Source organism: Ochotona curzoniae, unplaced genomic scaffold (assembly GCF_017591425.1).
Source record: "Ochotona curzoniae isolate NIBS_2020 unplaced genomic scaffold, NIBS_Ocur_1.0 contig_523, whole genome shotgun sequence".
In the NCBI taxonomy this organism is placed as follows: Eukaryota; Metazoa; Chordata; class Mammalia; order Lagomorpha; family Ochotonidae; genus Ochotona; species Ochotona curzoniae.
The window spans coordinates 3,874,226-4,018,404 of NW_024466459.1; the positions used below are offsets into that span (position 1 = coordinate 3,874,226).

Genomic DNA, 144,179 nt, shown 5'->3' on the forward strand with positions numbered 1-144,179 from the left:
GAACATGCATTGTATATGTCATACTCTTAAATATTCTGCATTTCCTAAGACCAAAGACATCCTGAGAGACAACCACAGGAAATAGTTCAACTTTGGAAATCTCCGTTAAGACAACGCTTTATCTACTCTCTTCTCCAGATTCTAATTCCATTGCTTGTCCCCCAGAAATGCCCTTGGCAGCCATACCTCCGTAAGGGCCAGTGATCCAATCCAGAATAATAATGCAAGGCCAAGGCTTCCTGGGCCTTCCTGGGATTCTGTCAACTCCTGTGCAGTTTTGTCTATAGGCTTTTCAATGGGTTTCAGGAAAGATTTCAAACAACATGTGAGCAAAGACACACATATATAATAAGGTAAAATGCAAATTTAAAACCAGATGGAAGAAATCAGAGGGTTGAGATAAACAAATAAAGATGAGCAAGAGGGGAAAACAAACTGGAATTGGGGGTGAGGTTATTCCACAGGGACACACGGTGAAGCCCTTTGCGTTTGTTAATATAAGTGAATCATGCTGTTTTCCGTAAGCTTTCTGGCAGCCAAAGCAAGGAAGGAAACAAGATAGGCAGGTCCCATGTCGGGGGTTCTATGTTGTGAAATAGCGTCTTCTTTTTAATGCCGGTGTTTATAACTCATGATTGTGATGCGCCCTCTCTTTTGTCAGCTTTTTCTCCAGCTTTGTCCCCCTGAGCTCTGAGCTGAAGGAGACAGAAGCTGGAAGCCTCCAAGGTCCTGGTAGCTATAGGCTCCATGCATTTGTGCTTTTAACTACTGCTACCCCTTCATGATGAAGTATAAGTTCCCAGAGAGCCAGTGCTTATCTGCTGTTCTCCCCGGTGTTTCTCCAGGGACCCCCCCACAACTCCAGGTTCAACTGAGGGCCTGGGAGCTTGGGGAAATGAACCATATCCCTGGATACAAGGTTTACACCTAAATATATGACATCCAGTTTGCATGAGCGCATCATGCCCACCCCGTGAAGCCTGCAAACCCCAAAGGAGCCGCAAGAGTTTCCCTGCTCCAGGGTAGCCTCCAACCCTCAGGGGCCAGCTGGGCAGCTGGTGGACACTCGATAGCACTTGCTGACAGATGGACATTTGCGCTGGCTCGGCTGGGCTGGGTCGGAGGCCGTCAGGGCCAGAGAGGTGAGGGCTCTCGCCTGCTTCCTCTGTGAGTCGCAGCTGCAAAAAAAAAAAAAAGAGAGAGAGAGAGAGAGCGTGCCATCTGTGCCACACCCGGCTGCAAGGGGGGCTGGTGGCGCCGGCATGCCTTGCAAGCCACAGGCAGCCCTTAGCCTGGCCCCACTGGCCTCCTCCGCAGCAGAGCTCGGAGCACTAAGAGGCACCGTGTGGCTTTAGGGTTGCAGCCCCCGACCAGATGCCCAGCCCCGGAGGTCCATCCCCACCTGCACCACCTCTGGGCACAGTGGAGCCCTCCGCAGAGCACCAGGCTTGGTCCTGAATGCCCTGTCTGCAATGCCACTTCCCCAGGTCCTGGTCCTCTCTCCTCTCCATACTCCACACCAGGCTAGTCCTGCCTGGTTCCTTGGGACTCAGTCAGAGCCTCCAACACATCTTTTATTAATATTTAATACTAAAATTTTTTTCAGTGCTATTTAGCATCTGGATTTTTTTTTCCCCTCGACTGAAAATAATTGGAGACAAAACGCCTGTTGCTTCGTCCCCCACCCCACACTGTCTCAGAAGGAACAATGGGGACAGACAATGACTGAATTTTTTTTTCCCCAAGCAAAACAAGCATGAACAAACTCTCTTTGCTGGACTGCAGAAGTGGCACCAAATCAAATGGGCCTCACCTCCCCACCTTTCCTGCCTCCTGTGTGTTCAGCACCCAGTGGGTCTTGCATCCAGAAAAACTTTTCTGGAAGCAAGGTCTGGGGTGGGGGAGGGTCTTGGATTTCTATTAGCCAAGTTTGTTAATTTTCTTCTGTCCTGGCAACATCTGGTATATTTGATGTTCCACTAAAGTTTACACCATCTGTAAGTATAAATAGCTGGGTCTTGATTCCATTAGAGGCCCATGAATGGAACAGAAATATTCTAAGCTGCCGCGAGGCAGGGAACCCACGGCAGGCCTGGGGCCCCTCTCTGGAAAACGGGAGGAATGGCTGAGCTGTGACCTACCTTGAATGGAGCCAGGCCTTTCAGCTTCCTGGCCTGTGGGCTTGAAGCCTCCCCATGGATCCTTTCAGCATCACAGAAATGCCCATGGATGCTGGGAGGGACCTCATGGGAACGCTGGGCAGATGGACACTGAGGCCAGTGTATCCGAAGATCAGGAGTGCAGTGACAGGGCCGGGACCTGCAAGTGCATTGGAGGGGGACATCTTAGGGCTGTCCCCCACCCCACCTGAGCTCAGGACACTGACAGATGCCCCACAGATTGATGCTAAGGCCTCCTCCTACTCCCTGGGCCCAGTTTTAAGATGTAAATCGCATGGCAGAGGAACCTGTCTTGGCTACATGGTCCCAGCACAGCTCCAAGGCTGGATTTAGTTATCAAAGTTCTCACTAGGTCTTCCTCCTGCTCCGATCTTTTGAGGTCACACATTTTGCCAGGTCATTTTGTGCCTACCCTTAGATATCCAAGCAGAGCTTAATTAATCACTCTCTCTTTCTCTCTCCAATGGTTTTCTGAGTCACTTTCTCTCTCTCTCTCTTTCTCTTTCTCTCTCTCCTTTGTTAATTTCCAAGAAAAATATAGAGGCCTCCCAACTAGATTTTGGGGAGAAGGAAGACCACGACAGACTGAACTGGCTAAGACTCCGTCTCCATGCCCACCTTTCAGGGACAAGTGGCCCTTGCCCGAGACACCTGATGTTTGACCCAAGGATGGCCCTGCCCTACCAGCTGAGGCTGATCTCATTGACACAATTCCTGCCCATCCAGCGTATCCCAGGAGCATCCAATCATGGCTGGATCTCCTGTCAAAGCCAACCATAGCTCATTCGCCAGCCTACCTGCTGCATCTCTGCTTAGAGATTTTCCCAAACCGGGTCCTGTAGGCATTCCCCTCCACCACACAGACACCCGTGGGTGTCCTGTCAGGCAGCACTCACCCTGAGCAGCCTTCCTGGAAGGGTCTCTCACAGCACTCACTGTGGTGTGACCACAAGGGCATTTGGTGCATGAGCAAGCTTGAGATACTGGGTGCTAGAGTAAACCTCTGTGTCCTCTAAGTTCATACGCTGAAGTCCTAACCCCCAGGTCCCTTTGTGGCTTTGTTTGGGGATGGGGATCTCCAAGGAAGCTGTAGTAAATGCGCTCATGAAAGTGGGATGCTGATCCAATGGGCCATCTCAGAAGAAGAGGTGCCAAATGATTAAGCTGTCACCTAGGGCACTAACATCTGGTATGGGCACCAGTCCGAGTTCCGGCTGTTCCACTTCCTATCCAGCTTCCTGCTACTATGCCTGAGAGAGCAGCAGAAGGTGGCTTAAGTCCCAGAGTCCCAGTCACCACATGGGAGACCTGGATGAAGTTCAAGCATTTTGTTTAGGCAGCTTGAGCATACTTGTACACCACATGGGAACCTAATAGTGATTCAACAGTCCACCCATTCAATCCCGAATCACCTGCTGAGCTCCTCCTGAAGTTGAGCACTGGGGATAGTAAAGAAGAAGAAGTGGGCGGAGGAGGAGAAGGAAGAAGAGGAGAAAACACACACACACACACACACACACACACACACACACACACACACACACACACACAGGTGTCTGGGATTACAGCCACCACCTGCGATGCAAACATCCCCTATGGATTCCAATTCATGTCCCAGCTGCTCCACTTCCAATCCAACTCCCTGTTAATGCACTTGGGAAAGCAATGAGAACTGGCCGAATGTGTGGGCCCCTGCACCCAGGTGGGAGACCAGGAAGAAGCTCCTGGCTCTTAGCTTCAGTCCAGCACTGTGGTTGCAGCTGTCTCAAGAGTTAAGCAGAAGATAGAAGATCTCTCCCCTTCTCTGTCACTCTGCCTTTCAAATAAATCAGTGTAGGAGGCTGGCACAGTGGCATAACAAGTTAATCCTCTGCCTGTAGTGCCAGCATCCCGTATGGGCACCAGTTCTAGTTACAGCCTGCCAATGGCCTGAGAAAGCAGCAAAGGATGGGCCAAGCTCTTGGGTCCCTGTACCCATGTGAGAAACCCAGAAGAAACCTTAGTTTACTGGCTTCAGATAGGCTCAGTTCCAATCACTGTGGTCATTTAAAGAGTGAACCATCAGATGGAAAATCCCAGTCTTTCTGTCTGTAAAATCTGCCTTTCAAACAAAAATAAATTTTTCTTTAAAAGAGGGGGCCTAGCGCAGTAACCTAGAGGAAAAAGTACTCACCTTGCACATGCCGCGATTTCATATGGGCCACATTTCCCAGCTAACTCCCTGCTTGTAGCCTGAGAAAGCAGTCAAGGACGGCCCAAAGCCTTGGGACCCTGCACCCACGTGGGAGACCCAGAAGAGGCTCCTGGCTCCTGGTTTCGATTGGCTCAGCACCTGCTGTTGTGAACGGAAGATCTTTCTGTCTCTCCTCCTCTCCGTATATGTGACTTTCCAACAAAAATGAAATAAATGTTTTTAAAAAAAGAAAAAGAAAGAAAGAAAGAAAGAAAGAAAGAAAGAAAGAAAGAAAGAGAAAGAAAGAAAGAAAGAAAGAAAGAAAGAAAGAAAGAAAGAAAGAAAGAAAGAAAGAAAGAAAGAAAGAAAGAAAGAAAGAAAGAAAGAAAGAAAAAAAATCATGCGTGCCTCCACCTTGGTGGCTGAAGCCCAGTGCTCGCAGAGCTGTGTGATGGAGGCATAGCCTGTGTCCTTACAGGTTGCTGTGGCTGATACTCCTGCTGTGTTCCTGGTGGGTGTTTGAGGCCAAGGACTGAGTCACAAGAACAGGATTTGAGGCTGCTTCTGCCCCTTGCCCCTTGTGTGAGGATGGGCTAGTTGCTGGAACCCTCCAGCTCTCCCAACTCCTTTCAATGATGGGGATCAGAACAGGTTATTTTAATGATTGCCCAGTATCCTAGGCTGCAGAGGGCTGTCATAGGAAGCTCCCACCAGGTGGTTCAAACCACAGGAATACATTCTCTCTTGATTCTGGGGCTCCTGTCCACAGTCAAGGTGTCTGCCAAGGAAACCTCTTCTCTAGCCTCCGTCTTTGCCCTAGACTTCAGCCTTCTCCCTCTGCCTTCACCTTCTGCCCTTACAAAGACATCAGCCCTATTGGGACTGGACCACCCTTGTGACCCCTCAAGACTGTCTGCCCATACAGTCCAATCCAAGGAACTAGAGGTCAGAAATGCACATGTCAGCAGTGCAGGCGTGGGGTTACCTTTCCAGCCACAACCCCTGGTGCTAGATTACAACAGATCAACGGTAATGGAAATCAAAGATAAGCTTAGAGGTAGGTGTTGAGCCTAGTGGACTTGGATCTCCCAAAAGGGTCTAAATTGAATTCCCATCCTAGCTGCTGAGTGCAGTGCCCTATTGATCAGACCCCAGGAGGCGGTGGCGATGGCCAAGGTTGCTAGGTCCCTGCCACCCACATGGGAGGGCCACCTCCTGGCTTCAGCCCCCTGTGTGTACTATGGTGGGCATTTGGATATGAACCAGAAGATAGGAGCGCAGTCTCTCTGTTCTGTCTCTTTTTCTCTCTAACTCATGTGTGTGTACGTGTGTGTGTGTGTCTGCTTCTCAAAGAAATACATATTTACAAAAAAGATTATTTTATTTGCGTGCCAAAAGATTTTGAAATCAACACATAGCCTTTCATAATATACATTCTCTTGAGCTCTTTGAAGACTTCTCTGAGGCAAGAATTTCAAAACCTTCTGGCATCATAGCTGATCTTTGCATTCCATTTTCCACAAACTTTTTGAAGGCTCCTCGCATAAGGTGCATGGCTGAAATGGAATCTGGTGACTGCTGAAGCGCCTTCAGTCATGTACCGGGCATTCTTGGCTTGCCATTATGGAAAGTTATACACCATGCCACGTGAGACCAGGGCCCCGTTGAGAACATTTGCTTTGGGGGACCACAGTCTGAAGTGGTAGCAGATTGCCTGGCTCCAATTTCACATGCACCACCCTCACCCCTCCCTGCCTTCCTGGGACCACAAACTGCCCCACAAGTTACCTACTGCTCCTATTGGGCCAGGACCATCCCAACACTACAGTGATGGCGAAATGAGACAACCTCTGAGCAAGCGATTTAATGGGAAACGTTGCAGGCACCCCGTCAACGGGAGCCGTTGCTGATTAGCTTCTCACTGGCTCTTGGGATGAAATCTGCAGATGAGATGAGAAAGTCAAGGCCAATGTGAGGTTTGTGTGACTCCTCTCTGAGTTTGGGCTGTTTGGCCTCGCCCTGGCTTTTTCCAGGAGAAATAGTTCCAATTCCTTTAACCTTCCAGCACGGGGCCCTAGTTTCCATCCTTTGATCATGGCTGTGGCTCTGGATGCCCTCCAACCTCGCCAAGCCCTTTCAGGAGGGGGTGACACAGACTTGAGCCAGCCATCTAATGAGGAGCTGACTGAGGCGGGGCCCCAGAGGGGGGATGACTGGGGGGGAGGAGGCATGGCATGGTGTGGAATGTACTTGGCTCAGAGGCCGGAGAGGCGTCCGGTGACTGGGACCAGATGCCCTGGGTTTTCCAAGACGAGCTTTTCAAGAGATGGCTCAGATTTCAAATATTCCATTCCTGGGCTCTATCCACTGGAGAAATGTCCCCAAAGTTCTAACTTTCCTGAGCCCCTACTCTGCAGGCCACAGGGGACTCTCACGCGTGGATATGACACCGAAATATCCTTCCCTCCTGCTAAAGAACACACGTTAGCCTAATGTGGTGACGTCACTTCATGGCAACCATAAGGAAGCCACAAGTTCCCCCTCACGCAGGCCACTCCAAAAGCAGGGTGCCCGGGAGCATCCAACTCCTTTGTCCTCAGCCTGGGGACTCCAGTGCTGTCCCCACTGGGGACAATGAGCCTCCCCAAGGCTTTGCTAGCTACCACGCTGCCCTGTGCACCTCTGGGGCACACCAGGGAGTTGCATCATGACTCCTGAGAAGCTGGTTCAGGGTTCATGCTAAACATTTGGCGGGTGCCTTGAGCTCTAAGTACATCACCTTCTAATTGTGCTATTGCGTTTCGCCTTGGCTTTGGTGGGGCCATGTTTTCAATTTGTCACGCTTGTTTTGAATTCTACTCTTGGCTCTCGGAGGGTGAGCCACCCCACCAAATTTAGCATCCTGTGAAGCTGTGATGGGCACAGCCCCCAGTCTTTTTGTTTCAGAGTCATTAGCAAAGATGGGTCTGGCACATAATCCCCGGGAGAACAGTGTCCTTTCAAGTAGATGCCTCATCACTCATTACGCAACAAAGAATGCCTTTCTTTCTTGGTGGCTGTGGACATATATATGCTGCCTGTAGATCATGGACACAGGACACACGAGCAGAAGAAGGACATAAAAGGACGTGTAATCCCACCCCACAGATGTCAGGGCTGTCATCTGGCAGGGATCCCTCTTGTGAACCAGATCAGCATACATGTCCATCAACATGGATTAAGTGGCATGCACTCTCCTTGTGGACCCCAAAGCGATGTACACACACTCGCTTGCCATGTTCACAAAGTTTCTGTATAGACTGTGTACTTCATCCGCTGAATCCTAGCTCCCGGGAATGGTGCAAGAAAACACACGCAGCCTTGTGACTTCCTTTAAGAAAAGCCTTTCTCCGTATTGGCCTCCGGGAGCATCACAAGGTGGACAGGCCTGGTCAAGGCTCTGAGAAGTCCTGCAGTATAAAAAGAAAATCCATTTTTAAATGATGTTTTAGCTTAGGGAATGTTCATTTCATGCACCTAAGAGTGAAGTCCTTTTGTAATTAGATTTTAATTAAATACTTATTATTTATAGATGAATTCCAATGAAATTGATCTGGGGCAGCACAGTGTTCTCTCCACCACTTGGTTCCTTCCTTCGATCCCACAGTACTGGTATCTCCATATCCACTAGTTCCACACCCTCAGCACCAATCAACCACTGATATGGAATAATTTTTAAAGTGTGGGTCTCTGGGCTGGCTCTGTCACAGTAGGCTAAGCCTCTGCCTGAAACACCAGCACCTAGCATGGATGTCGATCCAACTCCCAACTGATCCAGCTCCCTGCTTATGAACTGGGAAAGCAGCAAAGGATGGCTCAAGTCCTTGGGCCCCTGCATCCCCATGGGAGACCCAGAAGAAGCTTCTGGCTCCTAGGTTCAGATTGTCTCAGCTCTGGCCACCGTGGCCATTTGAGGACTAAAGCAGCAAATAGATCTCTCTCCCCATATCTCCTTGCTATAACTATGCCTTTCAAATAAAAACAAAACAAATATATATATATATTTTTTTTTTTTAATGTCTGGGTCTGTTGTAAACACATACAACACTTTCCTTGTCAATGATACCAGCCTAAGTTTCCCCTGCTAAGTACTTCCAGTATCTCCCCAAGAAAGATTAAAGCCATTCCCTTTTCCTTCCTCATCCGTGGTTTCCTAACCAAGGGGCTGCCCTGCCCCTCGAATGCCCACAGGGCAATAGTCCCACCCCAACGTGTGCCAGTCCCTCACAGAGACCACGAGTGCAGCTCCACAGAGAGAACTGGCTCCCAAGTTCTCCAGCTTGATGAATGGTGCAGGGCCTGGCAGGTGGGCGCCAGCCCTCCAGACCACCTGGTCTACCTGATAAGGCCAGCAAAGATGGGGCGATTGTTTGAGGGGTGTGATAGGTGCTGTTGCTATGCACTGGCATCTAAATGGCCCCATAACGCGATGACAAACGTCTTCCAGCCACAGGTGAGCAAACAGACAGAGAGAGCTTGAGTCATCTGTCTGAAGCCCCACAGCTAGTAAGAGTTAAAGTGGGAGTGCAAGCCCAGCCCCAGCCCCATGGCCTTCACTCTGCACACCCTGCCTGTCCTTCTGTACTGAGCAGTCTTCTCCAGGGGCAAGTCCTTCCTCCTCCTCCTAGTTCCGCTTCACCGTGCACACCTTTGTCCCCTCCATTCCTCCCGCTCTAGCTGTCCTCCCTCTTCTTCACCTGTGTCCCCAACCCCTAAAGTACCTCTACTAGAAGGCAGTACCCAAGGAAGCCTGCAGGCATCCCTGGGCCACCTGAGCGCTAGGGATCACAGCCCTTTATTGCACCTGCTTCCCTGTGTGCATCCTCGAAGTGTGTGTAACAGAGACACCTGCTGGCTGCTCCGAGTACAGGGCCCCAGGAAACCACAGCTCCCGCCTCCCGGTTCTCAGCTGTGCCAGGGCCTGGTGGACAGTTTATTGTGAGTTTTTCCCTGCTCTCAGGCCAGGCTGGACTGGTCTCCAAGATGGCCTGCAAGAACTTCAACTTGTCCCATCCTACCCTGAGGGACAAAAGCCAAAGAGGACAACTCTGACTGCAGAGCACCTGCTGGGACAGGGAGACAGAGCCATTGAACGGGCAAGACAACGCGGGCGGATTTTCAGTAATGCAAATGAGAGGAAGGACCAGCTGGGGGCGTGTCACTCAGGGAGCACAGCCTCCTTGGTCAGGGGGAGATTTACAGCCCCCTCATCCAAGGCCCTGGCTCCACCACAGGGAGAATTTCAGGTTCATTGGCATTCAAATACTGAGCTGTAGGGAGGATGAGGAAGGTGGATGAGGAAGGAAGGTTGGCCTTTTCCCAACAAATCCCCTAACCTAAACAATAGCCCAGGGGAGGGTTTCCCAGATGTGCTGCTGAAGACAGGGGACACAGCAGGGCTCGCATCGCTTCCTCTTCTCCCAGAACCGGAGCTCAGAGGGGGCTGCTCAGAGCGCAGAAAATGGGGGACAGCTTCTCCCAGACATACTCAAACTGCACCTCATCCGGCCTGAATTCCCGGTAGTTACAAACACCTGATGTACCATGTGCAGTGTTGAGATTGAAGGAGCTAGCCAGAAACTCCGATGGGGTTGGCTTCTCTCTCCCATGTGAGAGGGAGACCCTGGCTGTCCCAGTTCCTCTCGAGTTATCCCAACAAATATGCTCGTGTAAGGCAGGGCCCAACACACCTGGTGGCAGTATTCAGGGGAGCTAAGACTGGAGTGCAGGCATTCTGATCTGGGATGTGGCATCCCACCGAGGGCCTCGACCATTGGACCAGGGGGAGGGAGTGAACAAGAGGGTCATTGGTGGGGCCCAGCGGGTGGTCTAGTGGCTAAGGTCCTCACCTTAAACATGCCGGGATCCCATATGGGCACCAGTTCTTATCCCGGCAGCTCCACTTCCCATCCAGCTCCCTGCTTGTGGCCTGGGAAAGCAGTCAAGGACGGCCCAAAGCCTTGGGACTCTGCACCCATGTGGGAGACCCGGAAAGAAGTTCCTGGCTCCTGGTTCCAGATCACCACAGCACCTGCCCGTTGCGCTCACTTGGGGAGTGAATCATCCTCTTCCTCTCTGTCTCTCCTCCTCTCTGTATATCTGACTTTGTAATAAAAATAAAATAAATTAAAAAAAAAAAAGAGGGTCGTTGGTGTCACGGTGACACACAGAAATAAGGGTGGAGAGGGAGGGCCAAGGGAAAACAGCGGGAAAGCAAGAGGGGGTCTTCCAAGTTCATGGAACATGTGAATTATAAAAGGACAATGAGTGCATTTGCTGAAATTGTTCACACTAAAATTATGTAAAATGGGATTTGGGGGAGATCCCAGGACCTCAAAATGCAGAAGTCCCCAGGACCAGGGCCTACGTGGTCAGCTGCTCCCTGGAACCTTGTTGGGATAGAGAAGGAGTTCCAACATGGGCCATTTTTAAAAGAGTGGCTTTGGGATAATGAAATGTAGCAGCAGGCACCCCAGGAATGTAGGAGTCAGGGCTGGGATAAGAGAGAACCCCATTGAGTTGGTGCAATAGCTCAATTGGCTAATCCTCCCCTTGCAAGCGCTGGGATCTCATATGGGCACTGGTTTGTGTCCCGGTTGCTCCACTTCCCAACCAGCTCCCTGCTTGTGGCCTGGGAAAGCAGTAGAGGATGACCTTGGGACCCTGCATCCACGTGGGAGATCTGGAAGAATGCCTGACTCCTGGTTTCAGATCAGTTCAACTCTGGCCATTACAACCACTTAGGGAACCAGCAAATGGAAGATCTTTGTCTCTCCTTCTCTTTGTAAATCTGTCTTTCCACTAAAAATAAATAAATCTTTAAGAGAGAAAGAACCCCATCCAAATGTTGCCTGCAGGGACAAAGCAGCTGAGTGCTGTCTAGAAGGCAGAAATATTCAAGGCACACATGTCATTTTAAGCCTCCAAGGGGCCACAGTCAAAAAAAAAAAAAAAACTAAAGAAAGGCAGGTAAAGGTCATTTTACATTTTAATTAGCCTGATGGAGCCAGAATATCCTCATGATAGCCAATGCCTTACAACTTCTCCTAAGACATTTTATGTCCTGTAGCACTAATGCTGGCATCTAAAGCATGACTCAGAGCACATCTCAAGTTCAACCAGACCTACTTAGTTCAAGTGGCCTCTCGCCCCCAGGTGGTGGCAGCATGTGCCATGGGGGACCTTGGCACTGACTACCAAGAGTCTCCATCGTCACACCTTGGAGCAAGGGGTGTCGTTGGTATCAGCAGACAGGCACAGGGATGTCGCTGAGTATATGCACCTCCACCCCTGAGACTGAACCAGCCTACACTTGCACTGGCAGAGCGCTGGGGCAGCGGAGCACTCATCACCCCCATTGTCAGGTGACACCACAGCAGACACTCCCGCTAGAACCCAGGCCTCGCCTCAGACAGGGCAGGTGTCCAGGCGCCAGTGTCAGAACTTCCTGGCACTTTGTGATCCAGCAGCGACTACGCCCTGAGCCGCTCAGATAAGCCAGAGTGTGCTGTTCGTGATTATCGCCCTGCAATTCCCCTCGCTCCACCCCACCCAAACCTCAGCCGCGCAATGGCGGGGCAGGGTGACTGCTCTGTGCAAGGAGCTGGGACAGCGTCCCCTGCAGCTGGGCAGTGAATCACCCACGCAGCCAGAAGCCAGGGATACCGTGTTTCTCTAGTTTGCTTCTTGGCTACACACCCAAGCTTAGAAGCCAAAGAAGAGCCGTTGGCGAGTATGCCTGGAGCGGCTCGAGGAGAAGGCTGTGTCTCTCAGCTTGGAAAACTAAGGCGCCATCTCTCCAGGATTCCTTCTCTTCAGGCAGGGCACTTGAGCTTTTTAAAAACACAACCTTTTCCCTCCTTTTCTCCTACCGCTCTGCCTCCACTGCTTGGTTGTTGGAGGATTCTAAGAGGGTTGGGGTTGGGCTCTGAGCAGATAAGGGCAGAAGGAGCCCGGCTGCTGCAGCCACATCTTGGCAGGAAATCAAGAAAACGCAGCAAGCTGCTTGGTTGATACGAACAGGTGGTAAGACGTCAAACACTCCACCATCAATAAAACAAAGAGTACATGACCGTGGTGAGCACTCACTCTGGAGCCAGGCTGCCAGTGACAGCATCCAGGCCTCAGCACTGGCTAACTGCGTGATCATAGACAACTCTCTTGACCCTTTTACATCTGTAAAATGGGATAATAGTAGTTCCTGCTACAGATGGGTACACTGCAAATGTTAACAAATTAACGTACATTAAGTTCCTCGGATCATGTGGATCCTATAGTGAGAGCCCAAGGAATGTCAGCTGGGAAAGTAAGCACGTGCTTGATTTTTTTCCGCCCCACTGCACACTTTCTCAGAGCACTGGACACAGCAAAGCATGTATTATTGCTGGAAAGCGAAGCAAAGGATGTATCTCTTTTCTTATCTTATTTGACTACTGTTTTGGACTAGAAAGCAAAGCCTGAAGCCGGGATGAAAAGGCTGCCACCTGATTTGCAGAATGCAAGGCCGGGGCAGTGCAGGTGAAAGCCAAGAGAAAGAAGGTGGGCAGAAACAGGAAAGGATGACACAGCAACACCTGAACCACGAGGTGACTCAGCAGGCACGCTTACTGAGCGTGCAGTATTTCTCCAGAACCCAGAAGATACCTCCTAAGGAGTAGTCCCAGGAAGAGGTGCCCAGCCTCCTCTTGCATCCTGTTGGCCAAACTTCCCTCTCGGGTTCTCAAGAATCTGACTCCACACAAGTGGAATCCTCTGGTCCCCCAGCAGCAACTCTCGCTTCCAGCCCTTCAGATGTCAGTGCCCACTAAGTCAGAAAGAGGAGGAGTAGCCCTGCCAAGTGGGCCACCAAGAGGGAGGAAGATGGACCAGGCCAAGGGAGCCCCCAGGGCTGTGGAGCCAGTGGGTGGAGCCTGTTCTTAGGCGATGCCATCTGGATATGCCAGGGTCAGCCTGGAGCAGCTCTCTCTCTTTCAAAGATTTATTTGTTTTTATTGGAAAGGCAGATTTACAGAAAGAAAGACAGAAAGATCTTTAATTTGCTGGTTCACTCCCCAAGAGGTTGCAATGACGAAAGTTAAGCTGATCTGAAACCAGGAGCTTCTGCGTGTTGAACTCCAGTCCTGGGGCTCTTGGCTCCAGACAGTTCTCAAAGGAGCCCAGCAGCTCATGGAAATTTCTGGAATCTCTCCTAGAGAGGGGTTCTCTGAGATGCAGAGTAACCTCAGCTCAAATCCCCAACCCCTCCAGCCACTGCCCCACCTTCTCCAGTGCCCCACTCACCCCAGAGGCGGGAATGTTTCACTGGAGAATGTTGGGGTCAGGAGCTCCTGGAAGGAATGCCAAATATGAGAGGGCTCTGCTGACACGCTTCAAGACGTGGGAGGCTGCAAGCTGCAGGGGATTTTAGATTAAAAGAGTTTCCAAAGACACTTCTCCAAGGTCAGTGACAGGCGGGTCCAGCCACATCTTGTGCCTCCTGCCGAGAATTCCAGAGGCCAGGACCCTCTTCTGGGGAGTCAAGCTTGAAGGGTTTCCCATGGAGCCCCAAGATGGGGGGCAGGTGGCATATTTACTTCGATTTTCCTCTGCTAGTCTTCCAGGCTAGAGGAGACCCCCCGCTTGGGCAGCAGTCTGAAGCAGGCAAAGCCAAGCATAAATTTCATCTTCCTGCACTTGAAGAGCTGTGTGGCTGTGTCCAACCGACCTTGTCTCTCTGACCCCATTTCTTCCTTGATTCAAGACGATGGAAGATGTATGGAGATAGGGCGGGGATGGGGAGGGGGACAACGTGTGACATGTATGGTGGAAACACCCTGTCGTGGGCCCAGTGATGTCACCTTGAGTTTGTGCTGTACCTACGACCTGTTGAACCACTTCTGAAGACGACCACTGAGGCAGGGTCTTCTTCAATGTGGGTCTCATTACCAACACATCAGCCAGATGCCATTGGTTCATTCTGTAACAAGTTGTTACAAAACTACCACCTGCCAGTCATGGTCAAAGACACCAGGGACTCGGCAGTAAGAATAGGTAGAATCACAGAGCTGGACTTCCACTGAGCACAGTAAGAGTGTTAAGTTGTGCCTGAGCATTTTTGCACACATTCAGCTCCTACCAGGACCTCCCAATGTGCACACCATTATTCCCATATTGTACAGATGAGGGCACACAAGGGTTAAAATGGCAGATTTGGGTGGGGGCGGGGGGTAATGCTATGGTGGAGCACATTAAACTACTGATTGCAGTGTTGGCATCCCACGTGGGCACCGGTTCCAGTCCCAGAAGCTCAGCTTCAATTCTCTGCTGAAGTGATTAGGAAAGCAATGGAAGGTGACCCAAGTACTTGGGTACCTGCACCCACATGGGATACTTGGATAAAGTTTCTGCCTTCTGCCTGGCCTAGGTCTGACCAATGTGGCTATTTAGGGAGTGAACAGGCAGATGGAAGATATCTCTCTTTCTTTCCCCCTCTCCCTTTCTCTGTAATTCTGCCCTTTAGCTTACTAAATAAGTATTTAAAAAAAAAAAGTCATAGTCAGTGATCCAGGACTCATTCCAGAAGCCCCTGACTCTAAACAATTTTGCGTTACCTTTCCCATCTGTAATGCTGCCAACTGTCCTTAACATCAGAGCAAGAAGGCTATGTGAAGATCCCTGGGAAGAGAAAAGCAGAGACGGGGATGACACCTCCATTAGCCAACACGTCCCCCAGGCTCCCTAGACAGGTTTCCCTCAAGAAACACATTCTTTCCCCCGCCCCCAATGCCTCCTGGAGCAAACTCCACTTGCCAGCTTGCCGACAGCCTGATGTTCCAGAAGAATGGGGGAACAGACTCTTCTTGTTTGAAGCCGCCAACTTTGGGGTAATTTCTTATGGCAGCCCTGGGAAATGAACACAACTTTGGCGCAATGGAAGAAGCGCTGGTTTTATAGTCAGATGGCCTGAACTCCAGCCCTAGCTCTCCACCTCCTCGTCAGGGCACCCTTGCACAAGAATTTGGCCTTCACCCAGGCCTTGTCACAGTGTCTTCCTCGGAAGAACAAGCACATTATCCCTTGACTCCCAGGGCTGCAGCGCAAATGAGGCAATGCTGAGAGGATGGAGACAGAGCAACCAGGAAAGTCCACTGCGCTCCTTCCAGGTGGAGGGCTGGGCTAAGCGGGGGACAAGATTACGAGCTGGAAGCCCTAGTGCCCAGGACAGGGCTGGAAGTAGAAACCCCTGAGCATTTGCTTCCAAAGGTTCCAGTGAGTTGGCAAGGAGGCTCCTCCGTGACATCATCTCCTAAACCGGGAGAGCCCAGCTCCTGGACCAGGCAGAGGCAACCGTTTGCAGAATGAATCAAGGAGCCCTGGCACTTGGCTATTGAGTCATGACTTCCTGCCAGGAGCCTGGGTGTGTGTGTGTGGGAGGGAGCCCTGTGCCAAGGGAGTCTTCGGGCTTCAAAGCCCAAGAAAAGGCAATTAAGTTTATGGTGGACTTAGTCAGGAAACTGTAAACGTAGGCCATTGCCCCCGTACAGTAGACTCTTTTAGCACCATCCCAGAACACACTGAACAGTCTGGGCCCTGGTTCCAAGATCGTCTCTTAAAACACCATTTACAGTCTAGACAAGGTTATTGTGACATCATTGCTACCTCTGGGTCTTCAAATGTCACCAGGCTGGAGTATATGCTAGGTGATGGACCAAGAGCCTAGACCCCCAGCCCCAGTCTCACACCACATCAAATGCCTCCTGGAGAAAAAACATGAAGGAAATCAGAAATGGTGAACTTGTGGGCAGGCGTGAGTGTGACTTGGTTTTCCAAAAATAGATCACACTCCCCTGGCTCCTTTTCAAAAAAACTCCTTTTAAAAAAAGATTTATATATTTTTATTGGAAAGGCAGATATACAGAGAGGAGGACAGAGAAGAAGATCTTCCATCCACTGATTCACTCCCCAAGTAGCCATAATGGCCGGAGCTGATCTGATCTGAAACCAGGAGCCTGGAGTTTCGTCTGGACCTCCCACTTGGGTGGTACAGGGTCCCAAGGCTTTGATCATCCTTGACTGCTTTCCCAGGCCACAGGCAGGAAGTTGGACAGGAAATGGGGCAGCCAGGGTTTGAACCAAAGCCTATTTGGGATCCCAGCATGTGCAAGGCAAGAACTTTAGCCACTAAGCTACCTTGCCCGGCCCTCCAAAAACTCTTAACAGGTGGAACTAACCCTTAGCACCCAAACTGTGGCCTGATGGGCTATGACCAGGGCTAAGCAGGGTCACTTCACAAGGCTGAAGGAATCAGCTCATCTAGAGGATACAGCAATCCTCAACATTTATGCTCCTAATAACAGAGCTTTAAAAACATGAGAGAAGTGCAAGGTGAAATAGACAAATTACAGAGATTTTTACACCCATGCTTCAACACTGAGATGCGAGCCACACTATCAAGTTACCTGATTAATTAATTACAAGTAACCCAACTTCATATCAGGAACTGAAGGAATGAACACCTTGTGATTCTTGCAAACAGCAGAATTCTACTCAGCAATAAGAAAGGAATGAGTAGCACAGCACATTAAACTGACATTTAGGTTGCCAGCATCCTATATCTAGGTTCTGGGTTCAAGTCCCAGCTACTCTTCTTCAGATCCAGCTTCCTGCTAATACATCTGAGAAGCATCTGCTGGTCTGGGTTGTGGGCGTTTGGGGAATTCACCAGTGGATGGAAGATGTGTGTGTGTGTGTGTGTGTGTGTGTGTGTGTGTGTGTGTGCAAAAGTGTGTGTGTCTCTCTGTCATTCTGCCTTTCAAATAAATAAATACATCTTTAAAAAAATAAGTTGCTCACTCAGTGTGGTGGCTGAATCTCAGATTGCTTAAGATGGATAATTGTGTATTTATCATGTATGAATCCACTTATATGAGACTCCAGAAATTATTCAAATCAATCTATGACAGAAAGCACAGACACAGATGTGGTTACCCGGGGACAAAGGTGTGGGGGCGAGGGCTGGGCAGGGATTACCAAGAGCATGAGGGAACTTTAGGGGGCGAGAACGTGTTCCCCTTCTTGGTTGTGATAGCAACACAGGTTTAAAAAAAAAAGAGTTTTAAATTACACATTTTATACGCAACTTATTATATGTGAATTTCATTCCATGAAAGCTTTTTTATTACTATTATTGTTGTTGTAAAAGCTCTCCAGGAGGCAAAGAAGAAAGTCTCCCTTGGGAAGTTGAAATGGTACGTTACCCCAGTGCCCAGGGTTCATGAACCAAAGCCCTGAGGGATTGGGGAAGGGCCTCAGAAAACAGGACAGCGTTTGGGAGTCCAGCTGCATGTCTCCCAGGCAGATAAACACAAATATTCAGCAAGCACCACCAAGATGTTCCTGGGCGGGAGGACTTGTCTGGCTGGCAGGCAGCTCCGGGCACTCTTAGCACCTGTCATCACAGCGCTCGGTCTCCAACTGCCTGCCAGCTTGGATAGCAGGTGTGTGTGTACACGGAGACTTCATGAGGAGAAGCTCCTCCCACACCATCATCATTCAATCCTTCACAGGCCCATGTGGCAGAATCAGGCTGGTGCTGCTGGGAAGGACTGCGTGTGGTTACTGCGTTGAGAGAAGGGTTTAGAGTCAGCCGCGGGACCTGACTTTTCCCGCACGATGTGTCAGAGAGATTGTCTGGTACACATAGAAACCATCCCACTCCCGCCACAGGTGCACTGTGTTCGTGACACTACCTCAGCTAGACCTCCTAGGTGATGGATTCACAAAGCAAAACTCAAGGCCACAGAGGGCCCACTGTGGGTTTTCGCGAATTAAATTTTATAGGAATATAGCCCCACCCATCATATACACAGGATGGCCTTAGTGCTACAACAGCAGAGGTGCCTAGCTGTATTTTAACAGACTATTTGGCTTGAAAAAGTCTAGAATATTTGTTTTCTTGCTCATAGGAGAAAGTTAGCTGGGGCCAGCGTTATAGCTCACAACAGCCTATATGAACCCTATGAGCGAGCGCTTCAATCCCAGCCACTCCACTTCCATTCCAACTTCCTGCTAATGTTCCTGAGAAAGCAGCAGAAGATGGCCCACGTGTGTGGGCCCAGCACCCCCGTGAGACACCTGCCTCCTGGCTGCAGCCTGGCCTAGACCTGGTCGTTGTGGCCATTTGGGGAATGAACCAGAAGTTGGAAGACCTCTCTTTTTTCTCTCCCTTCCTCCCTCTCTCTGCCTTTCAAGAAAATAAGTAAGTCTTTTTAAAAAAAAAAAAGTTAAGTTGGCCCCTAGTCCTACATACTGGGCCTTAATTAGAATTTGAAAAATCCATTTAGCTAATAAGAAATTTAATATATTTTACTTAAGAGAAACATATGAAGATGAACAAAATTTAGCATATGCTACACACACATAAATACTGTTTGATTCCACACCAGCCAAGTGCATAAACACAAGATCCCTCACTCAAAACTCTCTGGACCAGAAACATTTGGGGTTTGGGACTATTTAGTTCCACATGCGATTTCTTGGGGATGGGACCCACCAAGTGTAAACAGAAAATTTACTTATGCTTCGCATGTACATTAGGTAGAGCCAGCCTGAGGGTAATTTTGTATAAAATTTTTACTAAATTCTGTGCAGGAAACAAAGGTGCACAGTGTGTGTTTCCTACTGGCAGCAAGCACTGGCACTCGAAATTTCAGATTTGGGAACACTGACTTTGGGCTTTTGAGCTTCATCTGTAGACCGCTGTTGCCGGGGCCTGGGGAGAGGAGAATTAGAGCTACAGAGTTTCAGGCTTGCAAAGTAAAGGCATGGGTGGGGATGACGTCACACAACAGTGAATATACTGAACCCCAGTGAATTATACACTTAGAAATGGTTAAGGGATAAGCATTTGCCCCAGGGACAAACTCAGGTTAAGACACCTCCCCTATCTGAGTACACACGTTTAGTTCCTGGCGCCAGCTCCTAATTCCAGCTGCCTGCCAGTACTGACCCTGGTAGACCCTGCCAGTGCTGACCCATGATGACTCAAATAGCTGCCGTTCAAATGCAAGACCTAGATTGAGTTTCCAGCGCCCAGCTGCAACCCTAGGTCATCGTGGGCATTTAGGGGGTGAGCCAGCAGACAGGAGCTCTGTATCCATCCTGCTCTCAAATAAAATCTCTTAAATGATGAAAGATAACTGTCATTACATGCATCTTTGATATCAACTTGCAAACGAGACAGGTGGGTGATGAGGAGAAATATTGATTTTCATGATTTTTTTTTCCATAAAATGTCACCATGCAGGGGGCAGGTGCAACAGTCTAGTGGCTAAATCCTTGCCTTGCAGCCTCCAGGATCCCATATGGGTGCCAGTTCATGTCCCGGTTGCTCCACTTCCCATCCAGCTCCCTGCTTATGGCCTGGGAAAGAAGTCGAGGATGGCCCAAAGCCTTGGGACCCTGCATCCATGAGGGAGACCCACAAGAGGCTCCTGGCTCCTGTCTCAAATGGGCTTAACTCCAGCCCTTGCAGCCACTTGGGGAGTGAATCAGCAGATGGAAGATCTTTCTCTCCATCTCTCCTTCTCTCCAAAAATCTGATCTGCCTTTCTAATGAAAATAAATAATCTTTACAAAAATAATAAATTACCCTACAGAGAATGGTCAGGTTGCTCCTGGAATCTCAAGCTGCTGAGGACCTGGGCCAAAGGTCATGACCAGTACTGGGAGCAGAGGGCCAAGCAGGGGCCCTTCCAGGAGTTCTCAGGGAGTCAGGTCCCTCCACATCTCTTTGGGACAGGCCAGTCTCAGGGGCAGGTTCTCAGGCATGGGACGTATAACTGCTTCCCACACCCCGAGGCCTGCCGCAGTTGGTGGGGGATCCCCCAGGGAAAGACGCCAGATCTGGCACGTCACCCCTCCACCACGCCCAACCACACCAGCAGGGTCTACCATGGGAAGCAAAATAAGAAAAGAGAAGTGGATGTGGAAAGGCTTTTAGAAGTTTTTCACTCCCAATGTGCCCCCTCCCCGCCCCCCAGCCCCTAAGCAGTCCGGTTTTATGAGAGGGATGCTGGTGCCAGCCTGGGGTCAGGGCCCCAGGGGGTTTCTGACCATCAGGGCCGGCGTCCCCAGTCCGCAAGACACTGTCCCGAGCTTGGGTCCCGCGTGTGCAAAACTTCTTATAGTGGCCTTGACCACGGACAGGGCGCTGTGCAAAACGTCTGATTGCTCCTCCAGAGATGGGTCCTCATCCTCGGGCACCAGGCAATGGGGCAGTAAGCAGGTGCAGCATCAGGCCCCAGCGGGGGGCTCTTACTTTGAGGGTGGTCCTGGGAGGCTAGCAGACACCTACTCTGGTGCCCGTGAGGCCAGCATCTGTGTGTAAACCTGTCCCCAGCCTGCTGCCTGCGGAGTGGCGCTGACACAAGGCTTCCACCGCTCAGGGTGCAGGGGAGGAGGAGTTACAGAACCTGGGGACCACGGCCAGCAGCAACACTGTGGAAGTGCGAGACACCCCCCTCCTGGCCTCTCCAGGGACTGCACCTGGCCCTGCAGCCTGGGGCTCCCGGTGGGCGGCAGCCTCCGCACCTGCCAGTGGGCTCTTGGTTTGGGGGTCAGAAGCAGAAAGCCAGATTCTTGTCGATCTAATGGGACGTGAGCTTCAGACAAAAACCTAGACGTGGGGGGCTTGGCTGTGATCCGATTCCCGGCCTGTTGCAGCTGCCAGGGGGATATGCAGGTGCCAGGGCGACTAGGGAAGTGTCCCAACTACGCGTTCTTGTGTCGGAAAGTGAAGGCTCCTGCTGACCTTCTCAAGCCTGATGTTGAACCCAAACAAACCAAAACCTAGAAACAGAAAGTGTTTCTGGGGGCGTTTTAAAGTAATTAAAGGGCAAAGCAACAGATTTAATAAAAGAGATGGCCCTGGGCAAAACCCATCTCATCTCTCAAACGCAGCTGGTGTGTTTTCAGGGAAGACATTCGCTTTTCTCCTCTTTCCAAACGCAGGCGGCTGAATTGTCAAATGACACTGTTGAAAATCTGAAAACCTAGAGGTCATGCCAAACCCGGCTTGAAAGCAAGAAGCCGTTCTTTGGTCTCAGCGCAAGTGTGTATTCGGCAATGCGAATGCAAATTCTCTGTAGCCGGCTGGCCTTCCAGGCCCGGCAACTACAGACAGAACATATGAAAGCCAGTCTCGCTTTAATTTCTGACAAGTGTTCTGTTGGAGAAAGAGCTACTCATTGCAGCTGGAGACAGTAGAGTAATGAAAGGTGGCTCGCGGGTCCAAGCGTGGAAGCAGGGCAGTGAAGGGCTGGCTTCGGGGTCCTCTGCTGGGGGCTCTCTCTGGTAGCGGATGCCTTGGGGGAAGTCAGGAAACTCCTTGCAATGCTGCGAGTTCTGAGGAATGCTTCTGGGAGAGGACAAGAAGCAACACGGGTGTGGATACTTGGCACCTCCTGGATGCGGTCAGCCTGCATCCAGCTGTAGATCTTTGCGACTCCGCTGCGTTCTTTTGGGGCTGGTGGGAAGTTGCCTAGAGACAAACCACACTTGCAGGATTGGTCTGCAAGTCCCTCTGGGTCCCTTGCATATGGAGAGCTTGAAGGAGGAAATGAAGGACCAGTCCATGGCCTCTTGCGCCAATTTCTTCCTTCGCTTGCTTGGCGCATGGACACCAAGCCCTTGGCAGACTGGGAGGATAAGGAGAAGCAAGAGGCGACACTAGCATGCGGCAGCAGGTGCTGGGACCTGCCCTTGAGTCCTCCCAGCAAACTGATACTCAGTAACTTCCAAGGCTGGTAATTCAACATCCTGTCTGTCTCTGAAATTACATGTACGGAAGGCTATAACGAGTTGCCCATAGACCGTATTGAAGTTGCCCAAACAAATGAGATCAAAACACTAGGTTGGGCCAATGATGCTATGGACAGGTGATCTCTTGTGTCTCCACTTACTAGCTAAAGACTCCCCAGCTCTCATTTGTTCCTGCTTAACCCATTCCTCTAAATTTATCCCCATGACTTTGAAAAACTGAGCTATACCTCGTATACCACCAAGCTCATTCATTCAAAGGGTACAATTCAGTGGTTCCTAATACATGGATAGAGTTGCACAACCACTGTGTAATTCTACAAGATTTATAATTGTTCTTAAATGTCATGAACATTTAAGGAAGTAATACTTCCTTCCAATACCACCCCAATTCCCACCCCTTGAACAGCGGCGATTTATCTGTTCTGGGTGCTTCCTGTAAATGAAGTTGTGAAGTATGTGACCTATTGTGTGTTCTTTTGTTGAGCATGTTTTCAAAGTGTATCCTTGTCATAGCATCTATCAGCCAGTCCTTTTGTAGGTGTAAAAAGCAGTCAGGATGGGACATATCACATTTTGTGCATTCATCGGTTGATGGACATTTGGCTTTTTGCATCTTTTGGGCCTTTATAAATAAAACTTCCAGGAATATTTGTGTATAATATTTAAATTTTTTATTTTAAAAGAATAGAGAGACTCCCACATCTGCTGATTCACTTGTCCACGCCCATGAACAGCTAAGACTAGAACCAAGTAGAAGCTGGGAGCCTGGAGTGCCATCTGAGTCTCCCATGTAGGTGACGGGGATGCAAGTTCTTTTTTGTAACTTAATTTTTTGTTTTATGATATAATCCCACAGGTTCTGTGATTTCCCTTGCCCCATCCCCAAATTTCCTCACCCCCACTGATTTTCCCCCATATTTTAACAATAGCATAGTCTTTCATAAGCAGTCATAAGTCCATCATTCTGCTAAGTGTATCCTGGCATTGTAGGTACAGACAATGGCAGACAGCCTATTGTCAAGACACATGTAACAGTTTCATTGGGAACCCATCTTCAGTTTGGAAGTAGAGATGTATGCTGCATTGTGTCTTCACATCTGGATATGATAGTGTCTATTACACAGTTACTATACATTCCCTTAAGTGAATAGCCATGCAGCAAAATCAACAACAGGAATAAAGTTTAAAATTTTACAACACTATAAAGTTAAATAACATACTACTGAATGACCAATATATCAATACAGAAATGAAAAAGACAACAAAAAAAACTTTCCTGGAGAAAACAAAGCTACTGTATGACCTGAGAGTCATTAAATAATTTAATAATAGAAAGAAACTATTTAGGAGAAATGAAAATATAAATAAAATGTCAAATATCAAAATGAAAATAAAAACAAAAATAGCAAAACCTATGAGTTGCAGCAAAAACAGTATTAACAGGGCTATTGATTCTGTATTTTGCACGAAGGTTGCCTCATATTTGTCCTTTGGGGATTGAGTTACTTCACTGAGCATAATGGTCTCTAGTCGGGACCATTTGGTTGCAAATGGTGGAATTTCATTCTTTTTAATGGCTGACTAGTATTCCACAGAGTAGATTCTTCATGGTTTCTTTATCCACTCCTCTTTTGACAGGTATCTGGGTTGTTCCCGTGTCTTTCCTATAGCAGATTGTGCTGCTGTGAATACAGGATTACAGATCCCTTTCTCATATGCAGATCACATTTCCTTTGGATTATTCCCAGCAATGGGATAGCTGGGTCATACAGAAGGTTTATTTTCACTTCTCTTATCACTCTTCATACTAACTTCCATAGTGGTTGTACTAGCCTACACTGCCACCAACAAAGAAGGACCCCTTTCTCTCCACATCCATGTCAGCAGGTGTAGTTAGTAAAATTCTGAATGTAGGCCAATCTGAAGTTAGGTGGAACCCCAATGTGGTTTTCATTTGTATCTCTTTGATGGTCAGCAGGCCTGAACATTTTTTTCATATATCTATTAACCATTTGAATTTGTTCTTTCGGAGAATGTTCTACTCATTTCCTTCACCTATGTCTTCACAGGGTTGTTCGGTTTGGTGTCACTGAGTTTCTGAAGCTTTTTGTAAATCCTAGATACTAGACCCCATCTGTTGTGCAGTGTACAAAGTCTCTCCCATCCTGTTGGTTGCTGCTTCACCTTGTTGATCGTTTTCTTTGCTGTACAAAAGCTTTTAGTTTGATGTAGTCGCATACGTTTATTTTGGCTTTGCCTGTGCTTAAGGTGACTTTTCAAGAAGTCTTTCCCTGTTCCTCTATCTTGGAAAGTGTTTCCTATGTTTTCCTCTAATAGTTTGATGGTTTCTAGATACAGGCTTAGGTCCTTGATCCATTTAGAGCTGATTTTTGTATAGGGTAACAGGTGTGGTCTTGTTTCTCACCTCTGCAGGCTGCTATCCAATTGAGGGACACAAGTTCTTGAGACGTTGTGGCTACCTTCCAGGGTGGACATCAGTAGGAAACTGGATTAGCTGGGACTCCAACCCAGACACTCTAATGTGGAATGCAGTGTCGTAAACTGCTGCACCCATCACCCACCTGTTATCTGCACGTCTTTGTGTGAACATTTTTGTAACATTCTCTTGGGCAAACACCCGAGGGTAGAACTGTTGCGACTTATGATAATTCTGTTGGACTTTTTGAGGAACTGCAGCAGGTTGCAGACTCATCAGCAGCGATGGGAGCTCTGATGGCTCCACATCTTCAGCAACATTCACTATTGTCCAACTTCTCTTTCATAGTGAACGCAGTGACATGCAGCAGTATCTCTTCGTGTTTCCCATTGGCACATCTTCAACAACTGAAGATGCTGAGCTTTTCCCATGTGTTCATCGACCACTTGTGCGTCTTCTTTGGAGAGATGCTTATACAAATCCTCATCCCATTTTAAAAAATAGAATTTTGTCTTTTTATTTTTGAGTTGCCAAGAGTCCTGAATATGAGAATCTCATCAGATACGTTATGTAGCAATATTTTCTCTTGTTCTTGGGATGGTTGTCTTCGTGGGATTGTCTTTCTTGATAGGTTGCCTTTGAACAGCTTCAGTTTTATGAAGTCCGGTTTTCTAGTTGTTGTCCCTTTGGTGTCATATCTAAGAAACTAAGGTCAGCTATCTTCCATGTAAAGGTATTGGTCTTTACATGTAGGTCTTTGACGATTTTACGTTAATCTTTCAGGTATTATAAGTCCAACCTCATTCTTTCGCATGTGGATGTCCTGTTAACCCAGCACAATTTGTGTAAGACTGTTCTGTCCCCCACTGAATGGTCTTAGCAGCTTTGTATAAAATGAATTGGCCATTAGTGCATCGGTTTGTTTCTGTATTCTTAATCTTGCTCCTCTGGACCACAGCTCTATCCTACACCAGTCCTGGTTACTCATTTTGAAGTTGGCCAACTGTGAGTCCCCCAGTTTTGCTCTTTTTAAAGATTATTTTGGCTCTCCTGGAGCCTTTGCATTTCCATGTGAATTAAGGGATTATCCTCTCAGTTCCTGGAAAAGGGAAAGTTGAGATTTTGTCTTCGTGGTCATCAATATTTGAACAGGGAAGAAAGACAATCATTAAGTAAGGAAACTTCTTTAGCAAAATGACTTTGGGAACATAACACAGTGTGTCTCCAGGCCGTATATCCTGCACAAATAAAGAAAACCTGGTACAATTCTGACTTAGAATGACTCACATTTTCTAAGTAAGTCAATGCAATATTTATATATTTACCAGTCATTCTGTGGCAACATGCAAGAGAATGAGCTTATTTTTTTTTATCAAATTTAATCTGTAATTAAACATGTCAATGGGCACAGTAAATTTGATGTAGGGTTAGACACAATATTTTGAAAGTTAAAGGCCTGTGTCTTGTGATTTTTGAAGTAAATTCACTGAAAATCAACCCAAGCTATGGAAATATGGTTATACCAAATCAGATTGCTCACATATACAACCATTCATAATATGTGCACATTCGCTAATGTAGCCTCAGTTTCCTCATGTGCAAACGGATGATCCCTGGGGCTCTTAGCTAAGTGACAGGGAGTGGATGTGCCTTCGTATCTTGGGTATCTGCTTGGGGCACGAGGCATCTGACACCTTCCTTGGCATCCCTCATGGAAGGACACGAGGTTCTCTAAGGAAAGGTGTGATCACAACCTTAGCTGCACTTTGCATACACCTGAAGGTTCAGAATTTCAATCCGCAGAGGCTCATGTTGGATGATGACCAAAGCTGAGTTTCTCAGGGTTTCAGAAACCCTACATTAGTCACCAGCTTTCTTCAACCCAGACTCACGGAACTCCTTCCCAAGAAGTCTTCCACCGCATGCTGACTCATGCCTCCTGGGAACATGTACTAGATGAAGGGAATTCATTTATGTCACGTGCCAGCTCCCCCAGATTAGTAGTGGCACCTAAGATTACTGTGTTGAGAATGGTTCTGAGGCTGAGCTTCAAGTAAAGGAGGGAAAAAAAGGTCAAGATGGGGAAGACAAAAGGTAAGGCACAGACCACACATATTGCTCTTCCCTTCTCCATAGCTGACATAAAATCCCACACCCCATGAAGCGTGTAACTAAATTAAACATTATCATTTGTCTTTATCCTGAAGATTATTCATAGGATAGATAAGCAATGCCTTGCACGTATGTGTGTAACAACTTGGATGAGAGAGTCTGCGTAATGAAATCCCTCTAGCCCATATGCAAAAAGACATGGATGATGAAATGATGGCTCACTCCAATCTCTTCCAGTTCTCAGCTCACACAATGTCGGAACTACAGACCCTTTCAAAAGTCCACTTCAGCGGTTCTGTGCTGATGGCGACAGATCTCTTGTTTGTCCCCCAAATCTTACCAGAAACTACAAAATGCAAAAAGATAGCCTGTTAGAGCTCAGGGGAGAATGTGGCACCCACCTACCCTCTGCTGGGCCTCCCTGGCAGATTCCCAGGAATGGGGACCAAGGTCAGCTTCAAGCACCTGACCTGTGTGGAGACCCACTTCCTCAGTCATCGGACTGAATCCGCTCCGTCTACCCCCTCAAAAAAATCCTGAGTCAGCCAACAGGTGAACTAAAAACACCTGTGCATGGAATCGCCATGCCCTCCCCGCACCCTCCCCCAAGAACAGCAACAGGCAAAAAAAAAACAAAAAAAAAAACCCTAAAAACAAAAACCTCAGCTTTGAATTTGCCTATCTGAAAACACAGTTGCTAAAATGCAGACATTTCAGGCTTGATTTATACCAAGCCTCTCTTGATCAAAAAGGCTCAAAAAGAATCTCTTTCTTTCTTCATCCTTTTTCCCTCCTCTCTTCCCACTTCTTGGTTTTTCCTCTGAGCCAAGATTGAGTCAGCCTCGCCACGCTCCCCACCATCACCACTACCACGGCCTGACTCCAGATCTCGCGCCCTGTGGCCTGGGGACCCCCAACATCCCACTCAGCCCTGGGGGCCCCACTCCAGTCCATGCCACCCCCTGGGCAGTTCCTTGGCAAAGATTTGAAATGTTTCTATTTAAATGACATTTGAACAAACGCAGAAGGGTTCAGCTGCACATTAATCAAATTCCGTGGGATCCAGTTGGGATCCCGGAGCCTGCGGACAGCTTGCCTGGAGTTCCCTCTGTTTCCTGATTTGAATGGCTTTGTTCTAGGTCCAGGAAGGGAGGGGGCCAGGGCAGGGGTGCGGGGGACGGCATTTGGCCTAAAATGAAACATTTCCCTTTTTAAGTCAAAAACTTAAACATGGCTTGGAAGAGAGAGTTTAAGCTTCCTAATTCACCATCCTGAGCAAAGCAATGACAGGCCTGCAATTTCCTTCTTGGAAGAGCAGGTTCATAGAAGCCAGCACTTGGGCAGAGCAGCCTGGCACTTGCCCTGTGCCTGTGGGAGCAGGATTTTCCCATGCTCCCGGAGATGCTGCATCCTGCAGGGCAGCTGTGCCTGCTTCCTCTCAAATTCTGCCTTGAGATGCACTGTGAGGAAAGAAAGCAAGTACAAAGAGAGAGGAGGAGTCACAGGGCAGCTTTTCTGTTCCCCAGTCCTTTTCTTTTCCTATGTTCTGTGCCTGGGTGGAGACCACTGCTCTCCGTACCACTCAGAGTATGTGACTGTACCTGCCCCCTATCCTGGGAGGTCTCCCACCATCTCCATTCCATCCTCTCCCACCAGCGATCTCAGCAGCAGTAAGCACCCAAGACACCAGGGAAGAGACAAGAGCTTCACATCTTTGTGCAAATCCCTCAAACTGGAGTTTTCTCATCCCAGAAAGGAGAATATTGGGCCACATCCTGATTCCAGATAACATCCATTTTGGAAAGAGTTTAAATCACCAAATCGTAGTGCTCTGGAATCTTTATGTCAGACCTCCTTTTTCAAAGGAAGAGGAGGACATCAGCCTCCAGCAAGTAAGAGTCTTGAGAGCGTCACTTGACCTTGTACTTCATACGCTCTTCCTCAGAAGACTGTCTCGCACTGGTTTGACAAGCGTTTAATCCACAGGCAAGTCTGAAGATGAACAGGTGTTTGCATGACTAGATGGATGGGTGGTCGGATGGATGGGTGGTCGGATGGATGGGTGGTCGGATGGATGGGTGGTTGGATGGATGGGAACTCTGTCAGACAAACAGATCTTTCTATCTTGCCCAGGTTGCCACATCTACTAGGGTCTCAAGGTTTGCAGCTTCCCAAAAGTCATATTTTGCAAACCTAACCATCACTGGGCATTAGTAGGTAGGCTTAGGGGAGTTAGTTAGATGGTGAGGAAACAGCTGTCACGCGTGGAATTAGGAAAAAGAAGGCCACGAGAGCTTCTTTTACTCTTTGGACATTTTTAACATTCAATTATTTGAGTGGCAGACGTACAGAGAATCATCTATCGGCTGCTTTACTCCCCACATGGCCCCAACAGCTGGGCTCGAGCAAGGCCAAAGCCAGGGGTCTGGAGCTCCACGCAGGTCTCCCGTGTGCTTGGCAGGGGCCCACGGCCATCCTCTGCTGCTTTAGCAGGGAGCTGGATTGGAAACGGGGCTCCCCTTCTGCCACCTGAGGACACAGCTGGGAGGTGCCACCCATGAAGCAGGAAGCATGCACTCATCAGACACCAACTCCACTGGTATCTTGAACTTGGACTTCCCAGCTTCCAGGACCACAAGGTATGAACTTTTGGTCCCAAGCTTCTTGGCTTAGGATGTTCTGTGAAATTTCTTGAGCAGACGAGGATACTGTCATAATTAAAATAATCACAAGCTACTGTCAGAAAGCAGAGGTGTAACCTGATATGCCCCCATTTTTCCTTATGTGAGTCTTAGTTTGCTGCAGATTCATTTCTTCCAGATCCAGTTTTGCCACTAATTTGTCCATTCTAGAAGTGGGAAAGAGATTTTACATGATGATTCCAAGCCCTTGGAATCCTCAAAAGTTTTCCAAGAAAAATATTGCAAGCTTCTCATTTAAGTTTCTCCATGTTAACATTTACCTAGGAATTCCACTATGCTAACAAGAACAAGTGAAAATGCAAGAGACTAACTCAGTCTGGCTTAAACCCTATCATATCAGGATTTTATTGATGTAAATATAAACCCAAAGATTCTGAAACATATTTGTCTCTGTGTATAACTAAACTTTTGTATTTAATTAAATTTGAAAGAGATTAAAACAGACAGACCAAGATGTTCCTTTCGCTGGTTCATTCCCCACTGTCCACAATAATCAGGGCTCAGCCAGGCAGAATTCAAGAGTACCGATTTGAGATTGGTTTCATTCTCAAGCAGGATCTTGCCCATAGAGCTCCACATAGCCAATGATCATTACAGATCAGGGAGCAGTCTTTTCCAGTAGTTCTGGTCGAAGTCCCGCAACTCATTCTTACAGGCTTGCCTTGGGTCAGGTGCTTATTGCTGAATCAATCTTGGCGATCAGAAAATTAGAATAAATGCTATGATTGGTCAGAGAAGGGCAATGGTTCAGCTGATTGCTAATGACCAAGGAATAGCTCCACAGAGCAAGGGGGAGGCTCTGTATCCAGAAGGAAAGACACAGAGCATACAAGTGCCACCTGGCCACCAGCATGGCTTACCTGTTCCACTGCAGGCCACAATGATATTTTCTCCCATTTTCTTAGAGGACACATTTACCTTACAAGAACCATGCATTCTCAGAATTAAATTTAGCCAAGAAGATGACAGATCTGTATACTGAAAACTATCAAACACTGATGAAGGAATTTAAGGAAGACATAAATAGGTGGGAAACCAGTCCATGATGATGGATTAAAAGATTTAACATGCTTTTAAAAGTCCATACTAGCCAAAGGCAATGCAATCTCTATTAGAATTTCAGTGACATTGTTACAAAAAAAAAAAAAATAGAAAAAAAAAAAGAACTGAAATTCATATGGAACCATGAAAGACCCCAAATACTTAAATCAGTTTGAAGCAAAAATAATTTAAAAATGGAGACATCACATTATCTGACTTCAAAATCTACTACAAAACTATAGCAGTCAAAGCAGCATGGTATCAGCATAAAAATCAAAAATGAACTCAAAGTTGCCTGAAACTGAAAAACTGCTAAAAGAAAACAAGCTGGGAAACTTCTACAGCACTGGTTGGGCCAATGAGTTTTTTAACATGAATTCAAAATCACAGGCCACATAACCAAAAATAGGTAAGTGTCTCAAACCAAGAAGCTCTGCAGAGCAAAGAAAACAAACAGTGAAGAAGTAGCCCATGGACTAGCAGACAGTATTTGCAAATCACTTACCTAACAAGGAATTAATATCCAGGATATATAAAGAACTCAAACAACCCAAGAGCAAGAAAACAAGTGAAAAAAAAATGGACAGTGGGCCTGAATGGACATATCTCAAAAGAAAACATACAAATTGCCAGTAGGTTAACTGAAATCTCTGATAATCATTGGGAGATGCAAATCAAAACAATAAGATACACACAATCATTAAAATGGCACTTACAGGGGGAAAAAAAGATAAAAATATCGATGAGGAAGAGAAAAGGGAACCAATATACATTAGCATAGTCAGTATGGAAATTAGTATGAAAGACCTTTAAAAAATCAAAAACTGGGGGCTGGAAATAATTAATCTCCACATGCGATGCCGGCATCCCACATGGGCACAGACGCCATCCTGACAGCTCAATTTCCAATCCTGGGTTAGCTCTCTGTTAACGCACCTGGGAAAGTTAGGGAAGACAATCCAAATTCTTGGGCCTCTACCATTCATGTGGGTAATCTAAAGGGAGGTCCAGGCTTCTGGCTCCAGCCTGGCTTAGACTTGGCTATCACAGCTTCATGGGAAGTGAGCTAGCAGATTCATTCTCTCTCCCCCCGGTCCCCCTCCTGTAACTCTCCTTTTCAAATAAATAAACCTTCAGAAAATAAAATAAAAATTGAGCTAGCATATTATTCAGCAATCCTGCTGTTGGATACATTATCCAAAGGAAATGAAAGCCATGTGTTGAAGAGTTATCTGCCTGCCTAGCTCCATTGCATTCTTATTCACAATACCCAAAACATGAAATCAACCCAAAGCATCCACAATGATTTGTACGTATACACAGAGGAATATATTCAGCCTTGAAAGAAGAAAATCCTGTCCTTTACGACAACATGGATGAACCAATACCACTCGATCTCCACTCTATGTGGAACTGAATAGTCATAGAAAGTAGCATGGCAATTACCAGGGGCTGGCTGAGTAGCTGGTAGTTGATGTCTAAAGCTCAGGGGGCAATAGTACAATACACTCACCCTAGCGGCTGATTAGAGCTGCTGTTAAAATACAACACTCCTGCTACGGTATCACATGCTGTTCCTGGGGTGATACGTTCTGAGCCATTTCTTGTCCTTTCCGTATTGTATGTGCCCTTATCACAACCCCCATTAACCATGGTAATCCAAACGCACCTTTCTTCCACACAATTGAAAAGAATTTAACATTGACAAGAACCTCTACATTTTTCATGTAGGTAGCTAATTTCCAGATCAAAGCAAAGTGTGGTATAGACAAATATACATTCATAAAATGCCTAGTGGGTAGATGCACTTTTGAGTAAGAAAACACCAACCAAGCTAAAACAATCAAGATTCTACAATCTGCAAAGAACTATAGTAATTCTCCTATAAACTATTACTTTCTATAACTTGAACAAGATTTTACAAAAAAAAAAAAAACAGAAAGAATATGCACCTAGCCAATAAACATAGATTTTTTCATAAGTACCCAAGTAGTCAAGTGTGTTAGGACAATGATGATGCTTAAGATATGTCCAACTTGAGAATGTGTGGGTGACACCTAGTTCTGATTCCTGACTTTAGCTTCCCACTACTAATGACCCTGGAAGGCAGTGATGATGTTCAAACAGTTGGATCGTACCCTAGGGGAGTTTGGATCGAATTCCTGGCTCTCTTTTGGGAATTAACCCAATAAATGGGTGCTTTCTCCTCTCTCTTTTTTTCTCTCTCCCCCCTCCCATTCAAATAAATAATTTTTATGCTATGCATTTAAAAAAGACAATGGGATACCACTATATGCCCACCAAAATAGAAAACACCAAGTCTTGACATATGCCAGAGTTGCACACGGTGCCAGTCCTTCCACCTCGGTAGCCATTGGGAAGTGCAGTCACGCTCCGCGCTACCCCATGGCTGTCAGCCTCAACAAGGGCCCCAAGGTGACCAATAATATGAGCAAGCCAAGGCACAGCCGCCACTGTGGGCACCTGACCAAGCACACCAGTTCGTGTGGGACACGATCTGGGAGGTGTGAGGCTTGGCTCCCTATGAGCGCTGCGCCGTGGAGCTGCTCAGGGTCACCAAGGACAACCAGGCCCTCAAGTTGGTCAAGAACAAGGTGAGCCTGCACTTCTGGGCTAAGAGGAAACGCGAGGAGCCGAGCAGCGTGCTGGCTGCCATGAGCAAGGCGGCCGCTAAGAAGGACTGAGCGTCCCCGCCTGTCCATGTCTCCCCTTCCACCCCGCTGGTTGAGGGCAGGAGGAGCTCTGGGGTCTCTTGGAATGCCTGCTTCTTATTCAGGAAATCATTTTAAATAGATTGATCACGTTACAAAAATCCATCAGGCTGGACCCTTGGCTCTTCAGTGCTTGCATTCCACTTTAGTGTAAATGTTCCTTTAAAACAGTACTGCGCAGGCCGTAGTTCCAGGGCTTGACTGCCTCCAGTTCTACTGGCTTCCATTGGGAGGCTGAGTTCACTATAGACAGGAATTCACTCTCTCACTTCCCCTCTCTTGGAAGAAGAGAGAAGCTGGGGGCAAGAGGAGATGGACCATGGTGGATGCCAAGTTCCCCTTGGCCTTCCCCCGCCTTTCCTACCCTAGTGAGTTTTCCACTGTTCCACTAGTTCCACTGGTTCACTTCCCTTCCCTGAGGCAAAAGGCACCAAAGGGTTTGAAGCAGGGAGGGAGCCAGTAAAATGCAGCTCTGTGGCCTAACCTTTCCACTTAGCAGTGCGTTTCAGACTCATCCCAGTATGGTTAAAGATTTTCATTGACTGCATGCCATCCCATTGTGTGAACTTACAGCAATGTGCCTTACTGCATCTAATGTTGGACAAGTAGATAATTTGCAAATGACTGTGACTCCACAATGAGCAGCCCCAAAGTATGAAGTATGCCTCTCTCTTGGGTCCTGAGGCAAATGGAAGAATCGCTCTGGGTTCTAGTCCCCAGGCTTATAAAACACGCTCAATCTCCCAGGGCTGTTGAAAGCATACAATGAGATAATGTTCATCAACAGCATGTTGAAGCACAAGATGATTGTGACAATATCTTAAAAATCCATGCTGTTTTCTTCAGGATTTAAACAAGATAAAATACTGGGTTAAGTGATGGACACATTTTCTAAAGTCTTCTGGTAGGTATTTTAACTTACTTTCCATAACACCTGTCCAGAGCCTCCTGTGCACCCAGTGCACCTGTCTTCCAGCTTCTGGGAATGTATTGTGCCAAGGCTCAGAGCTCCAGTGGTACCTGCAGAACTGCCCTGACCTATGGGAGCCACCTAAGTCAGCTCGTCACCCACCTCCCACAAGGCAGGTGCAGACAATGACTGACGGACACAAAGTTCCTCACCTTCCCCCTTTACATCCATATGGACTTCTTTCTCTTGTCTCTCCAGCTTCCCTCAACAAATTCCTTGCATAAGAATCCCTCGTTCTCATGAATCTATGCTGAACACCCTTCCAATGTCAGGGTTGAGGGTGGCCAGCGGGAGGTCCCTCACACTTAGTGCAATCACTCTAAAACTACCAGGCGGTACAGGCTTCAAGAAGGGGGCACGCACTGGTAGAATGGGGTTCTCAGTCCCAGAAAATCCTGGACCGAAGGGTAGCATCTCACCAGGCTCCTGTACAGAGGACACCCTCACTCAGCCAGCCAGAAACCTAGGCGAGAGGGTGGGCAAGCTGAAAGTGAGCACCGAAACGGTGTCAACAGAGTTCATTATAGGGTCAAGGCGGAAAGGGAGCCATTTGACCCAGTTCATGTACAAGGACACTCATTGATAAGTGAGCCACCTGATGCTTATGTGGTGCAAACAGTAATAATAAAACACCTGGTATTTGCTTGGGTTGCTAAACCAGTATCTTTAATCTCTCTCTCTCTCTCTCTCTCTCTCTCTCTCTCTCTCTCTCTCTGTTTGATGACTGGAGCACCCACTCTGTGCGGCCTTCTGCTCAATCCACACTGGTAATAGTGACAAGACTTTGATGTCCTCCTCATTCAACAGAATGTTGTTTAGTTCAAAGTGAAGAACAGAGGCAATTCTTTGCTTTTAAATTATTAGCTCCCTAAGTCTTCTGTAATGATATAGTTTGACTGAAGTGTGCAGTTTATTAACTACATAAAGACGACATTATCAGAGCAGAGAAAGACCGCTGCCAGCTTTGCCTTTCAGCCTAGCAGCAGGGGTTCTTGATACTTTGATCTCAATCAATGCTAAATGTCTTTGTGAGATAGAGCGGGAGAGCTGAAATTATCTTTGGCATGGCAGCAGCGTCAATTACGCAAGCCCTTTTCCTTATGAATTAAAGTGTTCTTCAACTTCTACCCCACTTGTGGGTTAGGGATTTTTTTTCCTTTCTTTCATTGTTGTTTTTCCAGGGAGGAAAAGCACTTGGACTCATTCTCTGAGCACTCGCTGGTCACACTCCGACTGACCTTTGAAAATCCACATGCACTCCTCCTCCTCCTTCCTAATTGCTCCTCCACCCTCAGTTCCAAGCGCTAGTCTTCCCGGAGGTGACCCAAAGGACCATTCAGAGAAAAGGGCGCATTGTGTCCACTGGGCTAACTGCCAAAGCGATCAGCAGAGACCAGTGAAGCAGCCCCTTGACAAGCGTGTCATTCGGCGATTCTGTGAACTGGAGGCGTCCTCAACTGCCGGGGCACCCTCCCAGCTGCCCTCAGCTGCTCTCTGTGCCACCCCCCACCCGACAACTCTGACCACGCACCAAGGAGCAATTCAACTATCCAACCGCTCTCATGATCAAGACCCAGTCATCCTTGATACACCCACCCCCTGGGATAACAATTCCAAACTACAGTTGAGCCCCATGAGTGGGCATCCGATCAATTTCTAAGGCGGAGAAGGGAGAAAAGAGGGAAAGGAGGGGAGGGAAGGGAGGGAGGGGAGAGAAGTGGAGATAAGACATCTGCGTATTTGATGTTTTATAGTATTCTTTCTTGACATTTTTGTATCAAATATGAGCATACTGAAGCATCGTCTCATTGATCCTTAACCCCAAAGAAACCCTGAGAGAAGGATTTGAGGCCAAGCCATTTTATTGGAGTGGGAAGGGAGATTTCCAGAAAGCACTATGAGGGAATGAAGAAAGTGAGCCCAAAGGGGAGAAAAGCCAGGAAAGCATCTGTTGATGACAGAGCCACCATTATGAGCCCCTGGAAGGGAAGCATCAGTCAGTCCATACACACCCATCTTCTGTGAGTGATGATTTCATCTGAACTCTAGCTCCCTAGACCAAGTATGCTCCCATGGCCAGACAGTACCTACAGGCAGGGAAAGTGGGCAGCTGTTGGGATACAGAGGTAAACTTGGGTGACCTTGAGTGGCCTATGATGACCTTGGGATACACCAAGTGGATACAAATAAAACACCTAGTGTCATGTGTATCTTACCATGTACAGCACTCAAGAGTTTGAATGCCCTTATCCTAGAAGATTAAAGTAGGTGAGGCACCATCCATCTAGACTTCTGAAAACTCTATTTGAACTGCATGTGCAAACTTACTACATTAACCTTTAGTAATATTGGCATAACTTACAACCTCGTAGGTCAACAAACCCAACACAGTTTTGTCCTAGAAGGACCAATCAACCAACCATGAGTAGAATTGGAAACCAAGACGTGTAAGCCACAATGGATCACAGAGCCCCTGTTGAGTGCCTGGCACTGGGCTGGATGCTGTGGGACATCAAGGACTTGGGATATTGATAATCCAAGATTATGCCAAAGTTAAGCAAAACAGGTCAGTTGGAGTACTAGTATATACCAGACAATCACCAAGTCAGAAATGGAGATTTTACTCTCAACCTGACTTCTTTCCAACTTGGTCACTGACCCTTAGTCACATTTTCTTACTATGCCAAGAATTAATACCCTCTTTCCCATCTCATTCACAACAGTTACCCTGGATCATTTGTACTGAGTTTACCACCAGACACTTGTCTCCCCTTAATTATGCTTTAGGGACCTAAGGAGCCTTAACTTTAACTAAGCTGACCTCAAAAGCTGGACACATGAAAGGGAAAGCAGGTGGGCCAAGTGAAGACCGGGACTTGAGGGAGGAGGGTAGCAGGTCTTCCTGGGGTCCTGAAAAGATGGATGTGTGTTTGTCAGGCAGGGAGGATGACAGACAAATATGAAAATAGTTCTGCAAAGCGTAAGTAGCATGGTGGGTTTGAGGAACATGAGCAGGTGTGTGTTCTCTAAAAGAAGGGAACTGTAGATAAGAGGATTGTAGGAAGATGAATGTCACTAGCAGTGAGCAGAAACCACTTCTGAGCATCTCTCCGTTGATTTGCTAAGGGGGTTGGGCTCCATCCTGTAGCCAAGGTGACTCTACAGAAGGTTTAAGCACAGGCAAAACAGATAATGTTGATGGTTTTAACAACTCACGCTGGAGGCATTGTGGAGCATGGACTGGAAAGATTGCAAGTAGAGAGCCTGGAGAGGAAGCAGCAGGCAGTTGACCATGATTTCAACAAAGCTCACAGTTGACAGAGGAGGTGCTTTCTAACTGGAACGCCCTGACTAGCAGGGCGATGCCCTCACCATCTACTGGTAGCATTCGACTGGAAAGAAGAAGACTGGCAGTATCTAGGGCCTTTCATCAGGCAATTCTAACTCCAGGAGTCTCCTGTAGGAACACCTATGAAAGTGAAAAATTAGAAATATCTCAAATATCCAAAACTAAGAATCAGTTAAATTATACTAGAATGCTATCATTGAATAAATCCACTACTAACAATAATGCTTAGATGAAGAGCTTCTCAACTAGGAAAAGGGTTTATTAACAAGCTAAGTTAAGTTTTTGTCAGATATAATATGTTACAGATATTATCTCCCAATCTCTGGCTTGCCTATTCATTTTCTTGATGGTGACTTTTTGATGAGCTGAAATTTCAAATTCTCATGAAGCACAAGTTATCAATGTTTAACTTATGTTTTGTGTTTGCTGTGTAGTCTCTTAGAAACCTTCGTCCGCTCCCAAGTGACAAAGACATTCCCTTGTATTTGGTTTCAGTAGCTTCGTTGTTTTGTCTTTTATATTCAGATCCATGATCTATCTTGAGTTAGATGCTTGCATATGGTGTAATATAAGCTTTAAAAAAAAACGCCTTATTTTTACATGAATTTGATCATAAAGAAATTTTTCCCATCCTGAAATGTTTTAAAAGGAACCTATATTTTCTTCTATTTCAATACAATTTATGTTTGCACTTTTAAGCTTTGTTTATTTTTATTGAAAAGATAGATTCACCAAGACAAGCAGCAACAGAGAGACAGAAAAATTTTCCATCTGCTGGTTTTATACAAATGGCCGCAATGGCTAGAACTGAGCCAATCCAAAGCCAGGAGTTTCTTCTTGGTGCCCCACGTACATGCAGGGACCCAAGCACTTGGGCCAGCCTCTGCTGCTTTCTCAGGGCTGGATCAGAAGTTGGGTAGCTGGGACAGGAACCAGACAGGAACCTCTCACTCCTGGGTCTGTCCTTTCACTTTATAAGCATCTATCATTGCCAGCCACTGTCTCACTTTTCTCTATCATTTGCAAGAAACCTTCGTGAGGTCTTCTTTTCGCGTTGTCTTCTACTTCTTTACCTACTGCCTTGAACCCAAAGTCCCTGGGGTTCTTGTCACCCCTCCTTCTGCTGACCCTGGCTTCGTCTCACACGCTCTTCCAACTTCGTGTGTCATTCACAAGATTAGCATCTTCATGCATCCTTTGAAGCCATGTACAGACTTTTCCCCTTTGGGATCCAGGCTGTATGCGCAACATTTGATGCCAAATAGGTGTTTTGTTCTCTTTCATAAAACTTCAGGTTTTTACATATTCTAAATGAATGGTTCCCCGGGTGCCAAGATTCCTAGAGGTTGCACAGGTAACGTCACCTCATTCTCCTTGTCACTCAACTTTATGTGGCCTCTCTCTGAGCTCCACTTGCCCTCACAGAGTGTCGTGTGCAGACTAGAGAAAAGGTGTGCCCTCTAGATCATTCGGTCCTTCAGCATGGCCTTGACAAGCAAGCCACTCCTCTGTGCAAAGTCCTGAAGTACCCTTTATTCTGCAGCCCAACTGGAGACTGGAGAAGATATAGATGGCTTTGAGGTTTAAGTTCCACAGCAGAAGTGGCCAGGGAGACACGCAAGTGGAGGCAGAGAGCATACACTTTGAGTCAGGTGGAATGGCTGGGGAAAGCTTCTCGATGGCTTTGCCATTCTGGACAGTTCCTACCTCTGGTGTCTGGTTTCTCAGCATGATGCTTTCCAGGATTGATCTGTGCTGTTGCATCATCACTTACTACTCCATTAGCAGACTGGACTCCTGTTTGTCTTGAACACCTCCCCTCTCTCCTCTTGCCACACCGATAACTTTGCCACGCCTTCAAGTAGAAGGCTTCCCTGTCTTCTCTACATCATTCAAGATGCAACCCAACCTACCCGCGAATATCCCAACGGCACCTAGTGATTCTCCCCCTCTGATACGCTGCCTTTAGCACTGTAGCACATTCTCCTTGCATTATTTTTCGGGCATGTTTTAGTGCCCTGACAGCTCCAAAATTCCTCAGGGAGGAAGCGAGGTGGGCTCTTTGCACCCATGCTCACCCACCACATAGCAACGTCCTCAGAAAGCCACGAGTGAAGAAATGTGTGGGATGTTGATGGTGCCGAGGCTGCTGAGCTGGGCTGTGCCTGTTTATAAATCTCCCTCTTTGTGAGCTTTGCTACTAACACCAAACGCTCACACACGCGCACACACACACACACACACACACACACACACACACATCGTCTCCTGTGCTTTCTTCTCTCAAGTCAAGCATCGCATGCACCTGCCCTTGGTACAGTTCTGGCAGACTGCTCTCTTCCAAAGGAGATCTCTTGCCCTTAAGGTTTCCATCCAACTTCCTCTCACAGGCTCAAGGCTTAGTCCACTTCTGAAAGCCTCCTGCTCTGTCTTCCTGTCCCCTAGCTGTCTGCTTTGGGGACAATCTCCAGGCCCAGACACCAAGACAAAACCGGGTCCCAAGGCAGTGTCCCTTTAGAACCGGTTAAAGAGCAAACGAACCTTGCCTTCCCTAAGATCAAAGCTTTGTGATGCAAGATCACCCGTGGCCTAATGCCATGCTGCTATGGCAACATGAATGTTAAGCAGTTGTAGGCAGAACCTGCCTCTTCTGTTTAAACAACCCTGGAGCCAGCCTTTCCGGGGTAGGACTCCCCACTCTGTAGGACTGTCCAGACGTGCCTGAGGCACTGGAGTCATTTCTGGGACCAGGACATCCTAAGATCTGACTTGGTTGGGACTGGGGGGAGTCACACTTGTGTTCGCAGAGACAGAAGGTAGCACTGAGGAGACACGGCTCAGGGGGAATACCGGCAGCCTCCAGGAAGGAGCCCAACAACCAGGCTACGATGGGCTCCCTCCCTCCTCTTCAGAAACATGGGGTGAATCGCAGTTCCCCCTGTCCCGGTCACTCCACGATCCTTCAGGGAGACAAACACTAAAGTGACAAAGGATCATGTCACTGCTACTGTGACCCCACCCATTTCGGGTCATCCTTGCAAGATGAGGCACCCCAGAGGTCCAGCGAGAGAGGCACATGTCTGGCAGTCTCCCAGATCAACCCTACTGCCCCTGCCACCCTCCCTGGGATTAGGAGTTAGCAGGGGGACCAGATCCCCCACACTCAAGGTTTCTAGAGAAATGTATTCAAGATGCAGTGACTTCTGTGCTGCATGAAACCTCAGCGCAGATGTGGGAAAACATCAGTCGCAGTTCAGGTTAGGATGTGAGAAAGCCAATCTGTAAAAATTGGTGGGAGGTCAAGGGGCGATGCAGAGTTTACTGATGGTGTTTGTGCCAACGCAGCTGACATCCCACCAGGGGTACTGCAATGGTCACCGCTTGGGATGCTGGCACCTCATAAGGACGTCTCAGCCATTGCACTTCTGATCCAACTCTGCTGCAGTTGAAGGTGGCCTAAGTGATCCACACGTGGAAGACCTGAATGTAGTTACAGGGCCCTGGCTCAGCCTGTCCTGCCATGGCTGTTGTGGAGTGAGCCAGTATACAGAATCTCTCTCTCTCTCTTTCTCTTTCTCTCTCCTCTCTTTCTCTTTCTTTTTCTCTCTCACTGCATACTCCTCCTCCCATTGTTCTGCCTTTCATATAAATAAGTAAAATATGCTTAAAAGAATAGCAGAGAGTTATTCTCCTAGGTTTCTATAGAACAGAAGCTCCTTCTGGATGCTCTGTTGTCTGTTTCAGCTCCTGCTGGCTCACATTGTTGGCTTAGAGCTGCATCACCGCCATTCTTCTGGCCTGCTCCTTCTCTGTGTGTCTATGTGTCCTCTTCTCTTAGAAAGACCCCAATCCCCAGACTTATAAGCCATTCTAGCCTAGTAGGACTTGGGTGTTGGTAAAATTGCCTGAGAACAATAACAAAAAAAAAAACAGAAACTCAGACCAATGACTGTGATAAAACTTTGACCTCTCATCCATTTCAACAATAATACTAGAGATTAATGAGAATGTCGAAGTAAAGTGATAACAGGGTCCCTCACTCACAGCATCAGCCCCCAGTTAGAAAGTGACACCTCTGGGTGGGCACACCAAATCCACCTAATTTATCCTTATAACACGTGGTCTAGACGCTACAAACTTCAGATCTCAAACCCAGTGTGCTGCAACCCTGGGCTCTGTGCAAATCTGAAGCTGTGGACTTGACTTCTGCTCCATCCAGTCCCCACTGTTGGCATAGGTTGAGACATGGACAATAAGCTACACAAGCAAACTTCAGTAACAATGACAAAGTGACAGAGCTCTGCCCAGGGACTTTGGGTGAAAAGCTGCACGTGCTAAAGCCAAAGAACAAGAAGAGAACCCAGGGCAGGGGTTCTGCAAGGCAGGCAGAGAGCTCAAAAGTGTCTGTCTCTGTAAACTCAAATTACCACCTGACCCGGGAACAGCCAGTGACCTGGGGCAGGGTCCCAGCCCTGCTGGGCCTGGAGCTCCTGTGCTCCTGTGTAGGCCACCATATTGCCTGCTGGCTGCTGGGTACTTTCTTCCTTCCTTGTTCCCGGGAACCGAGTTCTGGACTTCCAAGTACCGGATCATCAGTCCATTAGCAAGGTGGTTGTGTCCTTCCCACGCCATTTCACATGTTAATATCTCAACATGTTCTTTTGCACTATATTGAAAGCAGTGTTGTGAGATCACTTTCTTATGTGTCTGGCCTTCTCTCTCACGTATGCTTCAAAGGAACTGAAACATTCTTCCCCCATCCTACCCCCCCACACACACACACATTCTGGGGCCAGTAAAAATTTCTGAAGTCTTTTCTTTGCTTTAATGCCACCGTAGTCATTAAAAAAAAAGATGAATATTCATCAAACATTCACCAGGTCTCTGGCACTCAATTTAACTTACATTCTTCACCCCGCAACACACCCCACCGCAAGAAGCAGCATTACCCTGAGCCCATATTTGCAGATAAAAGGGCAAAAGTTTGCAAAGCTCCATAGGGTGTTCCAAGTCATTCAGGAAAGGGTGGAGCACGGCTCTGCCCTGCAGCCGTGAACCCTCACAGTGAGTGAACCTGGCTGTCAGGTTCTTCACCCCCTTCTAATGGAGCATGTTGGAACTCGCAGTTTAAAGTATCAGACTGGCCATACTAGGCTATGAACTTCATTCATGACAACACAGCAAACACCTAGCAGATCCTCCGTGAATAGATGAATAGGGAGAGGGAGGGAGGGAGGGAGGGACGGACAGATGGACTGTAGATGGATGGATGGTTGGGTGGCCCTATAGATGGGTGGGTGGGTAATTAGATGGATGAATATACTGGAAGATTAAAAGAAATTCTCTTCTATTACACTTGGTAAAGCTCTTGAGAGTCTAAGAATGGACTGACAGAAAAACCAGATCAATGGGAGAAGAGATGAAAGTTTACTCGTGTACATGGAAATACACTAAAAACTGGCTCCCAAAACAGCTAAAGTTCAATCTTTATTCAGCATCTTAATAAAGAGGGAGTTTGGACTTCAAGGGAAGTAAGAAAAGAATAAGAAACAAGTGGAGGAAGCAGGCAGCTTGGGTAAGGTTATGTCATTTCTCATCTAGGTACGAGTGGCCCATCTGTTCCTGGCTGCAGATCCCCTGGAGAGGAGACTTATAGCAATTGGATTCCCAGGAGGCCTTGCTAAAGTCAACACAGAAAAAGGTTAGATGGAGTTTTTTTCTGACTGCTGTTTGTTCAGATGTTTTCAGCTTAAAATGATTTTATGCAGTGTTGGCAGATCCACATGAAAGCTAATGGCTGGCTGGCTGACTGGATGGACGGATCGATCGATCGATGGATGGATGGGTGGATTCATGTGTGTGTGTATGGACACATGTGCAGGTGGACAGGTAGGTGGGTAGATAAACGCATGGGAAGAATGGTGAGAGTGCATGGTTTAGATGTGTTTGTGTTCAGGATTAAAAGCAAATAAAAATTTGATGGCAGGGCCACAGGGACAGTCCCATCAGGCACCTACCATGGAATTTAAATATCTCTGTGCCAAATCGCATCCATAACTTGTGTGACACAGTTCAAGGTTCGGAGATGTATTTCCTGGAGCCTGTTAAGACAGAATTATAGCTAAGATTAAAACACCAAAATTTTAAAATCTAGTGCAGCACGTATATGGAATGTATATAGATTTATGTGAGATACATATGAAAGGTCTCAGAAAGTTCATGGAAATGCATATTATGAAAAAAAACACATGAATTTGAAACTTTTGCAACAAAAATGAGTTTTTTAATCTCATTTTCCACAAACTTTTGGAAGTGATTTCATAAACATACAATCTGAAATATATACATATACACCAACATGTAATAGATACACAGGGGAGTCTCGGATGGACTTGCAGCAACAACTTCCTCTTGTTATGAACTATGGAGACGATCCTGAGTGAGGACAACAGCCAAGCCCAGGAGAGAGAGAACAGGTGAAACCCCGAGGCCCAAGAATGAGAGAAGCTGCCCTGGGACGTCGTCAGACTGGCATATCTGAAGGGCCTCCCAGGACAAAAAAAGAGGCCTTCTCCTTGCGTTATCACCAACACATGCTAAGCATGAGCCAAAGGGGCAAAGCAGGAAATGGGGAGGAAGCAGAACTCAAAGAGAGCAAAGAGGAGGATTTTTGAGAAGAGAGGCAAGGCACAGGTCCCCATGTGGAAGGCACAGCCTCCTGAGTGGGATCCACCACAGGGAAACGGGAGAATACTTGAGACAAGGGCCACGTTACAGGCAGCCTAGAGGAACTCCACAAACACCACAACAATGGAACTTTTCAGTAGCGATGAGATGGGGCCACGGATGACATCATAGTCATATTTCAAGTGCTGAGGGAAAATTACTTTCGTTCTTTAGCATTCCCGATTCACCTAAGCAATCATCTCATAGCAATGAATATAACGGTCACAGGATGAAATGGTAATGAAAAGAAAATGAACAAGTTTTCAGACCACAAGCTGAATTTGCTTCTCAAGGACAACAGAGAGAATTACCAAAGGCTGCAGTTCAGTACGAAGAAACCAGAGCTAGAAGGAGGGAGGCAGTGAGATCCAAGGAATGTGGGTGACAGTTGGGCAAATTTGGAGCTGAAGTTAAAGAAGCATCAATGATAATACATACCAATAAGACTCATGATCAGTTATGCTGAAAAATGTAATAAAATGTTTTTAAAATATAATTTAAAATATATAATTAAACTAACAAGAACATGGGGGAAAGTTCAGCAGTTTGACCCTTGCCTTGAGATAAATGCTGTCTACAACTTGTTTTTTTTTTATATATATAGGAGTAGTTTGATACATTTATTGTGGTACCTAACATAATATTTATTATTTCAACCATTTAAAGTGGTACTAAATACATTCATATTGTTATACAACCATCACCACCATCAAGTACCAGGAATTTTTCATCTTTCCTAATTAAAACTTTTCTACTCATGAACACAAACTACCCATTCCCAATTCCACTCAGCCCCTGGCAACTACTTCCTATTTCTATTAATCTGACTGTTCAAAGCCGCCTCATATAAATGCAACCATCTAGTATCTATTGCTTTGTCTGGTTGACTTCACTTAGTTTTCAAAGTCTATCCACTTTGGGGCTGGTGCTATGGCACAGTACGTAAAGCTGCAGTCAGTGGCACCATCATCCCACAATGGCACCAGTCCCAGCTGCTCCACTTCCAATCCAGCTCCCTGCTAACACATCTGGGAAAGCAGCAGAAGACGGCCCATGTGTTTGGGCCCCTGCAGCCACATGGGAGACCAAGTGGACGCTCCAGGCTCCTGGCTGTGGCTTGGCCCAGCCCTAACCATTGCAGCCATTTAGAGAATGAACCAACGGATGGAAGGTCTCTTCCTTTCTCTTCTCTCTTTGTGTAACTCTACCTTCCAGATAAATTAATACATCTTTTAATAATAATAGTAATAATAATAAAAGAAAATGTTCATCCACAGTGTAGAACGTAAAAGAGTCTAACTCCTCTTTATAGCTGAATAGCAGTCCACTATGCATATACACCCCATTTTGTTGATCCATTCCTCTGACAGTGGCCACTGTGAGGAATAAATGGTCTGAGCACAGACATGTGAAAAGTTGTTCAGTTCCCCTTCCGATTCCTGGTGTTTACTCAGAACTGGAGCTTGTGGTTCACGTGTTGGTTTTTAATTTGAGGAGCCACCACACTGTCTTCCAACATAGGCATTCCGTTTCACATTCTCACCGGGATTCCAGTTTCTCCACCTGCTTTTCAGTGTTGCTATTTTCTGTTTGGCTTTTCTTCGTTTTATTGTGTTTTCGGGATGACCAATCGAATTGTGCAGTGGTATCTCACAGGGATCTTGGTTTGCAATTCCCGGACAATTTGTAAAGTTGAACATCATTTCATGTGTTTACTGATATTTGTTCACCATTTTGGGGGGAAAAAAATGTTCATTCAGATCCTTGGCTCATTTTTACGTTAGTTTGTGGATACTTCGTTGGGTTAACTCTACACTCGGGATACAATGTCTTATCAGCTATTTGGGGTTTGTTGTTGTTGTTGTTGTTTATAGTTCTCAATGGTGCTTAGCGGAGGAGAGACAGAGGAGACAGTAGGAAACACTTAGTGACCTTTGCTGAAAAAGTTTGTTAGCACAGAAGATGGGGGCAAAAGGGCAGATGAGGGGCAGAGAACAGAAACGTGGTTGGGCCTTTGTTTTCTCTAAATATAGAAATCATTAGGGCAAAATGGTAACATCAGCTCATTTCAAGTGACGTGTGCGTGGATGTTGGTTTCATTATTCATGATTGTAATTTTAAACTCTGTGAATTATACACAGAGAAAGACAAGAAGAGAATCAAGTGCATCACACTCAGTCTACCACTTGGCAGTGGGAAAATCACGTGTGCAAACGGAGGGCAGTAATACTGTCCCCGCCACATGTGGTACGGAGCGAGCAGGGGCAGGAACTGGCACAGGACCCTTGAGGTGTTGGTGTGTAGACTGTTGACTGAAGCGCCAACTCCCCAGCTGCTGAGGTCCACAGCTTGCTGGCCACCCTTGAGCTGTGGGGCAAAGGGCAGAAGACGCGTAATGAAATATCTTTTTTAAAGGCTCAGCATGGAGAGCGACTGTCATCGGTGGACCGCTAGCCGGATGGGTCCAGTCGTCCTGTCTGCTGAGGCCTTCTCCCCTGTCCCTGGACCTCAGGTGAAGGTGAGAGTGGCGTTGTCCAACAAGTCCAGACTCCTCAGACGCCACCCATCTCCACCCTGCCTACAGGGCCCTGGTTCTGTGGAGGTCCGTGTCTCTCTGCCCATCCCACCAGGCCCTCATGCCTAGCCTCCCATGCATGTACCACCCACACTCCTTGGGCACAGGTGAGGGTGTGCACACATGACCCTGGGTGCTTGCACCAATGCACACACCAACGCAAGCATGCAGGCATTCCCTCCTTAGACAAGGCTGATGCTGATGGAACCAGCACCCACACTTGTGGTCCCTGATACTCCTCTACCGGGGCCTCTGCCCTCTTTCCAAGGGAAAAGGAGCCTGCTCCCTCTAGGCTGCCACACTCGGGCCCCTCCCATCAGTTCACTGTCTGATCTTCTGTGTCCCTCCCACCCCGGTAGCTCCATGCTGCTCCCCTGGAATGCTCCAACCCCACAGCCTCCTCTTATTGACAAGGGAGCTGAGAAGCCCTTGGGCTATAGAAACCAGGAAAGGAGGCATTGTGGACCTCCAGTCCTGGGGAGAAGAGCTTGGCTCAGAGGCAACTCCCGTGGCCATGGCCCACAGTCCTCAGGAGAGTGGGCGTTACCCTTCTGTGGAGGCTCTGCCTACACCTGAGGCAGCCAGGGAAGCAGCCATCAGTGTACAACAGCCGGAAGAATGGCCTGGTCCTGCAGTCACCGAAAGGCCACTCAGGCAGCCCTGAGGCCCAGCAAGCAGTCTCCCTCTCACTGGGCCCCACTTTGGCCGCTCCACAGACCCAGGACCAAGGACAGACTCACCAAGGACCCAGCAGAGGCCAGACCCTTGTCTGCCACCCAGCAGCCCACCCTGTCCCCAGGAAGCTCAATCCCTCCCTCCAAGCCCTGCTGCTTCCTCTCCAGCACAGCTCTCTGAGTCCTTTGGCTTTTAACACCAGGAGCTTTTTGCCTGGTAAGTGCATGCATTGGCTGGGTCCAGTGTGACCCTGTGGTGCAGAGAGACCACGCCTAATAGTCCAGGTCTCTGGATTCTTAAGACAAAAAAAAAAAAAAATCCCAGGCATCTGTCTTTGGGCATCTGTGAGCCTGGGACTCCCTCTTCTGGTGAAAGGAGATGAGGAGCCAGGAACCCAGCCACAGGGCCGGGCCCTGAACTGACCAGGGCCCATGTTACCCTCAAGCTAACCCCAGCTCATCTTCTGGGTACCCGGGATGCCTCGTGGCCATGAGCAGTCCAGACCCTTTCAGCATGCCTTGGCTTCCCTCCTCGAATAAATAAGCAAAAGGCAAGGCTGCATCTTCTCTGGCTCGGCACATTTCCGACCTGATGTGGGCCACTCCAGGGATCTCCCTGCCGCAGGACACCCAGTGGAGCTTGCTGTGTGCACCTGTGAGAGGCATACAGCAGCATCCAATGAACTCTGAAAAGCAGGAGAGCAAGTCAAAGCCGAATGCCTCCTATGCACGTGTCGGCTGTGGCCCAACAGCAGAAAGAGCAGGTGCCAACCATTTGTCCTATGCAAAAGGAGGAGCTGGGTGGCGGGGCCTGGCCACACAAAGGGGGTCATGAACGTCGATGCCCTCCAGGAGAAAGTGCTTCACCCCGTCTCAGGCTCGGTGAGAGATTTCTGAGCACCACCCAGAAGGCCTGGAGCACAGCAGGAAAAGTCAGAGGGCAGCTAAGGACAGAGGAGGAGGACAGGGCTTGCCTGGCAGGGACTTTGTTGTTTCTTGGTGCAGGGCTCCCAGGTAACCAAGCCTGGGACAGAGCTTGCTGGAGGAAGCTCCTATCCCTAATGGCACATAGCTCGGCTGACACTATTATTGTTCGAGGCGCCTGCAGGGTTTTTAACATCTGAAGGTGATGAACAAAGCTATGAGACTCCCCAAAGCCTTCCCCCCAGGTTAGGAAAGAAGCAAGCCCCAGTGGGGGTTTGGGGAGGAGTTGGGATGTGGCTGTTTCCTCCTTGCCCTGCATGAAGTCCTGGGCAGCTCACAGCAACAGTATGTGTCACACACACGCCTCCCAACACGTGCCTCGGAGAGGCCGGAAGAAGCTGGCCCGAGCCGGAAGCCACAGCTTGCTTCTGAACAAGCATAGCAGCGCCGGAAGTCAGCACTGCTTCCAGCGCCCCACTTGACACCCAAGACATACTCCGTCTGCGTGGAAGCTCACCAACTGCGGAGCAACTGGGCACAGCGGCATTGTAAAGGCATTTGCCAAATATTTGGCTGAAGAGAAAGTGACCAGCCCCTCCTGTCTCCTCCTGTCCCGTCACCATCCTATTTCCGGTCCTCTCCTGTGACTATGTTGTGGTTCCAGTTGGGGAGAGATCAAACATCCACCGAGAGCCATTCTCTGCATCTTCTTCACCAGGATCCCAGCCTCCAGATGCTATTCACAAATTGGCCTACCTAGGGACTACATTCCCCAGTCTCCTTTGCAGTGGGCTGTGATCACATGACCAAAGGCAGCTTGATGGCATGTGAGCCTAAACAACACGTGACTTCCTGCTTGTGCACCTCAGCTACCTTCCCACCTCTTCCTGTTGGGCATGGACTAAGTGTGGACATGGTGAGTCTGCTCTAACTAGTACTCCAGGACAGTGGTTCTTAGCTTCATCTGAGCATTGCAATTACTGGGTAAAGCTCTTGAAAAAACCTAGTGCCAGCAATGTGCCCCCAGAGGTTCTGACACACTTGAATCAACATGACCTAGGTGGGCGTTAGACCTTTCACATCTCCTCAGAGGATTCTGATGTCCAGACATGGTGAAAAAATGACCCTTACTAGGACCAGCTTTGTCCAGTATGATCAGGTAGGCCCTAGTCCTGCTGTGCCCACCTGCCTGGGGGTGAGCATGTGACAAAGACAGAATCACTGCCCTCATCCTGGGGTCATTTTCTTGCTGAATTTTAACCTGGAGTATGCGTGGCTTAGTTTCTCTTTAGGACCTTGAGGGCTTAGGGACGGAATCCAAAAACAGCAGTACCCAAACCCAGGGTGGAGAGCCCCTTATCTGTTGACACAACGGCCATCAGTAGACTGTGGTTACGGAATGCCTCGCCTTTAATGTCGTTTTAGATCAGCTTCGCAAATAAACATATCAAAATAGTCCTGTTCAGTTCTAATAAACACTCAGACCATCTTACTTCCTTGGTAGCAAAATTTCCTTACCACTGGAGGACACTTGCGAGCCCAGTGGAGTCGATTTGGTGGAACCTAAAATGAGCAATGCTGTTTAACTATTGATGTGGCTGTGGTTTTCCTGCAGGGCTCAGCAAGTCGAGGCTTCAACCACACCCCTACTCAGCATTCATTTTTAGAAGTGCAGCGAGATGACTCAGAAACCCCGGTATTTATGGACTACAAAAGGTTAGGTTGTCAGGGACTGGAAGCAAGTCAGGAGAATTCAATTCTGGTTGGACAAACCACTCGAGTGTTTTTCTCCTGTGTGACTCTCCATGATTCTGCTAAAGGTTATGGGCCACATGGCCCTTAATCTCACCTAACCCACTATCAAGCCAGTCAGGGTTCCAACAGGAACCTTTGGCCCAATACATGGAGTCTTGGAAAGAAACAAAAAACAAAGGTGTCACTTCTAGTCCAAGTGAAAACCAATGATGTGTCCAGGTACTGCCCAGCAGGTCCTGGGGGTACAAACAGAACCAGCCAAGAACTACTATTCTAGTTGAGTGGAACCCTGTAAGTGCTACTTAGCATAGCATCCCCAGGCCTAACACAGAGCCTGGTGCCTCACAGAGGCCCAATAAACAAATGTTGAATGAGCAACTTGGGGAAGAGATAGAAGTGGCCAACCAAGTGCCTACGGGCCTGCTGCTGCAGACACTAATGTGTACGGGGTAGAGTGACTGATGACCCAGCTGCTATAGCTTTGGGTCCACCAGCAGGTACATGATGGGACCCGGGTTCCCAGGGGAAAATGCATAGAGTGAGTATACAGGCAAGATCCCTCCCAGGAGATGCAGAACTTCTTAGACAACTCTGGCTCAAGAATGTCCCAACAGTCACCGAATTGTCTGAGACTTCTTCCTGCAAACTCTCCTTCCCCCAGGATCAGACTCATGACGGTATGAAGGTCCTATGCCCCTCTTCCAACGTCCATCCATCTGCTGCACAAATGTTTTCTCCAACCCGTTCCACCTTGGCGTTGGCTTCTTGGAAAGTCTGAACTGACACACCTGGGGCCCTCAGGCTGCCTTTTCCTAGTCCATCACACTTCCTGTAAGATGCCACACTTCCCTCATTCCTTCCTGGAGCTTGGGTGATGAGAGTGTCAGACCCAACCAACCTAGACTGGGAGGGAGTTCTTGGAAGTGAGTTCACATCCCTTTGCCCAGAAAGGTGCAGAGGACATGAGCAATAGGACCAATAAAGACCAAACACACTGACATCCGAAGCTGAGGCGATCACAGGTGATCCTTTTATTGGTGTTAAGGCAACAAGGAAAGTCAGCTGATCCATGTGCCTTTCTGCCCAAGGAAGGGAAAGTCAGGAGAAGAGGGTAGGGTTGGCCATGGGGTCGGCCATAGCAGAGTACTTTTCCCACAATGCACCAGCTCAGGTCTCTCCAACCCTCCACTGTCATTATAATGCACTTTGGTTGGAAATCGGGTGTACCTGGTGACCCCACCTACTGGTAGCATCCTCCTGCCCCTGACCCCTGGCTCAACCTAATTTCCCCTCGGCCTGGCTCTCCCATGGGCAGATGACCTCCTTTTCTGTGGCATGGTCACTTGCTTCCCCTGTCCCGGTGTCATCCGAGTCCATCAGACAGGCCCCACTGTCCGTAGGCACATCCATCTTGATCTGGAAGAAGCTTCAGAAGCAAAAAGAAAGCATGTGACAGAGAAGACATGTGACAGTAGATCCCACCCTCAACCAGTGACATTGACCATCTCCCCCTCCCCACAGAAGGTCAGCAGTGAAGGGGAAGCTCCCCAAGGTCAATGACAGTGCCCTAGGTATGACGCTGGCTCCAAACTAGGCCATTCCCTCTACAGAGCCCCCCCTCTCCCTGCCCCGGGAAAATCCAGTAGACACTCTCACCAGAATCTGACTATCTCCTAAGACAGCCAAGGTCACCCTCGCTTCTGTTCCCAGCACCTTCTGTCCCAGGGGCCCCTGCATGCTGCGCGGGGGTCACGCTCCCCAGGTAGCCATGGCAACCTAAGACCCCCCCATTGGACACTTCATTCTCCAAGTGCAAGCTGAAGCTAAACACGGGCATGTGTTGATTGCTTCAGACATGGCCACGACTGTCTCTCCCCACAGCCTGGCAAGGCCAGAGGCTGTTTCACAGGGTCTGCAGCATTTCTCTCTGCCTCAGGCATTTCAAGTACTTGGCAGAGGCTCACTTCTGCACCCAAAGTGCTACCTGTGGGGCTCTCAAAGATCAGTCCCACAGGAATCCAGCCCAGGTGGAATATTCTAGACCATGACTGGGTCAGAGGCTATGTACTTGGGCACCTGTGTCTACACAGACCCCACTGCTAGAAGAGTGCTCCTAGCCAGGCCCCAACAGGAAAGCTTCTGGGGGCAGAAGGCAAGGCAATGGGGCATGGACAGAAGCTTCTGGAACCAGCTTCTTGGAGCTGTGGTTCCCACCGGGCCCACTGATCTTCCGGTCCTTTACAAATAGAAATGGAGCAAAGTGGGTATGGAGCACAGAAGGGGGAAAGTCAAGAAAGAAAACTGCCTACTCTAGAAGAGAAGGCAGAACAAGCGACAATTCTGGAGAGCTCCCAGAGACCCAGGGCCCCGAGTGGCTGTTTGTGGCATCTGCCCTCTAAGACCATTCTCACTACCCATGCCCAGACCACAGCCACAGACTCCACACAAGCACGGCCCAAACCCCTCCTGCTCCTTACTTTGCGACTTTCTTGGGTTTCAGCCGAGGCAGCTGCTGGCCTGCATCCCCCAGGGGCTGCACCTTGCCGTGAGACACCGGGGGGCACTTGGGTGAGAGCCTGGCGAAGACCGGTGAGGCCAAACAGCCCCGTCTCAGCAACCTGCCGAAGGACAGTGACGCCCGGGCCTTGGGGGCTGCCCGGGGCTGGCTGCGGACCGTGGGACCATCACTAGACGCTTCGCTGCTCTCAAGGGCCGAGGGCCCATGGTGGGCATTGGATCCGCTGGCCTCCGCCTTCGGCTCCGAGCCTGAGGAGCCCTCCAAAGCCGCTCGGATGGGTGAGGGGCAGATGGCACTGCTGGGCCTCCTGATGAAGCGGCTTGGTGAGGGGAAAGGCCTCCTGGGGGACCGGCAGGAGGAGGAGGAGGAGAAGGGGCTGGATGGGGATGGGGGCACGCAGGTGCCGGTGTACACGGCCAGGTGAGGGCTGGGGGCCAAATGCTGGCCCGGCTATAGGGAAGGAAAGCAGAGAGCAGAGCAGTGAGCTGTGGGGTCCCCAGGCTGTCCTCTGCTAACGTGACCCTCTCCTGATGGCCCAGAGCAAGGCTGGTATGTCACTCCTGGGAAAGGAAGGAGTGACAGGGCTCCTAAAACCAGCTATAACAAGCACACAAGCTCATGGAGGTCTGCCCAGCACCTGCCTGTCCCGCTGTCTTGGCCACCATCCCCAGGGTGAGGCGGCTGTATCCCAGGCCACAGACTAGCCTGCCTCCAGGACTGGGATGCTGGTGTGTGGCCAGCCTGAATGCTCACTCCCCTGCAGCCCCAGCTACCCAGTGAGCAGTGCCTGCTCCCCACCACAGCCTTATTCCTCTTCCCCATGCATCCTTGGTCCCAACCTGAGGCTGGAGATGGCCAACACTTCACAGAGCCTGGGTTCGTGCCTGGCTGCCTCTTCTGGGTCTGAGAGCCCAACCTGGGTCTACCCTGCAACACCCTGGCAGGGACGGGGATCCAACACATTCCCAGAGCAAACCTGAGCTGAGCAAGAGAAGCCAGGAAAGAGAGCTGATCTTGAACCTGAGCTTACAGGTGAGAAGAGTATAATGATGGCTGGGCCAGAGGATACTTTCTGGAGAAAGGGGAAGGGCTACCTGGGCCACCATGGTCCCAGCGCCCCAGAGTACTCAGGCACATGTTCAGCCCAAAGACATGGAAGAGCAGTGTCCACATGGATGAAAGGGGGCGAGAATCACCACCTGCTGCGTGCACTCTTCCTACATGCCATCAGCCTGGGCTCACATCCCCCTCCCACAGAAGGTTGGCCGGCCGGAGCCTCATACCATGTCAGAATCCAAAGGGGCATGGCTGTGGGGTTCACTGGTCCTGGTACAGGGAAGACAGGTTCTGGGACTGCCGGGGCCAATGCCTCACCCAGAGAGAAGTGGAGGTGACTTCAGGGAAAAACAAACCCATTTTGAAACTGTCATTGCCCACAGTGGGGGAAGCCACCATCTGTGATGACACTGACATCCCATAATGGATAAAGTCCTGGCTGCTCCACTTAGAATCCAGCTCTCTGCTAATGAGCCTGAGAAAGCAGTGGAAGATGGCCCATATGCTTGGGCCCCTGTACTCATGCAGGAGACCCAGAAGAAATTGGGCTCCTGGCTTCCACCTCGTCCAACTCTAGCCATTGCAGGTATATAGGGAGTGAACCAGAAGATAGAAGAGCTCTTTCTCTCTCTCCCCCCACCCCGCCCCACCCGCTCCTGTTCACTGCCTTTCAAATAAATAAGCAAATCATTGTAAAAGAGGGAAGGATAGAAAGAAGAGAGGGAGGGAAGAGGAGCAGGAGGGCCATAGCATCATGGATGCCTGCTCCAGGGTCGAGGCCCGTCAGGCCATCTGGGTGGGCTTGGCCCAACCTGAAGGGGAGAGGGCATGTGAGTGCAAGAACAGCTTATTGAGGAAGAAGGAGGCCAGGGGGCCACCGGGCTGAGTCTGGGCCGATGGGAGAGAGTCTCCTTGCTCTCCTCTGGCTCTTCTGAGGCTCCAACAAGATCTTGCTCTGAAACAGCAGTTCCAGGTGCTGCCCCGAGTCCCGGACTCCCACAGGCCTTCAACCCCAGAGCCAAAGCGCAGCATCTGCCACAGGGTCATGTCCCTGACTCTTACCGTTGATGACCTACCAGTGCTACAATTAAGTGTGGGCTCAGCAATGTGAAGCTCTGGCCCGGCCCACAGTGGTAGGTCATTGCACCCACACCACAGAGCTCCTCGGGCATAAGCTCTGCCTCACAGAGGAGGCAAGCTGCCCACTCACTTCCCTAAGGAACCAATGCAAGAGTGGGGCAGCCCTTATAACCAGCCTGGCTGACTCCGGCGTCTGCATGCATCCCCATGAGCAGGGTGTCCCAGGAGGCCTACCGGTGAGCCACCTCAGCACCAGCCAGGGGCCTATCATGAACAAAGACCCCCCCCCCCAGTCCCACCGCAGACCCACTGAAGAAGTCTCCCAGGGGACATGTGGCCCAAGGAAAGAGCATCCATCTACCTGCTGCCAGGGGGCCCTGCATGTACTAAGCTTGAAGAACCTAGCTTCTAGCACTTCTCCTTCTACAGGCAGGTGCAGTCTGCGAGGAAGAGCAGCGACAGCTGTAGGAGCAGCAGGCACTTGGCATAGTACAGAAGAGGCCACTGAGCATGGCCTGTTCCATGTGGTAGTGTCCAGGTTCAAGCTCTCACTCCACCTCTAAGCCAGATCCCAGCTTCCTGCTAATGTACATCCCGGTTGTTGTAGTTCAACGAACTGAGTCCCTGACACCCAGATGGGATGCCCTGATTGCATCCCAGACTCCCTACTTCATCTTGGCTTGGTCAACCAACCACCTCTCTACGTGTGCCTTTCAAAACAAATGAAAATAATTTTAAAAATATTTTTGGAGAACGGGATTGGTGCCTTTACAAAGGGAAACATAGCCAGCTCACCTCTTCCACCAGGGGAAGATACAGCAAGAAAGCATCGTGAACCAGAAAGAGGGTCCTCATCAGGGCCTTTACCATGAACTTCCCAACCTTCAGCCCTGTGAGAAACTCCTGTGGTTTCTAAGCCCATGCTTCCTGTATTTTGCCATGGCAACCTCAATAAACTGAAACACCAAGCACGTCCCACCTGACTACCATGAGTCAATGAATGCTTGTGGATTGTAGCCACTGCTACTTAGTAACAAAGAGGTGGCTAAAGAAGAGCCTGGGGCCAGGTCTGCTCTTGGACTCATATTGCTGCCCTACAGTCAATGGGGTCCAGAGAATGCACCACAAACCCCTAAACAAGGAAAGGAGCTTCATCAACAGAGAGAGGAGCTTGGATTTATTAACTGGAATTCTGCTTCCTCAAAAGGTGTGATAACTTCCTACTATAATCCCACTTTACAAAGCCAGTGCTATGGCATACAGGCTAAGCCTCCACCTGTGGCACCAGCATCCCATATGGGAACTACTTCAAATACCAGCTGCTCCCTGTTAATGGCCTGGGAAAGCAATGGGGAATGGCCCCTGCACCCAGGCGGGAGACCTGGGAGAAGCTCCTGATTTCAGATCAGCCTAGCTCTGGTCATTGTAGCCATCTGAAGGGTGAACTAGCAGATGGGAGATCCCTCTCTCTCTCTTTCTGAACTCAGATTAAAAATAATCACACTTTAAATATTTTAACACTTGAGGCTCATGGAAAAGATGTCACTTGATCAAGATCCCACAGCTGCAGACCAGCCTCTCTGTAAACCCTCCCCTAGACCCTGTTACCTCTATCTTCTTTTCACCCCTGACTCCCAGCATCTTCTCTCTCCCATTTTGAGTGACAGAACAGGTAAGGAAGGCAAAAGCCACCAGCGTGCTTCACTAACCTAGCATAAGAGGATCCTTTCTTCTGGTAGACGGCCATTAGTCCAACTGGTCATGGACACTCTCAGTGGGATGTCTTTCCCACCTGCTCCCACCAAGGGACCATAGCTCTCACCCTGGCCCCTCCTACAAACTATGACCTTGAACTTGGAGACTAGTCTCTCCAGTCCACACCCCACCTGCCACTGATGTGAGGCAGCAAAGCAGTGGCATGCAAGACACGTGGCAAAGAAACACATCACAACAGAGACACAGTGAAGGAGAGCTTGATTTTGTACCATGCAGCGTTTTTATTGCACAAGGGAATGGAGGGAGGGAGGGGGGAGCATGAAATGAAGCAAGTACATTCCCACGAGAACACAGTACATGGCGTCTTCATGAACAGCAAAGCAAGTGGTGCAGTGAGAGGTGACTCAATTTCTGTCCTCGAAAACTGAGAACTTGAAGGAGACTTTGTGGCCCTTGAACCCCACTTCCCGGGAGCAGGAGGATGAGCCCAAGGCCACATCAAGATTCAGCCTAAAGGGTTCCCAACCCCACTTTCCAGGCCCTTCCCACCCATACTCCCCTTCCCCACGTGGGAGAAGACCCACATGCATGAACACACCATTTCTCCTTTCAGTCATCCCAGTTGACACAGTCCTGCCAAGAACTTCCCAGTTAGATCTGACCCTTCATTCAGCCACCAACTGGGACCCATCACTGCCCTGTTGCCGCTCAGTCCTCTCCTCGAGGCTGTAGACAGAGGCCACACACACACACTCTCCTCTGTTCAATTGCATCCTACGGTTCTCTAAGAGCTGCAAGGGCTACACTGCAAGCTTATGAAAGAGCAGAGAAGTTTAAAAAGGTTCATGATCATTTCTCCTGAGGAAATTCCTTCAATAATTAGCAGTAACAAGCCCCTTTATGGGCAAGCCAGGTGGAGGAAAGAAAGCACGGGCTTACTCTGAGACCACCAAACCATTAGGGATGATGATGGTGGTGGTGATGGTGTTGATGGTGTTGATGGAGAGAATGACAAAGTCAGGATCATGATGATGATGATGATGGTGATGGTGAGAATGGTGGCAGTGGTCCAAATGGCGATAGTGATGATGACACATTTATTGATTGTTTTCAATAGGCCAGGAACAGCTCCAAGTACTTTCCTCTGACCGTGTTTTCCCTGTCCCTTTTAATTAATACTGAAAAATCAAAGCAGTCTTTTCTCTAAAAGTCAAGCTGAAAACGAAACTCAACAAAGGATATCCTGGTACCTTGAAGAATAATGCATATCATTATTAATAATGCATATCATATATCAGGGAGGTTTGTTACATCATGTAAAGTAGCACTGATTAATGAAGATACCATCCAAGAATATGGCATAATAGATTGTCATAATGATTTTAATGTGCTGATAATATTATCCAAGTAAGTCCTAGTCTTGATGCTGAGATCCCAATGGGCCTCTTGGGACTGTTGTAAAGTTTGAGACACAATAACCATGGCAGCAAGAGCACAACAGTCACAGATGCTCTCACAAGACCTCAAAACTGGGGGAGGACCTGTGACCCCCTCCTCTGAGAAATATGAAAGTGTCCTGGAAGATCCCAGGCTTGGAAAGCAGAACCCTGACCAACACTTAACTTACAGGAGGCAGAAGTAACATCAGAAAAGAGCTGATATCTAAAGTTGAAATGACAGAGAAGACACACAAACATGAGAAGTCTGAATCTCTAGGAACCGTACCAACCTTTCCAGGTCCCAGCTGACCACTGGTCCTGGCCCCAGATACCAACTGCTCCAAAGTCCCTCTCGTCTCTCCAAATTTAGGCTCCCCTATCATGCCCTCCCTAGACATCAAGTGGCTTCCCTGCAAGAGAGCCGGTCACACTCTCGAATCACCTTTCTTATGGGATTGTAAGCAGCCAGGGGTATGTCTCTCACCCACAGATGAACCTGGGGGTGCTGAATGTCTTTGCTAAATGTCAAGTAGCTGTGGTAGAAAGTGGAAAACCGGTGCTGAAGCCTGACCCCTCCATGCACAGAAGCCAGAATTTTGGATTACAGTGTTGGAAGATTTCAAGAGAGAGAGAGACAGAAAAAGAGAGAGATCTGAGCATTCAACTTCAGCCAGACAAAATGCTCTCTACTCTCAACAGCTGCCTAGGAGAAATAACACCACCAGAGAAGCTGAAGGTCAGTGTCACACAGCCAGTAAATACCAGAGCCGGATTTACTTGACTCTGAAGTCCACACTCCTTCTCCCACCATTCAAAGCCTGTATTTAGGAAATGGAAACTTAACCTGGAAGCAAAGACAACTGTGTGTCACATAGAGCACCCGTATTCAGATTGGGGGGTCCTGTTTGTACAACATTTTGCTGCTTTCCATCAGTATGTACCTGACACAAAGCAGGTAGTAACAGACTTAAAGACAAATGAAACCATAAAAAAAAAAGATAAATGAAACCAAATCTGTGAGGCGTGGAAGAGTGGATGGAAGGATGGACAGATGAGCCAAAGATGAGCAAGACATAGTCAATACCTCCCAAAGCTCATGACACATTCAGCATCCCACCAGCAGCACTCTCACTACCACTTTGCCATGTGTGTGACCTCAGCTCTTGGGACATAACCAGTTGGGGGAGCAACCATCAGCCGGCTTCATTCCTGCCTCTCACACTTTCCCACTAACATGGCCCAAGAGCAGGAGAGCCATGCAAACACCCTCTGCTGGGGGTCCCAGGGCCAAGTCTGAACCTGCCACAGCCAAGCACAACAGATGCTTGATGTCTCACATTTTATCTTGAAACAAATTCATGTCCATTTTGCATTCTGTTTCATAAGATATTCACAATGATTTTCACGTGAATTTTTTAAAAATCACCTTATTTTCTTCTAAATCCTCAAGTAAAATTGATGGCTCTGGCCCCAGTCTGGGTATGCCTTAGAGTACATAAAGTCTGTTTGGAGGAGCACAGATCTGGTACCAACCCCTCATGCCACAAATGAGGAGGCAAAGAAGTCCAACGACTTACTCAAGACTATGAGGCTGCCCCACCACCAACAGCAGGAGAGCCAGGTAAACGTGCTCCCCTGGGCTCTCAGGCCAAGCCCGAACCTGCCACAGCCAAGCACTGCAGACACTTGATGTGTCACATGTGGCTACCCTTAGGCCTTCCCCAAACCCAGGCCTCATTCCACTCATCGCTCATCCGCTCACTCCCACGGCCATCCACTCATGTGACACATGGTCAGAGGTGTGACACTTCAAGTACTGAATGACATAAGTAGAATCCCTCACGTCACTGCCTGAACTTCCTGCTGGGGGTATCTTACCGCACTGTGGGACTTCAGCATCATGCGAGACAGATAAACAAAGCACAACTCTTGGGGCTCTTGTGGAGCATAAACTGGCCGGTTTAAACTCGTACATCATGTGGTTGGTAACTAGCAGAATGGGAAGTGTCAGCTCCCCTCTTTGGGGTTGGAAGAATTTTTTTTACCAGCTTGAAAGCAAAAAAAGCAGAACCCCCTGACAATCACCTAGAAGGTCTTCAACAACCTGGACCCTGACCATATCTTTCCCTTCTTCCTGTGCCCAGCACTCCTCCTCCTGGCCTTCCCATTCACTGAGTCATTTCTACCTCCGGGCTTTTATGCACGTGGTTTCCTCTCCCTGGCTCGTTCTGCCTGCCTGGTTCATTCCTTGTGTGATCAGCTCTTTCCTACACTTACAGAGACATTGCTCACAGATCTGGTGCCAGCTGAAGAGGGCTCCAGTTCTTCACCTTTCCCTGTATCCATATTTCTTCCCAAGATACTTTGAAATGTCTCTTACTAAACAGTTTGAGTTCAAGTCCCCATCCTGTAAATCTAGGCTGGCTTTGCGGCTTGCTTTTGACTAAAGACATGAAGAGACCAGGTGAAGGCTTTGGTGTTTCCATTCTTCAGTGATTGCAACTCAGCCATCACCATGGAACATGCTAGGCCAGGCTATTGGAAGATGAGGTTGTTGGAAGCATGAAATGTGGGAAGCAGAAAAGGTCCACTCCCACTTGCCCCAGCTCAGATCACTATAGACCAACCCTTGCACATGTGGGTGAGCCTAGTCAAGATCAACACAGCCACACAGATGACCCTATACATTAATAATAAACGCTTACTGCATGCCTCTCTAGTTTTGTGGGTGCTCCTTATATAGCAACAGCCACCTGATTATTTATTTCCATTTTTCCAGTCCGAGACTACAAGCTCCATGAGAAGGGGGCTGTGTTTGGTTTACTCACCCATTCCTTACAGGCAGTAAGTAATCAATCAGTGTGCTGTATGAATGAGTGAGTACCCCCTGCCGGATACAATGTTACACAGGTGTGTGAGGTAAGCTTTACTTCAAGCATGATCTAGCTCTCACATGGTCAGGGTTTGAGCTGTCCTCTCCCTCCCCCTCCGGCCACAGGGCTGACCTAATCCATAGCTTCTGAACAAGGAAATATCATCTAGAAGATCTCCTAGAAGATATTATCTCTGATCCTGACCCATGTGGAAAACATCCCAGATACTTAGCATCTCTCTACCCCTAGAGGAAGATGCCAGTGCTTGCTTCCCTGGCCAGAGTCCCTCAATCCTACAGCTACTTAGCAAATCTAGCATCCACAAGGGGATAAGGAGGTGACAGAACAGCCCACCAAATCTTCAAGTACCTCTGGCTAAACACAAGCACAATAGGAGAGTGGTCTTAGTAGGGTCTCTGCAAGCATCGCCTACCGAGGAGCCCAGGGGAAGCATCTCTGCAGGGGACTTTAGCTACCAGCCCTCTAGCAGGATCCCAGACTGTCCTAGGAACAGAACTGAAACTGGAAAGATGGGATGAGTTCATAAAGCCCTTTCAAATAAATGCCCTTAAAAGATCTATGCTTTGGGGGTACAAAGAGACCTTATCAAATTTTTCTAAAGCAGAACAGTGAAATTCAAAGCAACTTGGTTTCCCTATAGCTCTCACTGCAAGAACTCACAAAGACAAGACAGGTAGACACGCAGCAGCCACTCATTCAGTGATGCCCCTCCTCGTTATTGCCAACCCTGTCCCTCGGTTGGAGTAATATTGGGAAGTCTACCACGAAGGAAGTTAAAGGAATATGGGATGGACCTATTGACTCCCCTGCCCCATTAACAGGGAAAAGAATCTCCTGACTCTGGCCCTGCCTTCCTTTGCTTGCCACTCCTCAGTGTACACCCTGGAAACCAGAGATCTATTTAGGAGGTAGCTCCTTCCTGAGCTGGCTCCTGCGGTCCAGCCTGCTCATGACCTGGGTGATGTCCACAGTGTTGGCGGCTTCACGAGCCTTCGCTTCTTCTTCCAGCTGCCTCAGGATGACGGGGCTTGGGCTGGAGCGCAGGTGCCGCCGCATAAAAGGGAGGGTTGCACTGGAAGGAAGAAGAGACCAGTCAAAAACCACACTGCCTGCTCAACAATAGCATTGTCACACCTGACAGGGATTGGGCTCCAAGGTGAGGGTCTCGATTTCTCCCCTCATTTTCCCAGGGCACCTGGGATGAGGTCTTCAGAGCCATGTCCAAACTTCACTATTTCCTCCCCCTTGGAAGACAAAACCAGTTGGGTACCAATTCCATCAGCCTTTTGGTTAAGCACAGGGAAGCTCAGATGGCAGTGATACATCAGACTTCAGCCCTCCCCAGGATTTCCAAATGACAGAAGTCCCCAGAACTCTCAGGGAAGAGGACTCCCAGGAAGTAAGGCGTAACCCTAGGGGTCTCACCTGCTATGATGAGGAGGAAGGCTTGGAGCCAGGTCTCCTTTGTCCCGGGCAAAGACAGATTTAATACACTGCCCTACACCTGCAAGTCTTCAAGATAATCATACTTCCTTCCCCTCCTGACTTGGATGCGAGTAAAAGCCCCACACTGCACAAAGCGATTACATGGAATTCTCGCTCACAGTACTAATGCCAACAGGGCTAGACCACAACACCTCCCTCCACAGCCAAGAGCTTCACTATGTTCTGTGCCTCCCCAGGCATCCAAAGCCACAGCCATGCCCTAAGGGGTGGAGGGTGAGGTGGGGAAACAACTGAATTCTCCTGTCTGACTCAACTTACTAAGTATCTGGAGGGAGGCGTACAATCTCCCTCCCTCCTTCCCCGCACTCCTTTTGGCAGAACTTCTAGAGCTTTTACCACCCTTTCTTGTGGTTTTAAGAAGCTTTCAAGCCCCCAGGGACCCTGAACTCCCTTCCTTACTGGGTAAACCTAGAATAGCACCACAAGCTCTCTTTTCTCTCTTTTTTATAACAGGGCCATTATCCTCAAGAACGAAACCAAGTTGGTTTTCTCTCTTTCTCTCTCTTTCTCTTTTTAAGTTTCTTTTATAAAGGCTCTGGTCCAACCACCCCTATTTGGAATCGATTGAAGATGCTGGAAGGGAGCCCAGTGTGGGCTGAACAGGCAAACAGGGGAACATTGACCAACCGCAAGGGGACAGGACATACTGCTAGAGGTGGCAAATCTCCCCTGAAGTCATACAGCTTTGAAGCTGTCACTGGGTCACTCTTCTGAATATTCAATCTCTATATCCACCCATCCCACCCTCCTCTCAAAGAGCATTCAACCTGCTCCCAGAAGTTCACTTCATCCGTCGTCCCAGTGGATCCACAACAGAACCTGACCCACATGTCCAACAAGGGGAGAATGTCAGTGGGTTAGAAACCAAGTCAGTGGGTTTCTAAGACAGGTGCCCTAACAGCTGCAGGAATGCTTGAGACCTCACTGGCCCTTTCCCCTAAGGGGCTAGCATTTCCCCTCGGGGCATGGTCTGCTATTCTATTCTCTCTTAAGGAGCCAGAAGTTACTGGGCTGTCACTAAATATATTCCCACAGACCAATCTGGAAGCGGAGGCGTGTAGCAATTTTAAAAAATCCAATGAAATGCTTCCATGTGTGATAGGGTAATTATCAGTGTGATCATCAAAACTCCTCTCACACCAGCATTTGGGAAATAAAACTCACTGGAGGTAATTACAAGGAAGACTCGCTAGAGTGATGTCAGGACGTTAAGAAGCAAATGAGGCACTCCCGTTCCCCAGCCCTCAATATTTTCATCAAATATCTCAATAACAGCCATTCAGCTGCGAAAGATCCTCCCATCTCTAAGAGGGAAACAGCAGGTGGCGGGCAATTATAGACAACTCCTCTTGCCTCTTCTTCGTGGCTTCCTGAGGTTCAATAGCCTTGGCCAGCATTTCCTTGTAGATTGGAGATTTTAAATAGCGAGCATAAGAATCCTAGTGGGAGCAAGAGAAAAACAGCTATTATGAGCAGGGAGGGATGTTTTCGTTCAGGCGCACACACTCCCTGCTCTCCAGCCCTCCCTCAGCCGCCAAGTGGCCACGGCCAGAGAATTCGGGTTTATTGTGAGAAAGCCATTGAGGGAGGAGTGAAGAACTGCAGGGGTGGGAGCCAGCCAGGCTTCAGGGGTGTCAACATCTCAGGCTGAGCCATCCTGAGAGCTGCACTCTTGTAATCCCAAACCTCCACTTTGGAGGACTCCAGGGAACCCCACATGAGTGACACCAAAGGGTATCAACCTCGCCCATGCAAAGCCTTCTTCCAGGAAAATAAGCAACCATGAGTAAGGAGCCCACTTCTAGCCCCCTACTATCCAGGCTGCCTTCTGTTGGGGACATGAAAAACACCAAGAAAATAATGGGGCCTTGCTAATCCTCCCTCTTCAAGCACCATTTGAGCACCAGTTCATGCTCTGGCTGCTCCACTTCCTTGTCATCCAGCTCCTTGCTTGTGGCGTAGGAAAGCAGCAGAGAATGACCCAAAGCTTTGGGACCCTGTGCCCACATGGAAGACTGGGCAGAGGCTCCTGGCTTCTGACTTTGGATCAACTCAGCCACTGCAGCCACTTAGGAAGTAAACCAAAGGATGGAAGATCTTTGTCTCTGTCTCTCATTTTCTCTACAAATCTGACTTTCAGATAAAAACAAATAAATCTAAGGAAGGAAGGAAGGATACTAATAATTTGTGAGACCCCAAAGCCTGGATCCTCTCACTGGAGTATTTTCAGAGCCCTCCATACGTGAATCGGCCCCACTCGTGCCCCACGACCAACAGAGCCTGGCAGCTCAGCCTTCAGACCCAGGCAGAGACAAACCAGCGTTCATGCTCCCACTCTGCTCAGACCCTGGAGAAGCAAAACCCCTCCACCTCGTGAACTGTCTCTAAGGACAAATCGCTTTGCATGGCAACTGCACTTGGCAAGCCCTCACCCTACGCTGGCCGTTACAGCACTTTTCATTATCAACACATCCCAGTACCAGCACAGTGGGTTCTGCCTGTCCCCACCCCCTTCCCCGCGTCCACAGAACTTTACAGGAGCAGTGAGGGATGGAGGAGGTACAGTTGGAGTTGGCTCCCCCGTTCCCGTCCCCAGTCCCTGTGTGTCACACAGACCCCGCCTACCTTCTTCATGAGCATGTAGATGTGCGTTTGCGCGGCATCCAGCACGTAGCGGTGGGGGTGCCTCAGCCCCTTCACTGTGATGTCCATGGTTTTTCCGTCTATGTTTATCCATCGCCTGGCTCCTGGGGCCAGAAACAGCCTGGTCGGGGGAATGGAGGAAAATGTTAGCAAAAGCAGCTATCCCAAGTTTGTGGGTGCCTGAGAGGGAAGGAGGGGTAGATGTGACTCAGGTTCCCCGCATTGAGTGAGGGGAGCCCCTTTCTCTAACAGAAACTCAAGAGTGTGAGCTTCCAAAAACACCATCAACGACCTGGCCTAGAAGCAAGGACACCACAGTCCCAGGGTCAGCAGCTTGACCATCCCAGTCCTTAGGGGAGAGAGCCCAAGGAGGTGGGGCCAGCCAGCGTCGACCATGGGAGGGACGAATCAAACTCCCATTGAATGCCTTCTGCCAGGATGCTGGGGCCACACGGGACTAGCCCAAGTCCCTCGCAAACAGATGTTCTGGGAGCTCTGTTCCCGGTGAGCTGTGTCCACGTGTTTCACCATGACTCCCCAGCACTGAGTGTGGAGGCAGCCCCTAACCCCAGCCTGCTAAGGGCATCCGGTTAGACACCGAATTCAACCACACTCCTGAGTCCTGTGGCTCCAGCTGGGATTCCAGGCACACACAATTCTCGCAGCAGGTCCCATCTTCCTAGGCTGTGCATTACAATGTTGGAACTCAGACTAAGACTCACATCCCGGGGGGAGTGCAACGGGGGAGGAGGCTGCTACGAGGACGTAGGCAGCAAGTCCTGACATCCAGAATTCAGAGTTGTGGAGAGGCAGGCAGCTGCCCACTGCCATAGCTCCTTCACGGTCACACAGTCCAATCCCCACCCCATCCAGCTCCAATCCCATTCTTCCTGGTGCTCAGAGCCCCATCCCACGGGACGAGGTGAGCCAACTTGCAAGACAGAATAAGAACTCCCAGAGCAGGGGAGAAACAACACCTCAAGCTTGTCCCTTCAAAATCATGAGCACTGCTCTGAACACTGGAGTTCTTCTTGCTTCAAAGGGGTCGGGGAAGCCGCTCCAGAAGGGGCAGACCGCCTGGGCTATTGCCGCAGCCCAGCACCTCAGTCTGGAGGCTGCCAAGGGCTAGCTCCAATCCAACCTGGGACTTGGGCTCCAGGAGCCAGAGCTGAAGGCCCCAGTGTACACCACACCAGTGCAGATAAGATCGACACAGAGGCGACCACAGCAAGACCCCAGCATCCAGCAGGCTTGCTCAGGGGAGGAGTTGGGCAGGGAGCAGGTGCAGCTTTCAGCATCCTTGGTGGTTCCCTCTGAAAGCAGGACTGACCACTGGAAGCAGGACTGACCCTTCTGAATGTGAACCCTTGGCTCTCAGATAAGACAGAGGAAAGAAACAATTGTTACACCAAGAGCATGGCACCCAGGGCCATGAGGTGACAAACACAGGACGTGCCCGATAGTAATTCCCAAGCTGGGGTCACTATGCCAGACTCACTGGGGTGCTGGGGGGCCTGCTCTGCCTCACAGTCCTAATGTGGCAAAATAAGCTTCTCTCTCTCTCTCTCTCTCTCTCTCTCTCTCTCTCTCTCTCTCAATCCAAGGGACTTAGTTAAAGACAAAGCTCTGGCACTGTCATTCAAGTGACTGCTCCCCTAACCTTTTAGACACAGCCCTCCAGGAGCAGCGGGTCCCCAGGCCTTCCAAGGCAGCAAGGCAGGACTCATCGTGAGGCAGGTGCAGGGTGCAGCAGGCCCGGCCAGCCCTGCTGGGTGCTGCCTGCCCAGCTCTGCCTCCAGCCTCACACACAGGAACCCCCCGCCCGTCAGCCTGGCTAATCCTCACTTGTAAATCTCCTCCGCCTTCTCCTTGACCTTGGACTGATCTCCGTACTTCAGATCTTCACAGGCTTCCCAGAATCCCAGATTCTCCCCTGCACGGAGAGGCGGGGGTCCACGCACATGAAAGCAAGTTGAGAGAAGAAACAGAAGAAACAGGTCAGGTGGGAGAGGGTCCGTTCTCCAGCCCAGGGTCACGTTTTTCTTCCACAAGACAAGTCAAGTCAGACTAAACCCTCCTGGGGTTTGGGTCATCTCACTCCCAGGGCCTGGGCTCTTGTCATTGCTCCCTGCGTGTTCTGGGAAATACAGGACAGGCACCCAGCACAGTTTGCCATCACATGCTCACGTGGCAGGTGCCACTCATTCTCCCAGTAACACACAGGTGAGAGTTCGTAACACTCGCCCCTGCAGCCTGTCATTTTCACAGCCCTAGAACGGTGCCTGTACAAGTTCATGTATGGTAAGGCTTGTGAACGCCACACCAACGCCACACCAAGGGCCTTCTGCATCAGGGCCCCTGTGACTTGGCTCACGTGTCTGCACGTGAGTGCCGCCACCTCGGGGTGGACAAGACTTAGTGCAGCGATTAAGACCCGGGTTAAAATGCCTGTGTCCCACCAGCCCCCCAGCTCCAGCTGCTGACTGCAGCTTCCTGCTAACGTAGACCCCGCTGGGTCTGGTCCAATTCACTGGATTCCTGGATTGCCTTGCCGGCTCTAGGCTCTGGCCCCAGGTACAGGTTGTTCTAAATCCTTGGGAAGTAAACCCACAGATGGAATACGCATGCACTCTCCCATCTCCTTGCCTCTCAGATAGATCATTCTGAAATTAAAGGAGCAGTCATTCACAAAACGTGGAAGCAACACGTAGACAGGAAGTGGTGTGTATGCTCAGGGACACAGCTTGCAGAGGGATGTTTAGGTACACCCTGCTATTGCACACGACCCCTGAGGCCATGGAGCTAAGTGAAATAAACCAGTCACAGGGGGACAATTACTGCTTGATCCCACTTACAAGAGGTACCCAGCACAGTCAAATTCACAGAATCACAAAGTGGAATCATGGTTGTCAGGGTGGGGGAAGGGACAAGACACGAAGGTGGCGTGTGATGGGCAGGGAGTGAGGTCGAGCAAAAAGGAACCGTTCCGGAGACAGCGGGGCTGAGGGCTGAGGGCTGAGGGCTGCACTAGCAGGGACCCTCATGCCGCCGAGCCAAGCGCTGAGCAATGGCCGAAATGCTCTCGTTGCATATATGTCCACCCCAAAATTGAGATGAGTACCCCAAAATGTGTTATTCTCACAAAGCCAAAAAGATCAACGAATAAAATGCCCAAGGTGGAAGAGTAAGAAAACAGAATGTGACAACAGAATACCTGCATGCATTAACAGGAGTAACGCTCATCCACACGCAACAGGGACGGGATCCCAGCACTCTGCTGGCTAATGCAGGCGAGAGGCCACAGGTCCTAAGATCCCATTCCTGTGACATGTCTAGAAAGCAAACCTGCAGGCAGGAAGTAGATTCGTGGTGCCTAGGCCTGAGCTGGGATGGAGAGGCAAACGGGGAATGACTTCCAAAGGATAAAGGAGTTGTTTTTGGAGGAATTAAGACTTTTGGGCTCAGACAGTGGTGGCGGCCATATAACTTTGCTGAATATAGTAAAATGCACTGAACGGTACACTTTTTAGAAAGTGAATTTCATTGTATGTGAATTGTCTTCCAATTTAAAATGTTTTCAAATGAGTAAAACAGTTCACCTTTCTTACACCTACCTGAAACTTTGTGAAACACAGTTTAATAATGCAGGTAAATCTTTTTCCAGGATCCCCGTTGTTACTAAGGAATGCCTGCGTGAAGTTCAGAGTGTAATGTATCATTTCGCCACTAGATGGCACTATGTCCACTGATTTGTCAACCTGCACAAGCCCATTACTTTTCTCAATTTTATTAAATCAAGGCAATTGGGCTGGCACAGGGAGCAGGATTTTCAATAATCCATATTATGATGCAATAATCTGCACCAGGCAGTCAACCAGATTAATGGCTTGTCCAGTAGGATTCATCACAGGAGCCATCACACTGGCAAGCGGGGTCTTGTATAATGCAAGCAAGCCATCTCCCAAGCATACACCCCGTGGCGTCAGCAGGGAGGAAAAGAAAATACCACCAAAGCAGAGGCTGCCAGCATGGTGGAACGGCAGCGGAAGGTGCAGCTAGAAAACAGAGGGTTCGATCTGGTCTCTTGGTGTTCCCAGATGGTTCTCGGTGCAGTGTAGAGAAGTCCCAAGTACACACCGGGATGGGAGGAAAATGTGGCCCTGCACACCCCGCTGAAATCCACACACTCTCAGGCCTTGAAGGAGCTGGGGGGTTGGGGAACGTGGAGGAAAATCTTGACTACACCTGAAGCTACAGAAGGAAGCACCTGCCTTGCAGCCTGGGCAAACCTTTGAGGACATCGGCTGCGACTCCACATTCAAGAACTAGCCTCTAAAAGGAACAAAGAAAAAGGGGGGAGAGAGACGCACCGCTGAACTCCTTCTTGAGAAAATACTGGAAGCTCTGCCGACCCTTGGGGTCTCGGATCAACTCACTGAAGTTGAAGGCCCATCGCTCCACCCGCATCTTGGTTGGGATCTCCACCCTGCAAAGACAAGACCTGTGAAGGAACCTGGCATTCCACCCGAGGCAGGTGCCCCAGCCATGCCCTGGGTGCCGCCGACCTGCACTGGTCCCTCGGGCCAGGGCTTGACACAGCCCTCCTCCTCCTCCCGCCACCCACCCTCCTGCACAAACACACAATCTACAGAGTCACTTGCTGGACAGGTGCGGCCTCAGAAAGACCCCTGGACTCACGTCCCAGGGATGGTAGCCCAGAGGGGCTGAGGACACTACCACATGAAGCCCCATTCTCAGGCTCTGCTTAGCCTTCCTGGACAAAGAATTTGAAAGCCCCCTACAAGGCCTGGTAACAGCCTACCAACTGGCTACAGGCAGCTCGGGTTGGCACCCAGGACCAATAGGAAATTCTAGAACAGCAATAGTGATGGTTGCCTAGCACACATGGAGATTCACAGTAGCATTATCTGTAGCAGTTAAAAGGCAGGACCAACCCCAAAGTCCACCGACAGATGCATGCATAAACAAAACGTGCTCCCTCCATGCGGTGCGAGGCATTCAGCCGTACATGGGTCTGAAGCGCTGCTACGTGCTCCAAAACAGAAAAACCCTGACAACAGTGAGTGGGGGAAAAGTCACAAAGTATGACGCATCACACAGTTTTGTTGATATGAAACCTTGGTAGCAGACACATCCCTGGAGGCAGAACAGAGGTTGCTGAGGGATGGAGGGGCACAGGGGCTGGAGGGCTGGGAGTTGCAGCTAAGGGGTGCAAGGATTCTATCTTGGGTGATGACAACGTTTTAAACCTGATTGTGGTGGATGACTGGCTGCATTCCGAACATTATTTTTTAAAAAAAAAATCTGTAGCATGTGAATTATAATTCAAGAAGCTATTTACAAAAAAAAAATCAAATGTTTCCTATACATACAATTTGGCATTTAAGTCCCAGAACTGGGTATCATCTGTTATCCAAGGATTGCTGGGCAAGCAGCCTGACGTGATGGCATCATTGGACAAGAACTGCTCGCTGTACTTGACGATCCTGCAAGGCAAAAGGAGAACAATTTTCTGGGATTCCACTCAGCATTTAGAAGATGAAATCAACAGACCAGCATGCGCCGCTTCACGTCCCCCCTTCCAGTTCCGGTGGAGTTCCATACTTCCTACTGTCTTCTTAGAAAACTGCGCCACAGCCCCTAGGATGGACAGGGATTTGGCAAGAACTGACCCTAGTCAACCTGGATAACAGAACATTGGCTCGTGCTCTGGTCTGCTTGTCACCTCTGCCCCTGGTTGATTAAAACTGAACAGCCTCTCTGCAGCTCATCAGGAGTCTTTCAAATCCAAAGCAGACTCAGTTTGCAAGTAATCAAACAGGTGTTTCCATCTTGGAGGAAAGAGTTGATCAATGGTCACAGATTGGCTGAGATGCTATAGTCAGAATACGCATCAGAATAATACCTAGATTAGAAAACTAAGACCCTTTCTTCAAAAACCTGGGCTATAATTGAGCTGTGAAGTCTTGTCCCATGACTTGGGACAAGAGTAAATTCTTGAGCCCAACAGAGTGGCCTAGCAACTAAAGTCCTAGCCTTGAACACGCCAGGATCCCATATGGACGCTGGTTCTAATCCCAGCAGCTCCAATACCCATCCAGCTCCGTGCTTGTGGCCTGGGAAAGCAGTTGAGGACAGCCCAAGGTTTTGGGATCCTGCACCCATGTGGGAGACCTGGAAGGGGTTCCTGGCTCCTGGCTTCGGATCTGCATAGCATCGGCCGTTGGCACTCACTTGGGGAGTGAATCATCGGACAGAGGATCTTCCTGTCTCTCCTCCTCTCTGTTTATCTGACTTTCCAATAAATAAGTAAATCTTAAAAAAAAAAAAAAAAAGTAAATTCTTTCAAGTTGAGTCAGACTTCCTGTGTGAGCACCTTTCCTGGTCTTTGTCTCCGCTCACAGGTAGAGAATGAGGTCCACCAAGTTTATGAATGGCATCTGCTGGGTGAAGTCTGCCCAAGGTCATGTGTGCTTGGTTGATCGAGACCCAGGTCCTTGCAGCAATCCAGAACCCGGGGTTTGCAGAACACAAGCCCTTGGCCTCACTGCTCTCCAAGACTCACTCTTCAGACCCTCCAGCTGGAGTGGGAGACACACAATTGGTGGTCAAGGACAAATTCTGATGATGTCAAAATTACGGTTCTGAGGCCCTGAGACAAATGGAAATTGCAAAGCAGGTCTGAGAAGCACCCAGCGGATTTTTTCTTCCTGCTTGATTTTGTGCAACCAGATTTTCAGAACCTCACAGTAAGTGGTATCACTGGCTTTATCATACAGCACCTCCTCGCATCACACCCCAAGCTGGGTGTCTGCTAAGGATACAGGTGCATTCCTCATCTGGCACCTGGGTTTAGAAGCAGCAGTAGCAGCAGGAGTCACTGAAAAATGTGGGCTAGACCAGTGTCACTCTCGGACAAACTAGATCTCTGGAAAGATATAAAATGTCTTGAGGATTTTTACAAGACCCCCATCCTTAACCATACAGGCCAGTAGGTACCAGCCAAACCAACATGTGCAGTCTCAAATAATGCCATTACTCAAGTCTTCCACATTAGAATAAGTAAGTGACTTGCACTTCCCTAGGGAAAAGTGAGCTTACTTTTGTGTGTGCAAGGAGGTATCAACCCTGGCAAGGTGGTCCCATCAACCCGACATTTCAGAAGCACAACAACTTCGGGTGTCTCCCAGACACTGCCCAACAGAGGCAGGCTCCAAGTAGACGGCAAGTTCAGCCAATCAAACAGAAGTTTCCAATTTGCCATAATTGGATTTGAAATCACAGCCCACTAAACTAATAAGGATAATCCAGAAATCCCCAGTAAACTTGAGTGGGTAGTTACAGGAACACAGGCTACCTTGTATCCTTGCATTTCCTGCTTCCCCTTCCACAGACACCCACATCAGTGGACTCCAAGACATATGGCAGACTTGGATAAGGCCTCAACAACGCCTGGCTTTGCTCAGCCCGAAATGGGAGCCGCAGGATGTAGGGAGTGTAATCTCCCTGTAACAGAGAGACCAGTTCTGTCCTCATAGCTCTTGGGGAAGCTTCATCGTGGCTTGTCAAGTGAGCCTTCAAGAGGAAGTTCTCCTCCTGCCCATGTTGTACTCACACACTAGCCAGACTAAGAAACCAGGGACGTACCCTCCAAGCGACACTGAAGACTTCACTGTAGACCTCATCAAGGCCTGCTGGTAATACATGATCTGGAAGAGACAACATCGTTAGGAGAACACCGCCCCACCGCATGCGTCACCTCCATGTGGCCCCCAGCCAGCCACCTTGGCATCGACAGAACTCAACTTATGCCCACACAGATAGGTGACCCCAAACTCCAAATGAGTGACCCCCTCAACCCATCATGTTGAGTTCTTTTAAAAAACTTGTTTTCTAAGAAGATCCATGGACAGCTTGGCTTTACCCTGATGCACCTCTGGCTGTGCAAGCAGGAAACACCCCACCCCCCTCATATTCCTGCTCCGCAGCCCCTGCAGAAGCAAGTCCTGTCCTTGTTCCATTTTCTTCACACCGACATCCATGGACCATCCCACCTCAACAGCCCAGGCTTCCCAGGGTCTCTCTTGGGCTCCAGATGTAAGCTTTGTCTAAACAACTAGCCGGCTACTCTGATAGATTCTGAATGGCAGTGTCATTGCAGGAGCGAGGGCCAGCTCCACGCCCTGGGCTCCCGTGGTCACCTCCCTCTGCCAGGTGTCTTCAAGGGGCAGGGCACCTGTAAGCACCAGCTTACAGAAGAGGCTTTGTCCTTCCGTGCTGCCCATGAACTTGGGAGCAATTCTTTCAACATGATATACAGTTTTCATTTCATGACTGAGTCAGAACATAAAGCCAGCGTGCACGTGGTTTATTAGAGGATTTAAAATCCAGTTTCCCTGGAACAAGAAGACAAATTACCTCCTTCCTGACAGACGTGACTGTTTGTTTCTGTAAAACAAAGAAGCAAATCCGTTAAAGAATGCCATTAAATCACTGTAGTTCAATGTCCATTGGAAAAACAAGTCCTCCCCTGAATAAATGGTCCGTTCTTGTCATCTCCCTGTCACATCTCCTTCGTGGTATTCTGTGCAACCATTGGAAAATACTATCAATGAAGACATCTGGTGGGGGGAAGAGAATAATTTGCTATGACAACCTGAGGCTGTTCTCCTAAAAGTCACGATGAATTGAAAACAAAGCTTGAGGTCACTCCTCTCCTACCGGAGTCCTCAGAGCCATCTCTGCAGCGAGAGGTTGACAAGTGGGGCAGAGAGGACTCTTCATGTCTCACTGTGATCCAGAATGAGATGAAGATGGGGGGAACTCACACGGAGCTTCAGTTCCTTCTCACAAGGGGGCGATGAAGATACACAGTGAGGTTCGTTCCCTGGGTCTTGATCACAAGCAAACCAGCATCACACGTTGAAAATCAAAGCGACAGTGATGAGAACAAAGCACACAACTGAAAGATGGGAGACGAGCAGCCCCTGTGGTCTAAAGCCAGAGATGAGCTGCACCGTGGACATTGCATCAGACCCAAGCCCTCACTGAAGGCCGTGGAGCAAGCTTCCGCTGGGAGGAGCCGTGAGATGTCCCTTCCTAGAATGTTTTCAGTTAGGACTGAAAAGGATGGCTTCAAGGGGCTCCACATTTAAACTCTTAGAAACGTCTGGAAATCATTCAGATCTCTCTGCAACTAAAACAGCTGAAAGAAACACATCTCCTTGGCACCACTTTTCTCTCCCATGCAACTCTTTAAAGCTGGGCACACTTACTGCAGTTTCCCTACATCTGGTTGTGTCCAAGGTTTGCTCGGTGCTGAATTTTCTATTTCAAACCGAGCCTCTTTATTGCCGTGTAATCCAACCAAGTTTTCCTTTGAAGCAGTTGGAAGTCCAAGTAGGACACGACTGCCCTTTCACCAGTTAAAAAAAAAGCCGTGGCCCCTGGTCGTGTGGTCTCCTTTCTAACCCGTGCCGATTTTTCTCTTGCCTCATTAGCTTGCTTTTCACACACAATCTGTTTCCTGGGTGTAGGGCATTGGGAGAGTTAATTCAGAAAGCCCCGGTGGCCTCTATGCTTCGGACTCACATATCTTTTCTATTTCATAGCACGCATCACAATTGTCGTTAGATATTTGTGTGGTTGAAGCATCACCGTTACAGGACAAACATTCAGCACAATCATTAAGACACTGCTTGAGAAACCCGCATCCTACATCACAGGTTCAAGTTCTCATTCTCCCACTTCAAATCCAGTTTCCTGCTAAAACGCCCAGGAAGGCAGCAGGCAATGGCTCAATCATTTGGGTCCCTACCACCCAATGAGAGTCCTTGACTGAGCTCCTGGCTCCTGGCCTCAGCCTGGCCCCAGTCCTGGCTGCCACAAACATTTGCAGAGTGAACTAGCCGATGAACGCCTTCTCTCCGCCTGCCTCTCTACTTTTCAGACAAAATGAACAGAAACAAATTAATTCACGTTTAAGGCACAGGCGGCCATGTCTGTCTTTGCTTGCTTTACATCTGAGGCAGACCGCTCAATCCACATTCAACAAATGGTAACTTCTGGGTGCCCAGAGGCCTAGGAAAGCAAACATCTTTTATTTCTAAGCTTAACAGAATTTTTCCTTTTGAAAATACTCCCCAAATGATCCAACTATTTTGGCAGCCACTCTTACTGTTTGTCTCCATTCTCTTGGCATCTTGTTTCAGAAGATGCATGTTTAGATAGAAAAAAGACCCTGGGGGCAGCAGACTCACATCCAAAGTTAGTATAATCAAACCCTCTTGTTGAAGCCTGGTGGGAGTGGATAGGTTACTAAGCACACAGACTGAGTATCTCTTCTCTCAAGCACCTGGGATCCAGACGGTTTGAGTTGAGTTGTCTTCACATCTGGGTATCTGGGTACAGACTTGAGCAGTCAAGCTTACCTATTCAAAAAACCCCAACTGCTCCCACATTTCAGTTCCATGTGGGATTTTGTCCCGAGGGATGTACAACCTCGGGCATCTACCAGCCCGAGCCCTTCTGAAAGGGAAGGTGACTGGACGCTGCAGTCTGATGAGTTCCCCTCCCCAGCTCCCTCCTTGCTCTGCAGCTCAGCACGCTGCACGACGCAACAGCTCTGTCCAGCAGCCATTGGATTTAAAATTTAAAAAGAGCAGTAGCCCCCAAAACGAGATGAACGCAAGCAACCAACCCTGCCCCCGCTTAATTAATCTGAATGATGAAATAGCCAGGAATCTTGTGAGGTTCAGACTCAACAACAATGCCTGAATCCCCTCCTTCCTGGCTGGTGGCCACTGTGCTTTTTCCCCAGACCACAGGGAGCTGCACTTGCAACTTAACCATTCCCACACAACTCTCCTCTACCTCCTAAAGGTTTTTCTTTTTTTCCTTTAGCTTAAACGATCATTATCTTATTCTTTCAAGGTTTTCATGTTTTTCATTTATTTTATTGTGCTCCCACCCCGTATTTGGTTGCATTACCATTTTAGAGCTCTGCACAGGAGTCTGCTGTTTGCTTTATGGCCCCAGAATGCCCAGCTATCTCCTGGGATTTCAGACGTCAGCTGTCCCGACCTCTTAAAGATGAGTTGGGACGTCCTTATCTGAAGGGCCCAGGGCTAGAAAGGTCTGCAAGTTCAGCTCCTCTCAGATTCTGGAATATCTGTACAAGTGCAATGAGCTGTCTTGGGGACAGAAGTCTAAACAGGAAATGCACATATGTTGTGCGTACACCTCTTACACATAGGCAGACACTGATGTGTACAGGGTTTGTAATCATTTTGGACACAAAACAAACTTTCATGACATGGAACTGCCCTCTTGGGGCATCACATGACACTGGGAAAGTCTGAGATGGGGCATTTCAAATTCAGCATTTTCTTAAAAAAAAAAAAGTTACTTTCTTTCTTTGAAAGTCAGATTGAGACAGAGAAAAAGCAAAGAAAGCTTCCCTCCATGGATTCACTCACTATGTGGCCACTACAACCAGAGCTGAGCTGCTCCAAAGCCAGGAGTTTCTTCCAGGCTTCCCACAATGGCACAGTGGCCCAAGGACATGAGCCACCCTGTCTGTGTTGCTTTCTCAGGCTCTTAGCAGGGAGCTGGATCCGAAGAGGAGCACAAACCAGTGCCCATATGGGATATTGGCGTCATCTGTGGAGGACTAGCCTGCTCTGCCACCACGCTAACCCCATCAAACTCAAGATCTTCAGATTAGGGTTACCCAGGCTGTAACAGGATTCGGATGAACCTGACGTCCCCCAATCTCTTCCCTCAGTTATCTGCCTGGGTTTCAGTTTTTACAGCTAACCGTGGAAATAACTGTCCATGGGTTGACCAAATTCCTCCGCACAGATATGTGGGGCCTCTGCCCTTCTCAAGGGCACGGAGTGTTTCTTTAATTGGATTCTGGACTTTGCTAAAAGAGACACTATTTGATCCAATACAGCAATGGTTCAGAAAAAAGCACGGGCTTCAAGGACCAGACAATGGTTAGCGTTCCACTCTACCACCTGTTGGCTATGTGACTGCCCGCGAGTTATTTGGCATGTCAGAGTCTCTGATTTCCTCTTTGTAAAATGAAGGTAGGAAAAAAAAAAGAGAGAGAGAGAGAAGAATTGATTATAGCTCCCTGCTAACATATCTGAGAAGGCAGCAGAAGATGATGCAGGTGCTGGGGGCCCTGCCACCTATAGGAAGATCCGAAAGGAATTCCAAGCTTCTGGCTTTGGACTGGCCCAGCCCCAGCCACTGCAGCCACTTGAAGAAGGAACCAGTGGACAGTAGATCTGTGTGTGTGTGTGTGTGTGTGTGTGTGTGTAACTCTGCCTTTCAAATAAATTTTAAATTTTGTCATTTAAACAAAAGATTAAATGAGATAATATGCAAAGGCAACTGGCTCATGGCAGAAACTTGGCCTTCCGGGCTTAGAATCAGGTTCCTCGCTTTGCTGCCAGGACAGCAGGTGCATGGCGCCATTTCAGCCCTCATGATAAGAGAAAGCACAGGATGCCCTGGCAATGCTGTGACACACTCACTGTTGATCCCTAATTCAAGCAAGCTTCCTAACAATGTTATTACTACTTAACTAAAAACCATAAAAAAAAACACATATTTTAAAGGAAAGCGAAGCCACTAAGAAATATACACATCTAAGCAGCTCAAAGAAAGGCACCCCACGGTCAAAACAAGAAAAAGCCAACCACTTTGTTTTCCATCCTGGAATTGCCACACAAACCCTGGCCCTTCTCAGATGCTGGTGCTCCTGGCTGAAGCTGCCCTGTGTCCCTTACCCCAAGGACAATGCACTTTTCCCAGCAAGGAGATTCTGCCTGAGTTACCCTCAGATGCTCTGCATTCTTGGAATTCTAATAACTGTATTTTTCAGTTGCACAGTTGCCCAAATACAGACACACAGACTTGTTTACACAGCTTGTTGCCAGGAAACCAGATGGGGGTGGTGGGCAAGGAGAGGGGGGAGATAATTAAAACAGGTCAGGGCCATGCCTGGGAGGACCTGAGGTCACTGCCAGCCAGCAGCAGGGGAGGGACGAGAGCAAGGAGCTTGGAATGAGGCTGCCAGGCAGGGATCTGGGAAGACACAGAGTTGGAGCAAGAATGGAAGCAGCCACAGAGCCCAGGACAAGATGCAGAAGGGCACCCAGAGGGTCAAGGGCAGAGGCTGTGAAATCCCGAAGCCGGAGAGGCCAAAGTTGAGAGGTAAGAGGAGTGAGGGGGGCAGCTGGGGGTGGGTGGAGGGGTAGGGAAAAGGAAGGAACACAGGGGAGGGGGGACGGGGATCTGAGGTCGCTGTCACCTGCAGTAAATGCCAGTCCCACAAGTACTTCCCAGACACAGGAAGGCCTGGTGGGCCTAATGCGAAGTGAAAGTGTGTGGACCCCCATTTGTAGAAAAAAAAATATGCAAAGAATTTAAAGAAGGTGGGCCCAGAGCGGCGCCCAAGTGGCTTAAGTCCTCGCCTTGCACGCGCGGGGATCCCATATTGCCAGTTCTAATCCCGACAACTCCACTTCCCATCCAGCTCCCTGCTTGTGGCCTGGGAAAGCAGTTGAGGACAGCCCAAAACCTTGGGTTCCTGTACCCACATGGGAGACCTAGAGGAAGTTCCTGGCTCCTGGCTTCGGATCTGCACAGCACCGGCCATTGCGGTCACTTGGGGAGTGAATCATTGGACGGAAGATCTTCCTCTCTGTCTCTCCCCCTCTGTATATCTGACTTTGCAATAAAAATAAATACATCTTTAAAAAAATGTTAAAGAAGGTATCAGGACATTAAATCCAGCAAGGTCCTTCCCATAAAGCAGGAGCTTAATAGACTAGGGGCCAGGGAGAGGCAGGGGTGACAGCCTCGGCTGGGTTTCCTGCGTTCCCCCAACCCATTTCCTCCACTGGGAAACAGGGCCACGCATCAGCACCTGGCAGCTGCAGGGGTGCGGCAAGCTTCAGCTGCCCGAGGTCACACAGGGGTCACAGGAAGAAAGCAGTGCATCCCCTTACTGGTGGGAGCTAATGGAGGAAGAGCAGGTGCAACCACTTCTGGTCTCCTGAGGGCTCCGAGCGGGGGCACCCTGCAGAGCACAGTGCTTAAGATGCAGTTGCCTAATTGGTGCTTTTTAACCCCCAAACCAGCGCACAAGCCACTGGTTATTCTGGACTGGTTCGGCAGCTGGCTTTGCTGGACAGGCATTCGCAGACTCTGGAATTGCTGTGTATTTTCCTCCCTATGCGTCCAGTCAGGCTTGAAAGATAAGAAAGTTTAAGGACATATGAGCAGAGTAGTAAGGTACAGTCCCCGGAATGGTCTCTAAGGTCCTGGGGTCCTGGGAATTCTCTCTCCCACATGGAAGCAGCTGCCATGGTAACAGCTACTGTACCCGTGGGAGCCTGTTGTTCTAGGGTCACACGAACAAGCTGTGAGGAAGGAGCTGTTGCTGGGCCCATTTTCTGGATGAGACTCTAAACAGAGCATGGCCAAGACCACACGGCCAGGATGTAGAGGATTAGGGCTTGCTGGGATGGCATGGCACTCTGAGGTATACACCATCCTCATGGCTGCGTGCTGGTGACCAGCCCCTGCCCGCTGCTCAGGCCTCGTTCCCTCTCATTCTGGGATGGAGGAGCCCGGGGATGGCCAGCCTGGGCACCATGCAGCCCACAGGCAGGTCTCCATTCTGTCCCCTCCCTGCAGAGCAAGTCCTGTGGGAAACAGGGGCGAGGGGTGCACTCCTAGAGTGTCCGGGGGAGAATCCACTTCCTGGGTCAGACAGCCACCACCCCAGGCCCCTAGACACCTGCCACTCTAACTCAGCCTCAGTCTCATTGATCACCTCTCTCTCTCTCTTTCCCCTCTCCCCACAAGCCAGCTCAGGCACCATGAGGTCCCTGAACTGAGACAAAAAGGCACACCCACGGCTTCATGGGTTGGCCACTCTGTGCCCCTGGCCACCCTCTCCTGCCAGAGCAGATTCACAGAAAAGAACAGGTGCCACTGAGTCAGACAGGATGGGGTAGGGATGTGCAGACAAAACACAGCGCCCGCCTCCAGGGTCCCGCCCAGCCAGACATGGGTGCTCCTCCTCTTCTTCCCTCTCAGCCACAGCTGGGGCAGAACACGAGCAAGGGAGCTGTAAGGAGAGAGAGAGGAGATGCAGGTCAGATCTGCTCGGGAAAAGGTACGGGGGCTCCAGAACATGGCCCCCAAGCACCCAGGGAATGGGATTTCCAGGGAGGGGACCCAGCGCAGCACCCCAGCTCCTCTGTGGTCCCCACAGTCCACCAGGTAGGCACCTCCCTTCCCCTGTCCTTGGGCAAGAGCTTTCTAGAGCTGCCAGTTATCCATTAAAATAAAATTTTAAAAAAAAAAACCCTCATCTTCCACCTGGGTGTTGTATTTTACTTGATGATTTTGTTTCCATGGCAACTGGGTACAACAGGGCCCAGGCACTGATCTGTTATCTGAAGGGCTGCAGTGGAACTGTGACTGCCAGCACCCTGAGCGACCACAGCAAGGGCCCCTCCCCTCAGTCTCATGGGCCAGGGACCTCTCACTGCCTGTTGCCCACTGTGGCCTCAACGCCTTTTCCCATTGGTCCCAAAGTGGCCTTAACACCTCCTGCCTGCCCTTGTCCCCTCCTCCTTCCCTGCCCAGCTCCTAGCTTTCCCAGCACCTCCCTCCAGCTCCTACACAGGTACTGCCAGGTTTCACAGGTGCCATGAGGCTATGTGGTGACTGACCCATTGCTGCCCAAAGACTCCAGTCAATAGAAGGCAGGTGCACCACCTAGGACGAGTGTGGGTGAGATCAGGCTGGCTCCTGCTGACCCCGGTTCTCAACCAGGCCAGTCTTGACTCCCTGCCAGTCACACAGAGCAATAGAACTAAGGATGTGTGACAGAAGGTACTGGCCAGAGACATGCTAAACTCGCTCCGGGGCTCAACACAAGCCCCTCCCCTAAGAAGTATCTGCCTCAAAATGTCCACAAAGCCGTGCTTTCAACAGTTGATGGACCTCCTTCACATACAAGAATCTTGAACTCCCAGGAAATTAACCATCCACCATGTAAGATGATCTGTTTGGCATAAGGGTCATCGGGGGATCTTTGCAAAGTTCCCACTCCACTGGAACATGCAAGTGTAACAGTCCAGTGCCCATGGTGTAGGCTGGGGTTAAAATCTAAACTTGAGCCTGGATTCTCATCTCCATCTCTGGGTAAAGGAACTGCTAGAACTGTGCAGAAAATATGTCTGTGCATCTGTGGGCACAACAGCATCATAACTGTGATTGGATTTTCAAAGGGGGAAGTAACTCAGGAAAATCTGATGCCATTTTTAACAACTTCATTCTCTCCTTCCTCGCTAGTTATAATCTCTTCGCGCAGGACCCCTGCCCTGGCCTCCCCTCTCGCCAGCTCTAGTCTACAAGGAACACAGTTTTGCCCTTGCAATGTGAAAGTGTAGATACTGCTGCCCCAACAGACGTGAACAGTCATGGAACCCCAGCTTTCCATCCTGACACCTGGTCTAGGTCATTCCTAAGTGCACAGCAGAGACATACCTTGTTTACCTTGGCTTCATTTGGATTGGTCACTCGGTCCAAGCCATAGTCCAGCACGTTGTTCACTCCTGGCTGAAGGAATAAAAACAACGTAAGGACCAAGACAGGGACAGTCTCCAGTTCCTGGTTAACTCTGAGTCACAGGGAACCTGTGACCTACAGGCAGCTTGGAAGGCATGTGAAATCTCCAGGGGAACTGAGGGGTTCCAAGAAGGCCATCTATTAGACAGCATCCCTGCCACATAAGCCAGGAAGATGAATGGATGGATAGATGAATGGATGGATGGGCGGATACGTATATGGATGGGTGGATGGGTGGGTGAGTGAAAGGATGGATGAGTGGATGGATGGATGGATGGATGATGAATGGAAGGATAGGTGGATGGATGGATAACTGGATGGATGGGTGGATGGATGGATGAGTGGGTGAATGGGAGATGGGTGGGTGGATGGATGGATAGAGGGAGGGAGGGAGGGAGAAAGGAGTGAGTGGATGTATGAATGGGTGGGTGGTGAGTGGATGGATGGGCAGATGGATGGATGAGTAGTTGAAGGGACAAATAGACAAATGAGTAGCATTCACAACACCATAGTGTGATGGGTGGGTAGGTGGGTGGATGGATGGATGGATGGATAGACAGACTGATGGATGAACGGATAAGGGACAAATGGACAGAGGAGTGGCATTCCCAGCACCATCGTTGAACAAACATATGGATGAATGGATAATCCAGGAAGTTCACTAGGATTAGTACAAGGGACCCTGGCTACTCCCACAGTGCTCCTTTCCCACGCTTCGCAGATTCGGTCTTGGCTTTCAACAAAGCATTCTGAGTTCCAGTCCAGGCTCTGCTGCATGCTAGCTGTGCCAAAAATCCTGGAAGCCACATTCTCTAACCAGTCTCATAACTCTTTGGCCATGAGTGTGGGTCTTCTACTTCCTCTTCTGAAGCTCAGAGCTGTTACTGACCAGCCCGACTGCACAGAAACACAGTTCAGGGGTGACTGGACTTTCCATCAGAGTCAGCCTAGTATGTTGGAACATCCACATTTTTAGCTCAGATTTGAGTCTGCCAGATACAATATTGGAATCCAACTATTGCCAAAAATCATTCAAGTAATTGTGTATATGCTGAAATTAAAAAATGTTTTAATAAAAATTTATCTTGATATAAAACACATCTCCTGTAAAAATTATTTGATGTTGGTCTGGAATTGAAATTGAACTAGACATTATCTGGACACTGTGTTCATACTGAGAAATTTATGGATGTGGTCCATTGACATGAGACCCCAGATCTCAGGGCAGCCCTTTCACACACATGGAGGCACCTGCTCCAGGCTTCGGGGATGGCAGCAGAGATAGCCACTTAGCTATGAAGCATCCAGGTGATGGATCACGTGTGTGGTGTGCATCATTAGAAGGCTACCCAGGGGTCTGACCTGCAAGCTGGGCTAGAGGGCAGGGATGGCTTTCATAACCAGTGCTTTTTTTCTAATGGGGGCAGATTCTAGAATCTGATCCCTATTGCTCATAGGAAGAAATCCCTCCAGTGTGACTTAAGACAGACTCTGCACACTTCCATACACTCTCACTCACATGGTCTCTAACACACCTACCTGCACTCTCACTCTGACTCATGCGCATTCACAAATTCTCACTCTAGTATGGAAGCACACACTCACAGGCACGCACACCCTGGCACTTCCATTCACACGCAGCCCACACCCACGATCCTCCAACAGCCCTTCCACAGACACTGGCTGCCTCAGTAGTTTAGTGCAGTCATCTGCTCCAGTCCAGAGTCCCCCCCAGCTCTTTCCTTTGAACTTGTTTCACACCCTGATAGAAATCCTGCTGCCCTGGTACTCCACGCTACAGGTGCACAGCTAAAACCAGCTGCCTACACCTCAGACCCGCATCTGTAGCCACCCACCAGGTGTCATCATTCTGTCATCCTGCCTGCCTGAACTCCAGCCCACCCCTGCTTTTCTTACTAGCTCCACAGAACAGGCAGGCACCTCCTCACTGGCTGCCCTGAATCCCAGGCCTCTCTCTCCTGGCCCTTCTATGGGCAGCAGCCACGTAAAGCCTCAGTCTTTCCTGGTCAAGCTGTGGTCCCCTCCCTGTGCCCTGCATTTGAAGCTTCTTGGGGCACTGTCTTGCCACCAGGTTGGTAGACTACCAGTCTTACTCCTTCATTCATTTAATGGTGCAAAGCCTCTGATCCACCATGATAGACAGCGGGACAGCTATCAAGACGGTTTTGGTATGCAAGATGGGGCTTGAGAGAAGATGGCCCAGAGCCATCAGTACACAGGAAACAAGCATGAGCAATCCATCCCCACAGTGAGTGCAGAGACTTCAGCACCAGCGTCACCCACAGGAAGCCCTCCAGAGCAGTGCAAGCTTCCTCCCTTCCGCCAGGGGCTGATGCCCCAACATAAACCACAGGGGCCTTTCGCTGCTAATGCCTTGTGACCCAAGTTAGGAAGGGACTTTCGGTGCATGCCATGCCTGTGCTGTGAAGAGGTGGCCTTCCCGGGAATCAGCACTCCAGAGCAGGGCTGCAGGGGGAGCAGGGCTGCAGGGAGAGCGGGGCTGGGAAGGCAGATGATTTGGGGTCCCTGAGTTAGGGAAGTCTGTCCAAGGAAATCTTGTCTTGAATCTCATGGCCATGCACTGGCTGATCCCTGATCTGTTGCAGAACCCCCAACTCCTACAGGCTGACTGCGAGGATGTCCCACATATCTCTTTGTGTAACCATTTTAGTCCCTGTCTCCCCACCAGATTGTAATGGGGTCATATCTGTTGAGGCCCCTGGTCATATCTGTTTTAACTGCTAAGCCAAATGTCCCCATTACCTAGTAAGGACCTGGTACATGGTGCACATTCACAAATACATGTGGTATCTGCTTTGTAGATTTGAACAAGGTTATACAGAGCATTCTACCCTGTTGCTAAGATACAATATTGTATGTCAGACCATGTTTCTAGGTCAAGGACTGCCTTTGGAAACACTAGATTAATAGCTTCATGGTGCTCCATCTTGTCGGAGCCACCTTCATTTATTCTGCCAGTCTTTGTGTCGGACACGTAGCCTAACCTTGAAGGGCAGATGTCTCCTTTTCTGAAGAACATCTGCACATGCTGTCGAAACAAGGGCCCTTGAACTTGACACTCAGACAAGCAGCATCTTCATTTAGAGCACATTCTGCCAGAAAGCAGACCCAAGGTACAGCAGTCATGTGCCCACCAGACACACAGGGCAGGCCCCAACATGACCACTTTCCTTCCGCTCATTTACAAGGCCCACTGCTGTCTGCATCGGGCTCAAAGCTGTGCTTTCCCCACATGGGGTTGAATCCATGAGCTACCACCACCTCTACTGAACCTGGTCTCTGCCCGTGATGCTGTCTTTGAGGTGGCATCCGACAGACTTTCTCCTCCCTCAATCACTTCTCACTGTGCCCTCTTTTGCATGCTTGCTCTGGGGCACTGCCCACCTGGCTTATGGCAATGTGCTTTTTGAATATCCTGAGCTTAGAAACAAGGGAACCAAGCTGGATGTTCCTTGTGCAACAGTAGAATGTAGGTTCTGCCATCAGATGGATACGGACTCACATCACAGCACTGCAGGCCACTGAGTTTCCCTGGGGGCCTGGCTATTCCTTCAGAGCGATGGGGATGACATTCTGTATTTAATGGTACCATGGCCAAGTGCAAATGAGGTCATCTGTGCCAAGGTCTTCACATTGGCCCCTAGTAGGTGTTCAATGACTTTTAGCTGTCACTTCATGCCCAGCCCCTAACCTCTCAACTGGCACAAAGCCACAGTCCAGAGGAGGTTTCCCAGATTGATTGACAAATCAAACAACAAACAAGCAAATCAAATGCCCAGGAGCTGCAGACCAAGGCACACTCCACAACAGGAGGTCAAAGTCATTCTACCCAGTGGCTACTCAATATTACACAGAGCCAGATGCCATGTGGGTTTGGCTAGCTTCTCCCTAACCCTCCATCCCCATTGAGGTGGCGGCTTCTTTATGTCTCCTGCAGATAGTCCACCCGTTAAGAAGTACTGGGGCCTCCGGAGCTTGGCATACCAGCTCTTGACTCAAGGAAGCAGCAGAGAGGGACATCACCTGTGCTGGGTCAGTGCTGGGTCTGACAGCTCCAGGTACATCAACGCCTCACTCTGAACTTGGATCCAAAATGGACCATGCACATGGGAACCCAGGCACTGTACTTGTGGGAGCAGCAATCACTCATGCAATGTGTCCATGACTAAGGAGGCTACAGAGGGCTGAAAGGCACTAAGATATCCCATGACACTGTCACGAGAGGCAATGGTGCACCTTGGCTAAGAGAAAACACTGTCAGCAGCTATTGGTGAAGTCAGACACTTAGGCACTAACACACTGAGGAACCGGGCAAAATGGCAGCATCCAGGAACCTCAGCGTGCTGCGCAACAAAATGGAAACAATGCTACTGCCTTCCTCTGAGGGATGTACAGATGAAAGCGCGAGTACAGAATGTTCCACCCAGCGCCCAGCACATAGCAAGTTCTCAGCTCAGGTCTACTGTGGTGGTTGTGGTGGCACTGGTGCTGGTAGCATTAGTAGCAGCGGTTAAGGGGGGAAAGTCAGGCAGAGGTGTAGAGAAGGTGGGGAAGGAGGGAGTGAGATGATGTCATGCTGGTGGGGACAGAGGAAGGAACAGAGATAAAGAGTGGCACATGAGGTGGTACGGGGAGACAGTCATAGCCACACACAGTTGGGTTTATGTGCCTCTTCTGTGTCGGGCCACAACATCCACTGAGCAATTTCCCTGGTGGGGACTATGAGCTTGCCCAGGACCAGTGGGGTGAACCTCATAGGCCTTCTGAGTACAGGCACAGAGAGCAGGTGGGAAGATCAAGGGCAACAACCAGGCTGTGTCAGTTTGCAAAGATTACAATCCTATGGGCATTCCATGCAGCCAAGTAAATAACCTGAAGCCAGAGATACATCGTACTGCAAGCAATGAGAAGCTTGGCTCACTCTTACTCCTTCCTTCCTTCTCCCAAGTCAGCCGCTGGGGCTTGGATCTGACACAGGGATGGGACAGAGAGCAGGAGACACACAGGACATACTGGGTGCTTTGTTCTTCTGCTTGGGAGACAGATGTGTTCAAGTTTTTCCTTCTTGTGTTCTTTTCCCAAGATATGGTATTCCCAAACAAAAAAATAAAAGGTGAACTCACTTAGATTCCCTTCTACATGGCACTGACAGATGAGCCAAGAGCAGAGCCCCGCCAGCCCCGCCAAGAGGTGAGGCCATCACTCAGCACAAAGTGGCCCCTCCTGCCAACCCAACCCAATGCTGAGTCCAGGGAAGGGCTGGCCACTGGGATGGCGAGAGCAGGAAGGCAGTGGGGAAGTTTCAGAAGAGCAGGGGGTACTCACAGGGCACCGGTGCACCAGCCAGTATGCCTTCTCCTGGCAATCCAGCGCATACCTATCTGCTTTGGTCCTCTCCTTGCCAGTTCTGGAAAGCCAAAAGCCATGGTTGAAGCCATTAGCACTTTGCTTCTTTCCATCAGTGATGGTTCTCATTTCTTAGGACCTGGGCATTCTCCCAACAGGCCCAAAGAACTGCCAGTGCCCTGTGACAGTCACAGGCGCAGCAAAAGTAACCCTCCTAAGCTAGGAATCCCTGTGACTACTACAACACACCACCAATGCAGTTCCTGTGGTGGCCTTTTTCATTTCACAGTTCAGGGAACTTTAGAAAAAGTTGCCAAGACCACATGGTCAGCATGTGGTAGAGCAGGACTGGAGTCTGGGAGTGGCCCCAGTAACTCTCCTACATGAGATTATGTGCTATGACCAGCCCTAGAACCAAACCAGGTCCACCAACTTCTCCACTTGGGCTGCATGTGGGACCTTCCGAGCCAGCTCTGGACTGTCCATGGCTTCTTTACCTTCCCCTGCCCTGGTCAACACGGTCAACATCAAGGTCAGCAAGCATGTAACAGTCCATGCCAGGGCTTGCATCAGGAGAAACGCTGGCCTCAGTCATCCTCTTCACTCCCTGCTATGTCACTCAAGAGCTTGGGCCATGCCCTCAGCACAAAGCGTTTACTGTGTCTGCCATTGCTGGCATCTCCACTGAACACCTTGCTAACTTCTATCCATGCCATGCCTTGCACCCCGTCCCTGACAGAGGCAGCAGCTTGCTTCTGTCTGCTCCTAAGCCTCTCTCCTCCACACCCACCATCACCATTCTTCATCCAGCTGCTTTCCTGGCAGCTGCAGGCTCAATGTCCACCTTCTGTTCCTGCTGCTCGGTAACTCTCATCTCTCAGCAGCATCCACGGCTGCTCACTCGCCTCCCCAACCCACTTGATGGCTTCTTTTCATTCCCCATGTCCAGCCCAGTGCTGAGGACACAAATGCCCAATAACGCTTTGTTTGGAAAAAAAAAAAAAAGACAAATGCCCAATAAAGCTTTATCTGGATAAAAAGACAAAGAAGAAAGGAAAGAGAAAGAGAATAAATATTGCTCACCTGTACTGCTCTTTGGCCTGCATTATGACAAAGTCCCACTTGTAGTTAATTTTTTTGTTCAAGAAATTATAATTTTCCTGGAGAAGTAAGATGAAAATAAGAACAGTAAGTTTTATGTTCTGTGAGTAGAGCAGAAAATCCCAACAAGGACATGCCCCCACGGTCTCCAACCTCCGCATCCAATGGGTAGCACAGAATTCTTAAAAGCCCTTCAAAGCCAGCCTTACTTTTCTTAAGTTGGTTATATGTTTTTTTTAATACATTTATTTATTTTTATTGAAAGGCAGATTTATCAAGATAAGGGGATGCAGAGAGAAAGATCTTCTGTCTGCTGGTTCACTCCTCAAGTGGCTGCAATGGCTGGAGCTGAGCTAAGCTGAAGCCAGGAGCTTCTTTCAGGTATCCTACACAGACTGACTGATTTTTCCCCATATTGTTACAATAGTATAGTCCTTCAAACAAGTCATAATTCCATCAGTCTGTTATTTAAGCATGCCTCGACATGGCTGGTACAGACAATGTCAGACAGGCCAAGATCTCATCATCTAGATCTGCCCAACAGTTTCACTAGGAGTCCATCTTTGATTTGGAAGTAGGGATGCTTACTGCACTATATTGTTTTTTAAAAGAAAGATCTCCTAGGGGCTAACTCAATTAGCTAACCCTCTGCCTGCTAATGCCGGGATCCCATATGAGTATCAATTCATATCCCAACTGCTCTACTTCCATCCAGCTCCCTGCTTGTGACCTGGGAAAGCAGTTGAGGATGGCCTAAAGCCTTGGGACCCTGCACCCACATGGGAGACCCAGAAGAAGCTCTTGGCTCCTGGTACCGAATCAGTTCAGCTCCAGCCAATGCAGCCATTTGGGTAAAGAATTAGCAGATGGCAGATCTTTCTCTGTATCTCCTTCTATTTGCAAATCTGCCTTTCCAATAAGAATAAACTCATTTAAAAAAAAAAAAAAAAAGAGGGCCTGGCACAGTGGCCTGATGGCCAAGCGGCTACTCCACTTTCCATCCAGCGTTCTCTCTGTCTCTCCTCTCTGTAGACCTGACTTTCCAATAAAAATAAATAATTCCAAAGAAAAAATAAAAGAAAGTCTCCCAAAGTGGCTTGGATGGGGTAGAATATGAAAACTATTTCCCCAATTCACCCTACGGCATCATAAAGTCACTTAGATAATCTCCAACATGGATACAGTGCTGACCCTCCTAAAAATACGTTGGTCAAGGAACAAAATACTGCAATATGGTTGCCTGCCATTCAGATATGCTGGCCTTTGGAGAAATTTGGTATGTTCTTTAGGAACTCTGAGTCACACAGACTACCACAAACGTCTGCACTGTTGTTTTCCCATCACAACCCAGACTCAACACTGTTACTCCATGGCTGTTCATGGTTATATTAATTAATTAGTTAATTAGCCAATGTACTAATGTGATAAGCTGCATATTAATTGACAATGCCTGGAGACAGCATAAATAGGGAGGCAGTGACTGTATGCACAGTACCTCAGAACAAGCGCTTAAATTACAACAGGAGAAACTGAAGCCAGAAATGGGAAAGAGTTTACCTCAGTGAGCTGCTTCTGATGGATGGATGGATGGATGGATGGATGGATGAATGGATGGATGTAAGGAAAGATGGAAGGATGGACAAATGTGGGTAGGTGGATGAATGAGCGAACAGATGGATGAATGGGTGGAAAGATGGATAGATGGTAGGTAAATAGATGGGTGGGCATGTGAGTGGATTGGTGGGTAGGTGGATAGATGAGTGATGAGTGGTTGAATGTACAATGTATAAGTGTAGTTGTGTGAGGAAGAGGGGGGAAAAAACAGCTCAGGGCTATATTCCACTCGGTTATAGTAAACTACTCAAAAACATTTCTGTACCTTTTCATATTCCTCCAAAATCCCTTTCTTCTTAATATTTCGTTTGGCTAAATAGATGGCTGGAAGAGAAAGCAATGATATTTTTCATCATCATCCTATTTCAAAACCCCACCTGCAGACTCTAGGCACCGTGTCACTATGGGGGAGCAAAGTCAATAGAGCCAGTCCCTTGCCCACCAAGAATTCTTCCAACCCAGACATAAGCTGACATAAAGGTTGCAACGACCTGAAGACATATACAGCCCAAATTTGGCAAGTCAATAAGGAGCAGGAAAAGCACCACCAAGCGCATGGGTAGGGCTGGTGTATTTACCGTAATCTGTATCTTCCGCTGGCCACTGCTGGGTAGGCCAGAAGTACGGCGTCTGAAAGAGAAACCAGGGACACCAAGCTGAAAGGCTGAACCCCAAACCCTGTAACTGCAGAGGGATCCTTGCTGCCACCACCATTTCTAAAGTCATGATCCGTGAGGATATGAGACTCATCAACCGCTTGTTTAAGTAGGATCCCTCCCACATCAACACCCATGGTCGAAGTCAGGTCTCACCTGAAACCGGTACAGGCTGCCATCAGGCTTGAGGACCAGATTCTTGGGGTCTTGCAGGGGATAAATATAGCCGTACTTGACAATAAAGTTGCCCAAATTCTGTGCCTCTGCAGAGGAACAGTTCAGACACGGATGTTACAGGCAGAGGTCATAGGTGGAAGCTGCCTGTCCAACACCCCAAATTTTGGGAGAGGTGCCCTCAATGCTAATACCTGTATCACTGGAGTGGAAACAGTGGCTTCTGCACTAGACCATAGACAAATGTCAACTGGGAGCAGGCTAGCAGTCCCCACATCCTATCCTGGGGATAGGACATCTCAGTAAACCTGAACATGACCCGGGATCTCAGGTGGCCCATGGAGGGTGATGGGGGGAATGCTAGAAAAGCTGCAGCGGGCCCTTTGGAGTCTGGTAAATGTCCTGAAAGGGGAAAGAAAATGTCTCTATGAGACCAACCTTTTCTCACTCAAGAGAAAAAAGGACAACTAAACTGTCAACTTCTACCCAAGCTCAACTTTGCCATCAGGCAACATCCAGGTCATCCCATCCTTCTTATCTCACTGTAAGCCTTGCCCTGGGTTGGCAGCGGTCAGAGAAAAACCTTCCTCATTGTTTCTGAGAAGCACCAACAAAAGTAGGGTCTCCCCAAGCTCCCGAGGGGACTCCCGCTTCTCCAGTTTTCCACCCACCCTGCCCAAGCACCCAACCCACACCACAGCCCCCACTCAGCCTGACAAGTTGAGAAGACCTCCTCCCCGCCTCCCTCCATCTTCAGACCTCACGCCCAGCATCACAGACCAGACCTTCGGCTTTTACACTTCATTGCACCTGCAGCCTGTTTTTCTAATGTGAAATCTGGCCCCGCTCATCAAATTGCTGTCTGACATCCAAGCTTAACTTGGACATCCTACACTCCATTGGGCTTGAAAGCTGGCTTGCCTCTCCTCTACCAGATAAAACTCAAAGCCTAAAAATGTGTTTCTGCACGTTCACCCAGTACATTCCATACCCAGCTGAAACCTCAATCCTTCCCCTTTTCCTCTCCCCATTTCCAGTTCATTCCATTTCCATACCGTCATACCTGCTTCTCTCTCTACCAGAGACCCTCCAAGTGCCTTCAGCAATTCACTTTTTTGTAATCATTCTCTCTTACTAGTAATTATTTCTATTTTACTTATTTTATTTTTTATGTTTCATGATACAGTTGCATAGGTTCAGAGATTTTCCCTTCCCCCAGAAAAATCCCAGGCCGGCTTTTGATTCTAGTGGCTTTATACCAGAGGGTCATGTCTCTTCAACTGAAATGCAAACTTCCCCAGACCCTCAGGTTAAATCTGTATGGGACCGCATAATCCCACCGCCAGCTGAACCCTTACCCAGGGTGGAGATCCAAAGCCGCTCAGTGATCCACTGGAGAACATCGCCTCCTGCCAGAGACAGATCCAGTCCTTGTCATTGCCCCGCAACCTGTCCCCAGATGGCCACACCCTCCTCCACCGGCCTTCCCTCTGCCCTCCCAAAACTCCTGGGCTCTCCACACACACTCATTGCAATCAATTTGAACTCCGCAGCCTGTAATTCACAGGTATCCACAACCCGACTAACATGGATATGCAACCTCACCTTCCCTCCACCTGCCCAATCTTTTCCCTCCTGTGGGATTTATCATTCACCTCCAGTCCTGTGCAGAGCCTACAGGTCAGCAGTGAGATGGCAAGAAGACCAAGACTAAACACTGAAAACAAAACAGCCCTCAGAAAAGCCTGTATGTGGTTTTGGGAAGGAGCTTGAGCAAGTGGAAGTCAGCGAGAGCCAGGGATGGGGAGCGAAGCAGGAGCAGAGGGTGGGCTTACTCTCCCAGACTGCAGCCTTGCAAGCAGAACACGTAAGCGGCACGTAGGGCAGGTGCATTTTGTCAAGCTGCGAAGATGGGACCTATTTTAGGACCACTCAACTGCTACCTATACTTGGGACCACGGAATGTAGACTTAGAAGTGTACTCTTGTCTCAGGTCCTGCAGGTCCCAGAGGCTGGCTGGCAACCAGGTAAAGTGAAGACTGGCATGGAAATAAGCAGGGGGGCAGACAAGGACAAGGAGGGGAGAACATGTGCCCCCTCACTCCCAATGCCTGGGTTCCATAGGTCTAAGGGCCTGGCATGCCACAGTAAGGCCAAGCAGGCAGCTCAGCCAGAGCCCCCCGACCTCACATGCAGACACAGCTCCTGCTTAGGACAGGCACCACGACATCTCAAAAGCATGAGAAGGTGCCCTGGACACAGAGGCCACACTGGTACCAAGAAGCTGCTTTCCAAAGCTCCCTGCCTGCATGAGAACCCACTTAGAAAACACGCTGAGGCATGCAAGTGTTGTGGTGTACCCGGGAAAGCCACCACCTGCAATGGCATCATTCCATATGGACGCTGGTTTGCATCCTGGCTGCTCTACTTCCAGTCCAGCGCCCTACTAATGGCTAAGAGAGGCAGTGGAGGATGGCCCAATTGCTGGGACCACTGCCACCCATGAGGGAGACCCAAATAAAACTCTTGGCTCATGGCTTCAGCCTGGCTTAGTTCGAGCCATTACGGGCCAACTGGGGAAGCAACCAGCATATGGAAGGGGTGTGTGACTCTGAAAATGATGAATCAAAAAAAGCACAACTGAAGCCTTCATTTAGAATCCTCCTGAAACCCTAGGACTGAGTGTTGAGACATCCCCATGCTATGTGTCTATGTCTGAATGCCACCCAGCAGCACAGGGAGCCAGGAGACAGCCCCAGGCAGGCGGCAGACTGATAAGCTTTCTCCAGTGAGGAGCCGAAGGCTTTGTCATCCACTTGACTGCTTCCCAAAATAGAGCAAATGAGATTACGGTGCCACCAGCGTCTGCGCCCTGTGGTCTGGCTGACAGCCTGGCCAGCCACACAGGCTCCTGTGTCAGCAACCTGCAGCTCCAGGAAGCTCTGGGACACCTGTCATTCCAAATACCGCATGGCAATTGGCTTGTATCGATACTGATGTTGAAGGCTAGGCTTTCTCCCCTGGTCGAGTTTCTACAGCCAATGGAATTCACCCACACAGGAGAGATAAGAGAGAATGCAGAGGGGAGTGTGGCTTCATGGTAATCCAGGAAGCAAGCATGCCCGTGGGCCAGAAAGGCAAGCAGCTGGCACACACTGGCCGTGAAGTAGTCAGAGCTGGGTTCAAGCCCAAGAGGGCTGAGCGACATGAGGACAAACTTGAACCTCTGTGTGTCTCTATGGCACCCTGTGCAAAGCAAGGCTGGTCAGACCTATGCTGAATTCCAAGGCAGGTGTTCACAGACACAGCATGAGAAATTACCAGCTCCCAGGACCTGCCCATGCTGAGCGCTGGCACAGCCCTAGCTTCATGCAGCTCCAGCCATCACTCTTTTAGACCAGAATTGCCATTCCTTCTTTAAAAGACAAAAGGCAAGAAGATGGAGATGAGGTCAACACTGCCAGCAAAAGATACCTTAAGGATCCACACTCAGGTGTTCAACTCAATGTCTAGGACTCTTTGCACAATCCTAGAACAGGACTGATTTTTGCATTCAGTCAACTTCTAATATTCTTAGGAACAGGGCTATTCTAAGCACTGGGGTTGCCTTGATGAACAAGACCAGGGGCTACCCTGTAAGGACTGGTGGTCCAGTGGAGCGCCCAGGTCAGAATGAGTGACACCCAGGAGGATGGTAGGGGGAGGAGCAGAAGGCAGGAAGAATCATCAGAGCTGCATCTCAGACCAAGACGGAGAGCTGGGGCTTGCTACAAAGTCTACCCCTTGGTCCCTGCTCACCCGCTGCTTGCCGTTGGATGCCTAAAGCTACTCCACTTCCTGCCCTCTCCCAGGTGTCTCCTTTAAAAAATCATTTATTTTTATTTGAAAATCAGATTTACAGAGATAGGAGAAACAGGAAGAGAAAGAGAGATATTTCATCTTTTGGCTCACTCCCCAAATGGCCGCAACAGCCAAAGCTAAGTCAATCCGAAATTAGGAGCCAGGAGCTTCATCCAGGTCTCCCACGTGGGTGACCTCTCTTTTTCTCTAAGCTGCCTGCAGCGTTCCAATGACCCTTCCTCTCTAACCACCCAATGATAGCCACCTCCTGTTTGCACTTCAGGGAATCTGAGAGCCATTGCTGGTGGGGACACCTATTCCTGGACACAGTCAGAGGAAGTAGGGACCTGTTAGCCCACTGCTTCTGCCAAGACCAAGAGGCCTGGGTGAAAAGCAAGTAATGGGGTACTAAGGGAGACGGAGTGTGAAAGCTCACAGGGATCACAGCACCATGGTCAGACCCTGTGGACCACGTGCCTTGGTAGGAAGTACACGCTGCAACCAATCCACGCTCTCCAGACACCACCAACACATGAGCCCAAATCTTCACGCAGTAACCTGAGAAGGCCTGTTCCCTTTCCTTTCTGACTCATTCCTCAACGAACAAACAAAACACTATAGTCAAGGAATCATCAGACTTATCCCATAAAGAACCAGGTAGCAAATACCCCAGCTTTGTGGCCATGACACAGGCTACAGAACTATACACTTCAACCCTGCCACCCGGGTATCAGAGCAACAACTTGGGTGACACACAAGGAGTGGCCATGGCTGTGTTGCAATAACATTTAATTTACAAAAAGTCAAGTCATAAGGATGTCACACAGTAGCACAGCTAGCTAATATTGCCCCTGTGCTGCCAGCATCCCATATAATGCTGGTTCAAGTCCTGACTGCTCCACTTGTAATCCAACACCCTGACTGTAAGGACTTATTCCAATATCCCACCCTGGACCCTGCGCCATTCCTTCTTCCTCACAGCTCACAGAATTCGCGCCAGTCCAGCCATCCACCAATCAGATGTAACCTGGCATTCCACCTGAGAATCCCACCCCCAATCTCCCAGCCCCTTCCCCAACCCCGCCCACTCGCCAATCATCCCCAGGCATTCACCTGCAGGCACCAATCCCCTGGGGCCTGACCTCAATCCCTCCGAATCCCCGCCCCCCACACCTGGCAGACAAAAAAGGCCCCCAGGTGCGGCTCTCTCTTGCTCTTGCTCTTGCTCTCTCTCCTTGGTTCCTCTCCCCTGCTCTTCCTCTCTCTCTCTCCTTCTTACCTTCCTTCCCTCCCCTTCCCTGTTCCTGCCCCATTTGGTTCTCTCTCTCTCTCTCTCTCTCTCTCTCTCTCTCTCTCTCTCTCTCTTTCTCTCTTCTTCCTTGCTCTCCCCCTCCTCCCCCTTTCCCCTTCCCCTATTCCTGCCCCGCTGGAATAAACTTCCTAAGATATGTCGCTGTGTCTGGTGTTTTCAGCTCACGGTAAAGAACCAGGTTGCGAGAATTAGCTGCGCGTAAAGTATCTTAATATCGTATAACCTAGAACTAGAACTCTTACACTCTTTTAAATAACTAACACTGACAAGGTAAGTAGCAGAGGACATCCCAAGGCCTTGGACCCCTGCACCCACATGGGAAACCTGGAAGAAGCTGCAGGCTTCCATCTTTGGGCTGGCTCAGGTCTGGCTGTTGCAGCCATTTAGGGAGTGAACCAGTAGATGGAGGATTTCTCTCTCCTCCTCTTTCTAACTCTGGCTATCAAGTAAAATAAATAAATCTTAAAAAAAAAAAAAGGCAAGCCATGGTCCAAATGTGACCCATGTGCTGTAGTTTGCCACACACCCCGTTCCTCATGGGCTCTGCTGCTGGCCCAGCCCAAGCGGCACACTCCCTCACCTGTCATGGCGTGAGGGACACTGGTGACCAAGACCCTCTGGTTCTGCATCCTGACCCCCGTCTCGGGATTCTGCATGTCCTTCACAAGCGCTTCAATCTGCAAGACAGAAAGGAAAAGACTGGTCGCTCAGACCCATTTCAGAAACTGGGCAGAGGGCTTGGCGGTAGCACTGAGCCAGAGCCCAGGAGGCAAAGCAGGACCAAGGGTCTGATCACGGGATGCAGCATCCAGACAGACGGGAGCAGCTCCAAGGGACCTAGAACCACACCTGGTAAAGACACAGGCTCCCTGCCTGCAGCTTGGAGTCCTTCTCATCAGGAGATTCCTGGGGGAGAGGAGGGCCTTCTAAGAGAAAAATGAGGCAGAACAAATGGAGGATTTTCTTGAACAGAAACCGACAGGCTACCTTGAGCCGAGGCATGACTGATGACGGGGCCCTGAGTGTGGGAGGGATGGAAGATGGCAGGAGTCGGGACTGCAGGTGGAAGCCAGACCACCACAGGCCCTGAAGCCATCCGCGGAGTGTAGGAGGACATTGTGACCCTAGAAGGTCAGGGAGCACAGGATTACAGTTGATTGGACAATATTTGTATGATAAACAACTGAATGGGTGCCTTTTGTGTGACTGATTGGATATCCTTTTCATGAGAACAACGGAATGACTGCCTTTTGTACACCTGATGGGATATCATTTGTATAAGAAGAGTTGAGTGGAAAGTATGTGCATGAGAACACTTGGTGGAATATACAAGACAAAAGGACTTCCAAACAAAAGCATAGAAATAGTTGATGGGTTTGTTGATGAGCTAAATACCTCCACCCTAATCCTATAGGACCGTCAGTGTATAAAGTCTGTTGCCCCTAATAAAGTTCAGCTGTTGATCATCAGTCAGTAGTCCATGTGTGTTATTATCGGCTCCATGAACCAAGTCCACCACTGCAGGACAGCGACAGTGGAGTACAGCTCATGTTCCAGAAGTTATGGCTGGGGAACGCTTTGGAAACGTGGCCCATAACAAAAGGAAGAACACTGGGGGAAGGAGAGGTTTGCCAAGGTACCAGGTGATAGGTCCCAGATCACTGTAACAGGCCAGGCAAGCAACGATGAGAGCCCCACAGGTACCACCTCTTCCCCCATCTGTCCTCAGCAGAGTGGTCTGATGAGCCTGCCAATGACCGTGGCATCCAGCTCCCCTCTACCAGGCCATTTCCTCCCACATACAGGACAGGTGCCGCTGCTGCTCCACACTGATGGGACGTCTTTTCTCTCAGTCTCTCCTCCCACTCCCAGCTGGCTGCCCTGATGCAGCCACACTGGCTCTCCTGCTTCCCCACCATCACGCCTAGCACACTCCCAGCCCTGACTGTCCTACTCGGCTGTGACCCTGAACTCCATTCTCCTTCTAGCATGTTCGATAATTCTGTCTTTATTAGTGGTTAGCTGTTGTGATCTCCACTTTCCCCCAGAAAGTAAATTCTTCATAGGTAGGTCTTTTGCTGTACCTAGCAACTGGGTACTCAAACGGTTGATGCAGCAAGAAATACATGCCTGGAGGCAGTGCCTGGGATAATGGAAGAGAGGTGTGGTTTTCAGAGCCCTTTGCAGCAAAATTTATGTTGCACACAAGTGACTGGGTAGGACAATGAAGGGGACCAGGGAATAACGCTGAGATTTATAACTTCTGCGACCAGAGCTGCCAGCTCCCAAGATAGAAAATGCAGAGAGAGGGAGAGAAGCGCCTTCTTGAAGCACACACTTGTGCCTTGGAATGCTGGCTGCAAAGGACTGCAGATATGCCCACAGTGTGTGGGAGGGAGCCAGAAACAGCCACCCCAGTTCAAAAGAGGTCAGAGGCAGAGACATGAATGCAGACCCGTGGATGTCAAAGACAGGTGGAAGCCAGAGGAAACTCAAACTGCCCAAGGAAGATGGAGCCACTGGAGGACGGCCACAAGGACAGCCTCTTCATCTCCAGAGCAGATTTCAGTATTTTATTATTGAAATCATATCTATGTTTCTCTTAAAAATGGAATGGAAATAAAATGATCTATAGGATACCTGAAAACCAACTGGATGTCCAACATCACTCAACAAAGATAAGCCCAATGTTCCCTTCTTGTCATTGGGAGACTGGAATTGGTGCTGGCCAAGCTTCACACGCAGGGGCTTCAAATGTCACACAGTGTCTGTTCCCTGGCCCAGATGTGCTTGTCAACAGTTGATCGGTCGTTTAACAACCAAGCACAGTCACAGTCATCCTGGGAACCCAGAGAGGGGATGCTGCAGCCTCTGAACCCAGGAAACTCACCTTCCAAAGCAGAGTGGGTTCCCAAGCTGTGCGGCGCTACATGTCAAGACCCTAAGGGATGCCTGAATCATGGACTGGCCAAACCCTACAGGTAATGCTTTCTCCCAATACACCCACTCCTAGGATGAAATTTAATTTATCATTTAGGCAGACTAGAAGGTTAGCAACAATGACTAACCATAAAATAGAATAATTATGACACTATAGTGTAATAAAAATTATGCAAATGTGGCCTCTCTGTCAGGCTCAAAACATGGAATTTTCCATTTCATATCTTTGGATCATGGTTGACTGCAGATTACTGAACCTTCAGGAGACAGAACTGCGGATGAGGAATGATGCTGCATCAACACGGGAAAGAATAACATGCAAGGTGCAATGGTGAAGGTGTGGGGAGGGAACCTCAGGACAAGGACTCATAAAGTGACCCCTATGAAGATGGGAGGCAGCTGGCCACCAGAAAGGGGCCAGAAGGGTGAATCTGGGCCTTTCAGGCTAAGGGGTTGTGGGAACAGAAGCATCAGACAGGAATCAGAAGTGAGCACAGACACCTGGGTCACAGCTCTCTCCGAGGTCCATGTCATTGCACCCAGCAGGACACAACCTCCTGGAGACCACACCTACATCCAAGCTGTCCACCACTCTAGCTCCTTGACTCTTGTATTCCCCTTCATATTTCTGATTTGAGTACATCCTTGTTGTTTGTTCTCCTGCCATTTAATAAAATGACACCCATGCACACCACACGAGCTGTTACAATAAAGTCCTTGCAGTCAAAAGGAAAAGAATTTGGGATGGGCCTTCGAGCTGATGACTGAGATGCAGCTGCCTACGCCTGAAGAAGAGTCCCAGCTCCACTTCTGATTGCAGCACCCTGGGAGACAACAGCTGATGGCTCAAGCTCCTAGATCCCTGCCAATCAAGTGATAGTCTCGAACTGAGTTCCTACCTCTTGGCTTCTGGCTGGCCCAGCCATTGTAAGCATCTGAGGAGTGAACAATAAATAAGATCTCTCTCTCTCTCTCTCTTTCTTCTCAAAATTTTCTTAATTAAAAAAGAAAAAGAACCCCAAGGTTCTCCTTGCCTTGCAAGACTCTCTACTAACTGTAGGCTCCTGGACAACTCACTGCACCTATAGGCGCTGCCCTTCTCTACCATAAATTGAAAATATGATGGCAGATGCCCTACTAGCAGACCTAGGTTCAAACCCATCTCTTAGAACCCAACTAAGGAACTGTGTGAAACTACTTTCTAAGGAAAGATGCCTGTTGTATGTGCATAAAGATACTCGGATTAAACATTCCTTAGCTGAAGCGCTTGGGACTGAAGTGTTTTGGATTTGGGACTTTTCTGAATTTTGAAAATTTTCATTTACATAATGAGGCGTCTCAAAGACAGGGTCTGAACGTAACAAATGGAATTCTTTCTGTCTTCTTTCCACCTTAGGCTCATAGCCTGCTAGTAATTTACACACTATTTTAATAATCAAGTTCATGAAACAAAGCATCATTTAAATGTTCCCCATGCAGAACATGGTGTGCTTCTGAGGTCATGGCTATGCATGTTATTCTGACCCGCTCTTCACATACTGTAGGCATGTATAGAAATGCTACACTGTATCCATCAATAGACATAGTTGTTACATGCTGATTTAAAAATGTATTCAAAAGAAAGCTTAAGAAAACTACAACCAAAACTAGAAAGAAACAAGTTTCATGGCGGGAACCTTTCTGTTTGTAGCATCAGGAGAGTGAGTGCTCAGAGAACTTTGGGAATACCCAGGCTTCCCAAGGGGAGGTCAGACTCATTCATTAATAATGATGACCTTCACTTAGAATCATCCATATTAGCAGCATTTATGTGATTAACACATTTTTGGAACTTTGCCTGCAGGACATGCTTCTATGTCTGGGAAGAAAAACCCAGCTCTACTTATCCAACAAATGTGTTTGTTTAGTGTATATTTAGTTTCCAACCCTGGGGAAGGGTATAGCAAGGTCAAGAAACACTGTGGGAGGTTCATTATATGAACATTACAAGTGAACCAATGTAAAAGCTGGTAGGTCTGGGTCCATGGGAAGCTTAAAACAAGCGATGTTCCAACGCAGAAGCTGGGGACCTTAAGTGAACTTTTAACTATCTCTAAGACCCATGCTCTGGGGGGTGCTGGAGTATGGAGATTACAGTACTACCGTATCATCCTAGGGGTGTTGTGAAGAACAAATGAGATTAAACAGGCAAAGCACCTGGGATGTGCTAAGCACAACCTGTCCATGAGATGGCAACTGCAACCTGAATTACAGACCAAAATTAAGGAAGAGATTGAGCGGAATAAAACCCAGAGGAGCAGGATGGGTGAGAAGACCCCAAACCATGTGCACCAATGGGGAGCAGGATTTCCAAGGCAGGGATGACGGAAGACAGGCCCGGGAACCTCTACGTAGGAAAGTAGAGAGATTGGCATCACACCCCTTGTGTGTGGTTGGCGAGAAGGCAAAATGGTTTACCTGCTATGAAAAAAAAAAATGGTACAGATGTTCATCAAAAAATAAAACTACCAGAGGATCTAGTGACCCTACTTCTGGGTTTATATCCAGAAGAACTCAAAGAGATCACTACTCTCCTATGTTTGTCATAACCTCATTCAGAAACATCAAAATGCACACAAATCCATCAGAGAAAGAAAACAGGGCATAAACACACAACGGAATAGTATAAGATCCTATAATAGGCGGCCACACGGCTGACCTATAAGGACCCTAACCTGCCCAGGACACACACTTGCTGATCCCACTTCAAGGAAGTATCGTCACTAGGCAAATCCATAGAATTGAAGTGTCCAGTGCTGCTTGCCAAGGGCTACAGGAGACAGAGTGAGCAGGTGCTGACCCTGGGCAGAGACCACCAGTTAAGTGACCAAGTTCTAGAGACGTGCGCCACACTACTGCACCTATAGCTAACAACCCCATAGTGAGACAAGAAAGAGACCCTGAGCCAGGGGACCCTGAATTGGAATGCTCCTACCTGTCACCCAGCCAGCCTGCTCCTGAAGTCCCGGAAGAGTACAGAGTGATGCCCCGATTCAGCACCGCGGAGAGGGGAGGCCAGGGAAGTGCTGTTTTGATCTTGGTTGCAAAGCCAGTATTTGCAGGTGAGCCACCATCTCTAGGAACAGCCTTGAGATGAGGCATACACTTGAGGCTGCCAGGGCACAGGGCCAGCAGCTCTCAGCCGGCCTGGGAGGCCCAAGCTGTGCCAGGACTCCACATGCAGGAGTGACAGCAAGCTTCAGTTACAGACACTTTCTTGGCTCCAGAATGCTCTGGAACACAAACTACTCACTACTGCTCCACTTGGAGCTGCAGTCACCAGCCTTCCACCATGCTGGGGCTGGAGGTAGCTCATGCAGCTGAAGGGTTGGTGGCAGGAAGGCAGCAACTCCAGGAGGATGCTGGCCAGGGTGCTGGGAGGTGACCCCACTGCTCCTGGGAGTGGCCAGGAGGCCAAGGAATGACCTTTTCCAGATGACCTTACCTAACAGGAAGTATTACCTTTAGATGGCTCTGCAATAAATACATGATATTCCCACATGAGGGCCTAAGACTCCCCATTCCCACTTTAGCTGCCATGCCAAAGATCAGCCTCCTTAGTGCATAAGTTCTTATGGAAAAGGAATAGACACTTTGCAAGTTACAGAGTGGCAGTTTCTCCTTGTCTCTACATTAAAAAAAAAAAATCTAGTTATAAAGAATTTGAAAATGATCTCCAGAGGAGGAATAATGAGAGTTATTTAAAAACACAATGCGAGAAGTCAGATTTCTTTCTAGCAGGTGTGTCATCCTTGGTAGAAAGGAGGGGGCGAGGCAGAGGGGACCAGGGAACATCGCAGGTGGGGGGGGTGCAGCCCACTCAGAGTCAATCAGGTTTCCTCGAAACTTTCTTGATATTAACCAACAGGGGCCCCCGTAGTTGCCCTACCTGAGAAGATCAGGGTTCAAGTTTTAAGGGGCTCTGCTGCATCTCCCTGCTCAGCATCATCTGGCAAAAATCTCATACCTACTCCACCCCGCCCCCAGGGCCTCAGCAGGTGACTGGTTCTGGATACAGGAACATCCAGGTAAAGTGAGGTGGGTCACTGGACCCTAACCCAGTGGGAGTGTCGTCTTTGTAACACGGGAGGAGGACCAGATGATGGCCCTTCCTGCCACACGTGGATCTGACTCCTAGTCCTTAGTACAACAGGAAATACAAGTGTGAACCCCTCCCACCCAGCCTCGCCCTAGCTGCCAGGGGAGCAAGTTTGCCACCGCTGCCTAAGCAGGCTCACACCGACTCTGAATTCTCTCCCCGGGTGGGAAACCACACACCCCATCACAGAAGCGAGATGATGGGAACTGTTCCCCTGAGGAACTCAGGCCCCTGAGTCAAAGCCCGCTCTCTCTCTCTCAGACACACACACACACACACACACACACACACACACACACACACACACACTGCTCCCAGCATGCTGCAGGCATGCCCCTGAGGATGACATGAGCCATTGCCATCCCTGCCCCCTGGAATCCAGGGTCCTTCTCCCACCCATAGCAGCTCCCCACCTCTTCTCAAGGTAAAGAACATCTCATTTCGTCCCCAGAGAACACACAGAGACCACATGACGGGGTCTCCCCGAGGCCCTGTGTGCCCCAGGTGGGGGCTGTCCCACCTGCCATCTCCCAGACGCCCACGCGTGCGGAGGCATGACTTCAGAACGGCTGGGAACCCTGACATCAAGGAGGGATCAGAGGCGATGGCTTTGATGGCTTCGGCATCCCACCCACCACGCCCACGCTGCTCGCATTAAGGAGCTGTCACTCACAGCAGATCTCAAGGCTGGAATTTTCCTTTCAAGCAGGAGACGACTCCGGAGGGGCGAGGAGGGTGGGAGGAGGACATTAATAATCACAAATTCTCCCTCTTACGAAGACTGGGGTGGGGGAAGTGGCCCAGTTCCACGGGGTCATTGTTTTTCTAACAGAGGAGGCTGCGTGCCTGCTGATCAAGCCTGACCAAGCTCTGGCCAGCTCTCCCCATACCAGAAAGGCCCCAATATTACACTCAGATCCTGTCTCCCCAAATTTGCTTTTTCCCTGCCCAAAGCCTGGGAAGCTTCCGGCTGAGCCGGGACAGCCTTGTTGGTTCTGCTCTTGCCTCGCTCACAGCCCTTCCTGTCCTCCATCCTGCCTCCTGGACTATCAGTTTCTGCCAGTCACCTGTCTCTGGCTTCCACGGTGAGCCGAGTCAGTCCTTGTTGTTTTGCACGCAGTAGGATGCTTATGTCCTCTGCCCACAGGGGCCAGCAGCCTTGGTAAAGACCCAGTCAGTGTCCAGCTGGGGCCAAATGTCCCCTGGCTGCGCACTCCAGTCACTGCTAAGCTCCACATACAGGTCCTGCTTGGGTCCAGCCCCGGTTGAGCCGCTCAGAACTTCAAACACAGGGTAACTTGGTGTCAGTATTTTTAGCAGCACAGCTGAGGCCAAGAAGCACTCCAGGGACTCGTCTCTCCAGCGTGTCAACCACTTCATCTTATTCATCCCTGACTTTTAAAACAGCCAACAGCTTCTCAGGAAACTCTGAAATCACCCAGCTGCTCGGCATGGTGTCAGAGGCCTTCCCCCGCCAGGCTGGGGCCCTGTTCATGATTGGCCTCCCCTCCCAGCAGTCTCACGCCCCATCTCCTTTCCTCAGCGTGCCAGGTAGCCCAAGCCCTGGGGAGGCTCCTGAACCACCCAGCTGGTCATCCGTCCAAGTTGTGGATTTGCCTACCATGTTGCTCACCTGTGCATTTCTCATCCTTCCATTCCCATCCCTGTGCAGCAGCTGTCCTACCTGCACCCCTCACCCCTGGAGAACCGACCATCTTATGCGACTGTTTTCTTCCCTAATGTACCCGTCATCACTCACTCCCTCCCAACTCTGAGCTTCTTGGTGTCCCCCAAGCCCCTGCCACCAGCACCTGCCATGGAAGAGCCCAGTGATGATGCCACACTCTGCCCAAATCTCCTCAAAACTTCCTGTTTATCTCACTCCAAGAGATACCAGAGCCATGCAGGAAAGCCAGGCCGTCCAACAGGCTTCTCTGTGGCACCACGGTCATTCTCACAGTGACTCCCAAGGACCACAGCAACAGGTGCTGGGGACATGGGGTGAGCAAGCCCCAGAACATGAGCCCACAGGTGCCAGAGCCACAGGCCGCTCACCTGTGCTCCCAGCTTCTCTAGATGCCATCAGCTAGCCATCTCCCCAGCAAAGCTCCAGGCAGGTGTGCCATCCGCTCCAACCCCCCCACCCCCACATCCTTCAGCAAGCCCAGGCACCCCAGTGTCACTCACCCCAGCTATATGAGAAGCTGCCATTTCCTGGGTGACTGGGGTTGCGGGGTGGAGGCTCACTCTCCCAGGGGGCTTCCTAACCTGCAGATCTCCAGTGTCATTTGCCCCCTCCAGTCCTGCGACGGCCCCCAGGTGAACTGCAACACCTTCACAGGCCCTGTGAGCCCGTTAGGACCCCTTCGGTCTCCACCTCCTCCCCAGGCCCCACCCCTGTGGACAGCAGACCCCTTTCTGTACAGAACAGGTCAGGCTTCCTGCCGCTCCACAGCCCGGCAGAGGCCACATCTACCACCCAGAGCATCCCCCTTCTTCCCGCCTAGACCCCTCTCTCTGCTTTTAGGCTGAAGCACATTCAGTCAGGCATTCCACCCTCTGCCCTTCATGCAGTGTTGGGTCACTTCTGGGGACAAGCGTGACAAATGATACCTCCTTCTGCTGCACTGCTTAGCGTCTGTGCGCCCAGCAAGCCACTTAACATCTCTGAGCCATGAAATGTGATCATGATCACATGGGCACATCACGAGATGCTGTATCTAGGTCCTGGCCTGAGACACACATGCTGGACAGCAAAGACACACTGACCAAGCAACAGATGGCCCCCACACCAGTGTTCATTCCTTTCATCAGGGCCCCGACCCAGGAGGCTGGACTTCTGGTCTACCAGAAGGTCTGGGCCAACATGCATCCCTTGGTGCAGCCTTTTCATTTCGTCTCCTGCTCCAGGGAGCTCTGTGATACCACCAAGCGCCCCAGAACACACCGACAGGACCTTAGCTAGCACAAGGTAGAGGTTCCAGAACAGTGTTGCAGGTGGAGGCAGGGCCTGTGTGCAGAGAGAAGGTTCAGAGGCCTGGGCCTCTGCAGAGGAGGGGGTGTGAGCAGGGCACAGCTGGAGGAGGAGTGGGAGACTGGCCCAAGGGGAGAAAAAACTTTCCCAGAGAAGGAAACCGGAGAGAGAGCAGGGGTTTCTACAAAGCTGAAGAAGACCCCAAGGCGAGAGCTCCCTAAGTCCGCAGCTCCAGCTCCTAGCACTGTACTGGGAGCAGGGATAGGCAGGCCGGGAAGGCAGTCAGGAGATGCAGCGAGACATGGGGGTTGCAATAGGAGGCTGAGTGGCCAGACTGGTGAAAGCTGGACTTGATCCTATGGGCGTGGGCTGCCAAAGGGGGCAGTAGGGGCTAGGGGTGTGTGTGTCCAATGGAGGGGAGTCAGGGACAGGAGTGTGGTGTGTGTGTGTGTGTAAGGAAGGGAGGGAGTCCAAGCCAGGAATGTGGTAGGTACGTGTAAAGATCTCATGCAGAAAAAGCAGCTGAAAGAAGAAGCTGGAAGGCTGGAGACCCAGACACCTGTCAGAATCCAAGGAAGGGAAGATCAGCAGTTAGGTTGGAGGAAAGGCCCAAGATTTGCTAACAAGCTGAGCCTCTCTCTCCAGGCAGTCCCTGCCGAGGCCTCCCAGCCTGAGCTGCCGCCCCAGGGGAAGCCAGCAGCCTTGGCACAGAGCCTAGAAGGTGATTTAGGGCTTACTGACACCAAACTAGAGCTGTTTGCTCTGCTCTCAGAAGCCGTGCCTGCAAAAGGGACTCGTGGCGTTGTTCCCAGCCCAGAGAGCAGCGGTGCCGACGCCCCTCCCGGCTCCCCAACCTGCCGCAGCCACACCACCTTCTTGAAGTGGATAGACCTGGTGTGTCCAGGACCAGCCCGCATGACAAGCACTGGGGAAACCAGGGCAGTCGGTCACCGACCTCTCCAATCCGCTGAGCCCCAGAGGCTCAGAGCAAGTTGTCCAGCTTGTCACAAAACATTGGGCTAATTCCACTCAATGGGATAAGGGCACCGTGAAAAGCACCCCAGACAGGAGGGGGGGGTGACAAGTGAGCCGAGGCTGTATCCCCTAGAGCTGTCTTCCTCTGCCCTTGATCTTAAAGGGTCTGGGACAAACTGGGCCACATCCCCAGCAACCACTTCAATCACAGGTATATTTGCCTGGGAAAACGTTGGCAAGACAAGGGCCAGCCTGCAGCCTGCAGACAGAGGCGCGCGCGCACACACACACACACACACACACACACACACACACACTGCAACTGCTAACGGGTCTCAGGCACTGGGGGGGGGGGGGCTGGATCCTTCACACGGCACCATTTTCAGGGTCTGTATATCTGACACGGCAGTTTGGGATCCGAACCAAACAAAAACGCTCCCGGCACATCTATGCCTGACTCCAGCCTTGGCAGGGCAGCCTTCAATCTGAAGCGCTGGGGCTGAGCTGTCTGCCGCAGCCTGCTCTGCGGAGTAACAGGTGGCCTTCCTCTCCAGCAGACAGACGACTGCGCGGGCTTTGGGCTATGCACTAGGAACAGGTTATAGGAGAGCCAAAAGCGCACACACACCACACCACACACACACACACCACGGCAGCGAGTCATTTAACATGCGGGAGCAGCGAGACCCCAGGACCCCCACCTTAACCCGTCTTCGGACACCACCCGGACTCCCACACCCCACGCCCCCGCACGCCCACGCCCCCAAGGCCCACGGGAGGGGCCGGGGTTACCTTGGGCAGAAAGGCCATCCTCGGCCTGTACTGCTGGCCTTGGTGTCGGATCGTCATCGTGGACCCTGCAGCAGGCACGGCGGCCCAGGGAAGGGCACCCGCGCACACCCGAGGCCCTCGGAGGGCGCCGTGCGCGCAGGGCGCAGGGCCCGGGATGCTGCTCCAAGCCGCCCCGCGACTCCGCCGACTTGGCCAAGCAGCTGGAAGCGCGCCGGCCAATCAGCGCGCCGCGCCGCGGACTCATTAGCATGCGCGGCGCCGCGCGCACCTGCCGCCAGGGGGCGCGTCCGGCTCCGCCTGCGTCCGCGGAGCTCCAGGTGAGAGGCGCGGGCAGGCGGGGGAGGATGCGGAGGCGTGGCAGGTGCAGCAAATAGAGAAGCGGGCCGTACCGAACGTGAGCTGGCCCATCCCAGCTCTGCCGGCAGCTTTGGGTAAGTCCCTTGAAAGCGCTCAACAATCACTGTCTTATCTAAAAAGGAGGGAAAAAAAATTAATGAGATTATGATATTCAACAGCCAGATTAAATTACCACCGCGAAGTAGGGAAATGTGTTACAGCCCAGAGGTTTGGAAGCAGGGAGAGGAGGAGGAGGAGCGGAGGGAAGGGAGGGCGGGAATCAGAGATGTTGATTTCTAGACCAAATAACAGAGGTTTAAAAGTGAAGGACAGTCATGGTACCTGCTGAGCTGGATAGCCCTCAGTGACTCCCAGGGATGTGTTGGTTTTCAGAGGCATGTTAGAGGCTCTCAAACGAAATGAAAGATTTAGGACCCCTCCCCCCCAAGCCAGCTCCTCCACCCACACACTCATGGCCTCCCCCCAGATGAAGCTATTAAGATTAAGTTAGAACTGATGAGCCCCCACGAAGACTTGGCCATCTCCAGAGTATGCAAGGGTGAGACCCCTAAGTCAGCACCCGCGCCCGGGCAGCTACATCTGGTGCAGCACCTGCACTTAGTAACACCAAGCACAACAGAAAGGTGTGCGGTGGGAAGACACAGGCAGCCATTGCAGCGTTTATAAAAACATTGACTGATTGATTGCAAAGCAAGAGTGACAGACAGAAAGTGGAGTGGGGAGAGAAATCTTGCATCTGCCAGCTCACTCCCCAAACGGTGTGACAGTCAGCACTGGGCCAGGCCAAAGGCAGGAGCCTGGAACGCCATGCTGGACTCGCTCAGCAGAGACAGAGGCCCAAGCACTTGAACCAGGCCTATTAGCAGAGAGCCGATGAGCAGCAGAGCAGAGTCCCCAAGCAGCACTTCTGCAGCAGATGCCAGCAGCTGCACCATGACCTTGGCCCCTTACAGCAGCAGCACCTGTTCCTATTTTTTGTCATATTTATCTATAAGAATCTAAAGAAAATTATGGGGCCTAGCACAATGGCCCAGTGGCTAAATCCTCACCTTGCATGGATCCCAAATGGGTGCCAATTTATGTTCCAGCTGCTCCACTTTCCATCCAGCTCCCTTGTGGCCCAGAGAAAGCAGTCGAGGATGACCCAAAGCCTTGGGACCCTGCACCTGTGTGGGAGACTTGGAAGGGGCTCCTGACTCCTGGCTTTGGATCAGCTCAGCTCTGGCCATTGTGGCTACTTGGGGAGTGAACCAGTAGATGGAAGATCTTTCTCTCCGACTGTCCTTCTCTGTGTAAATCTGCATTGCCAACAAAAAATAAATCATTTTTAGAAAGAAAGAAGGTTGTGAGTGCTGATGAAGTATGCTCATGTATGTGAACATGCGAACACACACACATACACACACTTCCATACGACCCTGGCTTGAGTTTACCGACACAGTGCTTGGAACCTTCTGGAGCCTTTTTAGAAACCCCGGAATGGGCACATCCAGTATGGAGGACATGGGCCCCACTGGGCTTCACCTGTGCTAGACATGAGAGACTGAGGCAAGCAAAGCTGATCCCTGAAAAGTGTGTTCCTGCTGGGAGTAGCTGACAGCCAAGGAAAGTGCTGGAAAATCTTGACATCTTTCCATGGGGCACCCTGGTGTGTTCCACAAAATACAGTCTGGGATACGCACAAGGAGGTGACCCCTGAGGCTCTGTCCAGCTCCGGAATTCCTTCATTCTAGAAATCCGAATCCAAGAGAAGGTGAGGGCCTTTCCAGAGAGGAGGCCCAGAACTGCAGGAGCTTCTCTCTGGCATAGGGTAAGAGAGACCTCAGAAGGCAGGTTACCCTGCTGCATGCCCCTTCACCCAGCAGGCTTGCCCTGCAAACACCCACATGGCACAGTCACCCTGGGCTGCTTGGCTGGGGGTGCTAGGTGAGGGACCCAGAGCTCAGGCCCAGTGGTGTGGCCAGGATGTAGAGCTGCAGAAACTCGCTGAACTTGCTGTGCTAGACTGTTCTTCTTGCCAGTGTCAGCTGGAACTAGAAAGGGAAGCAAACAAACCAAACGGGCGGGGAACAGCGAAGGAACCAGGAGCCACGAGCCACACAGAGCGGCCCCTTGAGCTACAGCAGCCCAAGTCTGTGCGGGGACAAGGATGTCTGCTTGCATTCTCCAACATGTCTCTTTGTGTCTTTTTTGTTTTGTTTTGTTTTGCTTTGCTTTACTTCTCTATTTTCATTTCATTCATAAGGCAGAATCTTCCATCTACTGGTTTACTCCTCAAATGGCCACAGTCGTCAGGACTGGACTGGGCCTATGCCAGGAGCCTGCAACACGTTCCAGGGCTTCCTCATGGCTGGCAGGGACCCAAGCACTTGACCCGACACCTGCTGGCTCCTGGGGCACACATTACCAGGCTCTGCAAGCAGCCACTTGGCCACGGCATAAAATGTGTCATTTCTTGTTGGCAACGCCCGCGTCGCCACGTACCCCGAGCCCCGAGCTGAGCGGAGGGACTAGGGTTATGAGACAGACAAGACAGACAACACACACAACACACTGAGGCTCATTAAGTGAAGCCTTTATTCAAAGTCGAACTCTCTTATATAGTCTGCTTGGCCCCTCCCAGGATTTTCCCAATGGTTAAGCAACACCTAAGCTCCCCCAAGGACGTGCAAAAAGGGGAAGCAGGAAGGAGGGAAATTGTAGTCAAACCATGAGGGCTAAATGTATCAGGCCATGATTGCCCTTCCTGTTACACCTTTGAGAAACAAGCTGTGCTGTGGAGTTAACCCTTGGGAGACCCAGCCATGCAATTTCTCACAACCCGAAGGGCCTAATGTGTAATGTGGTGTTAGAAGCTTAGTGATAGGCACAATAGGCCCATAGCTAAAGCCTCACCTTGCATGCACCAGGATCCCATATGGGTGCCCGTTTGTATCCTGGCTGCTCCACTTCCCATTCAGCTCCCTGCTTGTGGTCTGGGAAAGCAGTCGAGGATGGCCCAAAGCCTTGGGACCCTGCACCTGCGTGGGAGACTTGAAAGAGGCTCCTGGCTCCTGGCTTTAGATTGGCTCAACTCTGGCCATTGCAGCCACTTGGGAAGTGAACCAGCAGATGGAGGATCTTTTGCTCTGTCTCTCCTTCTCTCTGTAAATCTGACTTTCCAATAAAAAATAATATAAATCTTCTAAAAAAGAAAAAAAAAATGTTTAGTGATAAAATCCTGGAAGAAAGCACTGGTTTAATTCACTTACTCATCGAAACAATTCATCCGTGTACCAGGCTGGAGTCTGGAACTCAAAATGGGAATTGCCTGTCTTAATAAGCTGAAACGGACTGGTGCTGCGTTATAGCATGATGAGCCTCTGCCTGCAGTGCCATCATCCCAGATGGGCACTGGTTCGAGTTCCTGCTGCTGCACTTCTGGTCCAGCTCCTTGCTAATGCAGCTGGGAAAGCAGCAGAAAATGGTCTAAATGCTTGGGTCCCTCCTGCACCCACGTGGGAGACCCAGATGGAGTCCCAGTGGACACAATAGAGGACTTCGTGCCAGGGCGTCTTTTCCAGCCTGCCTGCAAGAGAAGGTTAAGGAAACTTCCTGGAGGAGTCTTAGAGGCAGATGGGAGCTGGCTGGGAGACCAAGGCCCAACACATTGCACCAGAAAAGGGCCAGAGATCACACTCAGCAGGACTGAGGTGGTGACAAGGCATCTGCTGGACCAAGGGGCTGGTGGGTATGCAGAATTTGGGTCCGGGACTGGATAAAAAGGATGTAAGGAAGCTTGCCGGAGTCATAGACCCATGAGTGTGTGAAAGCAGTGGGCACATACAAAGAAAAGCTTGTCAAAACTCACCCAACGGCACACCGACTGACAACTTGAGCCTGCCATTGTGTGTAACCCATGCGATGGGAAAAAGCAAGCGTTGTCCTGTGACATGGCAGAGGGCTGTGGTGCTGCACGGGTCCTCCTGTGACTCAGTATATGACATCATCCCCACCACCATCACCGTGGGCATCCCTGTCCTCCTCATCAGCCATAGGGTGTGATCAAAGTGCTACATCGCAGTCATAGGGCCCTGGATGCCATACTACATGATCCACGCAGCCTTGCACCTTGTCCCCTGTGAGATAAGAACTTATCTGGTTGCAGGAACAGGACCGACCTTGCACGCACTCTTGCAGCCATGCCCTTTAAAACTAGGTTGAAAGTCATCTCAATCAAATGTCTCAACACCCAGAGGCAAATCAGCCATTTAGTTCAATCACTGTGTCACGTGTTGTCCTGAGGCCTCTCTCCCTGTCTGGACCGGGTCAGAGGGAATGCCACACCTTAAAGGTCTCACTTCTAGGGCCAGTGACATAGCATTGTAGGTTAAGCCTCTACCTGTGGCACCAACATCCCATAGGGCTGTTAGTTCGTGTCCTAGATGCTCCACTTCCTATCCAGCCCCCTAGTAATAGCCTGGGAAAAGCAACAGAGAATGGCCTAAGTCCTTGGGTCCCTGCACCTGTGTGGGAGACCAGGAAGAAGCTCCAGGCTCCTGGCTTCAGATTGGCTCAGCTCTGGAGAATGAGTCAGCAGATGAAAGATCTCTCTCTCTCTCCCCTTTGTAACTCTTTTTCTTAAAAAGCTCATTTCTGCATGATGGGTGCAAAAGGTTGTTTATGGTAGAAGCGTCCAGAAAGGGGTTTCTTAGAGGCCAGGCAGCATTAAGAGGAGCTAACTCAGACGTAGAAGCTCCGAGAGGACAGCATCCATGAGCAGCCATCACCCTGCCTGGGCCAAGGAGCTGGCCCACAGGTCTCTCAGGGAAGGACAGTGTCCTGCGGAAAGGAGGCCAAGGGCGTAACTACTCCGGCTGTCATGCTGGCTGCCCTTGATTCCACAGTGCCTCCTGCTGCTTGTCCCTGGCCCAAACAAATCCAGAGGCAGGTGGGAGCCCCATGGTGCAGGCATCTAGCTGAAGACGTCCAGAGCCAGGCAGAGACATGCCAAGAATCTGGAGAGAAGCCAACTGGAAGACAGCAGACAGTGGGTTAAATGGTGGGGTGTGGCTGTGTGGTCACCCGAGGAGTCCCAGAGCTTACCCTGCGTCCCCCAAGCATGTGGACGGCTCCAAGACAACACCTGCATGAAGGGACGTGTGACCCTGACTTGGACACCAGCGGTGTTATGTTCACCTGACTACCTGGGTCACCGTGCGTGCCGCCGCCCTTTAGCATGCACGCCATTCTGTCTTGCTGGAATCTATCACAGCTACAAGTCTTTAAAAAGCCGTGCATATTTGAAAGAACTGCTTAGATGCATAAACGCTTTCTTCCTAGCTCCTGTGACAGAAGCAAACCCTCTTGGGAACACACATGTGGCCTGACAGGGCAATCCGAGGGTCTTCTTTCTTTCTGACACAGTGAGACCCCTCGTTGGCTGCCCAGCTCTCCCAGGGCCTCCCCAGCCAGCTGCAGACCACGATAGAAAGGCAGGGCTGAACACCCAGCTCTCTCAGCACTCTCCACAGAGAAGCTATTTTAGACCTCAGGGAACCAACCACACCTGATGACCCTGCGTGTTGCATGTGGAGGAAGTGGGATAATTGGAACTTTCTGGAAGAGTTTCTGGCTCTTTTTCATGCAGAGGTTATTCAGAAACTATTTTGACCCAGTGTTAACCACCAACTACCACCACAAAGTGTAGCTCTGTCGTAAAAGCCCTGCCTTCTTATCTTTTTTTATCCTAAGTTAAATTCATTGGATGTCTCCACAGCACGATGGCTCAGTAGCTATATCCTTGCCTTCCACACAACGGAATTTCATCTGGATGCTGGTTTCTGTTCCGGCTGCTCCACTTCCCATCCAGCTCCCTGCCTGTGGTCTGGGAAAGCAGTAAAGGATGGCCCAAAGCCCTGGGACCCTGCACCTGCGTGGGAGGAGTTCTGGAAGAAGCTCTCCGTTCCTGGTTTTGGATTGGCTCAACTCCGGCCACTGTAGTCACTTTGAACTAGCCGATGGGAGATCATTCTCTCTGTATCTGCTTCTCTCTGTAAATCTGCTTTTCTCGGGGTTTTCCTACCAGCAGGCCCCTGAAACCACCAAGGGGTTGAGGCGACAGAGTTCTGCGGCCACAAGAACCACCGGAGACAGTCTGGTCGAGCATGTCTGCTTATTGTAATGCAAGCACAAACGTACATAGACTAAGAAAGGGGAAGGCAGAAGGGCAGCTTCTGACAGTCCTTCCTCCCAACAATGACACTGTAATTGGCCAGAAGGCATGTCTATCTCTCTGGACCCTTCCAGTCACGTAGTGGGTCACGTACAACACGCTTAGCTGGAAGGTATGCCTCAGGTCGCATTCACCATGTGAGGCTGGCAGATAGGCTCTGGGTCGCATCTGACTTCTCAGAGTTGCTTATCAAGAAAGTCCCAGCACAGTTCATCCAAGGACAGAGAAGAGAGACTGGGGTGCTGCCCACCACTCTCACCTGTATGACCAGTGAACCAGCCAGGTTGAGGTCTCAGTCAGCTGAAACCATCATCAGGGGTTTCCCCCAGGGACACGGTGTGCCATGTGCCTGTGACCTCCCATGTAGGCCAAGCAGGCAGGAACCCCGGGGGATCTCCCATGTGCCCTTCCAATAAAAATAAATAAATCTTTAAAAATGCAAAATAAATAAATGATTCTTAGGGAAAAAGAAAGAACTGTATTCAATGGCATTGCTAACTTGTTTAATGAGAATCACTATACTACACTTCATTGGAGAAAACTCAGAACTGGAAATTGAAAAAAAAAAATAAAGTGCTGATGTGGGAAAAGGCACCTGCAGGAATTGAACTGGGCTTTGGTCCTAAGACAGGGGTGGGATGAAGGGGACATTAGTGGTAGCCTTACACATGTAGCCTGTGTCCCTGGTCCCTGTGTCGCCTCTGACCACCAGAGCTTTCTCATGGCCTGACTGCCGTGCGATGCACAGTATCCAAACTGATCAATTTCAGTAAGGGCACAGAGCCATGGAACCACGCACACGGTGAAGACAGGAAGTGTGGCTGTCACCTCCTTCCCCCACCCTGTGTGCCCCTTGGGGAGTCCTCACCATCACTTGCTTCCTGTCGTTCAGGAATATTTGAGTCAAGGACTCGGGTCAAGTTAACCAACTTCTCCGATTCTCCGGGCTCTCACACAGACTTGGGGGATTCAGAAATCCCTTCCAAACTGTGACCCCTGTGACTTCGGAAGTAAAATGCTCCATTAGCCCCCAAAGGGTGGCCAACCAGAATTTAGTGATCCCCACAAGGGAAGTCCCAATGGACAGCCCAGGAACCCCAAAAAGGGATACCAGGTGGCAGATATCAGAACAAGCTGAGCGCAACCAGCAGCATTCCCCTGCCTTTCTTGCCACAAGTGACCAGAGAGGGACAGGGTGCAGGACTGAGGCAACAGGGAGCACCCAAGGCATACCAGGATGCTGCATGTCTTGGGTGCTTCATTTTGCATTCATCTTAATGAAATCACCTTGCGTTGTCAGACACACCACCCATTCTGCCACAGACACTTAAATAGAGTACGCCGGTTACCCACCCTGAACCCCAAGATCTCCCCAGGGGTGGTGCTGTGCTCTGGTTTCCATGAATCAGCCAGTCTCCATCCCAGCTGATGGGGTACCTCGGATGCCTCGGCCCACAGGACCCAGGCAATGGGAAGCAGAGGTCCTTTCCATAGCTTTCCAAAGCAGGGAAGTTCCCATAGTTCCTGCCCCTCTGCTTTTTGCTATTAGTTATCCCAGGAATGGAAACGTCTAGAAGGAGATAGAAAGATGACTGATAAAGGGAATGCCAAGAAATGAAAACGGAAATTCCTACAACGAAATTTTGTAACACCTGTTACTTCCCCTTTATTCAGATGTTGCATTTGGTTTTCATTTTAAGGATTTTATTTTTGCTTATTTGAAAAGCAGAATTACGGAGAAAGAGAGAAGGGGATGGAGAGACATTTTCTATCCACACTCCCCACCAGGCTGCCACAGCGGGGGGGCTGGGAGCAGGTCAGGCCGAAGCCAGGAGCTCCACCTGTGAGTGCAGGGATCCAAGGCACGTGGGCCATCTCCTGCCGCTCTCCCAGCAGCATTAGTGAGGAACTGGATCAGACACAGAGCAGCCAGGTCTTGAACCGGGGTCCGTATCGTATGCTGAGGCTGCAGGTCGCAGCTTAGTGCGTGATGCCACGATGCCAGCCCTTTACACATTGGCGTTTGAAGATCTACTTTGCCCACGGTTGTCCCCCTGCTTCCCTGCGGGTCCCACACTGCTTTGTCTGGCCTTGTCTGTCTCCTGTGGCGTCAGATGAACCTGGGAGACGCCGAGTGCTCCTTCCCCTTCATTTCTATTTTTGGTAGACATCTTTTCTGGGTTCAAAACTCACGTCACCCTGCGGGCACCAAGCTGGTGCTTTATTCAGAGTACACAGCATTGGGCCCGGCAACGATAACGTAATGGTTAAGGTCCTCGCCTTGAACGCGCTGCGATACCATATGGGTGCCGGTTCTAATCCCGGCGGCTCCACTTCCCATCCAGCTCCCTGATTGTGGCCTAGGAGGGTAGTTGGGGACGGCCCAAAGCCTGGGACCCTGCACCCGTGTGGGAGACCCTGAAGAGACTCCTGGCTTCAGATTGGCACAGCTCCAGCCACTGCAGCCGCTTGGGAAGTGAACCATCAGAAGGAAGATCTTCCTCTCTGCCTCTCCTCCTCTCTGTATATCTGCCTTTCCAATAAAAATAAATAAATCTTAAAAAAAAAAAAAAGAGAGAGAGACTTATTTGAGAGCCAGGTACAGTAGCCTAGCAACTAAAGTCCTTGCATGCACGTGCCAGGGTCCCATATGGGCACTGGTTTGAATTCCAGCAACCCCACTTCCCATACAGCTCACAGCTTGTGGCCAGGGAAGGCAGTCAAGGATGGCCCAGAACCTTGGGACCCTGTACCCATGTAGGAGACCTGGAAGAGGCTTCTGGCTCCTGGCTTTGGCCATTGTGGCTGCTTGGGGAGTGAATCATTGCATCAGATGGTGGGGCTCCAGAAGAGGTAGGAGGGGCCCAAGCACCTGAGTCCTTACCACCATACCGAGTTCCTGGCTCCCTGAGAAGAGCCCACCCCAGCAGAGGAAAACTGGTACCTAGCCAGCAGCTCACACTGACCCAGGGGGTCTCCATTTCCTGGCACTCAGGCCACATGGCGGCCCGTCTTGCAGCTTTGGCCAATGGAAACCCTTGCCCACGGAGGCTCATGGATAGGCAGAGGGCTCTGCTCCTGGGACAAGGTTTCAGCTGCCTGCCTCCAGCCCTGACATCAGGTGGCCCCGGGAATTGGACACACCTGGGGGGCGGTGTGTTGGACTAAGGGCACTGCAGCTTGCTTATGCTGGGCGGGGTCCTCAGTCAGGCCACACTCCCAACAGCTGGCCACCCTCGCTTGGGCCACTTTGCCCCAGGGGTCTTTCAGAGGGGGTCTCTCTGCATGCCTGCTCCTTACTCTGCAGGTGGTGGGGAAGACACTCGCAAGGCTCTTAGTATACGTGGGTGGACTGACTGAATGGACATTCCCAGAATGAGGACTCCCTACCAAGAGACCCCAACATTTAGATTCAGACCCAACCAAGGGATCCTGAGCCACAGCAGGCCAGTGCCATCTGCCCCTGAGCTGTACCTATGCTGTAGATTCATAGTAGAGGCTGGCTGTCGCTGCCACCTGCATGCCCCGTGGGTGCTGGTTCCTGTCCCGGCTGCTCCACTTCGGACCCCACTAATGCAGCAGAGGGCAGCCCAGCAACTCAGCCACTGCACTCACATGGGAGACCTGGTTGCTGGTTGCTGGTTTGGCGGACATTTGAGAGTGAACCAGTGGGTGGAGTGTGTGTTGTGTGTGTGTGTGCCACTTCCAAAAAAAAAAAAAAAAAAGACCTAGCACTTTCTGAGCATCCCACTCAACATCCGCAACAACGAACAGCAGCTACTAAATTAGTGTGGATGTCTTCTTACAGCCTGTGATGCGGACCTGGGGCTGGCCCCGGAGACTGGCAGCCGACTTGGCCAAGCAGCGAGCCGCGCCGCACGCACCTGCCGCCAGGGGGCGCGTCCGGCTCCGCCTGCAGCCGCGGAGCTCCAGGTGAGAGGAGCGGGCAGGCGGGGGAGGATGCTTGGCGGACAGCGACCCCAGGCTGGAGACCTGGCTGATGGACCTTCTGAAGGGCAGCTTCATCTGACCCAAGAAGAGCAACGAACGGTGGGAAACGACGTCTGCCAGGGGCTGTGAGGACTGAAGGAACGACTTGTTTGACAACTGGCGGGGTCGGGGTGAGGAGAAGTGGGCCCTCCACGTGGTTGCGTGGGCTGCTTGGTTGGCTTGTTGATTTAGGAATCCTGTGCTACTGCATGTGAAAGTCCTTAGCAAAGGCAGTAAGCCAGGCTTTCTCTGCTTGTCACTTGGGGCTCTTCCATGCTTGGTGGTCCTGTGTGTGTCTGCCCCATAGGGTGAGAACTATTAAAGGAGCCAATGGAGGTGAGTGTATTAGGTCTAGTGTCAGATTACTTGGAGTCAGATTCCGGCTGTGCTCTGAGCTGCTTTCACAGGTTCGTTAATCACTCTGGGTGGTGCCTCACAGGGCAGTGAAGAGAGATGAGGCAGTGGGAAGGGCCCCACGATTGGTTGTTCTGACTACTATTAACATTGCATGCATGACTGGAAGCGTAGGGGAACAGCAGGACTTGTCAACGCTAGCCCAAGCTGGCAAGAACAACCTCTTCCAGGAGGCTCAGGAAACGCCTACGCTGTTTTTTCTAGAGCCGGGTGGCCTACCCGGCAGGTGCAGCTGATGGCAGAAGAGGGTGGGTGGCCATGGCTGTGACGACAGGTGCATGCAGTGGACGTGTCTCTGGCTGTGCTGGTGTCCCAGCTGCTGCTAGGCTACCCAGACCTCTGAGCGGGGACTAAAGGGCAAGACCCAGACTCCGAGGTCTGTTGACTCGCAGGGAAATGACTTGGCAGAAAGCCACTGCCAGTGCGTCTGACAGCTAGGAAATTACTCATTTCATCCAGGCCTTCGCATCTGAGTGAAATCAGTTTTGAAATCTTACCATATAGGCTAAGCAAAGTCATTTCAAAATTATTGCAATATCTCTGATTCTAAGCCCAGGCTTTTATTTCGCTGACCTGGGCTTTCTCCCCATGATTACCTCTGACTAGATTAAACAGTAATGTGTCTATTATAATGAGATATTCTGCAGTCATTTTTTTTTTATTGAGAAACTGTGGCATAGCAGGTTAAGCCATCACACCTGCAATGCTCACTTTCCGTATAAGGGCTGTTTGGGATCCCAGTTGCTTTAGTTCTCACCGAACTGCATGCCTAATATACCTGGGAAAAAGCATCAGAAGATGCTCCAAGTACTTGGGACCCTGCACCTACGTGGGAGACCTGGAAGAAGCTTCTGGCTCCTGGCTTCACTCTGGCCCAGCCTCAGCCTCTGCAGTCATTTGGGGAGTGAGCCAGCAAATGGAAGATCTGTCCCTCTCTCCCTCTTTCTCTGCAACTCTGCCTTTCAAATAAATATCTAAATCTTTATAGAGAAATGAGTTTGGTTGAAAGTTTTAACTTTAAAGACACCTAGTCCTGGGCCCAGTGCTGTAGCCTAGCGACTAAAATCCTTGCCTTGCATGTGCCAGGATCCTATATGGGTGCCAGTTCTAATCCTGGAGGCCCTGCTTCCCATCCAGCTCCCTGCCTGTGGCCTGGGAAAGCAGTTGAGGATCGCCCAAAGCCTTGAGACCCTGCACCTGCATGGGAGACCCAGAAGAAGCTCCTGGTCGCTGGCTTTGGGTCGGCGGTGCAGCTCTGGCCATTACAGCTCTTGGGGAGTGAATCAACAGACGGAAGATCTTCCTTTCTGTCTCTCCTCCTCTGTGTATGTCTGCTTTTCTAATAAAAATAAAATTGATCTTTAAATATATATATATTTATATAAAGGATATATAAATACATATATATTTGTATATAAGGGATATATATATAAGTACATATATATATCTTTTTAAAAAACAGCTAGTCCTTAGGTATGCTGTTTAATTAACAAAATGCAAGAAGGCTTTGTAAACTGGGGGAGGGGGTTACTTTCAGAGTACAGAGTGGCCACCGTCATTGCTCCTCGGCCTTTTGGCTAAGATCAAGTGCAGTGACCACTGTCAGGTTCACCCGTGTCCTGACGTGCTCGTTGCTGACTTGTCCTCAGAAATGCTTCTAGCTGGATCATCAGTCCTGTGCTCACTCTGATTGCATGCTGTGACAACGGGCTAATCAGGGTGCTCCCTGCCAGCAGACCAGGGGAAAAGCTTGGGGTCATGCAAAGCAAGCTTGATTGGGACTCAGGATCTGTGGATTCTAATCGCCAAGCTCCCACCGGGCAGTCAGGGGACTCCAGCGCACCACTTCTCGCCTCATTCACCTGCCGGAGTGCTCCAGGTTCCTGGGTTGGCTCCGCGCATCCCCAACCTCATGTGCACATGAATCTCCGGGGTTTGTTGCTAAAATACAGGTTTCGATACAGCCTGAACTGAGGCCGAACGTTCTGCCTTGCGAGGGACTGTCAGGTGGCCCCATGCAGATCCCAGGTCCGAAAACAACAGGGCGGAGTGTAAGTCACTGCCGGAGCCTGTGTGTGTCGTGCTCTGGGGGAGCAGTGTTTCCTACAGCACAGGCCTTTACTGTACAAGGCGGTATAACCCAGACTGCGGGGCAGGTGGCTTTCCTCAGCCTTCTTCCACACTTTGCCATGCTGAGTTGGTTTTTCATCACGCGAATGGACTACAGACTAGACAATAGTGCATTTGCCCAGGACACTTGGGGGCCAGAAGGAAAGAAGTGAACTTTGCCCCTTCCCTTACAGGAAGCCCAAAGCCAATGTGCAAACATTCTGTGGCAACAGCAGGACTTTATTGCCATCCAAGCTTCATTCTGTTCAGCTCCATACCCACCAGGTCTCGGTTGCATATTCGATTTGTTTTCCTCAGCCTAGTTTTCAGTCTTTATCATTTTAGCTTACGCATCTCCTAACTGTCTCATTTAGTCGATTGTGAGAAAAGACACAGCAGAGATGATTTGAAAGATCAGAGGAAAACTGAGTTAAGCATGTCAGAATCACCATTTCCCCAGGTCCCTCTGTTACTCATTAAGGTTGGCACAGAAATAGGTTTCTATTGCATGGTATAAGATTTACCCCAAACTGCATCCTGTTTAAAACCCTAATGGGGGCAAGGTGTTTGAGGCTGCAGTGAGAAGCCGCTTGGGACACTCGCATCCCTTCTTGGAGTGCGTGGGTTCAAGTCCCAGCCGTGCTTCCAATGTCAGCTCGCTGCTAATGCCTGCCCTAGCAGGTGGCTCAAGCACTCGGGCCTCGGCCACCCGTGTGGGAGACCCACGTCGAGTCCCTGGCTCCTGGTGCAGCTCTGGCTGCTACAGGCAGTTTAGGGAGTGAACCAGCAGATAGCTAATCTCTCTGTCCCTCTGCCTCTCAGATAGATAACAAGGAAGTTTAAATATCTGTATTTTAGTCTTAATGAGGTACAGGCATTTGGCCCCAGCAGTTTTGTTGCTGGTTAAACACCTGCATTCCACACAGATCACCTGGCTTTGCTGCCTGCCTCCAGTTCCTGAAGTCAGCTTCCTGTTAACACAGACCCTGGGAAATAGCAGGTGGGGCTTCTGTCCCCACCCCACCCCACCCCCGGGAGGCAGATCTGAATGGCACTCCTGGCTGCTGGCGTTAGTGCCAGCAAAGTCAACTGGGAAGTGATCCATATAATGAAATAAAAATCAACAACTCAGGGGTTTTTTTTTTTAAGACTTATTTATTACTTTTATTGTCAAGTCAGATATACAGACAGGAGGAGAGACAGAGAGGAAGATCTTCTGTCCGATGATTCACTCCCCAAGTGACCACAATGGCCAGAGCTGCATCGATCCGAAGCCAGGAGCCAGAAGCTTCTTCCAGGTCTCCCACACAGGTACAGGATCCCAAGGTTTGGGGCTGTCCTGAACTGCTTTCCCAGGCCACCAGCAGGGAGCTGGATGGGAAGTGGAGCTGCCGGGACACAAACTTGAGCCCATATGGAATCCTGGTGCATGCAAGGCAAGGACCTCAGTCACTAGGCTATCGTGCAGCAAGCCCAAATAAAAATTTCTTGAAAACAACATAAATAACAACCAAAAAAGTAGTCTTAAATTTCTCTTTGAAAGAAATCTAATTTGACCCAAAATTATAATCCAAATAAGGACCTTTTAAAAAAAAAAATTCATGGAAAATTCAGCCTCTTGAAAGTCCCTAGGCCTCAACACCCGGTAAGCATCTCCTGGAATCCTGACCTCCAAAAGTTTGTGAACTAGGGGCTGACCTTGTCACCCAGCCGGTGAGGCCTCTGTTTATGGGACCAGCATCCCATATATGCACCAGCTTGAGCCCCAGCTGCTCCCTTTTCCATCCAGCTCCCTGCTTATGAACTGGGAGAGCAGTAGAGAATGGGCCAAGTGCTTGGGCCCCTTACCCATGCGGGAGACCTGGATGAATCTCCTGGTTCCTGGCCTTGACCAGCCTTGCTCTGGCTGTTTTGGCCATCTGGGGAGTAAACCAGCAGATGGATGAGCTCTCTCTGTCTTTATCTCTCTTCCCTCTGTTGTAACTCTGCCTTTCCAATAAAAATAAATATTCTTTAAAAATGCAAAATAATAAATATTTGTGGTCTAAAAAAAGACATACAAGCAAAAAAAATTTTAATGTGATAATCTCTAAACAGGATGGCAAAACACTTGAATTATGTTCGATAGGGCATAGTGAGATTATAATTTCTTTTCTCATCTGGGGTGATATTGGGCAAGTCACTATTTCTGATGATTTTTTTTTCTTCACTTGTAAAAAGAAAAGTTGGGGCCCAGAACATCTGTTCTTCTCTCATTCCAGGATTGCAAAATGGCTAAACAAGAGACTTGATACATAAACATTTGAGAGTTGTGTGACCCTCAGTAAATGTCACAGCCTCACTGTTTCAGTAAACCCATCTATGTATAACAATAATCTCCCATTGATGAGTCAGTAAATTTGGGCTTATTCAATAATGGTGAAAGTCACTGTTTACGTAAGTGGACCCAGCTTACCTTTCCAGCTGTGTCCTAGGTCCCATATGACCTCTCTTCTGGAAGTCACGTGTCCAGCTAACCTACCAGCAACCCCACAACCTCACATGCCATTTGGAATCTCAACTATGTGATGTCAAGACTGAGTAATCTATGCACCTGCAACCCTGCCTCCTTCCCCATTCCCTCTGACAGCAAAGAATTCCAGCTCCCACTCACTTGCTCCTCCCACAAGGGGAGTTGACCAGATGCTTCTTTCTCCTTTACTTCAAAATGTGATCAGTCATTAAATTACCTTGACCCTCTCTTTAATTTTTAGTGCACCTATTTCTTTCCTTTTCACTGTCACCAGCTAAACCCAGCCTACCAGCCCCTCTGGCTTGGGCAACTATTTTAGCCTTTATACATTCACTCCTGTCCCACACTTCTTTCAACGTCCACCTCATTCCCCTCACTCTAGCCAGAGTTATTTTGTCAAACTTTGTATTTGAACACTTCACCTGTCTACATAAACTCTGTAGTTGCAGGCCTGGCATGATAGCCTAGTGGCCAAAGTCCTCTCCTTACATGCGCCAGGATCCCACATGGGCACTGATTCATATCCTGGCTGCTCTACTTCACTTCCAGCTTCCTGCTTGTGGCCTGGGAAAGCAGTTGAGGATGGTCCAACACCTTGGGACCTTGCACCCATGTGGGAGACCTGGAAGAAGCTCCTGTCTCCTGGTTTCAGATGGGCTCAGCTCTAGCTGTTGCATCCATTTAGGGAGTAGGTTAGCAGATGGAAGATCTTCCTCTCTGTCTTGCCTCCTCTCTGCAAATCTGACCTTCCAATAAAAATAAGTAAATAAGAAGATTTAGTTATTAAAAACAGAAAGCCTCCAGTTGCCCACTGCAGTTGTTGGGAGAAAGCCAGTTGGTGACAGCGGAAGATGGCTTCAATGCTTGGGCCCCTGTGCCTACATGGGAGACTTAATGAAACTCTTGGCTCCTGACTTCAGTCCTAGCCCAGTCCTAGCAATGAGAAGTGAACCAGTGGATGGACAACCTTTCTGTCTCTCCGTGTCTCTCTCTAACTGCTTTCCAAATAAATAAGTGAAAAAAACATTTCAAATATTATGTCATATTAGTATGCATAATTATTTCAATAAAGTCATATATGTCATGTGGATTTTTTTAAGTTAATTTTGTGATTAATCCTTTTTTTAAAAAAATGGTTATAACATCTGAAGCTCAGCCAGTCTGAAGCAGGAAGTCCAGAGCCCAGAGCCAGGAGCCAGGAACTTCCTCGGGGTCTCTCACACAGCAGCAGGAATGACCCTACACCACGCTCCACTGTCCTTCCAGGCCACAAGCAGGGAACTGGATGGGAAGTGAAGCAGCTGGGACACAAACCAGTGTTCACATGGGATTCTGGCACCTGCAAGGAGAAGATTACCCAATTGAGTCATCGTGTGAGGAAGAGGAACCATGCCCCGCCCCCATTTTGTTTCTTTCTTTCTTTTTAAGATTTATGTATTTATTGGAAAGGCAGAATTACACACACACACACACACACAGAGAAAGATCTTCCATATGCTGATTTACTCCCCAGATGTCCACAATGGCTGGAGCTAGGCTGGTCTGAAGCCAGAAGCCTAGGGCTTCTTACAGTTCACCCATTAGGTACAGGTGCCTCACTACTTGGGCCACATTCCGCTGTTTTCCCTGGTGCGTTAGCAGGAGGCTGGATAAAAAGTGAAGCAGCTAGGACTCAAATCAGTGTCCGTACACAATACTGGCACCGCAGGTGATGGCTGCACCCCGTGCTACAACACCAGCCACTGTGCCCCTTTCTCCTGAATAATATGCTGCAGGCACTGTTGTGGGGTGGGAGCAAGATCATGCCAGGCATGTCTAAGGTTTATTAAGGAGTCTTTATTAACCAAGCTTGGTGATAACAGGGTGCACTAGAAATAGCAAATCATGACTCCACATGGCAATCCAATCAATCATAACACCAAAAGGAACAAATAGTCATTACCCTGAAGTCCATCTGTTAAGCTGACGACCTATGTCCTAGCTTCCCCAACAATATAAATTAACCTAAGAGACATGCAATGAATAACCTGGACACACTTACAAAGCATTGCTATCTTCACTGTCCAGCCCAAGCAGTGAACAGAGGGTGAGGAATACAGACATAAGGGGCCATGCTCAGGGACTACCTGTCCTTGGCGTCTGTCCATGGGAAGCCAGACAGCAAGCAGGTACTGGGAAAACCAAGAGTCGGAATGTCAGAGCAATGGAAGCATGTGACCAAGAGAGCGAGCCCCTCCCTATCATGATCCTTTGGTGGCGGGGCTTGTGAAGGGAGCGGTTACACAACAATGCAGTACCGTGCCCTCTCAGGTTCCTGGTGATGATAGCTGAGCGTCACAGGTGGGCAGGAGAGAACACCTAAGTGGTGGATGTAGTGGCTTCCAAGCTCCTGACCCTGAACTAGCTGCCTACCTCACTACAGTCAAAATGGCTCCCTTCCCATTTTTGGAGCAATCCAAGCCTCTTTCTGCGTCAGATCTGCTTGTAGTCTAAACTTTCTGTTGACCTAGCAAACTTCTTATCTTTTGGATTCCGATCAGAATACCATTTCCTCCAAGGGAAACCCTCCCTGAGTCCCCCTCCACGAGGTCCTTCCCTCATGCCTTCTTTTGGCCACCTTTCCTCAACACTTGCTTGTTTCACCAGTCCAAGGGGAAAGGTTGACTGGTACACTTTTGTTCATAACACAATTATTTACAGTAGCCCCCAAGGGGAACCATTCCAAGCACCCACAAATAAATGAACAATATGTGGTACATGTACATACTAAGAAATGTTATTTTCTTACAGTATTACTTATTGAGTTCTCCTTTCTCTTCTCTTCCCCTTTTACCTGCCTCTCCCCTGTCCCCTATCTCGCCCCCTCCCCTGCCCTGGCAGTGCCCATCCTGCCACCATGGCAGGAGACGTGTCCCTTCCAGTATTCTCCCCCTGCCCCACTCCTGCTCCCGTTATATAATAAAAATGTTTTAATTACTTATTTGAAAGGCATAGTTATAGAGAGGGTTCGGCATTGGCAAAAAGAGAAAGACAAGGAGAAAAATAGAGAGACAGAAGTCTTCTGTCTGCTGGTTCACTCCTCAAATGACCGTAATACCCAGGACTGGGCCAGACCAGAGCCAGAAGCCAGGACATTTCTTCCAAGTCTCCCATGTGGGTGCATGGACCCAAGCATTTAGGCCATCTTCTGCTGCTTTCCTTAGGCGCATTGACAGGCTGCTGGATGGGAAGTGGAGCAGCTGCGACTGGAACTGCAGTGGGATGCCAGCCCTGCAGGGTTGGCTCTGAGGCTTCTGTTTAATTCCTTTCCTCTACTTTAGCATAATAGTACTTTAGCATAATAGTAAGCATGCTTACTTACTCTATTTTCTTGAAAGGCAGAGAGATGGAGAAAGAGAAATCTCTCTACTGGCTCCCTCCATCAGACACTCTCAACTGCTGGTTCTAGGTTAGGCCAAGGGCCTAAGACTCAATCCTGATCTCCCGTGTGAGTGGCACGGTTCCAAGTACCTGAGCCCTTCCCTATGGTTTCCTGGGATACACATTAACAGAAAGCCAGACTCTGGAGCAGAGCCAAGTCTCGAAGCCAGGCACTGAGGTGGAATGCGGGCGCCCTAACTGCTGCGCCAAATGCCCTTTTAGGTGGTGAGGGTAATGACTCTGATAGCATTATCTGTTTATGAGCCAGGTCTTGTCCTATGCTTTTAACATTAAATGTTCATGACAATGCATGGGGCAAGTGTGTTGGCATCATTCCGGAGGTTTGGCAGGGGACTTAGCCCAGAACTAGGAAGTCACAGAGGTCAAATTCCATCTGAGCAGCCCCACTCCAAAGCTCACCTACTGAAACATTACGCTGCATTGCAACTCCCTGCTGGAAGTGTAAACGTATAAATGCTCATGCAATGCAGACATGAGAGGCTAAGAGGCGTGGAGTAGTAGAATGTTAGTAAAGGCTTTCTCTTTCTTTCTGCTGTGAGTCTGACCCACCCCCACCCAATGAGAAAGCCCCCCAACCCTGCTTCCTTACAACTCATTAGCAAACTAGGGAAAGACTACCTGTCGTCTGGGGCCTTCTTGCTTCATCAGGACATCCTGGGCCGATGCAGGTGCTGCTGCAAGGTAAGGGCTCACCTCTTCTGTGTAACCAGCACCTGCTAAGGCCTGACACCTCTCAGCTCCTTGGCTTCTCATGACATTCTCACGAAGAAACTGATTGACAGATGGGGAAACTGAGTCACTGCACTACAAAGTCACTTGCCCAGGTCCTATAGACAAAACAGTAAGTGATGCCAACCCCCTTCCCGCCCTCCCCACCTCTGCCACCTGTCACTCCAAATGGCCCCTTTCCCAGGACACTTGTGCTTTATGCTTCAACCTAAGGAGACAGGGGACAGGGAGCAGGTAGTGTGAGAGAGGGTAAAATGCCATAAGAAGTGTGTTGAGCTCCAGGTGGAACTCAGGGAGGTGTGATAGAATTCCCAGGTGGCCTCTTGCCAGGAGAGGCCCCACCCCCCACCTGGCAAAAGAGACCAACAACTGGGAGGAGCTCCCTGTCTTCCACCAGCAGATCACAGCTGGAGATGTGGCTGAGTGCGTGTGGGTGCCCTCCTGCCTCCATTCCCCCACCCCTTCTCGCCACTACCCACTAATAGCAGGTGCTTCTCCATGTGGAATAATCCTGTTTGCGTGTCTAAGTATGCTCACTTTCTCAACTCCAAATAAAATTGGGCACCACTTTTTGTACCTTGTATGAGTCTGCAGTTAGGAAACTTGTCTGTGTGCAAAGCATGAGCTTGGGATCAGAGCAGATACATCCAGTCCATGCGAGGGACACTGGCCACCCAGATTTCCCTTGCGAGGATCCCTCAGGTTCCTGAAACAGGCTATGACTTGGTCTTCCCAGACCACCCGGCCCCTCCTTCTGCTTCCAGATGCTGGGGAGGACCGAGTGGGGCAAGAGTGTGTCCATCTGTGACTTTCCAAAGCAAGGGACTTTCCAAAGCCCCCACCCACGCTGTGTCCTGCCCCTGCTTTTCCTGGGAATGGCCAGGACTTGGGAAGGGTGCAGGAAGATGACTGATCCAGGATCCGCAAAGGAAATGAAAACTGGAACACCTGCAAAGATTTTGTTTAAGATCTTCCAACTAGTTCCACTTTCTTTATTTAGACAGGGAGTTTCAGATTGTGTCTCCTTCTCTGGGCTCTTCCACATGGTGGGGGGTGGGAAAATTCTGACCCTCTGCCCTCAAACCCCCCAAGCAGGGTGGGGGCGGGGACCAATTTCACAAGAACACAACTGCAAAGTCACCTCAGGACGAGCCCAAGGCTCATCATCTGATCAGAGCCCCGGACTGCACATCCCCTCCCTGAACTTGACAGCCCCTCCCTAGTTCTTCCACCCACCTGGTCCCTCTCCTCAAGACCCTGGACAAACCTCCCCTTCTCCTGCCTCTTGGCAGGCACCCTGGCACATGCTTGGCTAAGCAGCTTGGCTCAAGGCCATGCAGGAGCCTTGGGTTCTCCGCCCCTGCTACAGAGTGGTCACGTGTGGTTCCTGGTCAAGGTCACTCCCACCAGCTTACAGGCTTTGGAGTTTCGAGCTCTACCATCTTCTCCTTGACCTTGCCTGCGTTTTCTCTTCCTTTTCTCCCTCTACTTCTCACTGTCTCCCTCTCTCTGGTCCCCCCGAAATGCCAGTCATTTCAATCTTAAAACAAAAAAACACAACAGTGAACAACACCACCCTCTTCCCTGTCCTCCCTCAGCTGCAACTGCTTCTCCGTCCACTTCTCTGCCAGACTTCCTGGAGGTGTCGTCCTCTCTTGTCTTCACCGTGTCATCTCCTCCCATCAGCACCCTCTCTTCTTTATTTTTATTGGAAAGCTAGAAAGAGGAGAGAGAGTTAGAGGTCTTCCAACCGCTGGTTCACTCCCCAAAGGGCCGCAAAGGCTGGAGCTGAGCCAGTTTGAAGCCAGGAGCTTCTTACACATCTCCCACATGGCTGCAGGGTCCAAGGACTTGCACCATCCTCACTTGGTGCAGGGAGCTGGACTGGAAGTGGGGTAGCCAAGATTCGAACCACTTGGGATGTCAGATATCGTAGGTGGTGGATTCATCCACTACACCACAATGCTGGCCCCTGTTACTAAATTTTAACCAGCTTAACCAGTATGTGGCGGGTGGCTACCATTTGGGACAGTACAGTTCTGGATCCATATCTTCAACTGCCTGCAGACATCCGACTAGGATGTTCCTTCAATCCTTAGACAAGCTCCAGATTAAGTTGACTAGCCCCACACTGCTCCCTAGCCCCATGCCCAAGCCCTCAGGGAAGCTCCTGCTCTTCCCGCAGTCAGCAGGCATTTCCCTAAAGTCTGAACTGCCCTAGCTTTTCTCTTCCATAAGCACAGCCAGTTCTGTAGTTCTTTCAGTTCTGTGCTTCTTTCTCCAAGCCTCTTCTGGGACTTCAGTTTGACTTTTGCTGGGGTATTAGCAACTCCCTTCACTCTCTCTCCTTTCTGTCTCCAGCCTCTCCACCACTAAGCCCTGGGGGAGATGAATTCCACAGACTCTATCTCCTGGGCTTCTCGACCTTGAGGCTAGGTCCAGAGGTTAGAGGGTGGGGAGAGGCTGGGTTGCTAATCACCAAACTCCCTGGATTGCTGTTGGCTCCCTCCCACTGCCCAAGCCTAGCCCTTTACTGGGGCTGACCCTTCAATCACTGGACATTCTGGCTGTCATCCTCTCCACTAGCCGTTGTCTGCCTAGATGCACTAACATCTAGTGCATGTTGTTAGTACTGTGTTGCCCTTTGTTGGGTTCTAAGTCCTTCTCAAACTTTCACATAGTCCATGGTCAAGTGTTCCATGTCTACCAGTTCAACTGTGCAGTCCATTTCCATTGGGACTTGACTGAACCCCCCCAAAGCTGGTGACACCCCCCAGTAAATGAAGCCAGTGCTGCTTTGGGGAGCACGTGGAGGCATCCATGACCTGCTCCCCACTTTTCCTCCCTCCTCAGCTCCCACCCATTTTTCTCACGTGCTTTACAGCCATATAACACCAACTCACTTGTGATGCCCTGGATAAGTCCTCCGGGCTATGCTTGCCAAGCTCACTTAGCCTTGAAAGCCCTGCTCTATAAAGTTTCCCAAGTCTTCCTCTCTGTGTTTACATAGTTGTACATCTTCCTATTGCCCCAGGTCATTATTTGCTGAGGGTCATCTCTCCTCTGACCTTAGAGAGCTCTGTGATACAAGAAGAAAAAGAGAATTGGAAACAATGGTCTGGTCCATCTTCTATTCCTTGACCCTTCCCACCCTAATCGGTGATCCTTATGGGCATGCACCCTGCTCAACTATGAAATCATCATCAAAAATAAAATTAAAAATAAAATTTACAATAGATACTCAAAAAAAGAGTGCTCTGTGACCTAGGCAGATACATTAATCAATAGGTGATGTTTTATTTGATGAACTATTTATTGAGCCAGGCATTCTAGGTGTTAGATTAGTCAGCAGAGTCAGTTCCATAAACAACGGGAAGGAGTGTTGTCCCTGGATGGAAGGCCCACAAGGCTCAGGTTGTGGTGCTGTGCCACGCTCGATGCCTGAACTGGCAAGAGCTGAATTTGGTGTCCAGTCAAGTCCTTTGAGCCCTTCAACTCATACTTTCGGCCACAGTTTTATGCTGCTGTGGGTTTTGCCAAGGATAGTCTTTTTTTAAAAAAAGATTTATTTTTATTATTATTTTTTTTATTGGAAAGGCGGATATACAGAGAGGAGAGACAGAGAGGAAGATCTTCCGTCCGATGATTCACTCCCCAAGTGAGCGCAACGGCCGATGCCATGCCGGTCTGAAGCCAGGAGCCTCTTCCGGGTCTCCCGCGCGGGTGCAGGGTCCCAAAGCTTTGGGCCGTCCTCGACTGCTTTCCCGGGCCACAGGCAGGGAGCTGGATGGGAAGCGGGGCTGCCGGGATAGAACCGGCGCCCATATGGGATCCCGGGCGTGCAAGGCGAGGACCTTAACCACTTGCGCCACCGCGCCAAGGACAGTCTTACAGTCTTAAAGGCTGCTGTTATGCATTGAGTTGTGTCTTCCTGCAAAACACACACACACACACACACACACACACACACACACACCCTGAAAGTCTGGACCTCAGAATGTAGCCTCACTTGGAAAAGGGGTCTTTACAGAGGTCATCAAGTTAAAATGAGGTCAGGTGGGCCTTTGCTCAAAACGATTAATGCCCCTTATAAATGGGAAATTTGGACACAAAGAGGCATGATAATGGAAAGACACAGAGAAAAGACAGAAAGGGAATGATGTCAAGAATGCTGGCCAGCTCCAGAAGTGAGCAGAGGCGAGCAGGCAGCGTCCCCAGGGCTGTCAGGGAGAGCCCAGGGAGCCTGGCTCACAGCTGGACATCAGCCTTTCCTGCAGCAGTCTCTGACTCCTAATTAGGGCAGCCCTGGACAGCTGGGCCAGCCCGGAACACTGATCCTGAGGATGAGTTAAGTCCCTCTCCACTGGGAGGTGGAGCTCTCGGAATACTCACAGAATGTGGAGTTTCCCGGGAACATTACTGGGAATACTAAGCAGATATGAAACTGTGCTCCCAACTGTGACATGTGGTCATTTTTAAACATGAATCACCCCAAGGACACATCTTAAAGCACAGTCAACTCCCCAGCTCCCAACAGGGTCTCTCTCTCTCACACACACACACACACTGCTGCCTATTGAGTCAGTAAACTCTGGTAGCTAAGGCACAAGGAGCAGCCTGTGGAAGTTCCAGCTCCCAGGGGATGTCCTTGAACCTGGTTAGCCTTGTGCACATGCCCACAGGCCAGCCCAGGGACAAATGCAGTCACGTGCTATGGTCAAAACAAGCATACAGTTTGAGGCGTTCTCCGGAGTCTGCTGACTGCTTCCCAGGGGTGACTCACTGCTCTATGGGGAGGAGCAGCCGGGGCTCAAGGGCCTCTGCTTTCATCTCCTTTTCTTCTGTCTTTCCAGGAAGTCCTTGGAACAGGATGTAAAAGCAGCACTTTCCATGCAGTCCGACATCCTGCTTGCAGATGCAGGAGGCGGAGCAGGCCCTGGGATAACAGCTACAGGTCTGTGACCACAATGTTTCAATTTGAAACCCGACTTCCATACTCAGTCCTTGCTTGACCCCCTTTTCCTTCCCTGCTTCAGGCCTTCAAAATGATCTAAATATATACAACCCTTCTGGCAGTCTTGTGCTAGCCGTCAGCACCATGAGAGACAGGGGCCTTGTGACCAGGAGCTGTACCGCTGGTGGGAGCTCCACCATTGTTCATTCAAATGAAATGTTCGAGGCAGTTGTTGAGTCATCAACAATATTGGCGCAAAATGACACAAAGGACCTCCTCAGCTGGCACTCGGGCAGCCCTGATGGTGACCATCTTTGTAGATGCTGTGCCCCCTTTTCTGCCAGGCTCTCCAAGTTCCCACTTCCAGAGGCTCTGACTTCCAGACCGAGCTGATGTTTACAGGGACCTTTAATGAAGCAGATGCCAGAGGCTTTGTGTGGCTGATCAGGTAACATCCCCAGGGCCAGCTGTGGGCCCTACATGTACCCCAAAATGGGCTTGCGGAGGAGCCTGGAGGATTTAGACACAAGGATTTAGACGCGAAGGATCCCTGACCTGACTTTGAGGCATAGTCTTGGCCTTACATCTGGAAACGGCCTGTTTGGATAAACCACTTGGAGAGAGACTCCTCTGGGTCAAGCTGAAAAGAATTACAGTTCTTCCCGCAGGGCCATTGTCTTAGTCTCTGTGTGTGGTGCAGTTGTGGTGCGGCTCCAAACAGCCTTACCATATTTACACGTGAAAAGCGCCTCCAGGTTCTGTGAGTCCACTGGCTGCGTGACAGTAGCACGCAGGACAGCCTTGATGGAGCCCTTGCCGTGTATGCACCGCAGTGGGGGAGCAGAGGTAGAAATGCAGTCACTAGTGAGCAGCGTTGCGGTGCTGTGCATTCAGCCCCAGCTTGTGCTGCCAGCTTCCTTTCCACGTGAGTGTGCTATAGCAAGTCCTGCTTGCTCCTTTTCAGATCCAGCTTCCTGCTAACGTGCCTGGGAAGGCAGCGGATGCCCTGAGAGCTTGAGCTCATGGAGGGGACTTAAATGGAGTTCCAGGCTCATGACTTCCACCTTGCCCAGTCTTGGCTGATGCAGCCATTCAGGGAATAAACCAGCAGTTGGAAGACTACCCCCTTTCCAGCCCCACCCCCAACCTTTCTCTGACACTCTGCCTTTCAGATAAATGCAGAAGAATTTTAAAATTATCTTAAACAGCCAGTCACTAGAAAAATCCAAGACTCACATGCAAGACAACCCAGGCAAGAGTGGTAGGCACACGTGTTAAAGAGCCACTTTGGGTTCCGAGCCCAGGCCTGCCACATCCAAGCTGTGCGTCCTGGAGAGGCTGACACTGGGAAGGGAAAACATCAAGAAAGAGGGAGAAAAGAGGAGCCGAATGCAATAGCCTAGTAACTAAATTCCATACAATAAGTGGGATTCCATACAGGTGCTGGTTTAGATCCCAGCTGCTCCACTTCCCATCCAGCTCCCTGCTTGTGGCCTGGGAAAGCAGTTGAGGACGGCCCAAAGCCTGGGGACCCTGTACCCATGTGGGAGACCTGGCTCCTGGCTCCTGACTTCACATGATCTCAGTTCCAGACATTGCAACCACTTGAGGAGTGAACCAGCAGACAGAAGATCTTTCTCTCTGTCTCTCCTTCTCTCTGTAAATCTGACTTTCCAATATAAATAAATAAATCTTAAAAAAAAAAAAAAAAGAGAGAGAGCGAATTAGAAGGAGAAAGAGGCCAAAGGAGTTGGAGTGGGAAGGAAGCTTTGGGGACACAAGGCTTCAGTTACAAACAGGCCCCAGGTTCCTGCAGGCGAGTTTGAGGATTTCAGGACCTCAGGTCACCTCTCGGGGACATTGGCTTCCACTGCAGGCATGTTTTGGTGGGGTCAAGGCAGCACCAGGAAAGGGACTTTAATAGCTTCCTGATATCAGGGTAGGAAGCTCCAGTCGATAAGAGGTTGGAATGGAGCCTCTCAAAGGAAACACTGGAGTGGAAGATAGTCTGTGTTTACACAGCCCCGGTGCTGTCTGCAGTTTACACAGACTGTATCTTCGGGCCTGGCTGAAGACACAACTGCCTGACCTAGAAAAGCCCAAGTCTGGACTCATGCCCAGGCAGCATCAAGAGGAAACACTGGCCTGGGCCCACCCAGCTGGGGACCGCCTGCCCAGCTCAGGGTGGGGGCTGGCCTCATGCTGTTGCTCCGCCACTCAGCCACCAGGCTGAGTCTGACAGTAGCTCCAGCCGCCTGTTCGTGTCCCGTGTGGAGAACCACCCATCAGGGTCTTCTGATTTATTCCAGCTAGCGACAGGGATTGCCACATGGCTCCCTTAATACCTGACTGGGGCAGCCATCCAAATGGCCACAAAACCTCACGGTGGGTTCTCCAGTCTGCTGCAGGCTTCTCGGATCCCTCCTGCTTGAAAGGTTGGCACGTACCACGCGTTTGTGGGTTTGGATCAGCCCCCTCTCTGGAACCTGACCTTGGGTAGGCGCATTCTTGCTGCTCCCGAGTTTGTTTGCCTCTCTGGTAAGTGGCGAGAAGACTAACACTAGATAAGCAATTCCTGGACAGTGCCCAGCACGTAGCAAAAGCTATCACTGCTCGCCAGTGCCACCATGGTGTGGCCCTCCGTTATCTTCACACTCTTCCTTGTCCTCACCCCTACGTGATCCGAGCCCAGAATGCCCTGCTTCCCACTCCTGCTCCTTGCTTCCTCTTTCAAGACTCACACTGAGCTATAGCTGAGCTGTTCCAACTCTCACACATGGCCCTGGGCAACTGAGCCTACCCCCATCCTGGCACAGAGCCCTTGGCACAAAGGTGGCCGGCTGGCTGATCTGCCCTACCCACTGTAAATTTATACCCAATACTGAGCGTCATGCCCAGCCCAGAGCAGACTCCCCCACGCACTCGACAGTATAGGGCTGTACCTGTTTCATTGTCACAGAAAGCACAGTCCCCAAATGCTTGAGCTCCACGACACTTCCTTCTGGTATGAACTATGTGCCCCTGGAGACTGGAGACTACAGGCAGTCAGGGTCAGGTAGGACTGGAGGAGTCAAGTCCCTCTGCCTCGCAGCAAACCTGGATTCACCTTAGCAGCCACGCTCTTCCCAGGTAGGACAGCGGGGCTGGGACAAGGCGGCTGGGAAGCAGAGAGCTGTGGACTAACACTCTGCTCTCTCCCCGGCTTCTCAGATCCAAGTGGCCCTTGACTCAGCTCCAGCCTGGACCCTGCACCCCCAAGAGCTTCCCAGAACTAAGGTGTGTCTCTCCAGATCTCAGACCCAGGGCAAGGTCCAGTCACCATGTGATTCAGAGGGTGGGGCAGGGGTTATAAATTATATCTTTGCTTTACAAAAAAAATGAGAGCCTGCAGGCACCAGGCCCTGGTTCAGCTCTCCCTGAGCCCAGAGATTCCCTTCCTAATGTGTGGATCTTTTGATTCTTTATACTTTTCAGTGTCTCCCTGATATGCAGGCTCCAAGCGTCCCACAACCTCTGCCTCTTCCCTGGTCTTTGTCTAAATAATGTGGTGACTTTCCTCTTATTTTTTAAAGATTTATTTATTTTTATTGGAAAGGCAGATCAGATTTATGGAGAGGAGGAGAGACAGAGAGAAAAATCTTCCATGAGAAACATCTTTTTTAACCTGCTGACTTACTCCCCAAATGGCTGCAATGGCCAGAGCTGAGCTGATCCCAAAGCCAGAAGCTTCTTCCAGGTCTCCCAAGTGGGTGCAGGGTCCCAAGGCTTTTGGTCGTCCTCGACTGCTTTCCCGGGCCACAGGCAGGGAGCTGGAAGGCAAGCGGGGCTGCCAGAATTAGAACCAGCACCCATATGGGATCCTGGTGCGTGTGAGGCAAGGACTTTAGCCACTAGACTACTGCGCAGGGCCCTGGCTTCTTCTTTTTGGACAGGATGAGATCCTCACACAGTTCGGGGCCCCATGTCCCACTGTTGATGTGCCAGGGTTCGAGTCCCAGCTGCCCTCCTGATTCCAGTTTCCTGCTAATGCGGTGGTGATGGTTTCAGTACTTGGGTCCCTTTCAGCTCACTGGAAGGCTCAGATTCAGTTCCCAGCTTCAGGTTGTCCCTCCACTGGCTGTTGTGGTCAGTTGGAGGAGTGAATTGGTTTGATTAAAGACCTGCGTCTTAGCAGTAGACAGCATATCCATGGAGGATATGGCAGTCCATTGGAGCCTGCAGAGGACAACTGGTACCATGACAAAGGTACCAGTTGACAAACTGATCAACTACCCCAACAAGTGTTGCAGCAAATATCTGGGAAAATGGAAGCTCTAGGATGGAATATGTCAACCAGTAGAGTTTGGAACGATTTTGTTGTGCTTGGAGTGGTGAGATTGGTAGTAATTTAGAGCTGTTGAACTATTGAAACCTCTTGAGCAGGACCCTCAGGCCATGCCCCACATTGGGGACTCTAGGGTGATGTTGGGTGGCTGTCCTCCATCCCAGGTTGCAGAGGCATTTGGGAGGCTGGGTGTGGTTTCTCTACTTGTCTCTCTACTTCCCCCAGATATAGGAAGGGGAAAAAAAAAGAGAGAACGTGGAAATGGTGATCTCACCCACCTTCCTGCAGCCCTTGACCCTTATCACCCTAATCAACTATCATCAAAAATAAATATAATTAATTTTTTTAAAAGGCTTGCATCTGTGTGTGTGTGTGTGTGTTCCTTCCAAACCAATTAAATAAAAATATATTTTTTAAATCCCCCAAAAGGGCCTAGTGTAATAGCATAATGGCTGTGTCCTACCTTGCATGCGCCAGGATCCCATAGTGGCACTAATTCATGTCCTGGATGCTACACTTCCTATCCAGTTCCCTGCTTGTGGCCTGGGAAGGCTGTCATGGATGGGCCAAAGCCTTGGGACCCTGCACCTGTGTGGGAGACCCAGAGGAAGTTCCTGGATTCTGACTTCAGATCAGCTCAACTACAGCCATTGTGGCCATTTGGGGAGTGAACCAGTGGATGGAAGATCATTCTCTCCGTATCTTCTTTCTTTCTAAATCTGTCTTTTCAATATAAATAAATAAATAAATAAATAAATAATTTTTTTTGAAAGACCCTAAAACAAAAAATGAGCAAATCACCCTAGCATAACACACTCCGATGTACCCCCTTTCCCATCTGGCTCCATCCCGCCTCTTTAACTACACTCTTGGTTCTGGCCAGCTGGCCTGCATGTTGTCCAGGCTCATGCCAGGCACATGCCATCTTCCAGAGACTTCCACCTGCCGAGAATACCTTTCCTCACTCCCTCTTCAGTCACTCAAAACTCCTGTCCACTTCCCATTCGCTGGAACAGGAAACAGCCAGCAGCCCCATCTAACTAATGAACAATCACAATAGATTTTAACTTAATGCCTGGGACTCAACTCAGGTACTTGAAAACATTTGAGCACTCTTGGAACAATTTAGTTTTGTGAAGCTACTTTTTTTTAAGAGTTACAAATGTTACAAAACTGACATACGGATCAAATCTTTTCTGCTGAAAGATCAACATTGTGGTGTGGAAGTAGGATGCTACTCGCAATATCATCAACCCATACTGGAGTTCTGGTTCAAGTTCTGGCTGCGTTTCCGATCCAGTTTCCTGCAGAGATGGTGGCTATGTACATGGGTCCTCGTCACCCATGTGGGAGACCCGGACGGAGTTCACGCTCCAACCTGGCCTAACCTTGGCTATTGTGACCATTTGGGGAGTCAAGCGTGGATAGAAGACGAATCTCTCTTTCTTTCTATACCTCTGCCTTTTCTGTAAAAAAAAAAAAAATCTAAGAAAACCTCATGGAGAGTTTTGGTAATGTGCCCATTTGTAATATTTGTTTCCTCACTCACAGGGAAGATTACATCATTCATAACAGGGCCATGAAGAGGTAATTCTTCCAGGAACCAAGACAGAAATTGTAAATTTACAGGTTGTATATTAGACTTTCCATCGGAACTCACTGTGCTTTCTTTGTTGTCTGCTGCAGCAATGAATCTGTCCCAGATGGAGTTACACGCCCCCAACAAGTCCCAATTCCTTATTTTACTTCCTTTAATTGAAAGTCAGAATTATAGACACAGAGAGAGAATCCTCCATCCAGTGGCTTACTCTCCAAATAGCCACAAAGGCCAGGGGAGGACCAGGCCAAAACCAATAGCTTCTTCTGAGTTTCCTGAGTGGGACAGGGGCCCAAAGCCCTTAGGCCAGCCTCCACCACTTTCCTAGGTGCATTAGCAGGGAGCTGGATCAGAAGTGGAACAGCCAGCATTCCAAGCAGCATTCATAAGGAATGATGCAGGCAGTTGCTTAATTACTACACCACACAGCAGCGGCCCCCAATTCATTAACTAATAAATTAGCCACCTCTGCCAGACCTGCTGTGCTCTCGGAGAAGAAACCACCTAAGGCATTTTTAAGGTGCTGTTCCTTCTCTGGCACCTTGCACTGGCCCACCAGAGCTGCCTGAGGCTAGCCTCCCAGAGGGAAGCCTCCTCCTGTGTTTCACTCGTGGGTGATAACCAGTCTCTGGTTTAGTAGAAACCCAGGGGAATATGATAACCCTGAAACTTCATACATTACACATCTGCCACTCACCACAGGCTCTTGGGCTTCCCCCCACCCCCCAGTTGTCTTGGCCAAGGCGGGGAGGGAGCGGGGAAGCAGTGACCACAGGAGCCTTCACAGGAACAGTCCCCAACCAAGGACAAGCCTGCGGTGTCTCAGCTGAGCAACCAGACGCGTCCCCCTGGGAACTTGGGCATTTAGGAGGTCGGCTCAGCCCCTGGAGGAAGGGGGCAGGTTAGACATTAGTTCATGAGGTCTTCCTAGTCAACACCAGCCGGCTCACCAGGTAAGGGAGGCTGCTGAGTTTCAGAGGGTCCACCTCAGGGCCCCTCTTTGGTTGTCCTTGGGAAGGGATACTGGCTCACTGGAGCGCCTGCTCCACTCCAGTCCTCATTCAGGTAGGATATCCAGCAAGGTTCCCTGTATCAGTGAGCCCACTGCCCTGGGTGTGGGTCTACCCTGAGGCCCATCCCCAGGCCTGATGGATTATCTGGTGGCTCTTGTTATGGGGAAGGGTAAAGCATTCCTATCCAGGCCTTTTTTTTTAAAGATTTACCTGTTTGGGCCCAGCCCAATGGTGCAGTGGTTAAGGTCCTCACCTTGCACACCCGGGATCCCATGTGGGTGCCAGTTCTAATCCCGGCAGCCCCACTTCCCTTCCAGCTCCCTGCCTGTGGCTGGGGAAAGCAGTCGAGGATGGCCCAAAGCTTTGGGACCCAGAAGAGGCTTCTGGCTTCGGATTGGCATAGCATTGGCCGTTGTGCTCACTTGGGGAATGAATCATCTGTCGGAAGATCTTCCTCTCTGTCTCTCCTCTCTGTATATCTGCCTTTCCAATAAAAATAAATCTTTAAAAAAAGAAAGACAAGGCTAACTGAGCTCCGGCCCAAGCGCGCCCTCACTGTACCACCTTCCAGAAAACACAAACAATTTAACATGACTCCCAAGGATGGAGAGAGAAATTAGATCACCTCCTTCCATAAAGCAAGAAAAAAAAAAAAGTACAGTCACAAGGACAAAGTTGCTTAAAACACATGGCACAACTTCTCTGGGATTTTCTTTAAAACTTTTTTTAAAGATTTATTTATTTTTATTGGAAAATTTAGACAGAAAACTTAGGCAGATTTAGACAGAAGGAGAAACAGAGAGAAAGATCTTCCATCTGTTGTTTCACTCCGCAAGTGGCTACAACAGCTAGAGCTGAGCCGAAGACAGGAGCCAGGAAATTCCTCTGGCTCTCCCACATGGTACAGGGTCCCAAGGCTTTCTCTCTGTAAATCTGCCTTTGCAATAAAAATGAATAAATCTTTTTTCAAAAAAAGTTTATAAAAAACAAGAGAGGAGGAGAGAGAATCCCCCATGCTCTGGTTCATCCCCCAATATCGGCAATAACTGGGGCTGGGCCAGGCCCAAGCCAGGAGCCTAAAACTCTATCCAGGTCTCCCATGGGGGTGGCAGAGACCCAAGCACTTAAACCGTCTTCTGCTGTTCCATTTCTGATCCAGCTGGGACTTACATAAGCACTCGTGTATGGGATGCTGTGGTTATGGGTGCTACACTACAACAGCATCCCATGATTCCCTTTGCTCTATTGCTTCCTCTCTTCTGCCCAGGCCTGGCAGCACCTCCCCGAGACCAGTGAAAAGTTCATGCCTAAAGCAGAAGAGGATGCTGGCCACAGAGCCCTCCACTGCTCTCTGACTCAGCACTCACCGTCTTTATCCCTGAATCCTGCCACAGGCACGCTTTTCATTGAGCAGTTGACACAATTGTTTTGGGAAAGACGAACTAATCACATTATTTGCCCAGGGAGTCAGTCTGCCATAGCGTCTGCCATAGCAAGGCCACATGGGCCATTTCTCACAGCATCCAGAAGAGCCCTTTTTGCTCAGAGGTAAACTCCACAAGCTGCTGCTCCCGGCGTCTCCTACTGAGGCAAAGGCTACGGCTACAGGCCAAGACATGTTCATGCTGAGCATGGAAGGATCCAGCCAGTCAGGCGCATGGCTGCTGGAAGCAGCAGGTCCCAGCCTGCGGATCAGCGTGCCGAGGGAAGAAAGCTGCTGCTACTGGGAGCAGAGGACTTTCAGACAGTCAGAAGAAGAAACTGAGACTGCAACTGGAACTTCCCTGGGAGGCACAGAAGTTACATGAAAGAATCTGTGCCTGGTTTTGACCAGATGCAGCCCATCAAACAAAGAGTAGGCTTCATCTTGGAAAGTGGTGAGGAGAAATCCAGGAGAGGGTGTGGCCAGGATGTCTTGAGTTTCAGAGAAAGAATCTCAGATTGATAGGCAAAGCCTCAGGTTTAGTGTTACGCAAACAGTCTTGCTGGTGCTGCCTCTGACGCAGGAGGCCTGGTGCAAGAACCAACATGCAGGCTGCTGTGTGTCTTTAAGACAGCCATGGTGTCTGAGTCGAGACTTGCTGTAGTTCCAGCTGGTCAACAGCAGCTCTGGGACTTTTTTTTCAGAGGCTAAGAAAAATACAACCAATAATTAAAGTCATGTTTTCCATTATTAATAACAACAAACAAAGCCACCACCAATTCAATCCCACATGTCTAGTCTCATATGAAACTTTCCACAGGAGGGGCTCATCTGGTAAGAACAGTATCAAATTTCTTCATTAAAAAGTTACTTTTGACATCTAACTCATGTCCAACAAATCACCCTTAGGGCTTACAAACCAGCAAAATTCTACCTAAGTTTGCTCCTCTTTTTTCTCCATAAGCTACCTGGAACATTCTTTTCAAGCAATACCTGAGCTCAAAAGACAAATGAAATATGCTACCAGAAGGAGCCCAAAAGTGGCACATCAGTTTGGGAGAGGCTGAAAGCTAGACCAACCAGTCAACCAACCAGTCAACCAGCCAACCAACCAAAAAACCTGCCATAAGCCAGCCAACCAACCAACCTACCAACAAAACTATCAGAGCCTCTAGGCTAAGGTAACTAAGCTACCTGTTTCAATTTTGAACTTTGTCATGTTTGGGTATTCTGCACACTATGGCAATTCCAGAGTCAGAGCCAAAATCTGAGAGCTTCAGCTCTGTCTGTGCCACAAGGAGGAAATTTTTGAAAAAGTTACTTAGGGCCCAGCGCTGTGGCCTAGTGGCTAAAGTCCTTGCCTTGAATGTGCCAGGATCCCATATGGGTGCCAGTTCTAATCCCGGCAGCTCCACTTCCCATCCAGCTTCCTGCTTGTGGCCTGGGAAAGCAGTCAAGGATGGCCCAAAGCCTTGGGACCCTGCACCCACATGGGAGACCTGGAAGACACTCCAGGCTCTTAGCTTTGGATGGGCACAGCAGCAGCCATTGCGGTCACTGGGGAGTGAATCATTGGATGGAAGATCTTCCTCTCTGTCTCTCCTCCTCCTCTCTGCATATCTGACTTTGTAATTAAAGTAAATAAATCTTTAAGAAAAAAAAATACATATATATAAGAAAAAGTTACCTAACTGATTTTCCCTAAGCTGCTTCTGGGGGCGATAGCAGTGTGGTTGATGCTGGGTGTTCCTAGTCATGCTATTGTGAGCAGGAAATCAGATAAAGGTCAAAGTGCCTTGAGGTATTTGAATCTTTACATATGTGAGTGCTGTGGGAGGGGCTTGGGAATTCCCTTCCTCTCCTGTAACACAAGGCCTGAAAACACCCCACTGCTTTATCTGTAAGAAAGGATTTGTATCTATCTGTTGTCTATGGATGATGACACGGAGGAGAGTTGTGTAATAGAACTCTGTGTGTGGTGTCATCCTTTTTAGAAAATTAACCCAAGGTTTAGCCATCAAGCAATATGACTGATCTTTAAATAAACAAATCTAAGTGGGTGTTGCCCCATCCTGAATAGTGAGTAGTCATCCTGGCAAGCACAACACTTATTTAAATATTTCCTGTCACTCCAAAAAAAAAAATCTTTTAAACTCTTCTTTTGGAACCATTCCTAGAGCCTCTGGCACATACTTTTGAATATGTCTGAGGGTGACACATTTTTGTTCTTGGTGGATAATCCTCATTTTTGTAAACAGCGCCCAGTTATTTGGCAGGAAGTGTGGTAAATAAGCTAAGCCAGATCGTTGTTGTTGTTGTTATTGCAAATAAACAGTGACTGCAAGATAGGAGTCCATCTTTCAGTTTCCACTGAAGCTCCAAGTACTAGATTTCAAGACCAGCAATTTTGTTGGGAAGGAGGTGCTGTTCCCTATGGTGGCAAGAGAAAAATTCACTCAGAAAAATATTTTTAGTCACACCTTTAGTTATTTACCATGAGGGCCTATTTGCAAGAATGCCCTCTGACCTACTTTATCTCAAGCTTTGAGAAAGGAAAGAGCAGCTAGCACTAGGCATCTCTTTCAGGAATTTTATCACAGCTGCAGGGGGCAGCCAAAGCCCTTGTTTGCAAATAGATTAACTGGCTAGCAACAATACAGATGTTTCCAATATAGTAACATCTGGGGCTGTAGGAAAAAGCATTATAACTATTAGACTGTACATTTTCTTTAGAAGTTTGGATTTTTTTTTGCAGTTATGAAACAATAAAGTTAAAATGTCCCTGGTATCAACACAATGTGACGTGAAGTGACTGCTCCATTAGAAGTGCATCTGGTACAGGCAACTGCAATCGTAAGGGACAGGACGCCAGCATCCCAGGTAGAGTGTCTGAGTCCTGGCCACTTCATTTCCCACCCAGCTCCTTGCTAATGTGCCTGGCACATCTGCTTGGGCAACCTGGATGGAGTTCCCAGTAAGCCAGCAGATGGGAGATCTTTTTCCCTGCCACCCTGCCTTTCAGGACTGCATCCCTCCGCATGGCTAACGGCATGGGTAGACCACATTCTGCTTACTCCCTTATTTAGCGATGACTACTTGGTTTATCTTCACTCTATAGCTATTCTGACTTGTGACTATGGACACAGGGATACAAGATTTTTATGTGGATACCTGTTTTTGATTCTTTGAGATCCATATCCAGGAATAGAATGGCTGGGTAGTATGCCAAATTTTATTTATTTGTTTTTTTTTAATTGGAAAGTCAGATATAGAGTGAAGAGCAGAGACAGAGAGGAAGATCTTCCATTCCATGATTCACTCCCTAAGCACTCCCACAATGGCCAGAGCTGCGCTGATCTGAAGCCTGGAACCAGTGCCTCCTCCTGGTCTCCCACATGGGCACAGGGTCCCAAGGCTTTGGGTCATCTTCCACTGCTTTCCCAGGCCACAAGCAGGGAGCTGGATGGGAAGAGGG

At 49.6% G+C, this 144,179-nt stretch overlaps 1 protein-coding gene and 1 pseudogene across 1 annotated transcript; one reads left to right on the forward strand and one right to left on the reverse strand.

Annotated features, from left to right (window-relative positions):
• The first annotated feature begins 26,706 nt into the window (after window positions 1-26,706).
• LOC121162367 lies at window positions 26,707-33,188 on the forward strand (annotated as a pseudogene).
• Window positions 33,189-51,463: 18,275 nt separating this feature from the next.
• Window positions 51,464-107,773, reverse strand: RGS9 (regulator of G protein signaling 9). The gene is made up of 19 exons (XM_040989547.1): window positions 107,628-107,773; window positions 96,389-96,485; window positions 92,015-92,065; window positions 90,639-90,745; window positions 90,405-90,456; window positions 90,092-90,150; window positions 88,195-88,271; window positions 87,091-87,172; window positions 81,652-81,714; window positions 73,480-73,509; window positions 72,709-72,770; window positions 70,434-70,547; window positions 69,411-69,526; window positions 66,886-66,973; window positions 65,023-65,161; window positions 63,751-63,836; window positions 61,846-61,963; window positions 52,666-53,156; window positions 51,464-51,614 (listed from the first exon to the last, which is right to left on the reverse strand). Exons 1-19 carry the CDS (start codon window positions 107,682-107,684, stop codon window positions 51,464-51,466), a joined length of 2,040 nt encoding a protein of 679 aa, XP_040845481.1. The 5' UTR covers window positions 107,685-107,773.
• Between the last annotated feature and the right edge of the window lie 36,406 nt (window positions 107,774-144,179).

Coding starts and splice junctions, on each gene's coding strand:
- RGS9 (XM_040989547.1), bottom strand. CDS start 107,684: ATGACGATCCGACACCAAGGCCAGCAGTACAGGCCGAGGATGGCCTTT. Junction 90,151..90,404: donor AGCGGAAGATACAGATTACG/GTAAATACACCA, acceptor TTTCTCTTCCAG/CCATCTATTTAGCCAAACGA. Junction 53,157..61,845: donor ACACTGTGGACATCACCCAG/GTCATGAGCAGG, acceptor CCTTCCCTATAG/CCGGGCCAGCATTTGGCCCC.